The 122,467-nt window shown below is 51.2% G+C and overlaps 4 protein-coding genes and 1 long non-coding RNA gene across 9 annotated transcripts; 2 read left to right on the forward strand and 3 right to left on the reverse strand.

The window, feature by feature from the left end:
- The first annotated feature begins 9,415 nt into the window (after positions 1–9,415).
- RUSC2 (RUN and SH3 domain containing 2) lies at positions 9,416–59,929 on the forward strand. Of its 5 annotated transcripts, none has more exons than XM_036402684.2 (13): positions 9,416–9,470; positions 24,027–24,132; positions 43,163–45,235; positions 47,510–48,298; positions 48,791–48,991; positions 50,149–50,292; positions 51,209–51,285; positions 53,341–53,515; positions 54,193–54,298; positions 55,287–55,333; positions 56,264–57,236; positions 57,841–58,014; positions 58,334–59,929. In XM_036402684.2, the coding sequence occupies exons 3-13, from the start codon at positions 43,270–43,272 to the stop codon at positions 58,512–58,514; spliced, it is 4,833 nt and encodes a 1,610-aa protein (XP_036258577.1). In that variant the 5' UTR covers positions 9,416–9,470; positions 24,027–24,132; positions 43,163–43,269; the 3' UTR covers positions 58,515–59,929. The 5 variants fall into 5 exon arrangements, with proteins under 5 accessions (XP_036258577.1, XP_036258578.1, XP_036258575.1 ...); XM_036402685.2 differs by lacking the exon at positions 9,416–9,470 and adding an exon at positions 23,583–23,754; XM_036402682.2 differs by lacking the exon at positions 9,416–9,470 and having other exon boundaries at positions 23,838–24,132.
- Positions 59,930–78,808: 18,879 nt separating this feature from the next.
- LOC118699351 (receptor-type tyrosine-protein phosphatase alpha-like) lies at positions 78,809–80,698 on the reverse strand. The gene is made up of 3 exons (XM_036403321.1): positions 80,550–80,698; positions 80,137–80,272; positions 78,809–79,625 (listed from the first exon to the last, which is right to left on the reverse strand). Exons 1-3 carry the CDS (start codon positions 80,654–80,656, stop codon positions 79,551–79,553), a joined length of 318 nt encoding a protein of 105 aa, XP_036259214.1. The 5' UTR covers positions 80,657–80,698; the 3' UTR covers positions 78,809–79,550.
- A 634-nt stretch (positions 80,699–81,332) lies between these two features.
- LOC129047025 (uncharacterized) lies at positions 81,333–82,433 on the reverse strand. The gene is made up of 3 exons (XR_008508971.1): positions 82,383–82,433; positions 81,832–81,966; positions 81,333–81,398 (listed from the first exon to the last, which is right to left on the reverse strand). It is a non-coding gene; the product is annotated as an uncharacterized LOC129047025 (long non-coding RNA).
- Positions 82,434–86,480: 4,047 nt separating this feature from the next.
- On the forward strand, positions 86,481–112,579 carry LOC118699350 (receptor-type tyrosine-protein phosphatase kappa-like). The gene is made up of 30 exons (XM_036403320.1): positions 86,481–86,541; positions 94,274–94,456; positions 95,014–95,226; positions 95,669–95,911; positions 96,407–96,415; positions 96,743–96,982; positions 99,267–99,557; positions 99,949–100,046; positions 100,568–100,763; positions 100,896–101,007; positions 101,128–101,362; positions 101,495–101,534; positions 102,056–102,161; positions 102,330–102,397; positions 102,691–102,833; positions 102,973–103,060; positions 103,620–103,690; positions 104,086–104,122; positions 104,856–104,953; positions 105,135–105,251; positions 106,361–106,518; positions 106,597–106,732; positions 107,990–108,139; positions 108,310–108,409; positions 108,918–108,997; positions 109,414–109,548; positions 109,990–110,115; positions 110,681–110,838; positions 111,116–111,251; positions 111,763–112,579. Exons 1-30 carry the CDS (start codon positions 86,481–86,483, stop codon positions 111,835–111,837), a joined length of 3,903 nt encoding a protein of 1,300 aa, XP_036259213.1. The 3' UTR covers positions 111,838–112,579.
- Positions 112,580–113,324: 745 nt separating this feature from the next.
- LOC118699617 (uncharacterized) lies at positions 113,325–120,165 on the reverse strand. Its single transcript, XM_036403715.2, has 11 exons — positions 120,057–120,165; positions 118,336–118,578; positions 117,320–117,610; positions 116,831–116,928; positions 115,306–115,501; positions 115,062–115,173; positions 114,707–114,941; positions 114,538–114,574; positions 114,155–114,263; positions 114,036–114,082; positions 113,325–113,544 (listed from the first exon to the last, which is right to left on the reverse strand). Exons 1-10 carry the CDS (start codon positions 120,163–120,165, stop codon positions 114,040–114,042), a joined length of 1,473 nt encoding a protein of 490 aa, XP_036259608.1. The 3' UTR covers positions 113,325–113,544; positions 114,036–114,039.
- Between the last annotated feature and the right edge of the window lie 2,302 nt (positions 120,166–122,467).

A 122,467-nucleotide genomic window follows, 5' to 3' on the forward strand; every position in this document is an offset into this window, starting at 1 on the left:
GAATCCACTCTGGGCCGTATTACTGGGGTGACAGTATTGGCCCCAGGTGTGCCTTAGGTCCAGCCACACAACCCACAAATCCACAACCTTTGTAACGTGTGATTTTGTAGCCTTTTGACTGTGATACACTTTCTCAAGAGATGGCCAGTACCCAAACACGACCCTCTTCCCACATCTGCCATCAGGAAGTGCTGCAAGCTCAGAGAAACCCTTCCTAGGTCAAGGGACCAGAAGCTGACAGTCATCAGCCTGCCCTGATTTATCTGGGTTGCAAATCTGCTCTTGTAAAGGATTATTGTCCTCAGAACCCTCTCAAGTTTTGTAACTGGGCACTAGCCATTTCATTTAGACTTAAAATAAAAGAGCAGAAGGTGCTCAGGCTTCCTTATGGCTCAAACCAGGAAATCTGGCCCCTGAGAAGCCCGTGCCATGGTAAGGGCTCACCTCAGCTGCCAGCACGAGGCATCTGCCCCCCCTTAACAGAATGAGGTGTGTGCATATCTGGCTTGATGGTGATTATTGGTGATTATTATAACCAGAATGACTGAAGCCAGGAAAGCTATTTCATGGCCAGCAGCTGAAATAGCCTTTGCTCCACTGGTGGTGGGGTTCAGTGTGAGGGATGAAGCATGGCCTGGTGGCTCCCTCACCCTCCCTGATGAGCAGAGTGGCCACAATTCAGAGGAACTCAGTGAGGCCTCAGGAGTCTCTGCAGTGTTTCATGGCTGCAGTGTTTCTCTGTGCTGGCTCAAATTTACTTGGGAACAGGTTATCTATCAAACATGGGTATCAGAGAGCTGAAAATCCGACCAGTCTGACTGCCAGCAGAGGGACCTAAAATGCACAGACGCAGCTAAAGACGTGGTGATCTTGAGGGACTGGGATTTGCTCACTGTTTTGTCACACCACAGCTCCATAATCAGCCGGGTTACTGGGTGGAAGGCCAGCGTGGCAGCATGGGAGTCTGTTCTGCCAGCACTGCTGAGCTGTCTAAATGCAGCTTTTTTTGTGCAGAGGACTAAGCCTCTGGCTGTTGTTACGGGGGTGGTTTTTTGGTTTTGTTTTTTGTTGAGGTTGGGGTTTTTTTCAGCTCCATGATACAAATTTAGACTTCTTCCTTAATTTGAATTGGATTTTTTGTGCAGTAACCAGTTGATATTTATGAGACTCTGCCATGAGTCTCTGAGCTGTCAGGAAGCAGTGTATGATGGCAAGAAGCCAGCCATGTCCCTGTTTCATGGAACACCCTGCTGCCTGTGGTCCCGGTTTCAGCAATTACTGTGTGAGATTGTTTAAGCTCTAATAGAAGGTTTCATCTCCCTGTGTTTTAACTCAGCGCAGGAAAGAAAAAAACAAAACCCACAACCATACTAGTCTGTTGCACCTGCTGCTTGGGGAGGCTTGTTGCAAACTGTGGTATTGAATTTCAGCACGGCCAGTGCAAAACTGGAGCTGGGACTGGGTCCAGACTTCAGTGTCTAGGAGCTGCTTGCTAGGGAAGGAGTAAATTATCTGGTGATCTCCCCTGGAAGGAGACACCTGAGTAAAGTGAGAGCCTGCACTCTGGCTGAGGAAACCACTGTGGTAGTTCATGCTTGTCACCTCCCCCTGATTTACCATTCACTTTGCAGAGACAATCATGGCTTTCTGACCAGGATTATGTTTTTCACAGTCAGCCTCCCTGGGGTTAGGGGGAAAAGGAGAATTTGTGCAGATAAGCCGACATTGCCATGATACCCAGACTGGTCTGTGGATTGAAAGTCCTATCAAAGCTGTTCCTGGCATCTGATGCAGCAGAATATATTGCAGAGCAGCAGAGGCAGACCTTGTGCTGACAGAGCAAGGAAAATCTGACACTGTGCCTCTCTTCTCATATGGTTTACGTGCAAAGTACTCACCTTCTGGCTAAAAGGGGATTTGAAAATGTTGGCTACAACATGTAGGGGATAATAAAGCCGTTGGATGAGCTTGCACCAGATACAATTCTTTTGATGGTTTGACACAATCAGCGTCTGAAACACATCAGCTGGCAGTGATGTCTGTCCTACATCACTCCTGATTTTGTAAAATAATTGTGTTTTTTTTAAATAAAAAGAGAATATTGGGATGATAGATTCTGTGGCACACTGTTAATTGATATAACAAGTTTATACGCAGAAGTGCACGGGGGGGGACGGTCTGTGGGACAATGGATCTGAGACGGCAACCCTTTTCATCCGATATCCTGACGCGGGAAGCACACAAATTCCCAAAATTTTCCATCCTGGCTAGGATGTTTTAAGAGGAAACTTAGAGGAAACGTCAGACATCCTTAGGCGGAGGACCCGGCGGGGGCGGGCAGCGCGGAGATCCCGCCCCGTGGAGCGGCTGTAAACAGCGGAGCGATGCGGGCACTCGGTAAGGGACGGTGGCAGGGCGGGCGGGACGGTGCGGGGACTGTGCGGGAACTGTGCGGGAATTGCGCGGGAATTGCGCGGGAAGGAGCGGGGCCGCTGCTTCGCGTGTGCGCGGTGCTCTGCTGGGCTCCCCGGGGGAGGTCAAGCCGCGTGTCATCGTCTGTGCCGTGTCTGAAAATTATAATTTGGTCTTTTATGAAGCTCTGGTTTTTCACAGATATGTCAAGAATTAATCCCTGAAATAGATTTTGGATTTTGTTTTCGCCCTCTCCGTTTTTCCCTCCTCATTATTCCATAATATAAATATTCACAGTTTGAACATTGTTTTGCTGTTGTGCCTGTACTTGCCGCCCTGCTGGGCTGCAGTTTGGGGGTCGAGAATGATAATGATAGTGATAATGACAATGATAATGCTCTGGTGGTGTTGAGGCACTAGAACAGGAGGCCCAAAGAAGGTGTGGGTGCCCCATCCTTGGGAGTGCTCAAGGCCTTGTTGGATGGGGCTGTGAACAACATGGTCTGGTGCAGGGTGTCCCTGCCCATGGCAGGGGGATGGAACAAGGTGGTTTTTAAGATCCCTTCCAATGCAAACCATTCTGTGATTCTTTGATAACCAGTGGTGACGTGTTTCCTTGTCTTACACTGCAGCAGAGGAGAGCTTGGAACATCTCTCTCTCCTGAACCCACAGGGTGACAGTGAGCAATCTCTGTCCCTGATACCATGGGGCAGCAGGTGCGTTTGGGCAGAGGCACGTCAAGGGTGTTCTCCATTGCTAACTGCAACACCTGCATTCCAGGCTGCCTGGTAGCTCTCACTCTGCCCGTGTGCATCCACACAACTCTCTCCCACTGACCTGTAGCCTGGAAGTCCTTACTTGTGAGCAGCTCTTAGGAAATGAGGGGGCAGAGGAGCAGTACGTGCTTGCCCTGGGCTGTCCAGTTGGATACTCAGCAAAGTCTGTTGTATGAATGGAGACATCTCAGTAATGACCCATGCTAATTACCAGCTGGAACAAAACCAGGAGCACAAAGGCCCTCTTGGATATCTGGGCACATGCACTGTATCCTCTAACCCCATGAGACCTCTGATAAAATTCTTCCTAAATCCAGGTATTCCAGTTGGAAAGCTTCCTGTCCTAGGGGTTGATTTTTCTCTCTCTCTAATTTTCAACCTAAATGTGTTCACTGCATTTATTCTCTTGTTGTCATGCCAGCTTTATACTTTTGCTTCAGCAGTTTTGTTTGTCTCCTGTGATATATTTAGACAGCAATCCTATCCGCTCTCTGCCTACATTTGCCTAGGCTAAACAAGCCAGGCTCTTGAGTTTCTTCTTGTTTGATAGGTTTTTTGTTTCCCTCAGGCCCTTTCTGCACCTGTTCATTTGAGTTTATAATTTTTAAATGTGGGTGAGCAGAATTTTTTTTTGCATGATGCTTCTTTTATCAGTGCCTATACAATAGCTCTGGTATTTCACTGCCTCGCCTAGGACTGTGTTTGCTTTTCTTTCAGTCTCATCATCCCTGTGTTCTTCAACACTGTTTTAATGGTTATTTTTCCTAATTTTATTATGAACATGCACAATTGTTAGCTAAATTAGGTTAGCTACATCAATACCTTTCCTCTCATGCCTGACAACATGGGGAGGAGCTGAAGTCATCACAGAATAAGTCTGCGCATGCTGATGCTTTAAACTGGTGCCTTGTCCTCAGGGCCAAGCTTCTTCCATGAGGGCTGGCAAGGACATTCTGCTACATCTGCTGATGTGTTGGCTGATGTAAATATGCTGGAGTGAGGGAGCTGCCATTTTTCAATAAGCGTGGGGCTGTGTTCCCAGCCACAGCTCCCAGACAGCCCTGTCCCTGTCCCTGTCCCCTGTGATAAAGGTGTGTTGCTGCAGGGCTGGATGTGATGAAGGCTCAGAAGAAGGGTGCAGAGCCCTGGGCTTGACCTCTGAGTGCTTTTGGCTGTATCTGCAGCACAGCTACTCTTCAGTTTTTCCGAAGCTACTCTTCTGCTGCCCTGCTTCTTTTATTGCATTTAGAAGTAGAGTGTGTTTTTTCTCCTCCTGGCGCTGTAGGGAAGCCGCCTCTCTCCCATCACCCCCAGACTGAAGGAAAGAGGTTTCCATACCCCTGTCTCTTTCCCCAGCCTGCCTCTCCTCTCCAGCTGGGTGGAGCTGACTGTACAGAGCTGTCAGCTCCTGCTTTTCCACCCAACGCTGAGCCCTCTGCTAGACTTTTCAGCTATAAATGGATCTCGACTTTTCCAACCCCCACTCCCGACACCAGGAGATGTTGTGGCATATCGGAGCTGGGCCAGGCTTCCTCTGAATTAGGAAAACATATGACCCAACTGCTCACTTTCTGTAGGTTCACACTGTGAGCATTGTGCCTGGCTGTGGGGGAGCTGTGTGTGTCCTGGTGAGGGCTGTGCTGCTGAGTTCCTTGTGTGCCCTGAGAGAGCAGCTGGTCTCAGACCTGAGTGCCAGGCCTGCAGGTGCCATCACCAGCCCCACAGGTCACCCCACAAACACAGCATCGTCTGATCTGAGCAGTGTGTCTCCAGGGAAGGCCAGTGTTTGTGTTACTGGCTGCATCCTGCCTCCACATCCAAATCAGGCACTTTCATAGAAGAGGCCTGGCTTTTGCACATAATGAGCAATCCTGTTTGCCTCCCTTAATTTTGGGATTTATGGCAGGGATCCTGAGATCTTTTAAGCTTTATTGCATTCTGGCTCCTTGGAGAGGCAGGCAGCATCAATATTTCCTTGTTCACCAGGGAGCTGGGGCCTGAAGTATGCACACCAAGGTGACTCAGGGAGTCAGTAGCTGCCCTGGATTTTAAACTGAAGGCTTTTGTGTCATCAAGTGCTAGCCTCCATCAGCCTTGCGGGCATCCAGGCCATTCATTCCATGAAGAGAACAGGTCTGTATTTAGAAAACTAATTTGTACTCTCATGTTGAAAAATTGCAGTCTGAAAGTCTCCTAGTTAGTGTGCTTTGTGGAAGCTGCTGGGCAAGGTTCCAGTCTGGTGACCTTTTGCTGGCAGCAGTGGGTTTGCATCGTTTCGTCTTAGACAGCAACACCTAGAGCAGCTGCTTCAGAGGCTTCCTTACCTCCTGGCAGTCATCCCTTAAAAACCTTCAGGCTGTGGATAAGGGATCATGGAATATTCAGAAGGTGCAAGCCTGGTTTATGGCTGTGCAGTAGTCTCTCTGCAGTTCTGCTTCTGTTTCAGTTTTTGCTGTGGCAGCAGATGCTGTCTGACACATTTTCCTGCGCAGGCTGCCTGGTATCCTGCATTTTCCTTACTCAGTGGCTTTGTTGTGTTGCCTTTTGGATAGGTCAATGCATCTGTTGACAGGGCAGTGTTCAATGGACAATGTCCAGGAATAATTCTTTTTTTTTAATGTGAGCTGGAGAATGTAATGTCCCAAACCATGATATTGCATAGGGCTTATGGTTTATTAAAATCTCATTTCTGTCTCCCTTCTGGGAGTGTGAGCAGTATTTTGTACAAAACAGATGAGGGATAGAAGAGATGCTCCTTTGCCCTTTTCCACTTCATTCCTGGTCTTTGAACTCTGGGAAGATATGAAATGAAGTTACTTTATGTAGTTGTAGCTGCCTGATGCTCCTTCCTGTGGTAACCTCTGCTGCCGCTAGGCCAAGTGTCAGAACCTGCTGGTTTGCCAGATCAACTTGGAGTGCTTCAGGTTAAACTTGGTTGTGAGGAGTTTTTCTGCTTGTAGTGTCCCTCCCAGATGTACAGGGAAGCTGGCTACCCCCAGTTCTTTTTTTCCTTATGTAATCTGCCTTCCACTGAGTACTTAATTCCCAGCTCTTCACCAAAGCCCTGGACTCACAGCGGGGTGTTTAATGAGGTTTGCTGGCTCTGGGTCTCTGTTCTTCTGATTCTGGAACATGAAGCCTCATTGAGGTTTTGCTGCTGGTACCTACTGCTCACCTGAAGCCCACAGTTTCTCCACCTCCTCATTCTTGTGTGTGTTTGCCTGGACTGGAAATTATGGTTTCCACAGTTCACATCTCTTGTGCCTGGGGTGAGTGTTTGGTGAGCATATTTATTTCTGGTTACTTAAGCATTGATGTGGACTCTGCACTTCCACCTGAGTCTTCAGTGGAGCCTCAGTGGATGAGCATGTGTCTCAGCCACCCAACACTGCAGGCTCTTTCAGAGGTCCTTTCAGATGATGATGGCGCTGAATCATATTTTGGATTTAAGCTTTATTTTCTTAACAGGTTCCTGGTAGCCAGGAAATGTAGAATAGTTTGGGTTGGAAGGGACCTGAAAGGTCATGCAGCATTCCTGGTCACTGTGCTTGGAGCACTCCTTGTCAAATGCTGTGCTTTGCCGGGCATCAAAGCTCTCGTACCTGCAGTGCCTGGTCCCAGGGGTGCCTGTGCAACACATCTAGCTGTGGTTTGGAAAACATAGACTATAATTTTCTAGTGATTCTAAGTTGGTCAGGGTGGTTGGTTTGAAAACTTCTTGAGGAATTAGAGGAGCATCATGCAGAACTATTAGCATGGTAAAACAGTAAATGGGAGATCGTGCTGATAAATGCCACATGTAGTGGTGATCTGGAAACAGTTTCTCACTGCCCACAACAAACTGTTTGGAGTCACTGTGGATTATTATCTGAGCACATCAGCTAAGTGTTCAGGTGTAGCCAAAAAACACTGGAAACAAAATTTGCTGGTATATGTTCGTGTATACTAGATACACATTGTGCCTGCATCTGGGTATCACATAGCAGCTGGTGACCCTCTTTCAGAAAGAGTAATGTAGACCTGGAAATGATAGAGAAAAGTGGAATGAGGATGATTAAAGGACTGGGATAGCTTCTGTAGGAAGAGAGATGAAACAAGCAAAAATAGATGATACTGGGAAAGAGCAAACATCTGTAATACAGGATTCAGCAGGGAGAAGTTGAGTAAAGACTGACCTTAATAAACTTTGCTATTTTCACAGTGCAGAGGAAGCACATCCAGCAAAATAATTTATTAGACAGGAGGCTGAGGAAGTCCTTTTTCAACACAGTTGATTTGTAGAACATGTTGCTACGAGATGGCATGAAGACTGAAAATACACACAGATTCCAAAAGGAACCAGACACCTCAATGGCAGAGATGTGTTTCAGTGTCTCTGAAACATGATGGTCAGTGTGTGACCTCCAGCTCTAGGAGTTCCTGATTGTTGCAGGCTGGAAGAATGTGTCCTTAGGGGAGATCACTCTGATTGCACTCAGTGAAATCACTCTGTGAATTTTATATGCCAGTGCCACATTGTCAGGGATAGGGCACTAGACCAGAAGGATTTGTGGTGCAACCCTCTCAGGTGGTTCTGGTTACCAGAGCATGCTGGAACAGTGGGGTGAAAATGAACTGATTTGGTTTTGACCACTTCTGCTCTCACGAGTCTCCTGTGGGAGTCACGCACAGCTCACCATAGATTTTCTTATCACTTTTATTAGCAAATCTGGATGGACTTCCAGGAGAAGGGGACTGATGCAGGCACAGCCCATTGGCTGGCTCGGTGTGCCAGGCACTGCTGTGGTTGTTGCAGGGTGTGCCAGCCCAGTGAGCACTGACTGCCCTGCCAGGCAGGTGACATGCTTGGCATTAGCTATCCAGTCCTATCTTTTTTCCCTCTTGGCTTATGATTAAGATATGGTTTGTGCCCTGATGGAGGAAAGTCTGGATTCTTCAAGCCTCTTATTCACATAACTGTGGGTGGTGTTGTTATCCATCCAAATGTCTTGTCCTATGGAAAGGGGAAAGAACAGGCTATTGCAAATTCTATTGTGAATTCCTTTATCCTTTCCAAGTCTTATGTTGCAATTTCCTTCACAGTCTAAATAGCAAAATGTCTCCAGCCTCTCTCCACAGAGAACTGTGAAAGTTTGGAACTGTAAAGCCTTGAAAAGTCTATTTGCTGATAATGAAGGTCTCATTTTTGAAGCATTGACAGAAATCAGTCTATTTACTGATAATGAAGGTCTCATTTTTGAAGCATTGACAGACTGATTTCTGATGCTGGTCATCCTGTTGAAAACTTACCAAATCAATGTTTCTGGCATTTTGGCTTGTTTGGTTTGTTTTTTGTTTTGTTGCTGTTGTTGTTTGGTTGTTTTTGTGGGGTTTTTTTCAGGTTTCGGGTTTTTTTTTTTCATTTGGTTTGGTTTGGTTTTTTTGGTGGAAGCTGGCTGAGGCTGGAGCAAAAGTAAAAAGCAGTAATGGACATACTATATTTTGTCTGCCATTCAGTTTGCTGCAAGTGGATTCTTCACTGGTTAAGCCTGATCATTGTATCACAATGAGATTTTGGGAACACTGGACTCAGAATCCAGTCATAATTTTACTTCTGCCTTGTTCCTTGAACTCATAAACATTAGAATGTTTGTGCCTCTTTCAGCGGGAAGGATAGAGCTTTAAAGCCAATTCCCTGTTCCCAACAGAGAAGAAAAAAAGTCTCCTGGCAGCCCCTAGCTGTTTTTAAACGAGACAAATGCCCATGGTGCCTGTCTGCCAGAGCCCCCAGCCCCTACAGCGAGTCCCCTTTTAGCACACTGCTCCATGCAGCTATATCTGGCTCCAGTTCTTTGTTCGGGGAACGTGACCTCATCGTTGTTTTGGTATTTCCAGTGATTCAGCCTGGTCCGGGGCAGGGAGGAGTCATTCCTGGTGCAGGCTGACAGGGTGTTTGTGCGTTTCTGGAATTCCAGAGCAGTGCAGCCTCAGCCCTTCCGCTGCTTTGACAGCTCGGCTGAGGCTGGGCTGGTGCACTGCATTCCTGCCTGGCAAATGGCCTGGGCACAGCTGGTAGAGGGGTTGATGCTTCTGCTTTTGGGGGTAATAGGGATCCCTGTCTTTGCAGGGTACCTGCTGTGGTGAGGGTGAAGAAAGCTGCAAGCAGTAGCTTGTATGTTGAGGGAAGCCACAAGGGATCTCTGCTGTGTGGGTGGGAAGAGAGTCACACAGAATGCTCATTCCTGTTCACAGGCTACAGCATCCCATGAGGAAGTCAACTTTGAAGCATACACAGCAGCTTGGTAAGTGTTATGGTCCTTGTTTTTCAAGGGGGGAAACTGAGGCACAGACCAGGGAAGTGGTCTTCTTGAGGTTTTACACCGCTGAGCTTGAGATCCTCCAGATCCTTACAGACCATGGTTGCTCGAGAACTACAGGAACTCTTTTTTCTTCATTGCCAGTTTCACCCAGAGTCACTGGTGTGAGCTGTATGCCTGCCTGGCACAGGGCTTACAGGCAGTGCCTGCTGGGCTATGAAGTGTCCTGAAACAGCTCCTTCCCAGCCGCTCCCTAAGGTCTTCCAAGGCTTGTTTAATGGGCAGTGCATGAAGCCTCCGAATCTCTCCTCTGCTGCTGATTCTAGTTGAAGGCACAGTGGAGAAAAAGACCCTGAACCCTTTGACACCTTGCTTCTTAACCTTGAGATGAGCTCAGCTGGTTAGAGCATGGTCCTTATAAAGCCAAGGTTGTGGTTTGACCCCTGAATGGGACATTCACTTAAGGGTTGGACTTGAGGGTCCTTGTGGGTCCCTTCCAATTCAGAATAGTCTGTGATGCCAACCTAGTCTCTATTCCCCATATTCCATATTTGCTGTAAATCCAGCTGCAGTACAGCTTGTAAATTACCCCGAGATGGCAGGGAAAGAAGAATCCTGGCAGGGATACCAAAGACGTTTAACTGGGGAGAGGTGGGTAAGTGTCAAAGATGTGGAGACCTGGAGTCTGGGGAGAGGGCCTGGACAACAGGAGTGGGTGTGAGCGCCAATCAGCCTTTCTCCCTGGCGTGGTGGGCTGCTGTGGCACTCTGCCCCAGGGAAGGCGTGGGGATGTGCCAGCTGGGGTGCAGGATGGGGAGTGGGATCGGTTTGGATTACTACTAGCATTTACTGCATATGGAGCTTAGGATCTGATGGAGAATGCGGAATTGGGGAGGTCTCCCCTTGCTAGTGGTCACTTCACCCCATGTTTCCCCTGGCAGGCAGTGGGTCCATCCCTCCCTCCCACCCCCTGTCCGAGCGGGCAGGCAGTGGATCCATCCCGCACAGCCCTGCCACGCTCTCCCCGCTTTCCGCGCCTGCTGTAAATGGCTCTGTGTAACACGAGCTGCATTTCTGCCATAGCCCTCTCCTTTGCGCATCTGTATTTACACTGGGGCTTTCATTAGCAATCTGGCCCTCGCCCTCGCTCCTCTCTCCTGCCCACATGCTCCCTGGGTGAGACCCTGGCACCGCTGTGCCTGGCGGGGGGCAGGTGGCTGGCAGCAGCAGGAATTCCTCAGCCAGCTCCTGTCTGGAAGAAGTGCCTTGTCATCTTGCCTGTGCCCGCCATCCTGCATCCACAGGGGAGCCGCCGGCGGAGACTCCCCGCAGCACGGCTCCCTGATCCCCGAGCCGGCACGGGGACGAGCTGGTTTTCCTTTGGATTATCGCTGGCTCTGAATGCTGTGTTCCTCCTGTGGCTCTCATGCCAGTGCTGCTGCACTCGGCTTCCAGCTGCGCTGAGCTGAGCACACGTCCTGGGGTGGTTGTATCTGGCAAGGTAGGAGCTGATCCCAGTTCTGTTTGTTCTGCTAAAAGTAATGCGACCATTAATGACCAAATAATGTGACCAGTCCTGCCCCTGCCTTTACAGCATGTGTCAATTAGTGGGTTTATTTTGAATTGTTCTGTAGCTCTCATAGACAGCCAGTGTGCTGCTCAGGCTGTAGCCTCTCTTGCAGGGAAAGGAGATGTGTGTAAACATTTTTTTTTTTTTTACTTACATACTGGAAAAATCAAACTTTGCTGCTTCAAGATGGAGTCTTCTTTTCTCTGTCTTGTCTGTTCTTATGCAGCATCCTGTGCCTGTTCTTCAGGTCATGTCACCTGCTTCTCCAGGAGATGTGAGAGTAGAGAGGAGTCTGATGTGTCTTGGGAGAAAGGGGGTGGGAGGAGAAACTCACTGAAGACAAAAATCAAGGAAGTTCCAATAGGCTCGGGAATGGCTTTAGAGAAGTTATTTTTAACCCAGAAAATCAGACAGGGGAAGAGCCTCTTTTCCTTGCATAGTCTCAAAAGGGTAGTTTGCTTTTGATTTTTTTTCTTTTAGTGCTTCAGGGCGCACTGTTTTTATATGGAAAGGCCTGAAGCTGATGCTGTCCCTAGGGATAAAGGGCAGTCAGTCTTGTTAGTCTGGTGCCTCCTTTCCAGTGAACTTTGCTGATATTTAGGGCACCTGCCCCCGCCACTGCACACCTTTGCTGCTTCCCTCTTGGGAAAAGAGGTGACAACCAAGTAACCCAATCCCTGCTGGATTTCCCTGCAGCAGCCAAGGAGAGATAAAATAGGAAGGCATCAGCATTTTCTGTGTTTAGGCACAACTGTTCCCTTTTTAGTCCATAGCAGCTGGGATGTGCACTCAGCCATCCATCTTCCCCGAGCCTGGTGTACCTGGGCTTCCCTCCCATATGGACAAGAATCTGTCTCCTCAGCAGGACAGACAGGGATACCAGGCCTCCTGCAGGTGATGGCTCACTTCTGAGGACTACCCCAAACAGCAAACCATGTTTTTAGGGCCTGCTGTATCCCTGTGAGGAGGATAAAGGGGTGCTCTAGCTTATCCTGCGATGCTGCCAGTGGGTGTATAAATAGTGCCCACAGTGTACTATTTTGGTGACAAGCTCTTCCCAGGATTCATCCAAAGAGTTATGTGAGCAAGTGTTAAAAATAACACCAAGCCCTGCCCAAGTGCTGGCGTCATTTCAGCCAAAGTGTTGGGAATCTTCCATAGAGAGAAGCATTGGATCCTTGGTGGGGGCAGCAGGAGGGGGCCCAGAACAGCTTCCCATATTTTCATCCTCTTGCTATCCTGCTGACTACAAAGGACTGTGGCCCTCAGCTTCAGCAGACGTACTGGTCACCAAGAAGGTGTGAGACTTTCACTTCTAATTAGGTTATTTGCCACTGGGCTTTCCCTGTGTATTCTAAGCATTATCACTGGGTCTAATGAGAGGTACAGGAAATTTAATCTCGCTTTAATCTAGCCTGCTGCCAGGTCCCTGCTGGTGGCCAGAGCTTGCTGCCTGTTTAGAAAGTCTTGGGCTGTAGAATAGGATATGGAGGCATTCTGGTTCTGGGTTAGGTTTATCCTGAGGACTGGTAGCTGGAGATTAGTTTCACTGTGGAAAGGATATTAAATGTCTGTTGCATTATGGCTGTAGCTCTGGACATTCTTGGCATCCATATAAACACAAACATTATCCCAATTTTTTTCCCTTTTCATGGTGTAGTTGTTGTCTATAACTGAGATCTGGACAACACATCAGAAATACTGGGGGAGCCATGCATCTTGAGCTGTGCAGCCAGTTCAGGATGCACCATCCCACTGTGAAGCTGAAGCTGAGGTTTGTTCCCCTCAGGCTGAGTTTTGCTTGTTGTTGTTCAGGTTCTTTGCTGGTTATGCAATTCAGCTACTGCCAAGCTGCAGCAGCATCATGGTTTGTGCTGGAAGGCAGGAGACCTCCCTTAGTCCTTGTGCTCGGTGTGGAAGCCCAGAGCTCACAAAAAGGCTTCTTGAGGGGTTCATGCTCAAAGAAGCCCTGTCTGAAGAAAGAGCTAATGCCTCTTGGAGATAGATGGGTGATGTGGATCCACTCTGGCCTGGTCTCCTATGGAATGTAGAAGCCCGTGTGGGAGTAGAGCACCCATTGCTTAATTACACAGCTTAATATATGAAGCCTCATGTACGGGAGAAGAGAAAAAGCTGAGATGTCCTCTGGATGCAAACCCAGGGGCAAAACTGGGGCTCACCTGTTTGCTCTGAGTTGTCAGCAGCAGTATCGTGGACAGAGATTCATCTCTTTCAGATGCTGGAATTCACAATTCTTTGAGCACTTTCAGAAGGGCTGCATTTATTTTAAGCTGAAAGAGATGATTGCTGTGAAATCAGCAGGCGTGCAAAAATTGCTAAAAAGGTTACAAGTGCTGTTGGACACTCAATGCTTCACCTCCTCTGATATGGGATTACTAATTCTGGCAGATGTTCCCAGGGATGGAGAGCAGGTCCTGTTGGAACGTCATGACCAAGCATTTTCCCTGGCTGTTGCATTGAGAAAAAGTGAGAGAGCAGAGCAGATGCTTGGCTTCTGGCTTGTACTGTTGTATCTCCAGTGCTCCATCATTCTTGCCCTCTCACCTTTTGGCTGGTCTTCTCTTTTCCATGCTGTGTGTCCAGAGCCACAGGCTGGGTGTGTGCACAGGATGGAGGGCTTTCTTAAGCACATATTGAAAGCAGAGACTTCAGAATTGTCCGGACATGGAAGTACGTCATGGAGATGAAAAGCATGTTTCTGTTTCTCCAGGAACGTGCTCTGGGCAATCAGTCCTTCATCAGGGGCTTCCTGCTCCTCAGTTATTCTGTTCCTTCCTGCTGCTCTCCCGTGTCCAGCCAACAATGACCTCTCTGAGTCACCATGGCGGTGCTTATTACTAGGCCTCAGCCAAGGCTCTGTGTATCATCATATATTACAGAGCTCCTGAGGGCTCTTTTAGGGCCCTTTCCACCCTGGCATGCTCTTGTTCCTCTGACTGGAATGTGTCTGGAGTATGTGGGGACGTCTTCTTTCTTGTCCTTAAGCACCTCTTTGCTGGATGTTTCTTGGTAGTTTTCTAATGGCTCTTCTATCTAGAATAGCCTTCTAGACTATTCTCCTGTAGTCTCTGTGGTGCCAGAGCCACACACCAGGGATTCCAGGAGTTCCTGAGGTGCCGAGATGTCTCCATGGGGAACGTGTAGAGCGGGCTGCCCCAGCTCTTTCATCTGCCTCACAGGAGGCTGAGCCCTATTTCAGTCGGCCCAACACAATCCAAGCTTGGCACGTTTGTCAGCCATCTCCTGTGACCTGCTTTGCCTTTGTGGCCTGCATCGCCGCTGCTGCCTGGGCTTTGCCTCTGCCAGCTTTTATTTTCTATTTTAAAGAACAGAGCAGGATTTCCTCCCACACACAGATCCCCTTTATCCCTATAGCCTTTCCTTCACTGGGGGTCCTTCTCCAACCCGAATGAAATCATTGCCCACAGCCAATGAATTTCCCATTTCTGGGTCTGTGTGCCTGTCTGCATATGGTATGGCTGTCTGTTGTTTGAACGTGACTTTTGGAGGAGATAGACCTTGCACAACTTGCACAGCAGCTGGGAGGTGCAAGTTAAGACTCTTTGTGTTAATTAAATGTACACCGATAAGCACATTCAGCCACAAGGTTGCTTAATCATGGGCTGACCTGACATGGAGACCTTGAATGCAGCTGACTGATGATCCATGACAGCTTGCCCTGTTAGATGGGAGGATGTTAATAATAACCAGAGAGAAATTTAGAAGGGTTCTCAGCTGTGACCAAGGATCGTCTCCAAGAGGACTGAATTCTTGAAGAAAAGGTCTCTTCACTGTGGTGGATGAAAAGGGGTGAATCCACTGGCTGAATCCACACAGAGCATATTCTGCTTAGGGAAAAGATACATCTGGAGTACGTTTTTAACAGCCAGGTGGATTAGCAGCCAGATCAGCTGGCACAGGATGCTGTTCTACTCGCAGCTGCACCTGTGCATTTGCTGTGTCTTTCCAGGATCATGTTTGTGTTTCTCCAGGTATTCTGCCGCACAGAATAAATTGCTCTCAGCTTTTAATCCTGCATTAGAGGCTTCCTGTTTCTCTGAGTCAAGCAGAAGTCACACAACAGTAAGACCTCCAAAAGCCATGTAATAATCACGTCTCCCTGAGCAGGCACAGTGGACCTGGGCTATGCCATTCCTATGCCATTCCTTGGGTTTCTTTATTTAATCTCTGGAAGCTCCCATTGATCAAGACCATTACCTGCTACATCCTTCATTTTAGCAATTCAATCTCTTCCTTCTATTGATATTTCCTAATGCTGTGAGTTGACCAAGATTGTAACATGGGCATTTGTTTTGCAGTGAAGTTGGAAAAATATATGGTTCGAATTTTTTAACAGTAAGGGCCTGTGAAGATTAACAGGTGTGCATACCTCTAAATAAGTAAAGCAAAGAGCTTCTGAGATACAGAAGATCATGGAAAATTTTAAGAAAACGAATTTACTTCCTGACTGTTATGCTTTTTTGGTGGAATAGTGAATGGTTAGTTTTATCTGTTATACCTCAACTCCCCTGTGTGGCTCTCAGGGGTCCTCTTCTTGTTGAGGATGTGAAGAGCAGCTTGTCCACTTGCTCTTGGCAGCAGCCTTTTATAAATTTTGGAATGCTTTAATGCACCCCATGTTTTTCCCCTGAGAACTAACCCACTTGCTTTGTAGTTTACTCCTTTCTGTCCTTTTTTTCTGTGTTGTTTTCAAGCTCTCAGCAGTTTGTCCATTTAGGATACGTCCATGAGCTGTGTGCCAGTGTGGGCAGAGGGGAAGGATGACTCCAAGTCTTGCACATGCAAGACATGCCTATTCATACAGCCCCTACATACTGTTTGCCTGCTTCAAAGCAAAATGCCACTATTGCTCAAGCTCTGCCTGTGATCTGCAGTTACCACAGATCCCTTCTGAATGAGCAAGTCATGCACAGTGATTAAAGGTGGGATTGTGCAGTCTGTGCTGTGTGAAGTGCTATGGTAGTGGCTATAATTTATGCCAATTTGCTGTTTGTGTATAGCCCTTATCCCTTCAGCTAACAGGACTGTAGACAGCACAGGTGAAGAGTAAGAGACAACTGCTTCATCTGAGAGCCTGCAGGTTAATGTACAAGTGGTGGACAGGGCCTTGAGAAGTTTTCAGTGGTCCTGTTCCTTCTCACCTTTGCAGCTTTTTAGGTGCCTGCTGGGATGTGGGTGCTCAGGAGCCCAGGCAGTCAATTGTATAGCACTGGAGCTCTATGCCTGCCCATATTGTGCTGTTCTGTTGCTGCTGATAGGTGAGCACGGAGTGAATATTCAAGTGTCTTTCAATCACAGAGTGCTTTGCAACTGCCAAGACTGCTATATTTGCCACTAAAACAGCTGGGGCAGGTAACAGTGCAAAGCAGCACTGTGTGTCCAGTTTCGGTGGTGACTGGAGAAACTTAGAGGGAAAATCAGTACAAACAACCATAACTGGTGTCATGTGTCTCTAATAAAGTGGTTATGTACTCCCTGGGCTTCGTTGCAAAATGGAGTGGGAATGTTTGAGGGCTGGGAAGTCTGTTGGGAACTTTCTGTTCTTTGTGCGAGTTCACAGATGTCTCTGTTTGACTTTTGCTGTTGCTCAGAACGGGGATGGCTGAGAAGGAGTTTGGCACGTGCAGAGTGATGTTAATGAGGGTTTTCTGTGTGAATCATATGATCATAGAATGGTTTGGGTTGGAAGGGACCTTACAAAGATCACTTAGTTCCAACCTCCCTGCCCTGGGCAGGAAAATCCAGAACAGTTTTCATACTTACGGTTGCCTTGGAAAACTGAAATGTTTATGACTCAGTCTTTGAGCAAGAGGGCAGGATGGTTTTTTTCCATTCTTGGATGTGGCCTCTTGTGCGTCCAACAGCGATGTTTTCCTTCTCCTCTGCTTGCCCTTTCTCTGCTTCATCCCTTGATTGCAGTTGCTGTGAGCTGAGCCTCGTGTGCAGTGCCGTCACCCTCACTTTGAGTCAGCCCAGCCATGCCCCTGGAGTGGGCAGGGAATGTCACTTTGCTGCACATCATGGGAGCCATAAGTAGTCACCGTCCTCAAGCAGTGCGTGCTGTGTACACAGTGAACCATTTCAGGGCTGCACATTCAGCTCTGCCCTGCAGCTTTTCATCTGCTTAGTTGGAAGTACATAATTTTTATTTGAGGTCAGAATGCAGCGGTGCTGTGGGTGCCAAGTTCACCAGCCCCAGTGTGTTATGTTATGTGGCAACTTAAGGCTTTCCTCATGGCAGTGGGGAACTCTTAAGTTATTGTGAAACTAGTTATTTAGCTAAATGGTGCTTTGGGGGTAGCATTGATCCTGCTTTGAAAACTAATTTTAATAGGAGTGAAGCCATTAACACCTTAATATCCACTGTTACCATGGCTGCTTAGAGTGATTCAGAATGATTGTTTGCCAGATTAAAATGCCTTTTTTTTTTAATAATACCCTTTCTGCTTCTTTTGCCAAGGTTTTGACTGGCGAGAGTTTATATTCCCAGTAAGTGTAGCATCAATATCTAAGTGCTTGAAGAAAGAGCTTTGCTCTTAGAGCTGAGCTCCTACTTCAAACACCTTGAAACCTCAGTCTAGATCAGTTATGTCCAGGCTTTGCTTTAATTCAAGATTTTCTGTACAGCTTTATGAGCCTGGTTTATCAGATCGAAGCTGAGCCTTCAGTCATGATCCAGGAGCTGCTCTGCTGTTTGTGTTCTGATTTCCCTATGTCTAGAAACATTCAGCTACTTTTTTGTGCTCTTGCTTGGGCAGTACTAAGTATTAGGAGTGGAAGATGCACACTGAGAGTTGGGTTGTAACGTCATTTCTCCCTTTCACACAGAATTCCAAGTGATTCACATATCCCTGTTACCCCAGCCTCCTTTGGGGTGCAAACATACTGGAATCCTGAGCTGGAAAGGACTGGAGACAGGCAGCTGGTTGTGGGCAGGGTTTAGTTTTCCCATAGATGCCTCAGTAGTGTGGAGGTATGTGGAACTGAGCCCAGCCCTGTGCGAAGCCGTGCCAGCACTAGCCCTATCTGGGAGTTGTGACTTTTTATGGAGCTTGTGAGGGCCTCTGTTCCTGGGCAGTGAAGCATCAATTGCCAGTACTAGGAAGGATTTGACCTCAGTACTGCAAGTTGGGAATTCAGATGGTGATTGGGATGGAGGAACCACCTTGCCCAGTATGATTTTTCTAGAAGTTGTTGCAGATGGTCAGCAAAGAGAGGGAGCAGGACACAAAGTACCCTATTTTGTCTATTTGTTCCAGGACATTTGCTAGTATGTTGTTTGTTTAATAACCTGAAATGGATCTCTTAAGTGCTTGTCCTGCCTCCCTTTAATCTGTGTGTAATTCTTCCATTCATAGCACCCTTTGAGAAGTAAGAGGCAGTAAGCAGACTAGAGGAAGATAACAGGAATGTTGAAAGAGGAACTACTGCTCTGAAGGGAAGTTGTTAGTGGAGATCAGCCTCAAAATGGAAGCTGTCCAGTACGTGAAATGATGCTCTGTGCTCCAAAAAGTAAGACTTCAATAGTAATATTTCCTAAAGACACAAAGCTAAGGAAGCATCATCAGAGGCTGTTCAGTGTTATTCAGCAGGAAGGGCTGGGATTATTCCTTAAAGAACAATACAAGCAGGAACTGGATAGTTCAAAATTGAATGGCTGTGTGCCTGAGAAATGAGCAAAAAGTTCAGCTCTGTCTGAAAGCTCACTGGGGGAAAGTGACAGCGGGGGGAAAACTCAGGGTCTCAGAGTGATGTACAAGATAACTGTCAGCATCTAACATGATGTAGCCATGGAAAAGATACGTGTCATCCAATGGGACACGTTGGACAAAGCATTTCTAGCAGACATGGGGAAATTTTAGTATATTAAGGCATGGGAGACCTTGCTTGGAAGACTGTGAACATTTCCAGTCACTCTCTGAAGGCTGTGTGCAAACTGGGTCGGGTCCAGAGAAGGAATATGGGTATGATCAAAGAAATGGAAAGCCTACCTAATGTGAAGTGATTAGAGAACTCAAATGATATGACTTTAAACACAGGCTGGATAAATGCTGACGTTAAAGCTCATTTTTGGAACATGAGTGAATAGGGGTGAGCTGTGCATGGATAAAGATAAGCTGGAAATTCAGAGAATGTTCTTAAACATCAGAGGACTGAACTCAGGGAATTAATTCTGTTAGAAGACAGCAAGCAACAAGAAATGTCCAACTTTAAAAAAAAAAACAGCAACAACTTTCCCCTTTGAAGCCATTTCCTCATTTGGTGGTGTGGCTCCTGCCTTGGGTTGCTAGTCCTGAAGAAATCAGTACTGCTTTTGTGGGCAGTGGGCAGAGTTCACTGGGACACAGGGTCATCATGGTGGGATGTTGAATTCGGATGTTGAGAACGTGTCTTTGACCAGCAAAACCTCACAGACTCCTGTGCCTCTGTCCTCAGTTCCCCTTGGAAAGCAGTCTCAGTGTGGATCAGTTGGGGATCCCCCAGGGAAATGTGAGGGCTAAGGGCAGGCATTTCCACTGTGCTAACATATGTTTTTATCAGTCTGCTTGGATTTTTGACCCCTCACTCAAAAGCTCCTGTGTCTGTTCCCACTGAACAGAAAAGATGCCAAGTGTAGGTCAGTAACAATCAGCCTGCATTGATCTTTGTGTGTCAGTGAGAGAGATGTTGTTTGACCTTGAAGGAATGGAGAACTATTTTAGTTTTCCTTTATGATGAAGTTTCATCATCTGCTTTTGTATTGGCTCCTGTTTTCTGGTTCCTCCTTGCTCCAGTTGAGCAGACCCATGCTCTTAGTTCAACTCTGACCAACATCCCTCTCTTCAGCATTTCCCAAACAGCCTGGATGGTGCTGGTGCTGGGTGGGTTTGCCATGGGATTTAGATTTCTGCCACAAACAATGGGTAAGCAGGGTGGAAAGTTTGAGCTGCATTTGCCTTGCTCTGAGTGGTCCAGCACATAGGAAAGAGTGAAGATGTCCCTGTGGCCATGCTACAAATGTGGCCAGAATGTATATCCTAGGCATGTTCCTGCTGTTGCACATGCAGATAGCAAGGCACAGGTTTTCTGCTGTGATGGAGAGCTTGCTGTTGCTTGTACCACCTTCTGTTTGCTCGAGAGGCATTGACACACTGAAGGTAATGAGGGATTGGTCAAAATGCCCACCCTTTAGGAGGAGGTGTCAGACAGCTCCCTTTGCTGGGGTACAGCTGTAAGCTGGAGGCAGCAGCTGGGGCTGCCTGGCAGTTCCAAGAGTGGGCAGGTTGTGCCCCACACCTGATGGTGAGAGGTGATTAAAGACCTGTCCTAGCATAGTGCTTGATGTCAAAACTACAGCCCAGACAGCTGACTGGAGTCTGGGGCTGAGCTGTTTCCAGTTCATGCATCACTGGAGCAGATTTACAGCAAATAGGTGGGAGGCTGGGTCCACTGGTGGGTGATTTTACTGCGCAGTTGTGGCAAAAATGGAATGGGTTCTTCTTGTACGTGGGCATATGCTGACCTTAGCAGCCAATTCCTGCATAGTATATGAAGGAAGAAGCCCAAGACTGAAATGTATTGGGCTTTCTAACACCCAGTTGATCTGTTTGTGACCTAGTTGTTGTCGGCAAGAACTCCAGGTACATGTACAGCTCACTTCCAGTGTGAGTGCAACACCTGTGGCTCCTGCAGAGTGGTAAGCTTTGCTGCAGCCCAGGACTGGGAGGAGGATGTGCCTCCTTACTGGAATTCACAGGTGGGAGATTGTGTTGATTCAGTTCTGACAGCCCTGAAACATGGGGTAAGAAGGCAAGATTGCAAAAATCCTGCCCAACACCTGGGATGCTTGTGGACAGTGAGACTGATATTGCTTAATAAGGAATTTTCTCCTGCCAAGCTACCTACACTGCAGGGTGCTGGAGTCTGTGAGAAGCACCTGACCAGGTGAAGCAAGATGGGAGCCCCTGTTACTGTAGGGGCAGGCATGTCTTGACACCTCCATCTCTCTCACCCTGATTCTCCAAGGAATACAGTCACCAGCCTGCAGAATCCCTGCTTCCTCCTTGCATGACACCGTGGAGTCAGCCATGCTTCCCTTCTTGCACTGACTCATCTCTGTGATCAAATAGAAGTCATCTCCTAGAAGACAGTCTGCAGGAAAGGGCTTTGTTCTTCCTTATTAATTAGTACCTGAGATCTCCTGCTGCCTGCAGAGCTTTGGGACAGGCCGTCAGCTCCTAGAGCTGTTGCTGAGGGAGGCAGACTGGGGAGGGAGATGCTGCAGAGGGGCGTGTGCTGCAGAGGGTCGAGGCCATGTGAGTTTGAGATCTGGGGAACATGCAGAATGTATTTTGGGGAGGAGGGTACAGACATTTATGTTGGGAACAGACCTGTAAATAGGAGTGCTTCTTCAGGAACCCCTTGTCTGCTTCACTGCTCTGGCTGATTTTAAAGAAAATACCCCCCGACTCCATCTGCTCTGGTGTGTGTGTGTCTGCTAGCCCAGACAGGCATTGCTGTCAGTGAATTGGTTAATGCCAGTGTCCTGTGGCAGGGGCAGGGATGAAGGCAAGCACTCAGCCTGCCAGCATTTGTACCTCCTGGCGTCAGCATTGGCAATGCTTGTGGAGGACTGGGGAGGGCACCGAAATAGTTTCCATTCTCCTCTCTGCTGTGGGAACGAGTCTCCTGGGTAACAAATGCTCCTTGTTCTGCACAGGGCTCCACAGCTGAAACTCTCCATCTCTTTCCTCGCTGTTGCTCCCTGACTGTCCCAGCTGAAGGGGCCGGAGATGTCTGCTTGAGCCTGCCTTAATTAACACTGACAGTACAATGGGACTGGCCAAACGGGGGTCCTGGGGCTGCACGTTAATGGGAGCGCAGTAAATAGTCTCATTTACAGCAGCTTGGCTGGAGCAGAGCCTGCCAGGACTGGCTTTCTGCTTGCTGCAATGGCCAGGCATGGAGGTAGGTCCCTCACTCCTGCATCCTCCTGGGGGATTGTCCCTGCCTCTTGAACAGGACCAGCTGGTGGAGTGGGTCCCAGGCATGCCAGGAAAGGTGGGCAGTGGGCTGGGGAACAGCAAGTGCTGCTGATAGGACCAATAAACTGACTGTGGAGCCTGACCTCTGGGACTGGTGGAGGGGCCATTCACTGTGGTTTGGAGGTGAGTAGCAGACCTGCATCTGTGATGCTGGCACCAGTGCATTGCAAACAGTCTGCACAGCCTACAGCCCAAGGCCCTTCCTCTTTTCCCAATGGAGTGGTCTCTGAGCTGGGGAGAATCCTGGACTCCTGCCTCTGAAGCTGTTGGTAGGAACCACCCCCCAGTCCCATGGTTTTCTGACAGAAATATGATTTAAATATTTCTTGAAGAGACATTTTAAAAGTTTGTATCTGAGATAATTGGCAGCCCCTTCCAGTAATAAGTCTAACACTTTTCTGTCATAGCTTTTTATGTCATAACTTTTTTTATTTGACCTCTCCAGAGGCAGAAGCTTCCGTAAAGTTTTATATTGTCTGGGTTGTTGTATTTGTGTTACTTGTTTGCTGCTTTGGGTATATCATCACATAAAGTAAAAAGTACTCAGCCATGTGGCAGTTCTTAATTTCTTAGAATTCTGTGTCCATGTAACAATTTTACACCTTCTCTGCCTTGCTTTGATCTGCTCACTTCCCACAGAGCCTCACTTTAGGAGGCTAGGGTTCACAGGTTTTGCTTTTTCCAGTGTGAGTGGTGCAATTTCTGGGCTGTGCTTGGCTCTATGCAGGGCTGTAGGCATGGGGCTGGATGAGAAAGGGCAGTAATGTGAGTGGTCCCTCCAGGATGGATGCTGCTCCAGTGCTAGAAACATCTGCCCTGGGACAGCACAGGCCAGAGCACAGCTGAGTTTCTGGGGTGTGTGGTTATGCCCCTGCGAGTAGAAAAGCAAAAGCAGCCACATTTGTCCCTTGCACAGCTACTGTGCCCTGTCGGGAGCTGCACTACTCCGCCTATGGAGCAAGTTCCATCCCCCCTTCTCACCAGCTGCCTCTGGAAAGGCAGATATGGAAAAACCCTTCCAGATAGCAAGAGAGCCTGAGCTTTGCAGGTGGTGACCCCCTGTTTCAGGTAGGAAGATCTGCTGTGAGTTGTGAGATGCTAGGATCTAGCCCAGGTCATGGGCTTTAATCACAAACTGCAGCTAAGAGTTGGTGGGACCTTGATTTGAGGTCCCCTGTGAGAGCAGGGACTGCAGATATCCTGCCCCTGCCAGGTGGGTTCAGCACTGTGGGAAGTGGTGGTGGTTGTGTCTTGCTCTGGAGGTGTCTGCATTTCAGGGACGCTGTATAGATACTGTTGATGAAGCTGTCTAGGGCAAGCCACTACCGAAATTTAAAGAAGCTTCAGGAAGCTTCTTGCAGTCTTCCCATCCTCCTCCTCCTCCTCCTCTGCATTGCTTTGCAGAATGCCATTTTATCTCTAAGGGTTCTAGCTGCCATTATCAACAGTAGGAACACTCCAGTCCCTTTTGCTTTCCTTTGCAAAGACAGGGTGAAGAGATCAGGCAGCCTGCAAGCACACAGCATCCGAAATCCAGTCTCATCACAAAATAGGATGCTGCAGCTCTATTTTACGGCACAGGCTTCAATCTTTTTATTTCTCCTAATGCTGCCTACCTGATTTCCCTGTTCCTGTAAGAATCAATCCTCCATTATCCCCTCCTTTTCTGCTCCCTCCCATTCCCTGCCTTGTCTGAGTTCCACAGGGACTGACTGCAAGCTGAAGTGGCGGTGCTGTGGGCATGCTTGCTCCTTCACACGCAGCAACGTCACAGCAGCAGCAGCAGCAACAGCAGCAGGAGCATCGGAGATGTGATTGCGCAGACCCTCTGCATTGCCAGGGATGCAGCTGTGAAGAAAAAAAAAAAATTCAGGAAAAAAAAAATTGACTCTGTGTTTCCCACAGCATCCTGGTGAGAGAGCACGGAGCCTTCTGGAATCTGAGCGCTCAGGAGTGCCGGAGCAGAGTGTGTTCGCTGACGGGAGACGGGGGACGAAGGATCTGTGGAAAGGTGAGATGGACGAATTATCGGGGTGGGTGTCAGCTGTGCTGCTGGTTTTCAGGCCGCTCGGTGGCCGGTTTGTTTTTGCAGAGGATGCCAGCCAGCCGACGAAGCTTAAGGATTTTAAGGGTTGCTTTGTCTCTTCAGAGGCTGCATTGCTTTGGAGCTGGCTGTGGCTGTCATGGATGGGAGCGAGCGAGGAGGCTGTGGCTGCCGTGCAGAATGTGTGCTTGTCCATTGTAGCTGTGAAACAGCAGCTGTCATGTCCGGGGCTGGCTGTGCAGAGGCGAGTCGTGCTTCGCCCTGGCAGTGCCTCCGCACAGCTCTCCATTGTGCCTGCCATGGCAGCCGAGCCCGCACGCATTGGGATTGTTGTGGTTCCACCGCTGCCATGCTCCCCGAGCATCCCTGGCGGTGATGCTGCTGTGCAGCTCAAAAGCTGTTTTGACAGACAGTGCTTCCATGAAAAGACAGAGACAAAGGGCTCAGACAGAGGAAAGGTTGCTGTCACTGTGGCTTTTGCCTTCTTTTTTCGGCTTTTTTTTTTTTTCCTTCTTTTTTCCCCTCCCCTAAATACTGGTAAATTGTTTGTTCAAAAGGCATTAGGGTAAATATCATGTCATGTAAAACAATGTTCTTCTGCTGAGTGATACACGGGCTGTGTGCAGGCTGGAGTCCTTTGTGTTGCCAGGGTGTGTCTGTGCTGGCTGTGTAAATGGATGCACTCTCCCTGCCTCTTTTCACAGATCAGATGAGAAAGGTTATCTAGGAATGGAGAAATTACTGCTTTTAATTATTGAAATGAGGGGTCCAGGCTGGGTACCAGTTACTGGAGCTTAATTACATGGTCTTGTTATAGCCAAATCCCTCTTTTCCCTCTCTGCCTTCCTTCTTCTTCCTCCCTCCCCCACCCTCTGCACAAATCCTTCCATTAAATTGCCTCTGCAAATAGAAGAAGGGCTTGAACAAAGAGAAGAATATATGTGGGACAGGGATCTAGATGCTGGAGGGGCAACGTTCAGCATGACAGTGAGAACAATAAAGCAAAAGTATAAAAGAATGAGATTTTGGTATATGTGTTAAAGTGACGTGGCTGTAGGGGAATGTGCAAATGGGAATGTCATAACAAAAGGAGATAATCGAATAGCAGATCCAGTCTTTTGGAGTCATGGAAAATGCTGAGTGTGTGGGGTTGCAATTGCAGGATTTTGGGTGAATCTGAAGTAAATGGGAGCCACAGAGTAACATATCATACAGGGTGTGGATTGATGGGTGTCATAAAGGTGTACTAGAGTGCAAGGGAAGTAGAGATCTGTATTTTTGTCTCCACACACCTGCAGGCTTTTATACCAGTGTTGCTAAAGAGTGAGCTTGGCTGGTCTTACCTATTTATGAAATTTTTTTCCCATTTGCCAGTGACCCAAGAGTAATTCAGACAAAGCTTTTTAGGCCTATAAAGAGCAACAGGATGACAGGAAAAATGTAGATAAAATGGTAGATGTTTAGCAGAGCTGCAGAGGAACCGTGGAAAGAGGAGGCAGATGAGAGGCATTGCAGAGCTGGGGGAGCAGGAGGTTTGGGTCAGAGACCAGTGGGAGAGCACACAGAGGGGAAATTCAGGGTTGTCATTGTCAGAGAATGCAAATGTGTTGTTTCTGTTGTCATTCTCCAGCCTCTCACTGTGTTCCCCGAGACGCTCAGTGCTGTGTGCAGCCCTGCAGGGTTTGTGGGGGTGGGGGTGATCCTCAGCACAGCCTTTTCTGCAGTAGTTCTCCGGAGGAACCATTTTGATGCTGCAGGTTCTCATTTGGTTGCTTCCTCTCTGTCCCTATGGAGTGACAAGGCTCCACTGCCTTTATACCCAGTGATGATGGCAAACCCAGAGTTTCAGTGCAGGGTGATCCAGATGAGGAAGAGAGGGCTTCCAGCAAAATCTCAAAGTGGCGTGTTGCCTTCTTGCAGATTGATGACAATGTCCTGGAAGCAACATAAAGCTTCCTGAACTGCAGCTGCTTCTCACCCCTGTCTTGCTCTTGGACCTGGGAAAACCTCTCTGTGGCTCCCAGAGTCCAACCCTTTCAGGCTGTTGGGAGCAGGGAGCGGGATGTCTCCTGCAGGTATGCACCAGACTGGGTTTGTGGTGCTGCTGCAGAGCAGGTTCCTATGGGAGATGAGTGGTGGGTAACAACAGCGTGACTGTGTGCAGCACATCATGGGCTGGAGGGCAGGATGTGCAACAGAATGTACAGGGCACACATATGTGCATCAGCGTGTGGAAAAAAACTCATATATATATATATGTGTGTGTCTGTGTACAATGCCTGCCTTAAGGAATAAAAAAAAGGTGATGCAGCCTCCTCTGTGTGGGGTGGGAATGTCCCCAGGGCATACAGGCTGTGCCTGGCTGGTAGGTACCACTCTTACAAGAGCATCTGTTAAGCAGTGAGAGTGCACAGATAATCTCTGCCTTGAAAGATGGGCAAGAGGTTCTGGTGACTGGAACTGATTGAAATCATCCACAGACTGTGTCTTCCTCACTGCATCGATGCAGATGATGGAGATAAAGTACAGCTGGATCTCTAGATACGAGGGACCTGGACCTGCATTGCAGAAAGTGCAGGTGGCCCAAGAGAATATGCTGTGAACTCAGGAATGGTCTGCCCACTGCTCCATTACTGCTTGCCAGGTGTCTGAGGCTGTGTGAGCAAACAAAGAACAAATTTTTAGTCCCAGACACCTCAATTTTCTTCCAGTCTGATGTTCCTGGTGAGTCAAGATCTCACTCTGGTGTGGTTCCTGATACCCAGACAATACTCTGACTTTTGCAACCCCTTCTTGTGCTTTGCCCTGTTTTTAATTTATTTCCCTGTCTTATTTTTTTTTTCTAGTGTTTTCTGAAAGACTTATGTAATAGTAAGGGCAGGTTGATAAATCTAACATGGGTCACTTTCCTTGCCTTTGCGAAACAGCTAAAGACTTTTACCTTTAATATTTGTCAGCCACATGGTTTCACCTTTTTCCTCTCTTTTCTAATGGGTATTTTTATCAATAGTGCAGTTGCCAGCTGTGAGCAACCAGCAATTCTTCCATTGTTCTGGGATCAAGAATATCCTGTCCTTCTGACTTGAGTGCTTTCATCTTTTTGAATTTGTTTCCAGTCAAAAGCTAATTTCCTTTTCTGCACCTTCTTCCTCCTGTATTATCCAACCTGTCATTGCTGCAGCTTCAATATTTGTTTTGCCAAAACAGCACTGAAGGTGCTGTTTTTCTTACCACTAATATCCTTCTTGGTGTTGATTCAGGTTGATCAGGAGCCTTTCTCTTCTAATTTCCTCATCTTTCTTGGTGAGTCTAGATTTTTTTTTAACTTAAATTCAAAATATTTTCTGCAGTACTTCTCCAAGCTGTTTATTCTTGTTAGCATTATAACTGTTTGTTCTGACGCGCCAGAGATCTGCTCTTTAAAAATTAAAAACGTTTCATTACAGCTCTGTTTGCTTTTTACCATTCTGTTTAATATAAACTGGGTCAGCTTGAGATGTTCAATCCAAAGCAACTTCTGTATCATGGGTGCTGGGTGAAAACTCATCTCAGGAGGCAAGGTTCTGATAGTTGAACCCAAAAAAAGTAAATCCAGTGAAAGAGCTGTGGAGATCTCTGCTGGTACCTGAGAGATGGAGGATTGGAGGGAGAGGTACCTTCCTGTCAGCTGTGGAATCAAAGCCCATACTGGACAAGATTTTACTGTGGAAACCATTGGAATCATGCTTGTGGAAACCGTTGGAATCTGACTGGGAGTGGAAAGCCTCATTTCTACCTCTGCTGCTTCATGGGCAGTGTTCTGATAAAGTGGGGATAAAGTGCTTCTGGTTGGCCAGTCCGTAAGCCAAAAGAGCCAGAAGCCCACCAACACATTCCAGCTGTGTGAGAGGCTGGCAGGGGGTGAAATCCATAGCAATGATCAATGACAGCTGTATTGGTAACAAACCTTAGCAGGGATTTGCCATTACTGTTATTATCTGCCAAGCAGGTTCCCTGCATGCCCTACACTCATCTCAAAGTTGCTTACCCTCCAATGAGAAAGAAAGGGGCTCTCAAAATACCTCTGGTCTCTGATTCTGTTTCAGTTTTCTCTCTTGATGAAAATGATTTTAATATTTATTTTCTGAAAAAAGTGGGTCAAAGCCAGGATATGTGTTAAGATGAGCACAAAAGCAGGCTGGCCCACAGCTCTTTGTCTTCTCACCACAGTTGTGTTGCAGCCTCAGGATCATGTAGACAGTATTTTTTTCTACCCCTCAGACACATGCAAGTACTCCTTACTGGGCAAGGCTGTTGGTTGCTAAATTCACAGGTAGTGGGATAAAAAACCCAACCAAAACCCACTGTGTTTGTTAACTGCTGTAATGGCATGGAGGGGGAAGGCAGAGCTGTAGTGTTGGTGAGTGGCCATAATGTGGCTGATGGCAACTTCTTGCTCAGGCTCAAGTTCTGAGTTTGGGCTCCTGGAAGAGAGACCATGTGTTGGGTTTTGGGCAGTGCTGAGGCTGTGGGGCTGGCAGTACCTTTGAGTGATAAATAATCAATATTTGAGCCATATTGGCAATGCTTTGTACTGACCCTTGGCAAGTGATGGGAAACTGGCCTTGCCACCAAACTGCCACTCTGTGCTCCAACACAAAATGCTCTCTGGAAGCAGAGAACAAGTGTCACTGCCCTGTTATGCTTTTGGGGACAGTGTCAGAGATATTTCACAGTGTATGAATGATACCAGTTCTGTTTGGGAGGAAGGGAGTTTCTGCTCTGGGAGTTGTAGGGAAAAAAATATTCAATTAAAATTTGTATGGAAAACCCTTGCAAATATCAGGTTTTCAGCTGATACTTTCCTCAGACCCTCTGTTACCTCAGACTAGAGTCCTTGCTCCCTACCCAATTTATACTAATCTCATCAGTTTGACTCCAGAACCTCACCTTATTCTTTATGAACTCACAGTAGCTGCCATTGCTTCTGGGAGAACATGTCCTAAATGCTTTCAGTGTGCTCATTCTTTTCTGTCTGGTCTGCCTGCACTGGTACAGGACCAGCCACAAGGCTGCTTTGCCTCCTTTTGCCTGTAGGCCCAATTCCCCCAGGTTTGTTTAGCAAGATAACTTCTTTTGGTCCCTCTCTAGGGTTCCCATGGCAAAGAGCAGGGATGCTCAGGCTTCATTGCCACGTGTAAGCCCCTGTGTAAGCTCAGATGGTATAGCTGTACTCCCAGATGCCCTTCTTAGCAGGGAGAATGACCCGTCTTGATTATTGTGCTAGCACAATTTTCTGCTCTTAGCAGGCAGCTTCATTACAGTGTTTGCTTACATGGTGTTTTTCCCTGTAGCCCCACCCTCAAACCTTTTCCAGTAACTCAGGTGGCAAAATGATAAGCCCATACAAAGAGAAGATCCAGTGGGAGGAGTGAATATTTCATATCTCTGGTCCCAAGATGCTGTTGACCCACACAGTGTATCTTCCTTGGCTTGGCCTAATTCATTCTGATGATTGATACCTGGAGTGACACATCTGCCTGGGGTTAGGCTTACTCTGGTCGACCTCTCCTTCACCACTTGGTCTCCTGTGAATTGCTCTTGTGGCTTCTAAGGGGTTTCTTGCCCAAGTATGTCTTAGCCTGAGCAGTGATTGTAGCTCCCTTCAGAAAACCACCAAGATGATTTCAGCATGCATCTGCACTTAGCCATTTCCTACTGGCAACATGCTGCTCTCACTCATCCACAGTCAATGGCATCTAACTCACTCTACTGCTGAGATTTGGCATCTAATTTATTCTACTGTCCTCCAACTGCAGGTTGCAGTGCTTCGAATGTTGTTGAGGAGAGCATTGTCCTTACGCAGATGTCTCCTCCACTTTCAGCCCCTTGTCATGTCCCTCATTTTCATTTCCATAGGCCCTTGCTATTTATAATTACTGTATAAAGCACTCTGAGGGTGGGGACTGCTTATTACAGTAAGCTGACAGCTTGTTTGCTCCAACGTGCTCCTCAGAGTGGCTGGTTTTGGTGAAGCACTTGGTCAGAGGAGAGGTGAGGAGCATGGAGCACAAGGTGACCTCCAGCATCCTGACCCTGGTGAGGAGTGGTAGCCAGTCCATAGCACAATAGGAGAGGAAGAGGGGGGAAACTGCATGAAAACAGATGTGTCCTGGCACTGACAGGCAGTGGCATGGGCGTGGTTGATGCACAAAGGTGGCAGTGCTCCAGCCACAGCCATTCAATTTATGCTTGGCTGTTATCTGCTTGAGACACCGGGAGTAATTTTGGATCCACTGAGGTTTCTGTGATCTCTGGTTTTCTTGGTGACTTTGAAAAAATTTCAGAGACTGCACAGAATATTTCCATCTCCATAACCCTGACCTCTCCCAGGCTTTGTGCTGGTGACATGATTTGGTACCCCAAGGTAGAGAAACACCCCAAACTGAAATGATGCATTTGTGATTGTTCCAGGGCACTGAGGAGTGATTCTGCTCTGTACCAGAGCACATTCAACAGCCAGGATTTTGGTCCAGTGCCTTGTTTCTGCTTTCCCCTTGGCAGAGTTGAGGTTGAAAAGAAAAACCACAACAACCTCTCCGCCTGCCCATCAAAATGAAAGGGGAACATTCTTTCAAGGGTACAGGCCACTAGACCTCACTGCTTTAGTGAGAAAAATTCACTTTGTAGAAATATCCCTCAGCCCAGACCCTAGTAAGACTTTGAGGACCCTTTTAGCTCTTGAGGGACCTCAAAGAGAAATTGCTTGTTGACATGCTGAGAATTTATGCAGCCTGAGAGAGCAAGCTCCAAAACCCACACTCCAGAGACGAGGGAAAACCAGCTGCTTTCCTCAGAGAACAGATATATTTAAAAACATCCCCAAATTTATCCGAGGCTACTCTTGTTGGAAATCTTGAAATTTTTTAGCTTGCTGATAAGTTACATAAGTGTGTGTAAGAGAAGATGGTCACAAAAATATCTTCATCTGATTCCAAATTATTAAACTGATTAAATGCATTTCAGCTCATTAAAGCGATATTATTAAACTGCAAAAAGTAACTGGTTGTCACCCTGGTCATAAGGGACATTAACTGGCAGGAATATACATATGGATGTTAATGTGTATAAGAAATGGAATGGAAGATTATTTTACTGCTTCTAATCCCACTGCCAATTGGAAAACTGTGTGAAATTAGTCACCCCATCTCAGAAGCATGAATGCATAGCTGGAGGGAATTGAGAAACTGCCTAGGAAACTGAAAAAGTCTCTGGAAAATGTTCCTAAGAGGAGAGATGGAAAAAATGGAAGTTACTTGTGGTAAATGGGAAACTGTGAGGTTTGTGATATGAAACACTGAACAATCCAGAGAAAGAAAATCATGATTTATGAGGTGCCCTGATTGTAATGTGAAAGCACTCCAGGAAATAAAGGAGGATTATTTGAAACTGATAATATGAATACTTTTCACATAGTGTGATTAATTAGTCCGTGAATCTTGCTTTCAAACTTCAAAGCCCAGCAGTATTCCCAAATGGCTTGGCATTCTTGTGAATAAGACTACCCAGTGTATTTATAGAATGTGTTCAGAAGTTGCAGAGCTTTAAAACCTTGTGGTTTTGTTAAGGCCCATCTCTCAGTGCAAGGGCTTAACACTGGCAAAGGTTTGTCTCAGCTACATCTTCTCTGAGACTAATGGTCCAGAAAGGATGCAACAGCTTCATCAAGAAGGAAGATGTTCAAATGTGAACATGTCCTATCTGCAAAGATCTATGAGCCTGCAGTCTTAAAGTGTCTCCTCAGTTCTCTCAAACACCCTTGAAGTGATTAAAAGCAGACTACTCACAGAATCATAGGATAGTTTGGGTTGGAAAGGACCCTGGAGTTCCCATCTCATTCCACACCCCTCCATGGGCAGGGACACTCCCAGTAGACCAGGTTGCTCCAAGCCCAATCCGACCTGGCCATCCTTTCAGTAGACTTGGTAGGTCTCCTGGAACTCTGACTGCTCTCAGAATCAAGGATCATCCTTGTTTGCCCTCTTTTTTTTTTTTTTTTCCCCTAGTCAATAGGTCTGTGTGGCCCAATATGATCAGCAGAAGACCTTGGTTAATCCAGGGTTATCAGATTTAGTTTACCCTTAATGCTCTGTTGAGCCCAGTCGTTCAAGCCTAATTAGCACATGAGCTGTCTTGTGGAGTGATATCCTAAAATAAACTGTCCTGAATAGAGCTTTACAAACTGAGCTCAGTTTGGGTTACCAGCCCCTACAAGGGATATGGTTTCCCTCTCAGAAGGAAAGTATGTGTAATCATTAGGAGTGTCTGGTCTGCTTCATAAGTATTTTATTAAGATTCTGGCTTGCCTTTTGTTAGTTCTGCTGCATGGAAAATATTCTGTTATATAAACTGATGTTGTGGTTTCATCCAGAATCTCTTGAGTTCTGCCTTGCTGCCAGCCATGTGAACATACAAACACACCCACACTTCAGGAGGACACTTAGAGAGAGGTTGGTAATCGGACCAAGGATCTGGGAATACTCTTGTGCTTGAGCAGAAGGGAAATCTTGGCACTGAAGGTTGGCAAATTGAGTAGAAAATATGATCCTCTCCCTGCCCTAGCCCAAGGACAAGTAATGAAGTTAAATATCCCTATGTTCAAAAGAACTGACAGATAACTACTAGTGTGGCATGTAATTTGAAGTGGAAGGCACTGGTTCAGGAAGTTACAAGCTCTAAAAATTTGCAAGAATTCCAAAAAACAAAAGGGACACTGAGGGATGATTGTATAGTCTTGTAAATTTCGATGGGCAGTTACAGTGCTCTGCAATGTAAACTACTCCCAAATGAAGGAGGCTGGTTGTGACAGGGTAGTCTCACAATGGCCCAAGGATTTGTTCCTACATCAGACACCTCTTGTCTCAACATTCCAGAAATAATTCTGCCTTTTTTATTTTTACCCACAGTGAAATGAAGATTCAGACATGACTGAATCTGAAATGAGATTCAGACATGACTGCAGAGGACCTGTTTGTTCAGCTACCTGGCCAAAAATAGGGTCAAGAAATGCATGATCTTAGCAGTAATCAGGCAATTTCCATTTTCAAATATGAGTGCTAAACAGTCTTGTCCTCCAGCCGCCTTCAAGGGACTGTAAAATCCAGCCTGGGTGTAAAAGCATTTGGGTATCAGTGTTATTATCACATATATCCATGTATTAATATATTATCTATATAATGTATTTCTATTGTATTATAATATATATAATATAATATAATATAATATAATATAATATAATATAATATAATATAATATAATATAATATAATATAATATAATATAATACAATATAATACCAACATCTATATCATATGTGGTCTTAATGTCCTTCAGAAGGCAGGATAAATTCTACATATTAACTCCTCAGATGCTGCTTTTATTGGGCTACTGATCTTTTTTGCTTTATACAATGCTATCATTCCCAAATCAGGGAGTTGCCAGCCTCCAGACAACTGTGTATTCCTGCAGAAGCGACACAGGAAAATGTCTTCCTGTGTATCCAGGCATTTCTTCTGGTCTTGGTAGAACAGCCTAGGGCTAGAAAGGGTTAAAGTCTCCTGTAGCCTGAGCAGGAGTCAGCTGTTGGTCACAGCTGCTGATTGAAAAACCATTTAGATGTGCATCGTGGAAGAGGAACATCGAGTAAAAGCAGGCTGCTGCTGGGATGTGTTCTGTTTGTGCCTGATTTTGGCGCTCCTGATTTGTTTGCACGCAGTGTGCATTAAATTCCGTGTAGGATTGCATCATTTAATGCAGCTTTGCAGATGCAGGCATTCAGGCTGCCTGGCAGACCCGATGTCCATCACTCCTAGGTAATGCCATACCTGTACTGCTTCTCCTGTTCACTGGGGTGTGGCAGCAAACCATTGCAGCACCGCTGTGTTCCAGTCTGAAAATAATCCTGCTGGCACTTTTGGACATTTCTAGCTGCTTTATTTACCATTACTTGTGGGGTGATTTTTTGTTATTCCAAGAGCTTGGCCTGGATGTGGTTTTACTTGACTCCCCTGTAGCCACTTTTGCTGTCTGTTCTGTTTCTGCTGTTGAGCTGCATGAGGTTGCACATCTGTGACCTGCCATCCCAGAAATGTTTGTTTTCACTTGAGAGTGATTCCTATATATGTGGCGCTCTGGGCTGAAGAGACAGTAAACATAATTTTACAGCCTCTTTTTACAGAGTTATTTTAAAGCTGAGTTCTTTATTTGTCAGGCTTTTTCAAGTGGTCACTAATGCTTTTGTCTTGCAGGGAGATTTTTTGTTCTTGCAGGGATTGTTTTGCAGCTGTGATTCCTGCAGTACATAGTCTGGACAGAAGTGCAATGCCAGTTTTAATCTGCACAGAAAGGAAGCAATAGGGAAGATATACAGCCACAGAGTGGCTGGAGTCTATGTGGATGTGCTAAGCTGTGCTGCAGCAAGACCTTGTTCACAGTGAAGACAGACTGTCTTTGTCTCCATTTTAGGCCTTAGCTTGTCTTTTTCCCCCAAGTCATGAAGATGGTGGAAGATATAGGACTACTTGAGGTAGAGCTGGCCTTGTATGGTTTTTTTTTTGTGCAGATGAAGACTGCTCCTGAAATTATCCTCCCATAAGCTTTGGATAAGTAGGTCATCTGTTTTGCCATGGTCTGGCCAACACTATGTTGCCTGAAGCCAGATTCCAGTAAGGGTCAGGGAAGAAAATCCAATGCAAGTGATATGTCACTTCTCTTTGAGAGGTCTTTACAAAGCATGGTGCAGGGTTGTTTGAACTGACAGATGCAAGTAACCAAGGTGACCACAATCACAGCTGCAGTGCAAAGAGTAGATTTATCCCATCACTGTGCTGGCTGGAAGGTTTCAAAAACAAATGGGGATGCATACACTGCTGAGCTTACTCCATCTTAGCAGGGACCAAAAGCACATGGGCCCATTCCTGGGCCTCCACATCTCAAAGGGCCTGGCCCATGTGCCGTGTTTCACAGTTCTGTGCTTTCTGTAACCTCCAAGCTTCTCATCCCTCTTTCTCCCAGCCAGGAGACCCAAGTGTGTGAAGAATAAAGTTTAAATCATTGACAGCATTCTGTTGTCTTCTTCTTCTACAAGACAGAAAACAACACAAAGAAAACACATTACATGAAATTTCCCACAGTGTATAGTCTTAGCATCCCCCAGCTGCCAGGTTGTCTTGAGTGACAATTCTCTTTTTCCCCCTCACTAAATTTTCCACTTTCAAGCCTTTTCTCCCTGCAGTGGTATGATTCTTGGGGTGCTCTATGCAGGGCCAGGAGTTGGACTTGATAATCCTGATGGGTCCCTTCTAACTCAGCATATTCTATGAATCTGTGGTTCTAATTATAGGGATGCTACATATCCCCAGCAAGCCCAGAAATCTCCAGTCCCGTTGAGACTATCATGTCCTCTCCATTTCTTGATGTCATCTCAGGAGCCTTCACCCTGCTGTGGACACCTGAATAGGAACAGCTGCCCATTCACCATTGCATGTAGCCCTGTGACAGACTTAGGGAACAGTTTTGCCACCCTGTGCAGGCACAGATCAGGGAGCTGGCCTTGATTCCTGAAGCCGAGCTGAGTTTGATGCCTGACTCCCTCAGCCAGACACTCCATTCCTTGCCTCCTGTGGCTGCTGTGGTGGAGAATTTTGAGCTCACAGTTCCTAGGCATAGAAGGTGGTGGGAAAACCTTCAGTCCAGCTTTCTGCTGGCTTTGACTCAGGTTCACCCACAGCTGATGGCTGTGGTTTTGTCACCACTCAGCTGCAGCTGCTGGTTTGTGGGGTCCTCAGTTAGGCAGGTCAGTAGAAGGAGCACAGTGATGGGGCAACCAGCTGGCAGCCCTGCTTTGCACAAATCATAGAAGCATACCATGGCTTCAGTTGGAAGGGTCATCCAGTTCTGTCCCCCTTGCCATGGACAGGGAAGCCACCCTTTAGGTCAGGATCACTAAGGCCTGACCAAAGCTGTGCAGTTAGGGAGGGGTAGTCTTGGCAACTTTGAATACTGAGTGTGCCCAGAAATTTCATGTACTTATATGATTTTCTTTCTTTCTCTGTGGGTTCTTGAGTGCTCTGGTGACCCTGCAAAACCCAGGCTCCAGCACCCAGTCAGATCTGCACTTCAAAATGGAATTGTGTGATTTCTGCTGTTGTAAGATGTTCAGGAAGCTTTCAGAGTGCTCAGGCAAAAAGATGCTATGCAAGCATAGTCCCTCCTGCTGCTACTGCTGCTGCTACTAGAGAGTCTGTGATAAGAAAGGATTTACTGTGTCTGCAGTTTAATTCATTAGCAATTTCTGTGTGATATGAACAGCTAGAAACATCAGTCTTTTTCTTCTCTGCGAATTTGCATAAAGTAATTAGGAGCATATGTGCTGGGGGCTGGGGCCAGGAGGAGGAGGAGGAAGAGCAGGTTCCATCCCAGAGCACCTCAGTGGATGCTCTGAGTCATGGCCTGTAAATGGCTCTTGCTGAGTGCCACATGCCAGATGATGAGTCACAGAGCAAGGGAGCCCAGAAAAGGGAGAAACTGGTTGGGTCACTGTCCTGGCTCCTATATTAGCTGGTACAGATCTGCTGCTTGAGCTGTTTCTGATGTCTTGTGTAACTCTAAATACACAGAGCAGCTGGGGCTTCTTGTCCTCTGGCTGGGAGGCAATACCTTCCTCACGCTGCCTGTGTCATCATCAGCAATACACACACGACAGCCATTGCTTAGTTTTGTGTGTGCTGGTAACCCCTGGCCCATGCAGCTCCTTTCTGCCAGCAGCAGAAGGGCTGTGACTGACCGTCACGTGCTGTGGTTTCCATTTGGAACACATCATGATCCCATATAGTTCTGGGATGTAATGATACATTAATCATGGGCTTAGTCAGGCTGTCCTGGAAACCACTGGAAAAAGCCCTGGCCAAGGCAGGGCTTTGTGGAAAGAAAAGGGAAGTGGTCTTTTCAGGAATCACTACATAGCATCACAAGAGGGATCAGCCTGAGCAGAGGCAGAAGTTTAGGAATTATTTAGTCTTTCTATTTTTCTACACCTCCCTTTAAACATAAAGTGCTGGAATATTCACCCTGGGAGCATGCAGACCACCCTGACTATGCTCCCTGTCTCCTGAGGCAGGGAAGGAGAGCTGGAGGTTTAGGATGAGTTAAACAATAAACATTTCCTTTTACACCTCTTTTTTTTTTTCATTAAACTCACTGGATGATTTAATAAAGCACTTAATGAAGGTGTGAATTTGATAGAGATGTATTAGCTGGCAAGTAAAAAACAGGTGTCCAAACAAATACCACTAAGTAGACTCATCCTGCAACAACTTGCAGGCTTCCTCACCTCCTCTCTCTGCTTACACATTTCCATGGTTCAGACCCATTCCCAGGCCACTCACCCTGAACCACTTATCCTCTTCTCTGATGCTGCTCCCTGAATGCCCTCCAGTTTTCTGGAATCTTCCTAATGAATTCTTGTTTAAAACCATCCAGTACTTTCTGGCAGCTTTTGTAGTGGCAGAGCTGGGGCAGGGATGAACTGCAGCATTGGTACGGGATGCAGTGAGCCCTGAGATCCCCCACACTGTTTGAAGGGTGGTTTTTAGTTTGGATCAATCTCCCAACCCTTTTCCCTAGAGGTAGACATACAGGGAGTAAACTGAAAATATCTCTCCCGTGGAGCAAAGGAGCAAAGAGGAGATGTCTGTATTGTGCCTTTGTCTGCAAGATCACACAAACCGTTGCTTTTTGCAGCATTTCTACTGGTGCTTGTTTTGTAGGGCTGTGAGGTTTCTTCAGGCATGTTAGTGCAAATGCATTGTAGGAGTCAGGGCTTCACATGGAACAACCCTCAAAGAACAAGCAGCTCTAATACAAAAGAATTTTTTCTGCTTCTTCTGTGAAACTGAATGCCTAGCTTTTAACCCTGTTTTTGCATATTTCACCCTTGAATGACATGATGAATTTTGGTCTGCCTGAGGAAGGTGATGATGATAGTGAAACCAAAGCCATACAGAAGGAGTCAGCAATAACCCTCACAGTTAAAGGTTTCCTTTGGACACTCAATTTCATGGATGAAGTGACTGAGGTTTGTAGAAACAATAATCTGTTCAGAAAAGCCATCCTCCAAAAAGCCAGCATTGCCTCCAGCTGACAGTTCTGATGATGCTGTGCTTGCTTCCTCATTCTCTGTGCTCTGTGTGCAGTCTTTTTACATTAAAATCACATTTATCTCTCATATCTCTGCCTGCCTCCTCCAATGCATTACATTTTAGGAGGAAGCCTGTGTTACCATGAGCTGAACCCTGTCGCCCCATGTGTCTGCAGGGGACAGCACAGAGCAGGATATTAAGAGTTCAGCTCTAGAACTCCAAAATCCTGGCTGGAGCCATAACAAGTATCAGAGTATGCCTGGATGTGTGCAGCCACCACACATGACTCGTCAGCCCTTGGAGGCAATTGCAGCCAGGTCTGGTGGCTTCTGCATCTTCTCAGCAGTTTTGCAGAGGCAGGAGTTGGTACCTGAGGCTGAGGAGTCATGAAGCTGCACCAACCACCTTTGAATTAGCAGAGTGTCCTCAGTCTTAGGGGTGTGACAGGACAGGGATTTGAGGGCCTCTTTATAGTGGTCAGCAAGGACTTAAAAGGCATGGTGTGCAGAGCCCAAAGGATTCTGCATGCTCCTATTACCTGCAGCATGCAGCCTCCTCTCTAAAGCTCAGGCATGACCTGATAGGCAGCTCTCAGATCAGTGCTGAACCATCCTTTGCTGCTCAGCACTCACCAGCTTTTTACCTAGAGCTTTGCTGCAGTTAAGGAGTTTTTGTTGTATTTATTTCTGTGGGGGTACAATCATGCATGAGCAATTCCGTACCAAATGCAGACGTCTCACAAAAAGCTGTTTTCCCTGCTCTGTATTATCCTGTTTGGAATGAAGCATCCACAACGTGGCTCTCACCTTCTCCAGGTAACCATTAGCACCTCAAGGAAGAGCTCCCTGAATAAACAACCCATATCTGCCATGTTGCAGCAGATGGTGTCAGTATGGAGAAGGCAAGAATTCTGACATCTGAAAATAAAATGGCTGATGTATAGGCGTGTCTAGAGTCGTGGTGCTCCCTGCATGTCTCCCTGCCTTGCACTGCTATTATACCTTCTTCTAGGCAGGAATCAGTGCTGGATGCTGTGTTTGTTCTTGTCTGTGTAGCATTGAGCAGGATTCATGACAACAATAAGAACAATTAACTGATTTGGCAAAAAATGTTCAGGTATGAACTGCCTAACCACATCTGTAAATTTCCTGTTGCAAAAGTGAAGTGAGTGCTTTACGAAGAACTGATCAAAACCAGCAAGATCTGAAACTGGTCTGCTTGCTGCATTTTATTCCCCAACGTCAATCCCAGTGTAGCAGACCCTGAGTAGGAAGAGGAAGGATACTTCTGCAGTCTTCCAGAATAAGGAAGGGTCAACTAATGGTGCAGCCTGGGAGGATGCTCTGGTGTTGGGAACCGAACAATCCCTGTGGTGGCAGTGCCATTGCCAACTTCCCTGCACCCCTAAGTCCAGAGGAAGCCAGGAGAGGTTGCGAGGGAGAGAAAAGGAGTAGCTATGGTACAAAATGTCCTGCCTATCCCTAGGGAAGCCATCAGAATGTCTCCTGGCAGGAGCTGTCTGCATGTCACCTATGATCCTGCACCTAGGAGCCTGGCTCTGGGAGCAGGTCGTGGGTGAGGGCAGGGTGGGCATCTGTCTGCTGCAGGTCTCTGGTGGGCAGTGAATTGCAGCCCACCAGGGAGCCTGTGCTGCTGCTGGAGCCAGAGAGCTGGGCAGAGCCCTGTGTTGCAGCCAGAGCACCGGAGAGACAGATGGGAAATGGCTGCATGTCAGTGCTGACATTTTGCCGTCAAATGTCAAAGTGTGTCTGTGCAAGCCTGTCCTCCCACAGCAGCTTCTGTGCTGACGTGAATTGTGTGCTGCTCAGCAGGGCCTGTCAGCAGATGGGTGCTGGTGCTGGGAGCCTGCTCCAAGCAGCCATTTCCCAGAGGCAGCAGAGACCTGGTGCTTCAGCAATGAAGTGCGCTGCCATCGCGGTCTGTATCTATAAAATGATGCTTTTCAGGTGGCTGCATTGTGGCAGCACTTGAAATACAGCAAAGCCTGGTGGGGAGATGTGATGTGAGCATTACAGTCAGACACAAGAGCAGAAACAAAGGTGGGGTGGGCTATATGAGAAGATAGGCACTGAGAGACCAGCTTTTTACCCAAAATGCTTGTGAGATGGGAGTGGGAGGACAGGATAGGCTTCTGCTGAGTGCAATAGAAATAAACTCAGATAAACCCAGAGCTCCTGCTGTGCCATCAGTGGTGCACAGGGTCCAAATTGAGGCAGGAACACCCTTCCAGCAAGAGAGGGGGTGTGTGTGTGTGTCTGTGTGTGTGTTTGTGTGTCTGTGTGTGTGTGTGTGTGCTCTCAGGGTCAGGAGCTGCTGTCATCCACCGTGGATCTTGAGCAATGGGGTCCTAGGAATCCTTGATGAAGAAAATCTGCCCCCCAGGATCTGGGCTGAGTAGACATCAGCCTCTGTGGCAGCAGCTGTGGGATAGGAGCCAAAGGCTTGTAAGACTTTGGCTTGTAAGGCAAAGGCTTTTACACCCCTGAAAGGGGTGTAAAGGCTAATAGAGATTGTAGGGAGACTACAGGTGAGGGGGACTTTAGGGTTACACAGTTAATAGTCCGGTTGGATATCCACCACCTGGTCCAAGTGGTCCTCTCTTCCTCAGAGCCTAAACCTGGATGAAACATCCCAGGAGAAGCAGACATGTAGGTGAGGGTTCCAGCCATGTAAGACTCTGGTGGCATCTACCAGAAGGCCTGTCTGTTCTCTGACACTGGTGTTAGCATTAACTTTTGCATTATTGGGTGTTTACTGCAAACATTAGCTCTGTGTCCCTCTTTGTGTTTTTATTTCCTGCCAACATCATCCTGTGCCTCTGAGAAGCACTACTGTGCGTGGGAGGAAAGTATTTCTTTTGATCATTTTTATAATCTTCTAATTGCTATTCTTACATCTTGAAAGAAGTGAAGTTCCTGATGTTTCTGTGTAGCTGTCTCATTGCTCATACTCTTGTTCTAACTTCATTTAACCCACATTTCTCACTTTCCCTCCTGTGCTCCCATGTGCCTTTGCAGGTCTGCTCCAAATCCATTATCACCCCACAGTAACAAAGGCTGAGGGTAGGTAAGGTAGGCAAAAGTCACTGTGAATACCATTTTCTGGAGTCTGAAGGTCAGTGATGGAGGCCTTGGAGTCCAGAGCAACCCCAGGATCCCAGGATGCAATTTTCAGGGTGCAGTGATCACTGGGGATGCCTGGATGAGTTATGGGATGTCTAATGCTGACCGAGGGTGCTTGGGCCAAGGTTTTCAGAACAAGTGGTTGGTCTATGAGAGCATTAGGTCATTTTTTAATCTCTCAGACTCATCCTGGATCACTGCTCTCTTTTGTGGTTTCTCCTTCTCCTTGCTGCCCTAGCTGCCTGCTGATGTACTTGTCTGTGTTGGATTATCTGATCTGTAGAAGGGAAGGCAAGAGGAAAACCCCCTCCAGGCTTGTGCTGGAGGTGCTTGTAGGCTGGACCTTGGGGTTAGGTGAGGTGGGAGAACTGGGTTTGTCCTTTGCTCTCCCATGTCAAACGCTGGTGAACATCTACAATTAAGATGAAGAGAGACTTTTGGCATGAGCAGAGAGTGATGGGACATAAGGGAGAAGCTTTAAACTGAAAGATGGCATGTTTAGATTAGATATTAGGAAGAAATTCTTTACTGTGAGGGTGGAGAGGCACTGGAACGGGTTACTCAGAAATTGGCCCATCCCTGGGAGTGCTCAAGGCCAGATTGGATGGGGCTTTGAGTAGCCTGGTCCTATGAGGGTTGGAAAAAGGTTTTCTTTAAGGTCCCTTCAGTTCAAACCATTTTGTTATTCCTCTGGCTCTGTAAGAACCTGCTATTTTGTGAGCATGGGGAGAGTGGGACTCTTAGTGCCCTGCCTGTGCTGTGCCCTGCCTGTGTGGCTCCTGGGACTGTGGCAGTCACACTGTTGTGAAGTGCAGCAGGTAATAAGCAGGTAAATGACACAGATACTGTAGCAGAGAGATATTATCCCCTCCCATTCCACAGTAGGGACCTGTTTGAGCTGAGATTTCACCATCAGCCAGAGGTCAGCAAAAGTCAGTGTGCTGTATGGGACCTATTTGACCAATGCCAGTGGCTCCCCATGGTCCCACTGAGGTCATCCACTCCTTTTCACTGGGGAAATCCTTGTGTACATAAGTAGTTGCATTTTTTGGCATGTCCCCCTGACACCATTAAAAGGGCTCAGGACCTCATGGAGTCTCCTGGATTTTGGAAAGGAATGACTTTTTCTGCTTTTATGTTCCAGTCTGCTCCTCTTTCCAGTCTCTTCTGGGACATTTGTGTGTGTCTGTTGCAAGACCTTGCCATGTTTGGTTCTTGGAGGAAAGTTCAATGTACCTAAAAGGAAGCAAAGATGTTCAGTCCAGTGTGAGAAGACAGACTGCTCTCACCAGAGTGCAGTGCTTCCCTTCAGACCCTGTGCAGTTTTCCTATGAGCACACAGTGCCATCTGCAGTGAGGTGTTTGTTTGGCCCAAATCCTGTGCAGCCCTTTGGCCTCATGACTAAAATCAGTTACTCTCTTCAGATATCTTTGAGAGGGGTCAGGTGAAATCACAAGTGTTGTCCCAGGAGCCTGCATAGAGGGTGACACGTTTGTTTTACTTTTTGATGGTTTGTTTCCCAGAAGAAGAACCTCGTGCTCAGGGACTTGTGCTGACAAGGAACCAGTCTGTTTGATCCTTGTCAACACATGAAATCTTCAGTCAAACCAAGGATGCTTTAAATAGCCACTGCCTTTCCTGAGAGGTGACTTCCTTTGTGATTTTGTCTCTCTGTAGGTATCTGAATTCCCTCATGAGAAGTGTCCTCCCTGCCTCTCATGTGCAGCCCTACCTGTTCATGGGTGGTACCAGCTTCACTGATGCCCTGAAGAGTGTTCCTCACCATGGATAGTCCACCCAAACTGACTGGTGAGACGCTGATTGTCCATCACATTCCCCTGGTGCATTGCCAGGTCCCTGATAGACAGTGCTGCTCCATGAGCAAAAGGACCAACCCCTTCTGCCAGCCAGAGCTCAGCATTACACGGACCTCTGCTCTTCCAGACAGAGACCTCTCACAGACTGACTCCTTGGTGTACAGCAGCTTTCTCCAGACCTCTGAAACCTCAGCAGAGGCCTCAGATCACAAAGAAAGGAAAGCAAGGGATCTGATTGTCCCTAGCGTCAGTAAGCGACACAACCCTTTCCTGCTGAGTGAGGGTGAAGACCTCAGTATTTTTGGGGATGACTTGGGTCAAAAATCTTTCCACCTTCACAACTCACTCGTTGATGGCAAGCCTCCCTTCAATCTGCAGGATCTGGCCTTGCCCCCTTTCCACCTCCACGACTCCAACCACATTGTGAAATCCTGGAACATGGCCAGCCGGTCTGGTGTGGTGGATGGGCAGGAGGACAAACTCGGCAGTGACGACATCCAGAAGAGGAACAATGCAAACAGGTGCCATCAGGCCTCAGAACGCATGGAGCTGGATGAATGCAGCTGCCATCGTGGCAGCTCCTCCAACTTCTCCTTTGACAGTGGTGACCAGGAGTGGAACCAGAACATGGGTGAACCGCTGAGGAATCAGGATGCCCTGCACAGGACATGCAGTTGTTCCAGCTCAGAGATCCAGCACTGTCGCTGCTACAGTTCGTCAAGTCAGTCTGAAGTGATTGACCAACAGATGGGCTACATCAGTGACTCTTCTTGCAACAGTTCTGATGGGGTCCTGGTGAACTTCAGTGCTCTCTACAACAAAATGAATGGTCAGCCTCAGTCCAACCTGAATTCAGCTAACCTGTCCTGTGACTCTTCCTTCTGCAGCCACTCAGACACAGGAGCTTTTTACCTGGATTTACACTCATCACCCACTGAATCCAAGATGTCTTGCGAGTCGCATAACCCAGAAAGTTCGGGGAAGGTGTGTGGGTGTCAACACTCCTCCTCACCTGTCCTTGATGCTAACTGCAATTCCTACCATCTCCACTGTGAGCCTTGCACATCGGAGAGCTCAGACCTCACTGCCTGCTTCCAGAGCCAAGCGCGGCTTGTTGTGGCTACTCAGAATTACTATAAGTTAGTCACATGTGACTTGTCTTCCCAGTCATCCCCCAGCCCCGCGGGATCTTCCATAACTAGCTGCTCAGAAGACCAGACCAAGGGTAGCCCAGCCCAGCCCACAGAATACTATCTGTTCAGAAGGCCCGACCTGAGACAAGAAGGCAATGTAGAGTGCAGTGAAGAGGAGCCAAAGGGAGAATCCAGCCAGAACATGATTGAGGGTCAGGTCTATGTCAATGTGTCACCACCGAACCTCAACACAAGCCGGCAGCGATCCAGGAGCTACGATCAGAACCTGGACAGGAGTCCTGGCAGCAGGCTGGGCTCCTTGGAGCGCATGGTGAGCTGCCCAGTCAAGCTGAGTGAAAGTCCAGCAATACCCATTCAGAGCTCTCCCCCCAAGAGGGTGACATCGTTCGCTGAACTGGCTAAAGGACGGAAGAAGAATGGCACCTCCCCACCGCACCGCTCCAGTGGTGATTCTTCCCTGGAGTTCTCTCCTATCCCTGAGACTCAGCGGGATTGCCCAACCTTCCTTGAAGAAAGAGCTCGGCGCAGCCAGAGTCTTCCACCCATGCCCTTCATCCATGGCCTGAACCGGAGCTGCGAGGGCTTCTGTTTGAATCATGCTTTTGGGGACAGCCAGGCTTTGTGTTCCACCAAAGACTCCGTCTCCAGTGAGAAGGTCCCCAGTGGGCATGGGGCAGGTGAGCAAGCCTCTCTCTCCCTGCTGACGGAGGCAGATGCCAGCTTCTCGGGTGGCTCTGCCAGTGGCCACGGACAAAAAGATGTTAGAGCCCGAGCAGACGGTAAGGAGCCAAACAAGGCAGAAGGGAGAAGTAAAAAGGAAGGCAGCTCGTTGGGATATGAGGGGAGTAGCAGGGAAACCTGCATGGTGATAAGAGACCAGTGTCGGGGCAGTTTGGTTCCTGGTCTGCCAGACCCTGGGACAAAGCCTTGCTGTGCTTTGTCACAGAAGCCTTTCAGTCTCATATCAGGGCAAGTGTCTTGTCCTTGTATTTGTAAAGCCTTCTGAGGGTTTGTTCATACCTCTCATATTGTGTTAGCAAGGACATGGCATTAATACTGAGAGAGTCTGTGCAGCTTGAAGGGTTGTATCCCTTCCAGGGTATTTACCGTGCTTCTCCATGAGAATCACCTGCCCTTAGCTCCTAAGACGGAGATGTTTAAATGCTTAGCAGAGTCAATGTCACAACCTTTGTTTTTTGGAGTTATGTGGGGCAGAGGTGGAAGGGGAAGAGGCACAGCCAGCATTCTCCTTTCCATGCAGGTCCTGGAAGCTCACACAGTTTCTGCTAGGACTTAACAGTGTGAGTCCTGCAGAGTCTAATCTGTATGTCTCTGCTGGAATATCCTGGTCGTGTCCCCCACAGTGCTGTGGATTACAGCAAAGGTTCCCAGGGGGAGCCACTGTCACAGTTACCTCTGTGGGGAAGCTGTAATATGTGACTTGTATTCCACCTTGATTGCTGTCACTTGTTCTCATGAGGAAGCTGTGTGACATTCCCTTTGGAAGTATGGCCATTTCTCCAGCACTGTGGGAGACTTCTGTCTCTGCCCTAGGCAGACATTATACCTGCTTCACAGGTAAAAGCCCTTCTAAAATGCCTCTGATTAGACCACTGCAGTAAATAGCCCCTATTATGTCAAAAAATTCTTGTGCCCTAACATACTGTCTCCACTTAATGTTCTGAAAATATCTGCAGGAGGTGAGAACATGTGGTTTATTGCCATGGCAGGGGCGGGAGAGATTTTGGCCTTTGGAGTAAAAGGTTTTTAGTTATTGTCCTGTTTGTTTATTGAGCCTTGAATGTGTGCTTGGTGTGGGATGGCAGTGAAGGTAGGTCTCTGCTGGGGGAGGGCAGCATGGCTACAGCCCTCTTAGCTTCAGAGGGAGGGTTTGGAAGGAGCAGGCCCTGCTCAGGAAGGAGGGGGCAGACAGGAGCTTTCAGGATAACATGTCCCAGCAGTTGCTGCCCACCATGCCAATGGGGTCCCTCCTTCTGCACTGTGACAGCAAGGCAGGCATCAGGGCTGTGCAGGAAGCTCCTGCCTGTAGCTGGAGATAGAGGCATATCTGCTGTGCTCCAGAGCAGTGTGCAAGCCTGGAGGCTCTGAGAGGGGCTAGAGGGAAAGCAAGCCTGCTAAAAGCTGGCTACAGGGAGAAAAGTCTGGAATACCCTGCAGGCAGCGGGTACACCAGGGCTGATAAGGGATCTCCGTCAGGCCCACATATGCACCCAGTGCTCTGTGTGTTTTGGACTGAATGCACAGTGTGTCACACTTCAGATGTGTCCCTCAGGATATTTGTGGCTCCATCAGGAGCTAGAGGCACATAGATCAGCCCACCACACTCCCTCAGGACCTCCTAGCACATCATTTGCTGCAGCAAACTGTCACTTTCCAGGGTTGAAGGTGGAATGTTGGGAATGTCCTGTTTAGGTCTGGTAGAGGCATGAAGGATGAAGGAAGCTCTGTGTTCCAAAGTAGGGGCAGTTACAGTGAAAAGAATAGGGAGGGAGAAAGGGAAGCAGGCAGTCTTTGCTACAGCACCAATATATTGTGATACAGGATGCAGAGCTGCAGTGCTATTGCATGTAATGCTTGTGCTGGGCCATGCAAGTCCACAGTGCATGTAGGAGGGGACAGTCCTTTGGGATGAGAAATCTGACTCTACTACAAAGTGCTGGGCTTTGGCTTTGTGGTACTGCTTGGGCAGAGGCAGCTCAAGGGCAGGCACCTGATCCCATGGCTTTGTGCTTTCCAGGGGGCAAGAGACTGGGAAAGGATATGAAGCTGGTGACCCTACCAGGATGGACAAGGTCCTGGTGCAGTGCTGTGCTCTTCCAAACATCTGGAACTCTGCATTTGGGGCCACTTATCTTTTATCTTGCCAGCTCTTGATGTGTGTAACCAGTTCAGACTTGAACGAGTCTGTAACTGGCTCATCCTCTTCCTCCTGCAACAGAGAGCACATTATTTTTTGCCTGTATTCTGCTTGGCTGAGGATGATTGTTGCTCTGCCCATTCCTCACACTTTCTTCCCCTTTCTCTCCCTGAAGGTGGTGGCACAGACAGCAAACCTGTGGTACGCTACAGCAAGGACCAGCGTCCCACAACTCTGCCCATCCAGCCCTTTGTTTTTCAGCACCATTTCAGCAAGCCACCCAAGGCACGTGCCCTGCACAGCCATTTTGCCTCCAGCCTTTCCCAGCTCTACAGCTTGTCCAGCAACCGGCCTGCCAACCAGCAGATCTCCACTTCTCAGTCCTCAGCCTTGGCCACCTCGGCAGAGCAGGCAGCGGTGGCGGGGAGCCAAGCCCATGGCACGCTCACGACCCAGCAGCGCTTAGCAGACGGAGCTGCCTCGCGCGGCGATGGGGGCATCAAGAAGCCTGGCCCCGAAACAACCCGTCCATCCCCGCTGGGCAGCTACTCCCCCGTGCGATGCAATGTGCCTTTCTTCCAAAGCGTGGACTCCTCTTCCTCACCCATCTCTGAGAGAGCTGAAGACAGCCAGCCCCCCAGAAGCAGGTCCTGCCCCATCTCTGCTAACCTGCTTCCCACGAGGTCATCTCCTGCTGTCAGTGTCATGCAGCCCACCAAAGCCACCAAAGCTGACACCCTGAGGCAAAAGGAGAACCCCAAGCTGATTCCCAAGAAGGAGGCCCCGCTTGAGCCAAGCCCACCACTCTCCGAATACCGACTCCACAGTGGGTCCCTCCCGCCCCTCTCAGTACGTGGCATGTCCATGAGCAGAGTAGGAGGCCATGCAGATTCACACTGGAGAAGTGGCAGTGAGACCAGCAGCTCTGGTCCCCTGAGCAGCATGGGAATACGGCCTGTCAATGGTAGGTACCCATCCTCCAGGACCTGCTAGTCTGGAGCATCTACAGCTCCCTGTAGCTATGTCTGCTCCCTATAGTGCCACCATTTCCTATAGCCACAGACCAGTATAAAAGTGCATCTGGATGCTGCAGGAAGACCTGCAATAAGGGCATGTCTCTCCAGTCACAATTCCTACACTGTGTCTCCAGAGAGTGCAGTGTGGGCTGCTGGTCTTACAGCACCCCATGCCAGGTGCTTGCACCCCAAACCTGCTGCCTCTGTGCCTGCATCCACAAGGGCACCCAATCTCTTGCCCTGTTTTGCCAGGCAGTGGCATCCACCTGTCTCCATGTGCATGTGCTAATGTCCTGAAATGCTGCTGGACCTCTGAGTAATGTGCTGTCTCTCTTTCTCTGTCCTCCATCTTTCTCTTGCTCTCCTTTCCCGTCTCCCTTCCGCATCCTCCCGTGTGCTCTCGTCATCCTGTCTGGTGCTCACTGCCCGCGGCATCCCAGCGAACCACCTCTCCCCCCAAGCGCTGAAGTGGCGGGAGTACAGGCGGAGGAACCCCCTGGGTCTGGACCGTGTTTCAGGGCTGCCCAGCTTAGCGGGCAGCCTGGACAGGAGGCAGCAAGAGCCTCGGCTGAACCGGGGCAACCCCATCTTTGAGCTCCCTGGCGCTCTCAGCACCAGCCATTTCCACTGCAAGCTGAACGGTGCGCACCACCTTTCTGCTGGGGGGTCTTGGGAGGTGACCTTGGGACTCAGGCTCAGTTTCCTTGAGGCTCAAGTTAAGCTTGGATTCATCACTGCTCTGCCTGCTCAGAGCAGGAGGGATGATGCATCTCTTTGCAGTATAGCTGAAGGGTTCAAGAGGAAGGTGAAAATTGCCTCATTGGTTCAAATCTTTGTGGAGCCTTCCTCCTCCATGAAGTGAGAGCAGTCAGGTCCAGCTCTGAGCTGGGTTGAAGGGCAAAGTGAATGGCCCAAGAGCCTGCTTAGACCGCAGTAAGTGCTCCTGGACTGTGGTTAGCTTGTAGTTTGTCTCACACAGGAGTTTGGGCCCTTGGAGATCTCAGATCTGTGTCCCATGGTGCCTGACCATCCTGTGCCCCAGCCCTGACAATGTGCTGAGTGCTGAACTGTAGATTTCATGAGGCAGCTGATAACACTAAAGACCTTCACAGGACTCTATCTTCTGCAGCCTTTGCCCTTAACGTCTTCCCTGTCCTCCAAAACCTGTGCAGGAAGGGCTGACAGGGGCAGGCTGCTTTGGACTGAACCTCTGACACTCCTGTGGGGAGAACAGTGTGGTCTCTCTGTGGGAGGAAGAGCATTCTACAGGCTAGCCTCAAGCCATGGAGGGAATTCCTCAAAGCTTTACTCCACCAACCCAAACAATTTCTCCATCTTTCAAGGAAAATGCATGGCACAGAGTCAAACAGATGGAAGTCAAGCACATGGGAGAACTCCTATGTATGTCACCCTTTGGAAACAGAGGCCATCCCAGAGAACAGGCAGCAAACATGCAGGTTGTTGTCTGTGGATGCCTGTGTGCCACAAGTAATGATTTGCTCTCTGCTGACTTCCGACCCTGCTTGCAGCAGCATGGGAAGTCTGGTGCAGCATTTCCCTTAGCCCTAGCCCATGGGAGTGAACTTCCCACAGCATCTTCCAGAACCTGTGGGCCCCCAGTCAAGCTGTAGGTGGTATTGGGTAGGCCATGGGGATCAGTTGTGCAGGCACACATTGCAAACCACTGCTGGGGTAGCCACAAGCCTGTAGCCTCAGCAGAGGACAGGTGGCATGAAAACTGCTGCTTCAGTGTGTGGGACTGGGGCTGATTCTTGTCCCCTCTGTCTTATCCCTGCAGGGCAGTCTATGAGGCAGCTCCAGCTTACCTACAATGACTTTTTCCCTGACTACTTCTCGCTAGCGGAGAAACCTCCTGCTGAGTTCTGCCTCTCCCCAGATGGCAACACAGAGTCCATCTCCATCGACTTGCTGCAGAAGAAGGGTGAGTCCAATCATCTCTGGTGGACCATGTAATGTGCCATGGAGTGTGCTTGAGCTGCTTCTCCCAGGAAATGTGATTAGAAGGGATCTTAAGTGCACAGGAATGAGCAGAGAGAGCAGACAGGCACAGGAGTGTGACCCTAAGGCAGGGCATGCTGCCACCCCGGGCTCTGTGTACAAAGGTAAACCTGCGTGTATCTGTATGGTGTTGCAATGTGCTAATCTGAGATTTTGTAATTTGGGTTAAAAGTCTGTTCAGTCCTACATAAGTAGTATAAAATTGTATCAATTATATAAAAAGGTGGGAGAAAAGACTCCAGAGCAGGACGAGATATGGCTGTGGTGGGATCCATGCTAGGGGCAGGGCTGGCAGGACTTGACAGCTGATTTGTTAATCATTTCAGAGGCAAGGGATGTACAGAAAGGTTCCCATGCCTTTGCCAGCTATGTGCTCATGATTACCAGGTGGCAGCTTTCCCTTCTGTTTCAGTTTTGTTCTCACATTATCCTGGTGCAGGTGACAGATTATACACCACTGGCTTGTTACTGAAAGTCATGACAGAACCTGCCAAATGCAAGGCTTCTGCCCTGCCAGCCTGTGGCATCAAGACAGCAAAAGACACATTGCCTCAGATCCCATCTCTGCTGCCTCAGGGCATGGGGTGTGGAGGTGACGGTCCCTGTCCCTTGGGAATATTGACAGGTTGTCCTACTGGCAGTCTGATAGGTGAGTGCTGGAGCCAGCAGGAAGAGTTTTGGTGAGGATTTAGGAGAGTCTCTGCGTGTTTTTTGGCAGAGAGCGCTTGTGTGTAAACGTGGGCTTGCAGTGCCCCTATCTGATTACTTCCAGGAGTGTTTTGTCAGAGTCCATCCCAGCAGCCCCTCAGGCAGCTCTTTGACCTGTTGTTTTCCACTAGGTCTTGTGAAGGCTATCAACACCGCTGTTGACCTGATTGTGGCTCACTTTGGAACCAGCAGGGATCCAGGGGTGAAGGTATGTCTTGCATCCAACTCCATTCTGGGTAGCACAGAGAGTACAGAGCAAGAATGCCTCTCCATTCTCTTCCAGTCAAAAACTACAGGTTATCTAACAAAGGCAGGAGTACCAAGAACAAATCAAACAAAGGTGATGGCACACTGTGCAGCAGATAGTAAATCTATGACAATTCCTGTTGCATGATGCAGTATGTAGATGTATTTAAAGGAAGATCAGAAAAACACAGGGAAATGATGTTTATTAAACACATAGGAATAATGTCCAGCTTAGACTCTGAGTTGGAAGTAGTTGTAGGCTGTGAAAGTATAAAGGGCAAGTATTATATATGTTTGTTCTGTTTTAACTCTTTCTTTATGTACTTACTATGGCTCTTTATAAGAAGAAACACCAGACCAGCTGCCCTTCTGCTCTGATGCAGCACACCCAGCTCTTTTTTCTCACACAGTGGAGAGATGTATTTCCCTCCTTCACATGTCCCATGACTCTGGTCTGGCACTGGTGCCAGGGTACAGTGCAGTGTTCCCCATCCCTCAGCATTTCACATTTTAATATGAGATATTGAATCATTTTAATAATGATAAAAAGGTGCATCAGACTTCACCCATCTGGGGCAGCTGGTCACACCCATGGTAGCCCTTACCATGAATACATTAGAGTATTTAGAGTACATCTAAGGGGCTGGCTGTGTTAGGCCCTTGCTCCCCTCATTTCCAATTTCTGGAATTACACAGAAGTGCATCTAGGTTTCCCTGGAGCTGTCTGTATTTGGCCTGTGCTCCCTCATGCCCCGTTTCTGGAATAACACAGAAGCAGAGCAATTTTGCTTGTGTTTGTACCAGGCATTGTTTGCAGTCCTGTGACACCCAGCATGTTTGTGGTGCCTCCTCTTAGTGCTGAATGCCTGGCTTCAGCCAGGCGACTCTGGGCAGCAATGTGACACTGTTTGGACATGACAACTCCCCTGGCATGCCATCCCCAAGGAGAAACTTGACTGGGACAGATTCCAAAACCATTCAATCTTATCTCAGAGCCCAGTGTAATTTTGTCCTAATTACGGCTGTTTCTGATGCAGAGATTGCTGTGCAGCATAACTGGAGCTGTTGAGATTCCCATGGCTTTTTAAGGCTTCACTGTGAATTTCTAATACTTGCAGTGCAGGTTTGGGGAATAATTGCAACATTCCCCCATTACTTTGCTTATCAGACAATGCTGTGGTTTTAGCCTTGGGTTTCTTTATACATCAGTGTGCCAGGGGCTGAGCATTCACCTGTCAAAAGGCAGCATCCATCCCTGCTGCTGCCATGCTCAGTGGATCTGACAGGATTATTCCTGAGCCAAGTTCAGTTTCAGTTCAGGGCTTTTGTGAACCTGTGCCAACTGGTCAGTATAATTCCAGCTCAGCTGGTAAAATCTGTGCCCTGAGCACCATTGCCTGACCCATTTGGATAGACCCCTTGGCAGCTCAAAGACTGTAAGCAGCAGAATATGTCCCTGTTCTGCTGGTGCTGGGCTCTTACATGGGCTCTTACATGCCTCCTCTTCACCTCGGTCTGAGCTCTGACTATCCATTTTGCCCTTATCTGTATCTTTATAGTAATCTCTAGGAGTTAGAGCTTGACATGTCACTGAGTTAAGTGTTCTATAACCCCTCAGTGCTGGTAGTTCTATGTGGGTTGGTGCTTCCTAATCCAAAATTAGCTACAAGAAAATCTACAGCAGCAGGAATATCCCCAGCTCCTTTCTTCCTCCAGCAGGAGAGCCTTGTTATCCCTCTTGGGAGACCCAGGCATCCTTTCTCATTGGGATATCCTCTTCCCAATCTAGGATATTCTTTTTTCAAGTTATTGCCTCTTCCCAGCCTGGGGAAGAGCTTGCAGAGAGCAATCCAGAACTGATGTATGAAGCATCAGGAGTGAAAGCAAAGATCCTGCATGTTCAAGGAGCTGCCTGGATGTTGCTTGCTGGGTGTCTGTAGTGGTACTGAACTGTTTCCATGCATCTGTACCTTGAAAACGGTTAACAACACTCTCCCTGTTACCTGTTTTCCATTAGGCCAAACTTGGGAACAGCTCTGTGAGCCCCAATGTGGGGCATCTCATCCTGAAATACCTGTGCCCAGCTGTCCGGGACATTCTCAGTGATGGGCTCAAGGCTTACGTCCTGGACATGATCATTGGCCAGAGGAGGAACATCCCCTGGAGCGTGGTGGAGGCATCCACCCAGCTAGGTATGGATGCTGTGCAGCAGTGCCTACGGTAGTTGTGTTTGGGAGGTGCTGTGGAAGGTTGGCTCTAAGGATCAGGTGGCAAAACACCCATTTTCCTGCTTGGAACAGGGTGCACATGTACCATCTCTTGCAAGAAGGGAGGGACACTGAGCTGTTCTTCCCAAGTATTTATTGTCATTTCCCCTGAAATTTGCAAATTCTCCCATAACAGGCCAAACTAATAAAAAAAGGAAGGAAAAAACCCCAACAAAATTAATTCCACATTGTTTTCTGCATTATACTGGGAAGTCTCATAGCCTGACTATGACAAATCTTCAGCTCTGCAGTTATCTCTATGACTGCAGACACCCCAAATTATAAGCACACACCACAATATTCTCTTTATATGCTGATTTTGAGCCAGTGGCTGTGATTGTCACTGAAGTGTGGGAGGCAGGTCCTGGTAGTAAAACTCTCCCAGAGTTTTGGAGTGGTGGTCTGGGATGGATCACAGCCCATCTCCCACGTGTAGTCTGAGTGTTGGTATGGAGTGAGTTCACATTGGCATGGTGGAGAGACAGTGCACACACAGACATGGACGCCCAGACAGTGTCTGTCTTGCCTTGATGCTCCATCCTGTGGTGCAGTTTTGGCTTTGCTCACCACAGCTAATTTCAACAATTTGCTTCTCTCCACAGGGCCCTCCACAAAGTTGCTGCACAGCCTCTACAGCAAGATCAGCCAGTACACAGAGCTCACCAACCACACCATGCGGTTCAACGCGTTCATCTTTGGCCTCCTCAAGTAAGCAGGACCCCTCGGGTGGCTGGACCTCCCTGTCCAGGGCTGGCCGCAGCTTTGGTCCTTGACTGCAGGCAGGCACAGTTGACCATGAAACAAACTTAAGAATCTGGGAAGCCACTTCCCAGAAGCAGGCTAGGGGAAGAAGAAGCTGTAAATCTCAGAGAACTCCTTCCAGTTCAGGAGTGAGAATGAGTGGCTGTAGCCAAGTGAAGAACTGGGTCAGTCTGTTTTAGCCCCAAAACATCAGGTGAGAAAACTCTGCCCAGCTTCATATGAGGTTAGACATAATATATGTATGAGTTACTCTTGGAAATTCCTCTTTAAACCACTGTTTCCTGGAGCTGCAACAGATCCCAAGGTATGAGGTTCTGAAAGAGAAATTGCCCTGGCCCAGGAGTCCAGACTGCTGTGTTTAACAGAGGAAGGCAGCAATATGTTTTTGTGGGTGAAGGGATAAGTACTGCTAGGATGGTGTTTCCCTGCTCCTCTCTGGTGGTTAGCAAGAGCTCTGGCAGTGGCAACGGAGTTCCCAAGATCTCTGGAAACTCTTAGAATTCCTTCAGGCAGGAACAAGCTCTGCCCAGCTCTCCCCACACAGGGTGACCCCATTCTCCTCCACTGGCATATTTTGGGCTGAGCCACCAGTACTGGTCTTAGTGTTGTAGATCATTTGCCTCTTCCACAGCAGCCTCTTCTCAGCAAAACAAAGCTCTATCAAGGACATAGGAGCAGAACAGTGAGGAATCACGGTTATTCATGGTTACAGTTGCTCATGTAAAGCTGTGTAGATGTTCAGTGACAGGCTGAGTGTCTGTGATAGGAGCATGCTGATGGGAGTGAGCCACTGTCCTTTCTGTGAGCTTCACAAGCTCATGCTTTGTAAATGCCCTTTTCCAGCCACACTTCTTGTGGCAGATCCATGAGGATGAATGGGGTTAATAGATTTTCACTGTTTCTTTCTTACCCTGCTAATTTTCCATTCCTGCAGTATCCGGTCCTTGGAGTTCTGGTTCAACCACCTTTACAACCATGAAGGTAAGAGCCTGAAGGCTGTGGGGGCTGCAGTGGGAGCCAAACTCTGCACACAAATAGAGCATGGGACGGAAACGTGTTTCTCTTGTTGCTCTCTCAGCTTAGGCTGCTCTTCTCTGCCCTGAGGTGAAGGACTAAGCTATTACACAGTCTCAAAGTGGCAGGGAAATCCCAGGTGGAAGTCCAAGCATCATGCAGCTCCTTCCACCTGAACCTGGACTTCCATTCTCCTTCCTTCCCACAGCTAGTACCCAAGGCTTTCAGTGCAGATCCCTCAGTCCATCTGCAGGAGATCAGATCTATGCCTCTCCAAACTTCTACGTTCCCTGCCCAGTGCCTGAGAGTTTTGTATGCCTGGAGATGTGCACACTTACCTTTTCAGGCATGGAAGATAGGAAGATGCGGAAAGGAAAACCTGACATACAAAAAGCAGATTTTACTGGATGTATCTTTTTTATAGTAGAATAGAATAGAATAGAATAGAATAGAATAGAATAGAATAGAATAGAATAGAATAGAATAGAATAGAATAGAATAGAATAGAATAGAATAGAATAGAATAGGGTCTATGCTTATCCTGGATTTCTGAAGCAGAAGACGGCCATTTATTAGACCATAATTAAGACCTGGAAGTGTGAGCAAAAGCTGGGGCTGTCAGGTTATTCCCATCTTTCTTCCATGGCATTTGGTGGCAGAGGTCATCTGGGCTGATAATCTGCCAGGCAAGTCCTGGCTGCAGGTACAGCTGGAAAGCTCTGTCTGGGCCAGTTGCTGAGAAGTCACAGAGCATCTGCTGCTCCCTGACCCAGGCCTGAGCCTCACACTGTGACCAAAAACAGGTGTGCATCTCCTTTCCTTGTAGCTTCACCAGCTTCGTGGTGGCTTGGCAATGGTGGCAAGAGCATCTCCTCTAATTAATGTCTTTTCCTACAGACATCATCCTGGCACACTATCAACCAGTGGGCTTCTTGTGCCTGTCTCACAGTGTGTGCCAACCTCTTTTTGAGGAGCTCCTGCTCCTACTCCAGCCTCTCTCCCTGCTGCCCTTCAACCTAGACCTCCTCTTCGAGCACCACCTGATGCAGATGGGCAAAGAGCAGCAGCAGCAAAAGGAGCTGCTGCGTGTGAAGCAGGACCTGCTGCTTTCTGTGCACTCCACCCTGCAGCTGATGCGGACCCGGGGCAGCAGTGAGGATCCTGATGGCTGCAGCACCGCCCCTGAAACATGCCAAGGGGGTGCCAGAGATGGTGACATCTCACCAGGGCACAGCCCGCAGCAAGCTGTGAGTGAGAAGAGGGTCAAGGGAGTGGGGGCCTCCTCCGGAGAAGGTGACAGGGAGGAAGAGCAGAGCAAGATGCGAGACAGCACGTGGGAGGGGAAGAAGGACAAGCAGGCAGGCTGGTGGTACCAGCTCATGCAGACCTCTCAGATTTACATTGAGAGTTCAGCTGAAGGCTCAAAGTTCATCCGCTCGGAGAAGAAGAAAGCAGCTTTGAATCCTGCACCCCGGTCAGTGGAGACCCAGAAGGCACCACCTCCTCGAGAAGGAGTGGTGGAGGGTGCAGAGGCTTGTCCCATTGCTGAGGGCACCTTGGAGGAGAGGCCCAAAGCATCCAGCAAGCCAAGTCCTGAAGCCATGGAAGAGCCCTTGGAAAAGCCCCAGCAGGTAGTGGTCGGTGAAGAGATGAAGGAACGGAGCTGGCCCTTCTGGATGGGCAGCCCCCCAGACTCTGTGCTTACAGAGCTAAAGCGCAGCAAGGAGAAGGAGGCTCAGCAAAGAGTGGGAGCAGCAGCAGCCCCCCAAGAGGACAGCAGCACCAGTGCATCAGAGGGCAGCCAGCCCATCAAGTGGGGACACTTGTTTGGGTCCAGGAAGGTACAAAAAGAGCCCAGACAACCAAACAGGTAAGGGCAGGGGTGGTTTGGGGCTGAGAAGGTCTGGTTAATGTGGAATGTGGCAGCACAGGTGGAAGTCAGGCCATGAGCTGACCGCTGGGCTACACCATGGTGGTACATCAAGGGTCTGTAACCCTGCTCAGTCCTGCCAGCCTGCCTTAATTCCTTCCATATCCTTGCTCAGTCTATCTCATAGGCTTTCCTCTTCTACCTGAGCTCTGTCACTGCCTTGGTATCTAAACCCTGCTACATGGCCCCATTATCACCCTATCCCTCCCAAAACCACATGTTGAGAACAGAACACAGAGCCATCGCTGTTGCTTACAGCAGGTGTGCGGGAAGGGTGAAGTTTCCAGTAGCTGAGATCCCTGTGCACTGCCTCTCCCTCTATACACCCTTACTGCTCCTGAAAATGACTACTGGAAATGTCCTTCCCAGTCCAGGCTGTGGTGTTAGATCTGAGACCCCCCTGCCTGGAGACCCAGGGCACTGCTTAGAGTGCATTTAGTGTGTGAAGCCAAACCTCTAAGGTGTGACCTTGCCATGAGAGCACCTGCTCTGTTTCCCTGGGTGCAGTTTCCTGCCATTGACTGCTTCTGTCTCCTCCTTCCAGGTTGCCCTCCGGCTGGCTGAGCTTGGACAAGTCCGTCTTCCAGCTGGTGGCCCAGACAGTTGGGGCTAGCATGTGGCGTGAAGCAGCCCCGGAGCCAGACCCTCCCCATCCAGAACCACCTGAGGCACCTGCTGTGGCACGACCAGTCCAGGCGATGTCTCCTCACCCTACCTGGTGAGTGGCACCAAGTGGACAATCCTGCAGGTGCTGGAATGTGTTAGGTTGAGGGTGGCACAGCCCTGCCTGTTGCAGTTTGCATGGCCCCCTTTATAGTCATGGACCAGAGAATGGTTTGGGGGGGGCAATGATGCAGCTTGTGCATTGATCCACCACAGCTCTGCAATCTGCAGGTGATGGGGAGCTGGGAGGGCAGCTAGGAGCCTGGCTGGGGAGGGAAGCAAGGGGTATTTTCCTCTCCCCCTGGGCCTGTGGTGGTCCCTGGGTGGGGTGGGTGTCCTGAGGTCAGCTAACCCTACTTTCCTTCTGCCCGCAGTGAGGTGAAAGCTCTTTGCCATCACATTGCCACTGAAGCAGGACAACTGAGCTTCAACAAAGGGGATATTCTGCAGGTCATCTCCAAGGTGGATGGTGACTGGCTGCAGTGCAGCCTTGGCTCCGAAAAGGGACTGGTGCCCATCATGTACGTCACCCACCCTGAGGATGAGGACTATTGACACGTTTAGGAGGCCAAGCACAGTTCCCTGGGCTCCTCTGGGGTAGCCTACCCTGCCAGAGGAACAAACACAGCTTCTTGCTAGTTTCTTACCTTTCCTGCCATTACAGAATACAGTAACCGTAGGTGGTTCCTTCTTGCTCCTCCTTGTGCAGCTGCCAAAGGCCAATTTAGCCCCCCGGGGTCTTCTGCGAGCTGCACCTCGTATTGCCAGGCATCGCCATGCATGCAGCCACACCAGGGACCGCCTGACCCCCCCCTCCGCCCCTCACTGTCTGCAGCACCCACAGGCCATGGACTTGTACATTACAGGAACCCAGGCAGTCCCTGCCAGGGCAGCGCTGCCCCGCTGTTGGGTGCTGGAGGTGCAGGATGCTGGCCATCCCCTGCCTGGGGGTCCAGTGCAGTCTGCAGCATCCATCATCCCCAGCATCCTCAGCTGAAGGGGTGGGAGCACCCTGCATTGGCAGGGTCCCTGCAAGGCTGGGCTAATGGGCTGTGTTTATTGGGGCACTGCAAAGTAGGCTCCTTCACATCGGAGCATCCCTGTCCTAGTGTGCTGTAGTAGTTCCTGGTGGGTTGTACCAGGACAAGTGTCCTGGCAGTGCCACACTGCAGGGCTGGGGCTGTGTATGGCCACAGCCAGGGGAGGGGGACGGGGTATGTGTGTGAGTGTGGAGCAAAGGGGTGTGAGGGGCTGTGAGGAAGGCACGGGGTTGTTCAGTGTAACGTAGGTCCAGGATGGGTAGTGCCACCCTGTGCAGAGATGGGTGCTTTGGGGGGAGGCCGTGTGCCCTCCACACTGAGCAGGGAACTGGTGCCTGGGAAGCCCTGGGATGCTCAGTGGAGGGCGCTGGAGGGGAGGGAATGAGGGCAGGGTCCCTGTGTGGGCTAGGGATTTGGGGGCAGTGCTCTCAGCAAGTAGATTGGGGGTGCTCCTAGAGGGAGCTGGGGAGCCTGGGGAGGGAGGGGTGGTGCTCCCTTTGGCACAGGGTTTCTGGTCTTGCTGAGCAGTGCCGTGGGGTGGGGGGGATAAGTGTTGTGCACAAACACAAGGGGATACTGGAGGTCCTGGGGTCCTTGGTAGAGGCAATGCCAGTCAACCCCTTCCTTGCCATGTTCATGCCGCCTGCTGTAGTGGGGATCTTCACCTGCCTGTCAGGTGGGGAACAGTGTTAATGAAAGGCCATGCCAGTATTTGGTGCCATGGCCGGCTTGACGCTGTTCACAGCATCGTGCCTGGGCTGGCTTCACCATGGCAAGGGGCCCTGGTCTTGCTAGGTTACCTCCTGCTTGTACATCGCTTAGCGGATGTTGCACCATATTTAATTTGTATCTCCCTGTTAGAATGAGGTGTCTCGCCTTTATTTATTTCTTTATTTATGATGCATATTAATAAAAAAGGTGCTGATTGAGCTCCATGCTACCCAGATTTATCATTTTAGCACATCCCTGTGAAGGGTCTGTGGGTTACCTGTGCTGGGACACTGCACTGCAGGCTTCCTCCTGCATTCACCACAGCCTACACCAGACGTTCAGGAGGACATAGGTTGCCCTCAGCAGTCAGACCTGTCAGTTCAGGCCTGAGGGGTGAGGGAGTGGGCACTACATATAATGTCTTGGGGAAGCAATGCTGTTTGGGGTTCCTTTTGCATTGCTTGCAGTCACCCAAGCTGATTTAGACAGGAGATCACACCATCTCAGCCTGGAATCTGCTCCTGGGGGTCATGGGAAGGTAAAGGTGAAGGAGGGGTTGTGGTCTGGGACCCACAGTCTGGGACAACCTGGCCATGAGTTTCAATGGCTGTGGGTCACTCACCAGGAAGGACTCCAGAGATTCTAAACTTAGACTCAAAACAAACACTGGGCCTCCAAGTCCACTATGAACCCCAAAAGCCACTTCTCTTTACCCTTCAGCAGCTCAAAAGAAAAAGGGAAGAACTCTGCTTGTGACCTCAGGCTTCGCTGCAAGAACATCATTCTGGAGTTTGTTACATCCATGTGCACAAATGACATGCACATGTGCAGTGCATCAAAACTGCTGAAAAAAATCCACAACTGAAGCAGCATAAACCCCTGTTCTGGCAGGGAGCAGCACAGAGCAGGCAGGGCCGGCACATGAGCTGCTTTAACTAAACTCTCAGAGGGGGCAATGGTCAGAGCTGTTTACAAGTTCCATGGAGCCAGGCTGCTCTCTCTGCATGCACTGGCTGTCCCAAAGGAGGAAGGGGATGATGTGCTGGCAAATAGCCCCCCAGGGTGCTGAGTCAGGCCTGGGGCAGGAAAGGGGATTTCCAGCTGCCTGCATTGTGGGCACTGACGCTGAGTAGCTCCCTGGGTGCTTGCTGCTGGGGTAGCCTTGGGTGCAGGGGAGCACAGAGGGGTGATTACAGTGTCAGAGGCTGGATTTGGGATTGCTGCTATGGAACTTGCAGCTGCTGAGGTCTTCTTTGGGGTCATCTGGCTGAAGGCAAGCAGATCCAGGTTGGTGGCTGTCAGTCTATGGCAATGAGGAACTGGCCACAGGGCACAAAACGCATGAATCCTGCAAAGCTGAAAGTACACAGCAATGTGTGTGGGACATTGGGATAGTATGGGACAACACTGGAGCTGTGACTGGGTGGCCCTGCTGGTGGCCTGGTCCTGGAGGGTCACCTGTAGGATCCTGATGGGGACATGGGCCTATGAGCTCTGTCAGGGTCATGCTAAGCAGGAAGAAGACACACTGGGTGTCCATAGATACTCATCATGGGGGCTCCTTCTCTCTGGGGACACTGCTGGTCCAGGCCCTCATATGTCTTGAGGCACAGAGCCAGGCCAGGGCAGCTCTGGACCAGCACCAAGATGCAGTTAGTCCTGCCAGTCTCTTGACACCTGAGCAGCAGCAGTGTTCTCCTCCTCCTTTCAGGTATCACTGAGCCGCTACTCAGCAAAGTTGCTCCTGGCTTCCTTTCAGATATCAAAGCAGGTCTCAGCAACGTGCTGGGCTCTGTGATGAACCCTGGGAGCAGAGATTCATCATGTAGAAAGCAAAAAAGAACCCAGTTTCATAGTACAGGAATCTCATCTGCATGCTACAGAAGCTGGGGGGATGACCTACATCACTGTGGGACCCAGTGCTGGCAGGAGTAAAGCTGTGGGATGACAGCAGGGCTGAGGCAGATTTAGGGAGTCCAGATGGGAGCCCAGCTGTGCATGACAATCTAAGGGAGGACATGTGCCAGCTGAGGCGGGGGGGACCTACTGGTGTCAAGTGCTAGGGGTTCCTGACAGGTCCCCTTGGACCTTCTCTGCCCAGGTCATCAGGACCTGGCTCATCCTCAGGGCAAAGGCAGTGACCATGAACCCTGGATGTCAGTGCTGAAGGAACTCTGGAATGCATGTGTCCGATGGAAAGGCCTGATACATACTGGAAGAGAGAAGGGAATGCCTTTCCTTCCTATGTCCTTCCTGGCAGCCAGATCCCATGCTCAGACTATAAGTGTGCAGAGGGCAGTGACACGCGCACACACACACACACACAATTAATAGAATCAAAGACTGGTTTGGGTTTGAAGGGACATTAAAGATCATCTAGTTCCACCCATGCTACTGAGGACAGGAATGCCACTTACCAGACCAAGTTGCTCTGAGGCCCATCCAGTCCAGCCCCATCCTTGAACATTTAAAATCCCACAAATTTCCATTCAGCAGCTGCACCATGATGGGCAGGGGCTGCCATGCTGGGGATGGGTTTGCAGGTGGCTCTGTCACCTGTGGCCACTAGTTTGGGGTCATAATACGAAGTACAAGCTCGCATTAACCCCTGAGAGCTGTATGTGAGCTGAAAACAGCTGAACATCCAGCTTTTGGGTCAGCCCAGCTGCAGCCTAGCCTGGGGTCAGGCCAGCTCCCTGCATTGCCTCTGTCCCAGCCCGAAATCCCAGGAGCCACTTCCCAGCTCCCTGGTCGGTGCGACCGGACTTGCGGCAGCAGGCCAGGATGGCTGAGGCCTTGTCCAGCCAGAGGAAGGACAGTGCTGCTTTTGCAGCCCCATCCCGGGGCTCAGCACTGAAATTGGCTCCTGCCGTACTGACTTCCTCCCCTGAGCCCTTCTATGACTCCCTCTCTGCCTCAGTGCCTCCAGCTGTACAGTGAAACCCACAAGGCCTCCTCTGAGTGAACTGCAGCGTCGCCATTGCCCATGAGCGGCCTTCATGGCCCAGGCCCTTTTCCCTGGCAGGGACGCTTATGGGGTGAGCGCCAGTCTGGCACCAGCAGCTCTACGTCTTCCAGGGGAGGGCTGACAAGCCAGATGCCACACCTGGAGAGCCTCATGCAGGGGAGGATCATGTATGGGTGCAAGCTGACTTCCAGCTGCAGGCCAAGACCTTTCAGACACTGCTTTCTTCTCTGTAGTGACCAGTGACAGGGCCTGAGGGAATGGTCTGTGGTTGGGTCAGGGGAGATTTAGGTTCAGTATTAGGAAAAGGTTCTTCACCCAGAGGGTGGTTGAGCACTGGAACAGGCTCCCCAGAGAAGTGAGCACACCACTGAGCCTGACAGAGCTCAAGAAGTTTGGACAGTGCCCTCAGGCACGTTCTGACTCTTGAAGAAGTCGTGTGCACAGCAAAAATTTGGACCTGATAATCCATGTGGCTCCTTTCCAGCTCAGCTCATTCTGTGATTCAGTGATTCTCCAAGGCATGGCCAGTGATGGAGCCCCTGCTTCAGAGGAGAGATGCAGACCTCTTTGCACCATGGATACACCTTTGGGAACAGAAATGTGAAATGAAAAAAAGGAGCAGGGTGTAGTGCTAGTGCTGGTGATCTTCAAGGCCTCTTATGACTGGTTTGCAACACCAGGCAGGGGCAAGCAAGGTGTCAGTGTGTGGCTTTCCACATGAACCACAAGACAGATGAAGATGGGGAACTGAGCTCTGTGCAGGAAATATGGGCCAAACATGTTCCCAGGAAAGGGCTGCCTGCTTGTGACAGCCGGAACATGCTTTGTTTCTATGATACTGCATAATTACCAAAGACTGAAAAGCTCAGGCGTATCTTAATCAGCATCAAAAAGGGGAATTATGTGGAAATGAGAAAACAGATAAAGCAGCACGGTCACAGTGTCCAGCAATCCTGCAAAGAGTTAAGGCAGAGCTTTCAGAGCTCCTGGTATCAAAAGGTAAAGATGAAGCAGCAGGAATAATGACCAGGGCCAGAGGTTATTCAAAACAGACAGGCTCCTTCAAAGAGAAGAAGTCATGTCTAGAAGACAAAAATAGTATCAGAGAGATAAAACATAAATTCTCGATAAGGCAAACAAAAAAGTGAGCAAAGAACAGCCTATAGAAGCAGCCAGCAGCCCTTTCTGCAAACACTTAACTCCAGATCTGCTACAGTGTCTGTAGGGTAGACAGGAGAGTGTGTCTTTGCAGCAGAGCGGCGTCCCTGGGGTGACACAATTGCTGCAAAAATGGCTCCAGAGCCCTGCAAGGTTGGTAGTGAAACAGGGCACACTCCTGGCAGCATGCCTGGACCCTGGCATTGCAGCAGGACGCAGTTCCTTACCTACACCTGCCGAGACCCAGCCTGCCCATCCTTCCAGCTGAGCCAGACCTGCTGGGTGCAGGTGTCTGTGTGGCTTTCAGTTTGCCTGGTGTGACCAGAAGACGTTGGACCCCCCAGAGAAAGCAGAACTGATTCCCAACACCCGTCCATCCTCCCTGCCAGAGCCTGGGTGACACTCAAGGCTGAATTTTTATGATGTGGAGCAAGGGGAAGTGTGAAGAATTAGAAAGTTTCCTGACAACTTGCTTTGTCCATGGCTTTTGAGGTTTCATGTGGGCCATGAAAGATTTTCAGAGACGCCAGATACTGGTAATCTAGAAGCTGAGAGCCATTGTTCTGCTGGGAATGTTACACAGTGGGACCAGGAATGTGATTTTCTTAGACTTTTTTAATTTATGGAATTCTTCTACTCTTTTTGCAAAGATCTTCCAAGCTGAAGAACCTATTCCTACTGACACCATTTGCTTTTGTAGCTCTTTAATTTTTTTCTTGAAAGGCCCAGACGCACAAAGGGGCAGGGAGAGGTAACCTCTGAGTTGCTGCTGTTGCTAACGCAGAGCAGCAGTTGCTTCTCTCCACTCCCCAAACCTCCCAGCTACCTGAGACAGAGCACACCTACCTCCCAGGTACCTCCCAGGCTGTGCCCTGCTGCCATGCCAGGGTCCTGTCTGTGCACTTGCAACCCCAGGACACCTTTTCCAGGACAGATATGTTTGAGTACAGTGAACTCCCTATGGGTGAGCTTCATATTTGAGCAAAGGAAATAAAAAGGCAGGCTCATAGAGGTGGGGACTCCTGCCACTGCAAGCTCCGTTTGCAGGAAGAGGTGAAGCATAGACAAAGGAGACTGGTTTTCTGAGCCTTGGAGGGAATGTGGATGGGCAGTCTCCTGCTCTGTTCCTGAGACATAAAAGACTGCAGGAGTATCTGCCCCCAGTCAGCTCGTATGTTGGCAGAAAAAGAAGAAAACAAGAATTCTACCATTATTTGCTCAGGATTAGTTTTTGGGTGTGCCTGGGGGGAAGATATTTGGAGAGGGCCACCCTGCACTGGCCTGTTCAGTGCTGCTGAATAAAGGTTTTGCAGGGTATGAAAATCAGCAGAAAGCAGAGCCTGATCCCCGGTGCACGAGCACGTGTCCTTGCTGAGGAGCACAACAGAGGAGAACCATCACAGGGGAATGCAGCCTAGCTGTGAAGCCTCAGAGAAAACTTGAGGGCTTGTTTTTCTCCTACTTCTGTGTTTCAGTTGGGATGCAGGCTAGGCACATCCAGCAAGGTGGCTGAGGAAACACAAATTCATCATCTCCTGCCATGGACTTCCTCTGATGGTTGGGTCTGCTGCTGTGGCCAGTGCTATCAGCCTCCAGTCTGCACAGACAGCCTCATCAGCAGTCCCTTTTCTGCCCTGCTGCCTGTGCTGGCCTCCTACCCTTCATGGTCCTTCCTGCTCCCATCAAGTTTTGACAAAAAAATGTGCCACAGCAGTTGAGTTTGAGGCCTCCAGGGCTCATGTCCCCTTCTGCCCAAACATCTGCTCTCAGTCCAATCCTAAACAACAAACACTCCTACCAAAACCTTGGCTTTCCATCCATGGCACACAATGCCAGGTAATTAAGAGTATCTGTGCCCTTCAGAAGTCCTCTTTATCACAATCCTTATCACAGCAGTAAAAAGGTGAGGATTCTCCTGGTGTAGTCACTGCTTGAATATCTGGGTGAGTACGGAAGACACATCTTCCAGCTAAAACCCAGCCATGAACCAGAACACCTCACAAGTCCTTCTGAAATCTATACTGGGAGAGGAGGCAGCCCAGCTGTCATTAATAGCTGATCCTGACAGAAGACCTAAAAACTGTGGTTTTAGACAAGAAATTAGAGACAGCAAGATTGCAAAAGGGTCATGGAGCTGAAAGAGAAAGAAGGCAGCGCTATACTGGCAGAGTTTCCCTATCCAGTAAGGAAGCTTCTTGCACCATATGTGATTTCTCTGCATGCCTGTTTCCTTTCCATGTTTGCACCACTCACAATCAGATGGGTGTGCAGTGAGGCAGCCAGGGTAGCTGAGACCTCAGTCCTGCCCTGGAGCATAGGCAAACATGGCCCTGCAATGGATGCTTCTCCTGCTCCTCACACCTCTGCTGGCAGCACAAAATCATGGTAAGCCCTATCCCAACAATTATGGAAAACCCCAGGGAAGAGGTGAGCAGTGCTCCCTCCTCTCCCTGCAAGAGAAGGTTTTACTGTGCTCCTTCTGCAGAGCCCCTGTGCAGCCTTATGGTGTGCAGGATACAGCAGCTGTATCAGGGCAGTCTGATGTCCACACTGGGGCCCAAGTCCACCAGCTGGGTTGTGGTTAGGCAGAGCTCTGTTTGGGGATGGAGGGCAGCAAAGCCTGGGCTGCTGGGAAAGCCTCTATGTGTTCCTCCATGGAGCTGGAAATACAAGGTGTCCATCTGTCCTGGCACAGTGTCAGGGTGCCATGTCCTCACCACAGAGGAGATGGCTGCTGGTGCCCCACCAGGACCTGGGGAGCCATGAGCTGAGCCCCTGGGTGTCCAGGAGAGCCTGGGGACAAGACTTATCATATTCTGGAATTGCTTTCTAATGCACTTCCTTGGTGCTGGAAGGATCAGGGCACCCCCAGGGTTCTGCTGGGCTCTTCCTTCCCTGACTGCACACTTTGATGCCAGCAGAGTCACTGGGAATTTGCTCACATGTTGTCTTTGCTCCCAGGAGGCTGCACTGTCTGGCAATTGAGCTGTGGGTGCAGGAACTGTGACCTTGCATTGTTCTGTATCTGTCTTGGAGTATTTGTCTAAACTAATTTTCTTGGAGCTAGGTGATAAAAATCATTAAGCTTGGAGCTAGGTGATAAAAATCATTAAACTAGCATCTAATCCTGTCATCCTGGTTTGCTGTGGTGTTGTATCTGGGTGGATGCAGGCTAGAGAAAACAGCTGATCTAGTGGCTGTGACAGAGTACAGGGAATGGGATCAGAAACTTAAATTGCTGATGTGAAGTGACATCAGGGGCTGTACTATGTGAGAGGTGTCACAGGAGCCTGTTTCCAGGGAAAATGTGGCTGGTTGCAGAGAGTGTAAGCACAGCACACTGTCACGCAAAAAACAAGGGCTAAAACTGCAACAGAGGATGTGCTCCTGTCCAGTGTCTTGCCATTGCCCAGATCCCTGCTGAAGCTGTTCTCCCAGGCCAGCATGTGCAACCATGGCTTTCCTGTTTGTTTTCAAGGGGCACACTAAGACCAGGATCCGTCTGTGTCGTGTACAGAGGGACACAGCAGGGTCCTGTAGGCCTGCAGACTCTTGTCACACTCTGCAGATCTCAGTCACCCAGCCTTCCCCAGAGGAGTCTGGCACTGCCTGTGACACAGATGATATTGCTGAGTTTGCACCTTGGTGCTTGTGAGAAGAGGAACGAAGACAAAAACATGTGCTGGCCACACCCAGCAGTGTGAGCAGCCCTGCCCGCATCCTCAGCACGTGGGCTCATCCCATCCTGGCACCTCTGCTGAGCTCCAACCTGATGGATCAGGGGCCTCCTCTTGCAGAGGGACAGGGCAAGGAAAATGGCCCCAGTGAGGCAGGAGGGTCTGCTAGGGTGGAACGGGCTGACAGGGGCAGTGGGGCAGGGTAAAGCTGTTGGACAGAGAGAGGGAACAATTGGGTGGGATCCCTGAGCACATCCCCTGGCAGATACAGGGTAAAACCTGTTGTGCATAGAGCCACAGAGAGCAGTGCAGGGAACAGCAATGCAGCCACAGGCACACACAGGATGTGGTTTGCACGTGCGGTTGGCCCTGCTGCTCAGCTCCCCCTATCATGGGGACACTGTGCACTGGGCAGGGTGCATTGTGTCATTGTCCTATTGTCACCTTATTGTCTTGCTGTGCCGCTCTCACAGGGAGTTTTTCCTCCCTGAAATGCCATACCTGTACAAAACTCTCCTCCCCTTACAGCTCCAGTGCCCCTGGAAGGCAGGTGGGGAAGCTTCTAGGGCTCGTTTTCTGTGCAAAGGGTCTGGCATACAAGCTGGCTTGGATGCCTTTTTCATCAAATTTGCTTGACACTGTGTGTGATCTAGTGGCAGCTGACAAGAGGTTCTAACCAAGAGCACAGCTGCAATAACCAGGAGGTGGGAGGATGGTAGCTGAAAGTAAGCCATAGCCAATCTGAGAGAGTTTGTGCCAGCTGGATTCCAAACTGTGCCTAGAGTACATCCTATGGGGAACATGAGTGCTAAGAGGTACTGCAGTGAAGTGCCTGAGCGTGGCACCTTAGGGGTGGTGAACTGTGTGCTCTAACATGCTTCCACTTCCCATCACCAGAGCCAAAAAACGAATTTTGCCTCCTGTTCTTAGACACGTGTCAGATGTCCTTTAGCATCTGGTGCACCAGTACAGGTTAAAGTGCCACCATTTCCCAGCTCTTCTCACAATGCCTTGTTCAGTGACTTGCTTTGCCATCCCCTTTCCCTGCCATGACTCCCAAGCAGAGCATCCCCAGGGTCTCTCTGCTCCATCATTCTTACAGACCTGCTCAGCAGCTTTGGTTGCTAGTCAGGAGCACAGAGATGCTCTCAGACCCGTGTTTGTGTTTGCAGTGCCTTGCAAAACAATTCTCCACTGGTGGAAAGAGGGATTGCTTTTCTTAGCTCCTCTCAGCAAGCACATGGCATCAAACACAGCAAGACTGCAGTGCACTTTGCTGTCACCTCTCTCAGCTGCTGAGCTGCCCTGCCAAAAGGGGTGAACTTTGTCCTACTGCTTTTTAGATTTCACCTTGTCCTTTCTTCTTTGTGTGTGAGATAGTACAGTGTAAGAAAGGACACCTTCTGCTGTTAAGCAGAGGGCTGAACCCAGGAGCCTGACCTGAATTATCAGCATAGCTGTTTCTCCTGACCCTCCCCTTCTGGCCCTTGCTGGGCCTTTGTTTAGCCTGCCAGGCTCATAACTCCTTGCAGCAGGGACAGGCAGTCCAGACATTTCTGGAAAAGGCTTTCTATATTCATGGGTAATAAACAATATCAGAGAGGAGAGTATTCATTTAATAGCTTCAACTAGGAAAAAAAAAACCAAAACAGTAAATATCTGCCTTTGGAGGTAAATAGACCAACCTTTTGTTACCACTCCTGTCTCAGGCATTCAGCATTTTCCATTTCACAGTGAGCACACATTGCATGTTACAAAAGGTACCTATTTGGTCACATCTACTCTATATTTTCCTTGCTGAAATTTCATTTGACTCAGCCTCCTTCCTCTAGCTGGTGCATTCCCCTGTAGTGGTACTCTCCAGTCCCTGGATTCTTTGAGTATGGGAATGAGCTGTGGGCTCTGCCTGCCATTTCTGATCTCTCCCACCCAGCCCCTGGGCTCTGCTCAGCATGGTCCATGTCCAGCTTGGATGTGGGTGCTGTTTCAGCCTCTGTCTGCCCCTGAGCACAACAGGGGCACATCTGGCAGGTCCAAGGGCACAGGGGAGCCTGGGAGGAATTTAAAAAGTGGGGCCAAATGATCACCTCCCTTCCCAAATTCAGAGAGATGCTGTAAGACCCATGTTTTGTTCTCAGTAGCTTACAGTACAACTCTCCAGTGCAACTGGAAAAACAGTGGTTTTCTCTGTGGAAACAGTGGTTGCTTTTCTTAGCTCCCCTCAGCAAGCACATGGCATCAAACACAGCTCAGAGGGCTTGGGAAGGAAAGGATGAGTCACAGAGGATAGGAATCCCCCTGGTGCTTGCAAGGGGCCCTGTGGGCAGAGCAGAAGCAAGGAGGGAGCACGAGGGTTTGCCCGCAGGGCTGCTGTCCTGTGTAGTCTTTGTCTCTGAAGGGCAGACACACTGCTGGCACGCTTGTGTGTAGTGGTGAGGCGAGGTGGTCAGTGCCACTACCTTCCCTGCAAATGTCCTCGGAGGGAGAACATTTGGGCAGGCACAGGACATTCACACACTCAGCACTCAAGCACACCACAGCTAGCAGGCAGGTGAGATAAGGAGGATCTTCTGTATGGAGTTCCAGCAAGGGTTTATTAAGGCCTGGTGCTGAAGGAGTTCAGGGACAGAAGACAATGGACACTAGAGGGTCCAGGGTATAAATATGCAAAAAGAGGGTGGAGCAAAGCATCAGGGCCAATCAACTGAGGACATAGGTGCAGTACAAAGGGCAGGAGCCAATAGGGAGTGCCAGGGTGGACAGGCAGCATTGCATTAACCAATGGGGAAACAGGGAGTGGATATTCTAGAAAAAGATCATATAGGCGTAAAAGGGGTAGTGTCGGCCAATGGAATATTCTAGAAAAAGATCATATAGGCGTAAAAGGGGTAGGGACGCCCAACAGGCCAGTGGGGAATACAAACTGGGGTAAATTAGCATAGTGCTGCAGAGCACCATGGGGGAAGCTTTCTGACCCCTAACCTCTGGGGGATGCCTCCAGGGCACTGCCACTAGCCTTCTCCCAATGGGCTCACAGGTCCCCACAACTCCTCCTTCTTGTTTAATTAAAAAGGCTTCTCCCATGGACCTCTGCAGACACTTAATAAAACACAGGAACCTAACTAGCACAATGACAATCATAATTAAAACCCAAAACAGTCCCTTGACAAAGGATGAAACTCATCCTGTGAGTCCCATCTTTCAAAGAGTTCAGTAAGTTCATCAGCGCTTTTCTCAATCTTGATGTTTTCTGTGAGCTCTTCCAGCCCCTGGATACTTGGATTGACCTTGAATGTGAGGATAAGTTAAAACAGCACATCCTGACAAAGTCTTGACAGCCATGTCCATGGGCCAGCAGTAGAAAATCTATGGCTGCTTAGGTATGTTGACAGTGCATTTTCTACGCTGTCCATGGACAGACACAAACTGTCTTGTTGGAGGGTTGCTGCCAGGGGGACCCAGATGTTTTGGGCTGACTGCGGGACGATCTACGTGGTCACTGGTGGTAGGGTGAGGAACATCCAGAGTGTGGTGGTGAGTAGCTGGTAACTCATGGTCGTGTCCTAGGAAAGATGAGTTCTTCCTGGGAGTCTTAAAAGGAAACTTGTAACTGGGGAAATAAGTAACTTCATAACTTCTATTGTTGTCTTCTTCCCACAACACTCCACCCTTTTTTCTGTTTTTATCTTAGAGGGATGTGAGGGAAGCGAAACCAATGTAACAACTTAGAGGATAGCACAAAATAGCGATATTATGAAAGAAAAGGAAGTTAAAAAGTAACAAGGTGTTAAGATGGGATATAACTTATCCCACATGAAAAATCCAGTAGGCAGTTTCATGGGCCAGGAGAGGCAGAGCTGATTTCAGAAGTTGGATCTGTGCAGCATGTGGTTCTTTTCTTTCTTCTCTTTCTCCTTCTCCAGGCTGTATGTGTATGGTCTGTATCTTCTTCTTCTGGGTCTTCAGGAGTTCTTCTGGGTGCTGTGTCTGGTGGCTCTAGATACAGCTTGATGTTTTGCCAGTGTCTTGGTTTGAAAACCAGGTGGCTGCTAAGGAAGGCAGGAGCCTCTCCTAAAATGGAAAATGTGAACCCCCTCCCTCCAAATTGTTATAATTTTGAAATTAAAGGGCTCTCAGGCAAAGATATGAGAGCAGGAATAACAGTTCTTTATTAGGGAAGAAAATTTAAAAAATAAAATAAACAATGCAGTAATAAAAAACAACACTGACAGAGTCAGAATAAGACCTGACACCCTCTGGGTCAGGATGTTGGTAGCAGTCCCATGAAGTGGTGGCTGCAGTCCTCCTGGAGTGACAGATGTAGTTCTGCTGAAGCAGTGATCCTGTAGAAAGGGTGTAGTCTTCCTCTGAAGATCCAGTGGTGGTGTAGATGGACCTGGCCTTCCTCTGGGAAACCAGTGGGAAAGGGCTGCTCCTCTGGAAATCCAATGGAAAATGCTGCCTGTGGTCTTCCAAATCTCTGATTATACCCATATAGGAATGCTTGGCTCCTCCCTCTGAGCTTCTCGCAATGGGATGATGTAATTTTTATCATTCATGCAGTGACACTCAAGGGCCCATTAACAGAAGATATCTCCCCGGAGGGAGGATTGGTTGTGGAAGAGATAAAGAAAACTGCCTAATTAACAGAAGATAACTGCTTCACAGCCAGGAATAGAATACATACCCATTTCCAACCTAAAACAGCCAAGGATCCACTTTGGGCCTGATCCTGTGGACACACAGGCATACCCTCTCCCCCAAGCTATTAATTGGAAAGGGCCCATTATCCATTTGGTTTTGGGGTCCTTGATTAGCACAGGCAGATTCTCTATGAGCTGAGCTCTGGTACTATTTGAGAAGCACCTGACAATGGGGCGATTTAGCCCTGCAAATGAATTATTAAGAAAATTGATAACATAAAGAGCCTCGCACAATCTTTCAATGCTTGATAAGGTTTCAACCTCCCCCATGCTGGTGATCAATGACCCGCTTGATGGCACGGTGCGCCCGCTCTACAATGGATTGTCCTGTCAAGGAGTGGGGTATGCCAGGGGTGTGCTTCACCCCTCACTGGCTAAAAACTGTTAGAATTTGTGGGAAGTATAAGCAGGACTGTTGTCAGTTTTTATTTTCCAGCTCAAGGTGGAAAATGCAAGGAGGAAGTGTTTGATGACATCTTTTAGCTTCTCTCCTGCATGAGCCAAGGTGAACACAGCCCCAGAGAATGTGTCAATGGACACATGAATGTAGTTGAGTCTCCCGAAGGGACCATAGTGGGTGACATCAGTCTGCCACAACTGCAGATTTCCAAGGCTGCAGGGGTTAACTCTGGCTCCCATAGAAGGCAGGTTAAAGTCTTGGCAACTGGGGCACAAGCCATCAATTGCCCTGGCTTGATCTTGTGAAATTTTAAACATTTGGGTAAGGGCTGGAACATTCTGATGAAAAAATTGATGGCTCAGCTTTGCTTGGTTGAATATATAAGGCAAAGTAGTTTGTACAACCATGGCCAGAGCATCAGCTCTCTGATTACCCTCGGCAATTGGTCCTGGGAGGCCAGTGTATGATCTCACATGCATAATATGTTATGGTTGCCCTCAGTGGGAGAGTAGATAAACTAGTTTCAAGAGCAAATTGTGTAAATTTGGATTGCAGACCTCCTCTAACAATGAATGTTCAGCTCTCTCAGCTACCCCATCAATATAGGCCGAATCTGTGACCAGATTTAGAGGCTGCTTGAACTTCTCAAAGGCCCTGACAATGGTTGCTAATTCTGCAATCTGTGGGGATCCCTGAACAATTCGGACATCAGACTTCCGCTCCTAAGTGTTTAGGTTCTTCCAAGTCATAACTGACTTGTGGGATCTGCCTGAGCCATCAGTAAAAACTCTCAGTGCCTTCAGAGGAGTTCTACTTTTTAATGATTTTGAAACCAGATTAAAGGTTGAATTAAAAAGTTTGCATTTTGGGAAATGAGTTGAAATTTGACCTGGGTAGCTGTCAAGAGTGAACTGGAGGTTCTTGTTTGTCTGGAACAAAATATCCAGATCTTTTAATGTCAATAGTAGGTACATGCATGTGAAATCACACCTTGCCAAGGTCTGGAGGCATGCTCTGGCCTTTGCGATGAGCCGAGCCATCAGGTCTTGGGGTCTTGTAATGGTTTCAATTGGTTGGTGGGACTGGAACACGCACTCTATAATTAAAAGTTGGTCCTTCAAAGTGGGGTCCCATTGAAGAATTAATCCATGGAACCCAAAACTGCAAAACAAAAAGGCAGGCTAGGGTCTGCGGGCCTGTCTCGTGGTCAGTGCTTTGGATCTCATTGGTCAATACCTTTTGGATTGCTACCTTGGCCTCTGGAGTGAGGGTGCACTGTGAGTTGAGGTCCTTGCAGCTTTGCAGAAGGTTGAAAAGCATTGCAAGGTCCTCTCTCGTGATCCCCAGCAGTGGACAGACCCAGCTGATGCTCCTATGGAGCTGGTGAAGATCCCTCAGGGTCCTTGTGTCATCTTTGATGGTGAGCTGATGGGGTACGATGGTCCGTTCGCTGATTTGGAGTCCAAGGTAGGTGCACAGGCAGGTGTGCTGAATCTTTTCCATTGCAATTTCAAATCCTGCCTCCTTGATGGCATGGATGGTCTTTTTCAGCACAATGTCCAAATATGTGTCTGTCTGGGTACAAATCAGAACCGTCCATTTAGTGGAGGACAATGGTGTCTGGAAACTTTGTTCTGAGAGGTGAGAGAATGTGGGTGACAAACCACTGGCACAAAGATGGAGAGCTCTTCATGCCTTGAGGGAGTACCCTCCCGTGGTATCTTTCCAGGGGGCTTGCCTATTCAAGGATGGGGCAGAGAAGGCAAACCGTGGGGCACCTCTGGGATGGAGTGGGATGTTAAAAAAGCAGTCTTTAATGTCAGTGACTGCCAACCTCCTATCCCTGAGGAGCATTGAGGGTGAGGGCAGGCCAGGCTGCAGGTGACCCATATTTTCAATGACATCACTGATCTTTCTGAGGTCGTGCAGGAGCCACCTGTCCTTGCCAGGGTCTTTGATAACAAAGACAGGGATGTTCTAAGGGCTGTTGGTTGGTACGATGTGGCCTTTGGACAACTCCTCCTGCATAAGGGACTTGAACGCTTTCAGCTTTTCAGCTGGTAGGGGCCACTGGTCCTCCCACATGGGTTCATAGGTCATCCAGGTGAATGACGGAGTGCCACACTCCACAGTGGCCCCAATTAGAAATCCTGTGGTCTTGAAGGGGTCTCTCACCTTGCCCCCCATTGAGATAATAGGTCCCTGCCCCATAAGGTAATGGGAGCCCTTACCATGAACAGTTCTACCGTGGCCACCCCACTCTCAGGTCCCTCAATTAGGATAGTCATTTTGCTCCTCATGGAGGTGGCAGTTCTTCCAGTCCCAGAGATGACCCTATTCACAGGTACCAATTTCCAGTCCAGTAGCCACTGGGAGCAGGCGATGATGGTGACATCAGCTCCAGTGCCCACCATCCCTGGAAGGTAGCTCTTGTCTCCCTTTGAATAGTTTTGAGTGTTGTGGAGGTCTCACAGCTACCAGGAGGTGTAGAACAGTTACAAAAGGAAAAATGCTGAGGCCCCCTTGCACTGAAGTCCAGGCCAGCCATGCTCGTGAGCATTCACAACCCACTCAGCTCCTAAGGCTGCCTCAACTGCAGAGTTTCCATCCCCTCAAACTGCTTCTTGCTTCAGGCCAAGCCTCACATGACTCTTTTCAAGCAACTTTGTTCACATTTCTATGGTACCTCTAGGATCAAAGAATAGCCATCAGTGAATAATCTTCCTAGGGGCACAATTCAGGGCCCTGAAATGCAAATTAAAATATGGAAAATGCTTTCATGAGTAGCTCTCACCTGACTGAAATACTTGATGCTCAGTTTGCCAGTCTGAGGCTATTTTTTTTCCACTTATTTGTCAGGGGTTTCATTCTGTCTGAGAAGGTGCAGCTGGTGTGGTCCCCTACTGCATGAGGTCTGCAGAGCACTCCTGCTTTCCTGGGAGTCCTGGTGCCACTTGGGTGTTGTAGGAAGCAGTGCAAACTCTCTGTGCCTGCCTGACTGCACCCTGGTAACACTGGACAAAGTTTGGACAGCTACAGCTAAATTTGTATGGTGGAGGAACACTCACGGAGAGTTACAGTTGTTCTGTGAAAAGTGGGGTCTGGTCAGAGGGTAGAGACCCAAATTCAAATCCATGCAGACAGGCAGCAGCACTCCTGTCTAGAATTTAATGAAAATGAATATGAAGATTTCCTTCAATCAATTGCCCAATCTACATGCTGCAAAATAACCAAATGTGCAGCTGGTGAAATACCTACCTGCTCTAAGCCCCTTCAGCCCACTCAGATGAGGGGGTGTCACTCGGGTGAGGATGGCAGAGAAATGGGATGGGAGGTAGCTGCTGCTAGGAGCCAGCAGATAATTGTGAGAGGGATAGAGCAGAGGAAATAACAAGTGTAACATCCAGAAAGAAAGCAAAGTGGCAACTCTACTGGGATTTTGCTGCAAACAAGTGTGCCTGTGGGTGTGAGTAGATCGTGTCCAGCAGAATGACAGGAATGCCAATGAGTGGTGCCAGCAGAGTCTGGTGCACTCCCACAGCCCCTGGATTTGTGGGAGAGAGCAGCGTCCCCCAGGCTGCTGGACCCCTCTGGCTGGGGTTTCTCCTCAGCAGCAGGTGGGCAGGATAACCCTGTGGATAACCCTCCTGCACTGCCCTGAGGGTGTGGGGAGGGATAAAGCATCTGGGGGATGGGGCTCATCCTGGGAGGTGCCATCTCTGCCACCCCTCTGAAGAGAGAGGGATTGGCACCCCTCTGCATGGAACTCCCTCATCCTCATGGATGCTGCTGGAGCCCAGTGACCTCAGGCTCTGACTCCTGGCCTTTGCACACAGGAAAATGCAAAATTCCCTCCGACTGGGATCCCAAACCGTAGTTTAAAGCAAAGAAGAACGTCAGCTATGCCTTGTACGAAGTGGTGCAGCTCAGCTGTGTTGGGAAGCTTGTGCCAACTGTCCCACAGATTGAATGCATTTCCAGAGGGGCCCAGATCCTGTGGAATGAGATTCCCACCTGCAAGGGTAAGCACAGCCCTGCAGCACCCTTGCCCAGGGCCCTGAGCTGCTGGCAGACCCTCTGTGACTGGGTTGTGCAGATGACAGTGCAGGAATGGCAGACCCGGATGCCTTGGCTTTCCCCATGTCCTGGCACTGACAAGGCTCTTTTTGTCTCAGCACCTTGCTGTAGGCACCTGCTGGGCTCTGTGCTCCTGGGAGGAGTTCAAAGGCAGGAACAAAGCTCCCTGCACTGGGGGCTACTGTAAGCCCTGTGCCTTCCAACAATGAGTGGGTGGTGGGAGGGGATGGAACTCTGTGTGAAGACTGGGAAGGAATTCAGTCCCTGCCCAGCTTTTCCCAAATGGAGCCTGAGTTGAGAAGCCTGCAAGACTGTAGCAGGCATGGATGGGATGGCTCTTGGGGTGGTCTGCTGCCACCAATAACTGTGTCCTAGGCCGCAAGAGGGATCAGCAGTTGAATGTGGTGACCAAAGCAGATGAGCCCTGTCCAAATCAGAGCAAGAGATATCTCAGCAGACCACTTCCCATCCTGCTTACATGAGCTCCTTCTCCTCCCCAGGGGGATGCCAGCAGCCCCAGTGGGACTCACAGCTCCAGTTGAGGCCAAACCAGAGATTTTACATGGTCAGTGAAGAGGTGACACTGAGCTGCTTTGAGAATGACGCTCCTCCCCTCGCTAAGATCAGATGTACAAACAGGAAGAATCCTTGGGAGGTGTTGGACATTTCAGGAAAATGGCACAGGTTGGCTCAGACCCTGAGCTGCACCACGGGTAAGTTGGGAAGCAGTAGGTCTCCCCTGCTACGTGCACTTCCCACTGTGGAGGGGACCTGGACATCCTGCTGTATCTGTGAGACACCTTGGGCACAGCTCAGAGTCAGGTCCCAGCTGGGAGCAGTCTCCAAGGTGGGGAGGGTGAGAAGCATTCAGTGTGGGACAGGTTTTCTCTATCCCTGCATCTCCCAGGCTATTCCTGAGTTGTATGTCACGGGAAGTGAGAGGGGATCCGTCCCCTCAGTTTTCACCTCTCTCCCAGTGTCCTGTATCACCTCCTTGCCCTGGCACATGCTCTTCTTCTGCTCTTGGGGGCCCTTGGCTTTCCTCATGGTGTGGAATGCAGACATTAACCACAGTCCATGATGGAAAAGCCTTGGTCCTTCTCCTGCTGAAGCATTCCCTCACTGAGAAGGACCCTCACACTTTCTCCCTGACAAAAATCGGCTAGGCTGGAGACCAGGCCCTTCAGCCCCAGCCAGGACCATGGAGACATCCAGAGCAGTGGGGACGTGGAGAAAATAGGAAGGATAACCCCAGCCCAGCGCTCATGGCTGCCATGTCCCCTGGCTCTCCTGTGACTGTGACCAGCACGGGGCTCCCAGGAAATTCATCCAATTCAACAGGGCAAGAGGAAAACAGAAGGCCCACAGGAGCTGAGCTTTTTCATTCCTCAGCCCCTTCAACTCCCAGGGATTGCTTACTGCTTTTGCAAGGCCTTTGAATCGGTCTTTCTGTAATCCTTTTATTTAGGCTTTGCTTTCATTTTTGCACTCCTGGAAGCAGGACTTGTATGCCAGATTTCCCAGTCCCAGACACACAGGCCCAGGTTGATGGCATTCTCCTGCTGTCCTCTGGGTTCCCAACCCTTCTGCCCTCTCTGCTGGTATTCAGCCAAACCCAGGGCTTTGCTTGGCCTGGCTGGACTGCTTTGTAACTCTACCTGTTCTGTCTGGACAAGAAATAAAGGCTTATGGATTGGAGGGGCTGCCTGTCCCACACAGCTTCTGCCTGCTCCCCTCATTGCCCCTGTGGGGTGATATTCCCCTGCAGGGAGCTGACTGTGCCTTGTTGAGGGGAGCCACCAGCAGGGCTGCTGTGATCCTCTATTCCCCTGGTGCTGCCTGACAGCTTTGCTGACCTACTGAGCTGAGCTGGACAGCTCTAATGTGAATTTGGAGCACATGTGTGGTGGCAATCCATCAAGGGTGATGGCTCTCCACACACATTTTGGCCAAGAGTGTATTCTGTGCCCATGCTGTGGTATGTCTGTGCCTTCAGCTCCCTTGTTGCCCCTGTGCCAGGTCAAACCTGGAAGAAAAGCAAAGATCAGGGGTCACCACCACCATGGCCTTTATTGGTGAGACACAGGACACAAAGCCATGGGGTCACTCCTGCTTCTGAGGTCTCCTGCCTTTCTTTCTGTGGTGCTGCTTGAACCACATCCAGGATATTGACGTTGAGACACCATAGCCTGGGATTGCCATGGTGCAGCCACAGGCTGATGGCAGAGCCTCTGTGGAGCTGGTAGGGCAGTGGCACTTGGAGCAGCACCAGGAAGATGCAGCCCCAGGAGGAGATTGTGTGGAGTTTGAAGGAGCAGTTCAGCCCTGCAGGACCATGGGTTGTCCCACTCTTGGCTCTTGCTGACTTTGGGCTTCCTGCTTCTCCCACAGTTGGACAGATATTCTGTGCCCCTGAGCACCATGGATCTTAAAGCGGTTGGAGACTTCTCTGACCAAACACAAGGTGGGTGTTGGTGCTACCCCACTTTCCTTGGCGCTACCTGAGGGGACAAGGAAACCTCAATGGGACAGCTGTTCTCCTGATCCTTGGCAAGGAAGCATAGGTGAAATCCTGGTGCCTCTGCTCTGGTCTTCATGCTCAGGCTGTGATTCCAGATAAGTTCCTGCACAAATGCTGGGCAGGGTCAGGTTCCCATTTCAACACTTGGCCAAAATTTGGAGACAGTCTAGCCTGTGTTCTCCAGCCACGGAGGACCCTTGGGGTGGTTTTTCAGGAGAGTGAAGCATCTTGGGGTCATGCACATCCCTTTTTTTCCCCTCTTGCTTCCACTGTTACTGATGAAGGGCTGTTCCAGGGAGTCAAAGTCCCATCCAGAGACAGGCTGTGGTCATGCCCCTACTTGAAATTCCCGTAGGTTTCAAATGAATTCAAATAACTGAGGGCTAGTTCATAGCAGAGCCCATACTGTTCCTGTGGATCAAAGGATGCACATGAGGCTCTGGTGGACCAACACCTGCAGTGGCATGTCAGCATTGGTCTCCAACAGCTTCCTGACACAGAGCATGCCACACACAGGTGCAGTCCACCCTCCCCATCCCAGCTGGAGTCCACCATCCCCAGCTGAGGAATCCAGGCATGTGCTCCAGGAGCTGGAAGGATGGGCTACACCAGCACTGGAGCCAGCTGGATTTGGCAGGAGAGCCAACATCCATGACACAAAGTGTTCAGCAGCCAGGTGGAGCAGAAAGGGGCCACTCATCATGCAGGATGCTTTGGTGCCCCCTCAGTTCTGCAGAACCTGCCACTGAGGGAGTGGGTGTGTCCCAGCAGCAGCAACTGCTGGGAGGTTTCAAAGATCTCATTGGCACCTGGCCTCAGGATGATCTGAGCACAGAGGGGCTAGGGCAGCTACTGGGACAATGCAAGATATGGCTCTTGTTGTGCTGCTGCCATCCACGCTGGGTTGGAAGTCAGCACCTACCACATTTTTAATGAACTGTCTGCGCCTCCTCTTCAGCATCCTCACAGCCTGGGACACATCCACCATGCCCTCACTTTGGATCTGCTCACACAGGAAACCAGCAGCACAGAAGATCCCACTCCGGCTGGCTCCATCCCTGTGGAGGAGGGCAAGGGGAGCCTCATTTGCTCTGGGATGGCAGGTGGCAGGGCTGAGACTCAGAGGTGTCCCCCTAGACCCCCACACTCTCAGGATGATCTTGGCCACACGTCCCCCACCCAACCAACCTCCAACAGGGGAGCCTTCCTCCCTCAACCGCGCTGAATTCATATGCACACATCCACCCGAGATGGAGCTGTCCCCAATGTCACTGACACAGCCTGAGCTGTGTCCAGCTCTGTGCCATGGCTGCTCCTCCAGGAGACATCACTCACCAGCAGGTGACAAGGATGTGTCCATCCTGGCTCTGCCGATGGTGTGTCTCCACCTTCCCTAGCAGGCTGATGATGGTGTCAGGGTGTGGCGGAAGGCGATGCTGCATGGGCCAGTCTGTCAGTTGATGTAACCGGATTTCCAATGCAGATTTCTTGGGCTAGTGGGGAAGAAAGACAGGGGGCTGGGCAGAGCAGAGACCTATTGGCTTCACGGAGGGAAGGGGAGGGACAGCGCGTGCCAGTCCTGCCTCAGCCACGCACACTGGATCAAGGGAGCAGCCCCACATTGGGAATGCCACTCCAGACGTTGCTCTTCTCCAACAAGTGCTCTGAGAGCAACAGACAGAGCATAAGAGAAGAGCTGAGCTCCAGGTGCAGCTCAGACTGACACCAGTCCTGTGTCCAGCTGCCTGCAGCAGTTCCCCTTCCATGAACCACTGAGATGTACAAACTCCAACCACAGCTGCTGTCCTCCAGTTGGAGGGCACACAAAAACACCTCTGAATTCTACCTGTGCCTGCAGCCTCACTTCCTTGGGATTAACCTCTCTGCCAAGGCAAAAGACTCTGCTGTGGCCAGTGCCCTGCCAGGACCCCACCAGATCCCTGTGCCATCTCTGTCTGGGACTTTGAGCCCAAATTAAAGCCTATTGACAGCTGCTCTTCCCAGCTCATGCAAAGATTCTTCTCAAAGGAGTTTGCCAGCTCTGAGCAAAGGGCCCACCTGCTGCCTGTTGCTGAGGACAAGTGTCCAGGTTGTGAAGCCAGCCCCAGGCTCCTCTGAGATCAGCTGCACATGGAAGCGGCCATAGTCATCTTCGCCCTGGCTGGGCCAGAACCGCACGTACGTCTGGGGGAGGGCGAGAGGTGCCTGATCACACATGGCCCCGCCTGCAGGCAGGGCAGAGCTCGGCCCCGCACATGGGGGGGCTCACACCAGCCCCTCGCCCATAAGCCACATGCACATGGCTCTGCCAGCCACTTGCTGGGCACCAGCCCAGTGCTGCAGCCAGAGAATAACACTCCATCACACAGGACACCTGGGTAGGGCTCAACAAAAGCCGAGGGATGCTCATTTGCAGCGACACCAAGGACAGCCCCCTGCTGTGGAGCTGGGACAGTCCTCAGGGCTCTCCCAGGTGGAGCCCCCAGGCTTGCAGTAGGTCCTGCTGCAAGCTGGGCTCTCATGGTAAGATCCATGCAGGGCCAAAGGCAGAAACCACACTGCTCGGCCCCACAGGGAACCAGGAGAGGGAAGAGCTGTCAGAGCTTGGGCTGCTGACCTTGTCCAGCTCCTGGAGTTCGTTCAGCACAACTATCGATGTGCAAGTGTAATCCCAGACCAGAGCCCAGAAATCCACCAGCGTGGTGGGGAAAGGCAGCTGCGTGATGATGATTCTCTCCTCCTCGGTGTACGTCTGCAAAAGACAGGACGATGCGTGTGGGGAGGGTGCCAGCATCCCCGAGAGCCCTTCCCACAGCGGCCACGGCTCCCTACCGCCCTGCTGAGATGGAGAAGGCCCAGGCAGCCCAGCCCTGCTCAGAGCAGCTCATGTTAGCGCCCCGCTGCCCTCTCAGCTCATCGCAGCCGGGCTCAGCTCGCAGCAGGCTGTGGCTGGCACACGCCGCTGCGCTGCCCGCGCAGGCAGGGCTCCGCCGATCGCGGTCGCGGGGGCCATCTCCTGGCAGCAGGGCCAGCAGTCACCGTGCAGCAGCCCGAGGGCGGGGACACCTCCCCCGGGCTGGGGGCTCTACCCTGGCCTGGAGCTGGGCTGCGCAGGAGGGGCCCGGCTGCCCCGAGCAGCTCCCGCTCCCCCGGCGGCCGGAGCCTTACGCTGGCAAAGACGGCGTTGATGTAAGCTGGCGAGCCGTCTGCGTTCACCGAGGACATCAGGATGGGCCGGCAGGAGTCCGCTGCGGAGGCAAGGAGCAGAGACGGGGAAATCATCGCTTGTTGCCTCCCTACGGAGAGGCAGGGGGCTTTCCCTGCAACACGTACAGCCAACATAGCTCCCTGCACCATGGGTTGGACAGGATGGAACGGACAGGCACCACCACACCCACGGCTGTGACAGCTCAGGGCACCCTGATGAGGGGTGCCCAAAACACTGTGGTTGGGTGCACAGCAGATCCACCCTCCTCACTGCTCCCTGATGTGCCTCATCTGAGCTTCTCCACTGGCAAAGTTTAGACCAGGGACATATTTATCCCAGGTGTACCCCCGGTGCCTCCAACAGGCTCAGAAGGAAGCAGCCTAATCTGTATTTATTATCTACTAACCAGAATACAACAACTGCACCCTGAGCCCAACCTGTCAGTGACATATGCTGGAGAGGGAAGCAGCAGCAAAGCATCGTTCCCCCCATGCTGCTGTCAGGCTCTGGCTTTAGAGCAAGAGGCTGCCCAGCCCTGCCAGTGTTACCTGGCAAGATCTCTGGCTTGCGGTTCTTGGCTTGGTTTCTGGGCTTCTCTGCTTCTCTGCATGGCAGGAGCTGGAACAACTCAGAAAATCTCTGCAGGGCCTGTAGAGATGATTCACCCAAGTCAGTCCTGCCTGTCAGCAACTCACCTTCTTGGGCCACTGCAGAGAAATGATCCCCCATCTCCATCCCACTGCTAGGGAGGGGAGCAGGAGGGGGCTGGCATCACAGATGAGCCCTCACAGCACCAGTGCACCGTCTCCTGGTGGTACCTTGAACTCCTTCTCCAGGGCGCTGCTGCAGCCTGAGGTCTCATCGTCTCGCAGGGAGTGCACGCGGCTGGCGATGCTCTCCACGGGCACCCCGGTGCTGCCACAGAGCAAACCTTCCAGAAGCGCCTCGTACAGGAAGCTGTACTGCTCCTGCGGGAGGACACGGCTCAGCTGCACAGTCTGGAGCCAGTCCAGGAGGAACCCTGGAGCTCCAGATCACCAGCTGTCCTCAAACTGTGCCAGAAGTGAGCCAGGTTCATCCTTCACCTTCCTGCCGTGCATCCCTGAGGCCAGACACTTCTCATTGCAGGCAGCCCTGCTTTGGGACACAGCCAGCAAGTCCAGCAACCCAGACAAGATCATCTTCCTCAGGTTTAGTGCTCCCTCTCAGACCAGACCCCTGCTCTGGGGAAGGCAGCCTGGAAAACCTGCAGACTAGTTAGACCTTGTACAAGAGGCTGGTTGGTGCAGCCCAACCTGGTTTTCTCTGAAGGAGCCCAGCACTAAGCAGATCATGGGGACATAGTCCCTAGGCCAGGACACTGCTGCCCAGGAGCTCCGGGAGGGCAGACATCCTGAAAGCCAGAGGCACAGGTAGACTCTCGTTCATCATCCTTGCCTACAAGACAGCCCTTCTGTGGCAGGGTGACTGATACATACAAATGCTGCTGATACCTCAGAGAGTCTCAGGGAATGAAGATTCCAGCTGCTTTGGACACAACATTGAAAAGATCCTTCAGTCTCCATCACCTGGTAGCCCTAGTCCCTGTGGCTAGATCAGGAACAGCATGGCTAATGTGGCTTTGCATGCCACATCTCTGGGAAAGGTGGTGTTGACAGCAAAGGGTTGAAAGCCAAAGAATGGCTTTCATTCAGAAGGAGCATGGTGGATTGTCTCAAGCGGCCTTACAGCTGGGCATACCAAGGTCTGGAAAATGACAGTGTGAGAAATCCTAGATATTGTCTATAAACAGCCTACTGCTGTTTATCCTCTCTCTGCTTTGGGGAGTAGAATCCATGTAGAGGGAACACTGGTGTTTACAGAGACCTGGAGCCCATTGCCATGAACGTGGTTGAGCTCCCTGTTTTGGGAGACATCAAAGACCAGAGATCACAAAGACACAGAGGAGATCATAGCCCAGCTGGTAAACTACACATGCACAGGCCTTTGTTAAATGGGTGAAAAGAGCAGCCCCACTGCCCCCCAGGATGGACTGGGCCTGATGGTGCCGGTGTTCCCACTTATGTGTTACCTCCTGGCATCCTCCAGCCAGCGAGGTAATGAAATAAATTTACTCTTGGCATTTCAGCCATGGTTTTGCGGTTGTTCTGGCCACTCGCCTGTGTCGACTCCCACAGGTGGGCATTGGATCTGCAGCCCGAGGCGTGGAGGGAGCAAATTCCTCACCTTGGTCTGCACCATGCTGACCCGCTGCTCCCGCAGCTGCTGCACACAGCGAAACACATCCACCTTGCCCTCAGCCTTGCCCATCTTCAAGAGGAAGTCCAGGGCGATGAAGGTGCCTGTGCGCCCGATGCCTGCGCTGCGGACACGGAGCAGCGCGGGTCAGCGCTGCCCCCGCTGGCCGTGCCCCAGCAGCCAGACAGCCCCAGCGCGGTACCTGCAGTGCACCAGCACGGGGCCTGCAGGCGCTTCCAGCACCCTCTTGTTCACCACCTCCACCAAGCACAGCAGCTGCGACGGGTTTCTGGGCACCCCGTGGTCCGGCCACAGCAGGTAGTGAAACTGCTCCACTGCTCTCGGCAGAGCACAGCCTGCCTGCAGAAAGGGAGACACAGCTGGCAACAGGCAGCTGCAAGCGACCAGGAAACTTGTGTCAAGTGATTGCCTGCCGACAAGGAGGCAGCAGTGGAGAAAACCACTTGAGAGGGGCACCAGCACAGAGTGCTCCCTGCAGCAGCGCACCATAAGGACTGCTCCACTGCGGCTCCTCGGACACTAAAGGGCACATTCACCCATCCCACAGCCACGCAATTAATTTTGTCCTCTGCTTCACCGTGAGCAGTGAACGCAAAGCAGGAAAAGCAGCTCGTGCCCCAGAGGGGAATGATACAAATCACAGCTTAGGGTATTTCCACAGTCATCAAAAAGCCCTGGCTTGCCCAGAAAAGATCTACCCTAAGGCTGTTACTACACTGATGTGAATGTAGTCACTTGTTACCAGCCACTGTGATTTTCCCTAAGCATCACTTTCACTTGGCATGAACTAATGCTACATCTTACCATCAGGTGCTCTTGGAGCTTTATGTTTCAGCTACATATTGCTCTGGGCAAGACAAGAAAGGACAGAAATATGCATCACTGCAATTTCTTCCTATTGTGCCTGTTTTCCCTCCTTGCAACTCCTTCAGTCTCTGCCCTTTATCTGAGGTGTAACTTCAGCAGGAGCACACATCTTGGCAAATGACCTTTTGTAGGTTATCTTAAACCATAAACTGTGTGTCCAGGTTTAGGGCTGTAAGTGACCAAGGAGCTTCAGTGTGGACCTTCTGCAGATTGATTCAGGTGTCATGCAGGCACCTGTCCCATCATCCTGCATGTGCAGAGAATCCATTCCATAGCCTTTATCTGCTTTTATACCCTTTGTAGTCACCTCACCCAAGCCCTCAAGAATCTACAATATCCCCATGTGCAACGTCAGTCCAGACTGCTCTGGGGTGACCACTGGAGCTGACTGACTGCCTTTGCCTGGCACAGAAACCTGGGACTCATAGCTTGGCATGGATTCCATTTATAGCAACCTGCTGACACTGCACCTTTTGTGCTGGAGACCAGGCTCCCCACAGGGTCCATGTATGACAGCTCCCACCAGCTGCTGAAACCCAAACACATCCTGCATTCCCGCCTCAGCTCCATGCCAGACTAAAACCCAGCCATGAACCAGAACACCTCACAAGTCCTTCTGAAATCTGTACTGGGAGAGGAGGCAGCCCAGCTGTCGTTAATAGCTGATCCTGACAGAAGACCTAAAAACTGTGGTTTTAGACAAGAAATTAGAGACAGCAAGATTGCAAAAGGGTCATGGAGCTGAAAGAGAAAGAAGGCAGTGCTGACACTGGCGGAGTTTCCCTCTCCAATGAGGAAGCTTCTTGCACCATATGTGATTTCTCTGCGTGCCTGTTTCCTTTCCGTGTTTGCACCACTCACAATCAGATGGGTGTGCAGTGAGGCAGCCAGGGTAGCTGAGACCTCAGTCCTGCCCTGGAGCATAGGCAAACATGGCCCTGCAATGGATGCTTCTCCTGCTCCTCACACCTCTGCTGGCAGCACAAAATCATGGTAAGCCCTATCCCAACAATTATGGAAAACCCCAGGGAAGAGGTGAGCAGTGCTCCCTCCTCTGCCTGCAAGAGAAGGTTTTACTGTGCTCCTTCTGCAGAGCCCCTGTGCAGCCTTATGGTGTGCAGGATACAGCAGCTGTATCAGGGCAGTCTGATGTCCACACTGGGGCCCAAGTCCACCAGCTGGGTTGTGGTTAGGCAGAGCTCTGTTTGGGGATGGAGGGCAGCAAAGCCTGGGCTGCTGGGAAAGCCTCTATGTGTTCCTCCATGGAGCTGGAAATACAAGGTGTCCATCTGTCCTGGCACAGTGTCAGGGTGCCATGTCCTCACCACAGAGGAGATGGCTGCTGGTGCCCCACCAGGACCTGGGGAGCCATGAGCTGAGCCCCTGGGTGTCCAGGAGAGCCTGGGGACAAGACTTATCATATTCTGGAATTGCTTTCTAATGCACTTCCTTGGTGCTGGAAGGATCAGGGCAGCCCAGGGTTCTGCTGGGCTCTTCCTTCCCTGACTGCACACTTTGATGCCAGCAGAGTCACTGGGAATTTGCTCACATGTTGTCTTTGCTCCCAGGAGGCTGCACTGTCTGGCAATTGAGCTGTGGGTGCAGGAACTGTGACCTTGCATTGTTCTGTATCTGTCTTGGAGTATTTGTCTAAACTAATTTTCTTGGAGCTAGGTGATAAAAATCATTAAGCTTGGAGCTAGGTGATAAAAATCATTAAACTAGCATCTAATCCTGTCATCCTGGTTTGCTGTGGTGTTGTATCTGGGTGGATGCAGGCTAGAGAAAACAGCTGATCTAGTGGCTGTGACAGAGTACAGGGAATGGGATCAGAAACTTAAATTGCTGATGTGAAGTGACATCAGGGGCTGTACTATGTGAGAGGTGTCACAGGAGCCTGTTTCCAGGGAAAATGTGGCTGGTTGCAGAGAGTGTAAGCACAGCACACTGTCACGCAAAAAACAAGGGCTAAAACTGCAACAGAGGATGTGCTCCTGTCCAGTGTCTTGCCATTGCCCAGATCCCTGCTGAAGCTGTTCTCCCAGGCCAGCATGTGCAACCATGGCTTTCCTGTTTGTTTTCAAGGGGCACACTAAGACCAGGATCCGTCTGTGTCGTGTACAGAGGGACACAGCAGGGTCCTGTAGGCCTGCAGACTCTTGTCACACTCTGCAGATCTCAGTCACCCAGCCTTCCCCAGAGGAGTCTGGCACTGCCTGTGACACAGATGATATTGCTGAGTTTGCACCTTGGTGCTTGTGAGAAGAGGAACGAAGACAAAAACATGTGCTGGCCACACCCAGCAGTGTGAGCAGCCCTGCCCGCATCCTCAGCACGTGGGCTCATCCCATCCTGGCACCTCTGCTGAGCTCCAACCTGATGGATCAGGGGCCTCCTCTTGCAGAGGGACAGGGCAAGGAAAATGGCCCCAGTGAGGCAGGAGGGTCTGCTAGGGTGGAACGGGCTGACAGGGGCAGTGGGGCAAGGTAAAGCTGTTGGACAGAGAGAGGGAACAATTGGGTGGGATCCCTGAGCACATCCCCTGGCAGATACAGGGTAAAACCTGTTGTGCATAGTGCCACAGAGAGCAGTGCAGGGAACAGCAATGCAGCCACAGGCACACACAGGATGTGGTTTGCACGTGCGGTTGGCCCTGCTGCTCAGCTCCCCCTATCATGGGGACACTGTGCACTGGGCAGGGTGCATTGTGTCATTGTCCTATTGTCACCTTATTGTCTTGCTGGGCTGCTCTCACAGGGAGTTTTTCCTCCCTGAAATGCCATACCTGTACAAAACTCTCCTCCCCTTACAGCTCCAGTGCCCCTGGAAGGCAGGTGGGGAAGCTTCTAGGGCTCGTTTTCTGTGCAAAGGGTCTGGCATACAAGCTGGCTTGGATGCCTTTTTCATCAAACTTGCTTGACACTGTGTGTGATCTAGTGGCAGCTGACAAGAGGTTCTAACCAGGAGCACAGCTGCAATAACCAGGAGGTGGGAGGATGGTAGCTGAAAGTAAGCCATAGCCAATCTGAGAGGGTTTGTGCCAGCTGGATTCCAAACTGTGCCTAGAGTACATCCTATGGGGAACATGAGTGCTAAGAGGTACTGCAGTGAAGTGCCTGAGCGTGGCACCTTAGGGGTGGTGAACTGTGTGCTCTAACATGCTTCCACTTCCCATCACCAGAGCCAAAAAACGAATTTTGCCTCCTGTTCTTAGACACGTGTCAGATGTCCTTTAGCATCTGGTGCACCAGTACAGGTTAAAGTGCCACCATTTCCCAGCTCTTCTCACAATGCCTTGTTCAGTGACTTGCTTTGCCATCCCCTTTCCCTGCCATGACTCCCAAGCAGAGCATCCCCAGGGTCTCTCTGCTCCATCATTCTTACAGACCTGCTCAGCAGCTTTGGTTGCTAGTCAGGAGCACAGAGATGCTCTCAGACCCGTGTTTGTGTTTGCAGTGCCTTGCAAAACAACTCTCCACTGGTGGAAAGAGGGATTGCTTTTCTTAGCTCCTCTCAGCAAGCACATGGCATCAAACACAGCAAGACTGCAGTGCACTTTGCTGTCACCTCTCTCAGCTGCTGAGCTGCCCTGCCAAAAGGGGTGAACTTTGTCCTACTGCTTTTTAGATTTCACCTTGTCCTTTCTTCTTTGTGTGTGAGATAGTACAGTGTAAGAAAGGACACCTTCTGCTGTTAAGTAAAGGGCTGAACCCAGGAGCCTGACCTGAATTATCAGCATAGCTGTTTCTCCTGACCCTCCCCTTCTGGCCCTTGCTGGGCCTTTGTTTAGCCTGCCAGGCTCATAACTCCTTGCAGCAGGGACAGGCAGTCCAGACATTTCTGGAAAAGGCTTTCTATATTCATGGGTAATAAACAATATCAGAGAGGAGAGTATTCATTTAATAGCTTCAACCAGGAAAAAAAAACCAAAACAGTAAATATCTGCCTTTGGAGGTAAATAGACCAACCTTTTGTTACCACTCCTATCTCAGGCATTCAGCATTTTCCATTTCACAGTGAGCACACATTGCATGTTACAAAAGGTACCTATTTGGTCACATCTACTCTATATTTTCCTTGCTGAAATTTCATTTGACTCAGCCTTCTTCCTCTAGCTGGGGCAGAGAGCCTGTGGGCGGCTCTCTGCGTACCACTGTGCAGGGTAAAAAACAGTGTCTGAGAACTGTTCCATTACTCTCCCGGTTGCTGTTAATCCCTACAAGGTTGGAAGCTGAGAGTTTCTTTCCCCTTGCTGTCCAAGCAATCTCCTTTTTCCTTTAGTGTGTCAGCTCCACAAATACATCCATACATACATACAACTACTTTGCACTTGTGGGGAGTTCCATCTCTCCAGTGGAGGTCCCTTGACAGCTTCCCATGGACACCTCCAAAGCACACAAGAAGCCACCCTGGGTTAAAGCACAGGCTCCTTTGCTCCAAGGTGTCCTTTTCCCACAGCAATTTCTATGGAATGACTTGGAAAGGGGAGTAAGGAGCCTGAGGACAGAGGTGTCCCTCCCAGCCTGTGCCTCCTGACTGCACCCAGCAGCCATGGATTGGTTTCTCCCAATGAGCCTCAGGTGATAATCACATGCCTGACAGGCTTGGATTTATTGGAGATGTGAGGCCAAGCTGGATTGTAATCAACAATGTTCTTGAGACTAAAGCAGGCATGGACTGAAAGTGCCTTCTCTTCCCCATTCTGCAGGGAAGCAGAGCTTTCTAAGCTTTACCCTCAAACAATCATCAGAAATGCCACAAGAAGGGACTCTGAGCAGCTGTAGATGCCTGGATGCAGATGGTGTCAGTGTTGTGACAGGGGGTTCAGCTCCTCTGCAGCAGTAGGAATGTGGGCAAGAGGCAAGCCCTGGAGGGGCTGTCATGTTTGGGCACTGCACTGTATGCACAAGGTGAATAGGCTTTGGCAGTCCCTCAGGCTGCCCTGCTGGTGTACACTGCCCCTCTGCAAGGCAAGCAAGCATTTTTGCCATACCCATCCCTCTGTCAGACACTGTTAACTCCCAGGATAATTTCTGAGGCTGGTGCATTCCCCTGTAGTGGTACTCTCCAGTCCCTGGATTCTTTGAGTATGGGAATGAGCTGTGGGCTCTGCCTGCCATTTCTGATCTCTCCCACCCAGCCCCTGGGCTCTGCTCAGCATGGTCCATGTCCAGCTTGGATGTGGGTGCTGTTTCAGCCTCTGTCTGCCCCTGAGCACAACAGGGGCACATCTGGCAGGTCCAAGGGCACAGGGGAGCCTGGGAAGAATTTAAAAAGTGGGGCCAAATGATCACCTCCCTTCCCAAATTCAGAGAGATGCTGTAAGACCCATGTTTTGTTCTCAGTAGCTTACAGTGCAACTCTCCAATGCAACTGGAAAAAACAGTGGTTTTCTCTGTGGAAACAGTGGTTGCTTTTCTTAGCTCCTCTCAGCAAGCACATGGCATCAAACTCAGCTCAGAGAGCTTGGGAAGGAAAGGATGAGTTGCAGAGAACAGGAATCCCCCTGGTGCTTGCAAGGGGCCCTGTGGGCAGAGAAGAAGGAAGGAAGAAGCACAAGGGTTTGCCTGCAGGGCTGCTCTCCTGTGTAGTCTTTGTCTCTGAAGGGCAGACACACTGCTGGCATGCTTGTGGTCTTTGCAGAAGCACACATTTCACCTACCCATGCCTACCCTTGCCTGAGGCTGTGCTGGAATCCATGCAGTATCCCAGCAGTATCCCACATTCCAGCTCAGCAGACACTGATAGGAACACTGAGGAAACCCTGGATCAAGTCTGCACATCTGTGAAGGCCTTTTTATCTGAAACAAAGACAACAGAGAAGAGGCTGATGTTCCTGCAAAGGACTAAGTCTAATAAGTGCCCAGATCTAAGAGAAATGGTTGGCTGGAGGCCTGGTGAAGGTGGACACCTTGTCAGAAATGTGTGGCTGTTATGCCAGCTCAGTTCATTCAATCCCTTCACACCCACTTCCAGGAGTCTTACAGAGCACGTATTTTCTTGTGCCCAAAATCAAGAAAAAGTAACCCGTGTTGCAGGGGACAAAAGAGGGGGCTAGCATAATGAAGACCATCCTGTTGGAGAAAAGATCAGGTTTGAGACCCTCTGACACACCTAAAGGTGCACTAATCCATGGGACCTGATCAGAGCATGTGTGGGTTCTGAGGGTGGAGGAGGTAGCAAAGACACTATCTATCATAGCTGAGAAATTGTCGCCAGCAACTTCCAGTAAAGTTCCCACTGACTGTAAAAGGAGAAGCACAACCCCCTTTTTAGAAAGGGGAAATGAGGAAGACCCAGGGAACTACAGGCCAGCCAGTCTCCCTTTGGTGCTGGGCAAGATAATGGAGCAGTTCCTGCTGGAAATTATTCTGAGGCATATGGAAATTATTTGTGATGGCTTCAAAAATCAAATAATTTCTGAGTAATTTGTTGCCCTTCTATGGAGGAGTGACAGCATTTGTGAATAAGGGAGGAGTGACTGACATCATCCACCTGGACTTGTGCAAGGCATTTGACACTGTCCTGTATGACATCTTTGTCTCCAAACTGGGAATGTGTGTATCTGATGGATGACCACTCCAAGGGGGAGGAGTTAGCTGCAACACTCAGTGTTGCAGTCAGTATTTTGATATCCACTGGCACAGGATGCCCAGTGAAGCTGTGCATGTCCCATCCCTGAAAGTGTTCCAGGCCAGACCGTGGATGGCTTTGGACAACCTAATGTAGTGGAAGATGTCTCTGTGCATGACAGGAGGGCAGGAACTAAGTGATCTTCCCTGGGAACCTTCCAGCCCAAGCCCTTCTTTGCTTTTATGAAAAACTGAATGAGTCCTAAGTGCCTGTAAACAATAATTAGCATAATGCTAAATATGCCTCATTTCAGTTGCACAGAAGTAGCACCTTTTAGTAAAACGAAAAGTTACAAACTTTAACAAAGACTAGCTCTCATTTTTGCTACAGTAAGTCTGCTTTATAATACACCTCTAAAGCAGCAAACAAGAGGTGTGGCATTTTCACCTTACCCTCAGCCCCTGCAAGGAAGCCTGGCAAGTCTAGAGAGGTTCATTTGCAGTTATTTCAGCAGGAAGAGCTTTGCTCTATGAAAAGACTCAGGGAGAGCTGCAAGCAAGGCAGAGCTCTGTTGTGAAGCTGCAATCACCCTTGCCAGCAGAGCATATCTGTTTGTGGAAAGACGCTCTCCCAGATACCTCCAGAAATCTGCACCTCTGTCAGCAGAGTGCCTGCAAAGGAGAATTTCTCCTTTCCTCCTCATTTCCTGCCTAGCAGCTTGCCATGTGTGGTGCTGCCAGTGGGTTTTGAGTGCTGTGGAGGTCTCACAGCTACCAGGAGGTGTAGAACAGTTACAAAAGGAAAAATGCTGAGGCCCCCTTGCACTGAAGTCCAGAGTGGGGCCATGTGGGAAAGGCCAGCCATGCTCGTGAGCATTCACAACCCACTCAGCTCCTAAGGCTGCCTCAACTGCAGAGTTTCCATCCCCTCAAACTGCTTCTTGCTTCAGGCCAAGCCTCACATGACTCTTTTCAAGCAACTTTGTTCACATTTCTATGGTACCTCTAGGATCAAAGAATAGCCATCAGTGAATAATCTTCCTAGGGGCACAATTCAGGGCCCTGAAATGCAAATTAAAATATGGAAAATGCTTTCATGAGTAGCTCTCACCTGACTGAAATACTTGATGCTCAGTTTGCCAGTCTGAGGCTATTTTTTTTCCACTTATTTGTCAGGGGTTTCATTCTGTCTGAGAAGGTGCAGCTGGTGTGGTCCCCTACTGCATGAGGTCTGCAGAGCACTCCTGCTTTCCTGGGAGTCCTGGTGCCACTTGGGTGTTGTAGGAAGCAGTGCAAACTCTCTGTGCCTGCCTGACTGCACCCTGGTAACACTGGACAAAGTTTGGACAGCTACAGCTAAATTTGTATGGTGGAGGAACACTCACGGAGAGTTACAGTTGTTCTGTGAAAAGTGGGGTCTGGTCAGAGGGTAGAGACCCAAATTCAAATCCATGCAGACAGGCAGCAGCACTCCTGTCTAGAATTTAATGAAAATGAATATGAAGATTTCCTTCAATCAATTGCCCAATCTACATGCTGCAAAATAACCAAATGTGCAGCTGGTGAAATACCTACCTGCTCTAAGCCCCTTCAGCCCACTCAGATGAGGGGGTGTCACTTGGGTGAGGATGGCAGAGAAATGGGATGGGAGGTAGCTGCTGCTAGGAGCCAGCAGATAATTGTGAGAGGGATAGAGCAGAGGAAATAACAAGTGTAACATCCAGAAAGAAAGCAAAGTGGCAACTCTACTGGGATTTTGCTGCAAACAAGTGTGCCTGTGGGTGTGAGTAGATTGTGTCCAGCAGAATGACAGGAATGCCAATGAGTGGTGCCAGCAGAGTCTGGTGCACTCCCACAGCCCCTGGATTTGTGGGAGAGAGCAGCGTCCCCCAGGCTGCTGGACCCCTCTGGCTGGGGTTTCTCCTCAGCAGCAGGTGGGCAGGATAACCCTGTGGATAACCCTCCTGCACTGCCCTGAGGGTGTGGGGAGGTATAAAGCACATGGGGGATGGGGCTCATCCTGGGAGGTGCCATCTCTGCCACCCCTCTGAAGAGAGAGGGATTGGCACCCCTCTGCATGGAACTCCCTCATCCTCATGGATGCTGCTGGAGCCCAGTGACCTCAGGCTCTGACTCCTGGCCTTTGCACACAGGAAAATGCAAAATTCCCTCCGACTGGGACACCAAACTGCGGTTTACTCCGAGGAAGAGCTACTATGCCTTGTACGAAGTGGTGCAGCTCAGCTGTGCTGGGAAGTTTGTGCCGACTGTCCCACAGATTGAATGCATTTCCAGAGGGGCCCAGATCCTGTGGAATGAGATTCCCACCTGCAAGGGTAAGCACAGCCCTGCAGCACCCTTGCCCAGGGCCCTGAGCTGCTGGCAGACCCTCTGTGACCGGGTTGTGTAGATGACAGTGCAGGAATGGCAGACCCGGATGCCTTGGCTTTCCCCATGTCCTGGCACTGACAAGGCTCTTTTTGTCTCAGCACCTTGCTGTAGGCACCTGCTGGGCTCTGTGCTCCTGGGAGGAGTTCAAAGGCAGGAACAAAGCTCCCTGCACTGGGGGCTACTGTAAGCCCTGTGCCTTCCAACACTGAGTGGGTGGTGGGAGGGGATGGAACTCTGTGTGAAGACTGGGAAGGAATTCAGTCCCTGCCCAGCTTTTCCCAAATGGAGCCTGAGTTGAGAAGCCTGCAAGACTGTAGTAGGCATGGATGGGATGGCTCTTGGGGTGGTCTGCTGCCACCAATAACTGTGTCCTAGGCTGCAAGAGAGGGATCAGCAGTTGAATGTGGTGACCAAAGCAGATGAGCCCTGTCCAAATCAGAGCAAGAGATATCTCAGCAGACCACTTCCCATCCTGCTTACATGAGCTCCTTCTCCTCTCCAGTGGGATGCCAGCAGCCCCAGTGGGACTCACAGCTCCAGTTGAGACCAAACCAGAGATTTTACATGGTCAGTGAAGAGGTGACACTGAGCTGCTTTGAGAATGACGCTCCTCCCCTCGCTAAGATCAGATGTACAAACAGGAAGAATCCTTGGGAGGTGTTGGACATTTCAGGAAAATGGCACAGGTTGGCTCAGACCCTGAGCTGCACCACGGGTAAGTTGGGAAGCAGTAGGTCTCCCCTGCTATGTGCACTTCCCACTGTGGAGGGGACCTGGACATCCTGCTGTATCTGTGAGACACCTTGGGCACAGCTCAGAGTCAGGTCCCAGCTGGGAGCAGTCTCCAAGGTGGGGAGGGTGAGAAGCATTCAGTGTGGGACAGGTTTTCTCTATCCTTGCATCTCCCAGGCTATTCCTGAGTTGTATGTCACGGGAAGTGAGAGGGGATCCGTCCCCTCAGTTTTCACCTCTCTCCCAGTGTCCTGTATCACCTCCTTGCCCTGGCACATGCTCTTCTTCTGCTCTTGGGGGCCCTTGGCTTTCCTCATGGTGTGGAATGCAGACATTAACCACAGTCCATGATGGAAAAGCCTTGGTCCCTCTCCTGCTGAAGCATTCCCTCGCTGAGAAGGACTCTCACACTTTCTCCCTGATAGCAAAATGCCCAAAACCTATGTGGGATGCAAGACTTCCATTTTTGGAGAATGAAACTGAATACCCACAGAATAGAGAACTGACCCTGACCTGTCCCAAAGGCCTTGAGCCCTCCTTCCCCGAGGTCAAATGTACAACGGGAATTCTGGAAGTGAATTTGGGAGAACCAGTCTATGTGGATGCCTGGTGGGGCAGGAGCAGCACAGGTGCCTGGACACGCATTGAGGGGGATGTCCTGTGTATGGGTAAGTGAGGCTGCAGCAGCTGCCCGTGTCTCCCCTCTACCCTCACCCTCCCTGGGGCTCTGTTGCCTGTGCAAACTGCTGAAGAGAACAACGCAGCCAGGAGACAACAGAGCAGGCAGAACCAGCTGGGCAAGCTGAAATCTCCTGCAGTGGTTCCTGAGCAGGCCAAGTCTGGGGCTCCCACCCCAGTGCCCAGGCCAGGGGCAGAATCCAAGGCTGCCAGCCAGGTGCCCATGGAGGTTTCATTATCTTTGCTGTGCCTCCAGGTACCTCCCTGGAATGCACAGGTCTGCTTGTTCCCCTGCTGGCCCATGGATAAGGGGCCTGGGGGACATCTCCTGCACCTGCAGGGGTTGGAGCAGAGGGGAATGAATGGAGGCCTGATAATGCAGGGCTTGGCACTGGGACAGGAGGCTGTATGGGATGGACCTGGGGGAGGAGCAATGCCACCCATCACGGGAGGGAGAAGCAGAGCTGTCCCTGCCAGAGACACAGCTGTGCCCAGTGTGGGCATGGCAGTACATGGGAGTGCTCAGGAGAGAGGGAGAGACAGGATGGGAATCTCCCTGTTTTTGGCTGTGTGATGTGGATAGGAGTGTCCGCAGAGAGAAGTGGGTGGGTACAGGCAGACTGATCAAGCAGTGATTCTTCATACTTTACAAGCTCAAGGAAAGCCCCTTCCCAACAAGGCTTGCCCTCAGGTCACACCCCAGCAGATGGATGTGTCACATTCCCTCTCCCTTCATTGCCTGTGGGATTTCTCTCCCACCACTCCCCCATACCCATTTCATCACCTCCAGCCCATCTAACACCCACTTTCACCTCTGACAGAAGCGTGCAAAAGGCCCCAGTGGGACTCCAGACTCAAGCTGACACCAGACCAGGAGAACTATGAGAAGGATGAGAAAGTCATGCTGAGCTGCCCTGAGGGTTTCCAGCCACCCTTCACTGAAATCCAGTGTCAGACTCAACTCCAGCATGATTATGGAACACTTGAGTACGAAGAATTTTGGCATGGAAGAGTCTCCAGAGGTGCCTGGATCCGCATTCATTCCAGTGTGAACTGCATTGGTAAGGGAGGGATCAGGAGCAGGACAATCCTTTGCAGTGGGAGATCCTGAGAGCATCACTGAGGGGGAACAGCATGGGAAGGTCAGGGTTTTTCCTTGGGGACAGCACTGTGAGGATAGAGGCTGTGGAAGCAGCTCCTGCTTCCAGGCCAGGAGGAAATGTCTCCTCTTGTGCTCTCCCATGGCACCAAAGGATCACTGCAGCCACACAGCTCAGAGGGTTTGAGGCAGGCAGGATCCCTTTGCTGCTCCCTGGGAGCTGGGATGTAGCCCAGCTGGGGACACACCCTCCTGGCTTCCCTCTGTTCTCCCCAAGGTGTCCTGATGTTTGACTGAACAGGAGCGGTTGTGCCACTGGAGAAATTCACCCAATGGTTGACATTCAGTTTCCTAGAGCACCATGACCCCAAACTCCTCCTGCTCCCCTTTCAGAGGGCTGCAGTGACCACCTTCAGTCCCTCCTTTCCTCTACAACCAGGCTGGGGTGGCAGAGGGACAAAGCTGCTGGTTGTGGTGCTCAGGTGGGCATCTCTGGTCTTCTGCCATCAGCGCTGTTTGAGAGCAAAGCCTCTGCACAAGGGGCTTGGCACAGCATTTACCTTTGTGCCAAAGTCACTCTTCACCTTGTGAGATCCCACAGGTGCCCCTTTGGGAGAAGGCAGATTGTATTTTAAACCCCTTCAGGCCTCACAAACCTTCTTGCAGAGGCTTGAACAGGCAAGGGCTCCTTCCAGAAGCCAGCATCCTTCTCTGTAGGAATCATTGCCACAAAGCCTCCCCGTGCAGCATTGGACAAACTGCTGGCACCAGCTGCTCAGCTACTGCCCACTGAGCCTGGGGCATGGGGAATTTGGTGAGGAGGTGATGAGAAGAAGGAAGGGTTGTGTCAGGAGAAAGGGGCAGGGGCATGGTTAAAGCAGGAGATGTGAATGCAGAAGGCACTGCTCAGCCCTGTCCCCCTGCCCAGCAGTGTGGGGCAGGAGGAGAGCAGCCAAGGCACAGAGGGAGAACAGGGAGCCCCCGAGGGTTACAGGGGCGTGGCTGCTGCAAGTGGGAGGGATGAGCCCTGGCTGAAGGGCCCTGCATGCCAGCAGGAGTGCTGCTGCCATGGCCCAGCAAGTGCCCCCTGGGCTGGGCTGGGTGACAGGCCTGGATGAGAGGCTGGAGGGAGTCCCCTGGTGCAGGGGGGATTGTGCTGGGAATATCCCTGCTCTGGGCTTTGGAGGAGGGAATATGGTGCCCATGGACACAAGTGGGAACGGGCCAGCTTCATGGATGAGTGAACCTTCACAATTTCCATGCATCAGGAAAGCCCCTTCCCAACAAGGCTTGCCCTCAGGTCACACCCCAGCAGATGGATGTGTCACCTTCCCTCTCCCTTCATTGCCTGTGGGATTTCTCTCCCACCACTCCCCCATACCCATTTCATCATCTCCTGCCCATCTAACACCCACTTTCACCTCTGACAGAAGCGTGCAAAAGGCCCCAGTGGGACTCCAGACTCAAGCTGACACCAGACCAGGAGAACTATGAGAAGGATGAGAAAGTCATGCTGAGCTGCCCTGAGGGTTTCCAGCCACCCTTCACTGAAATCCAGTGTCAGACTCAACTCCAGCATGATGATTATGGGAAACTTGGTTACAAAGAATTTTGGCATGGAAGAGTCTCCAGAGGTGCCTGGATCCGCATTCATTCCAGTGTGAACTGCATTGGTAAGGGAGGGATCAGGAGCAGGACAATCCTTTGCAGTGGGAGATCCTGAGAGCATCACTGAGGGGGAACAGCATGGGAAGGTCAGGGTTTTTCCTTGGGGACAGCACTGTGAGGATGGAGGCTGTGGAAGCAGCTCCTGCTTCCAGGCCAGGAGGAAATGTCTCCTCTTGTGCTCTCCCATGGCACCAAAGGATCACTGCAGCCACACAGCTCAGAGGGTTTGAGGCAGGCAGGATCCCTTTGCTGCTCCCTGGGAGCTGGGATGTAGCCCAGCTGGGGACACACCCTCCTGGCTTCCCTCTGTTCTCCCCAAGGTGTCCTGATGTTTGACTGAACAGGAGCGGTTGTGCCACTGGAGAAATTCACCCAATGGTTGACATTCAGTTTCCTAGAGCACCATGACCCCAAACTCCTCCTGCTCCCCTTTCAGAGGGCTGCAGTGACCACCTTCAGTCTCTCCTTTTCTATCCCACCATTCTTGGGGATGAGCAAAGTTGTCTGACTTGCAGCATCCTTGCATGGCTAGGGTGGGAAGGGAATCAAGTGACCTTCTGGCAAACTTTCCTTCACAGAAGTGCTCCAGGTTGACCATGAGACCTTTGAGATTTCCAGCACCAGCATCAAACTGAAATGGACCTGCAAGTTCCCTGATGCCTGCCAGGGCATGAGGGCCATGTGCCAGCTGGGAGCACCTTCTTCCCCTCCCTGTGAGGCTGAGGAGGTGAATGCAGAGCAGACATTACATGGCCAGGAGGGAACATTCACCTGCTCCCCTTTGCAGCCCTTCACTGAATACAATGTCACCATTGACTTGCCTCCCAACACAACCCTGTTCTCATGGTTGTTCACGACACAGGAAACAGGTAAGTGCACACAAATACCAGACACAAGGACAAAGACAGTCCAGAGCTGTGTCACAGGGAGGACAGATGTTGCCCTCACCCCTCAGCTCAGCCTGATCATTTGCTCCGTGCAGGGATGTGCCTGGCATCAGAGCTGCTTGGGTCCTGTGGAGAGCCCTGTGGGGAAGGGGCTGGGAGAGCCCTGAGCAGGGCACAGCCCGTTCTCATTGTCCCACTCCACCCCACACTGCCGTGCTTCCCACTGCTGCAGCACACGCAGCCTTTGCAGGGGACAAACCCCTCGTAGGGAGTCCCTTTGCAGCCCATCCCTTGGCCAGGAGCTGCTGCAGCCTCCCGTGGCCTCAGCCCCTGCCCATGGCCCTGTGTGTGACCCCATGGTCTGTGCTTGCAGTGCCGGACAAACCGGAGCAGCTGTGGCTGGATCCCGACAGGGGCTCTCTCAGGTGGAGCGCGCTGCCCTCCTGCAACGGGGAGATCATTGGATACCAGGTACCCAGGGAGCAGGGCAGACCCTCACCTCCCAGCCTGGAGCTCTGTGCAGGCACACTGGCAAGTGTCGGCAAGGGACAGACATAAAGAAATACGGGAGGATTGAGAAGCTCAGTGCTCCTCTTATGGAGCACCTCATCACAGTGCCTGTGATACTGTAAGGCCTGTCCTCAGGCTCAGTCCAGATATCTACCGCCCTTCAAACTGCAGCCTCTCTTCTCAGAGGGCCAGCCCTGTGCTCACAGAGGTTGCTGCTCACACATCCTCAGGGTTGGCTCCAAATTCCTTCTCTCCTCTCCTCTCCTCTCCCTCTCCCTCTCCCTCTCCCTTCCTGTCCTGCCCTGTTTTGAGCTCCCTCCTTGGCGCTGAGGTTCCTGCCTGTTCCTGTCCAGAGCCTTGCCCAGGCACAGGGAAGGGCAGGCACAGGGAAGGGCAGGCTGGCAGGGACGTTGCCAGCTGCGGGCACCTTCCCAGCGGGCAGCTGGGAGCTGCTGCGTCCCAGCTGCGTCTCCTGTCCGCAGCTGAGCATCACAGCCAGGAACGCAGGGGACAGCAGCGTGCTGGAGACCGAGCGGCTGCGCCTCGATGGCTCGGTCACCGAGCACCGGCTGCCGGGCCACAGCCCTGGCAGCAGCTACGCCGTGATGATCCAGGGGCTGACGGCTGCTGGAGCCGGGGCTGCGCTGACGAGGGAGTTTCACAGCAACAGCAGCTCCGGTGAGCTCTGCTGTGGGGCCGGGCCGGGAGCCCGGGCACAGCCGAGCCCTGCTCGCCGGCCTGCGCCGCCCGAGGCCGTCGCTGCTGCTCGCCCGGCCCTGCCGATGCTCATTCCCCGCTGTTGCCCTGCAGACAGCCCGCAGCCCCAGACCATCAGCTGCCGCGGCGCCCGCGACATCGCCCCCTCGCAAGGCACGGCCGTGCTCCCCCTGCGCCCCATCGCCCGCGGCTCTGAGGCCGCCAGGTGAGCGCAGCCCCGCGGGCTCCGCAGCCCCGCCGGGGCTCTCCCCACGCCGGCGCTGGCCTGCAGCCGCCTCCCTTCCCGTGGCCCCCGTGCCCTTTGCCACTGCCTTTGGGCCCGCAGGGAGCACCAGCTGATCGTGGCCGCCACGCACAACGCCTCGCTGATCGAGAGCATCTGCTCGGGGCAGGCACGGCTCTCCAATGCCAGCGCGTACCTGGCCGCTCTGCTCAACCTCAGCGCCGCCACGGACTTCGTGCTGGGCGACGGCAGCCGCGGGCAGGGCCTGCACAACGCTGCCCTCAGCCCGGGCCGGGACTACACGGCCCTGCTGCGCCTCGTCCGCCTCGGGCCGCAGGTACCATCGGGGGGCTCCTGCTCCCTGCGGCTGCTGCCGCCCGCTGCTGGGGCCCTGCCTGGGCACCTTGGCCTCCAGCTAGGCCAGTGCTGCCAGACTGGGCTGAGCTCTCCCTCCTGTCTCCTCCAACAGGCAGAGAAGTTCACCTGTGTCTGCTACAGCTTCTCTCTTGGTAAGTGTCTCCTTGCTCCTGGTGCCCAGGCCTCTCTCCTGCCTGCTCCCTTTTGCCAGCCTGGCAGCTTCCCTGGAAACGAGCTGGCCCAGGGCAGATGTAGTGGAATATTGCCATACTTTGGTCTTCATAGATGTTCTCTATATTTTGAGGCTATCTATGGTGGATGGGGTTTGGACATCCTCAGGACTCTTGGATAGGTTAGGGCCCAGTGGCCACTGGCAATTGCACATCATCCCTGCCATCACCACAGGTTTAGTCTTAGTCCCAGTAATCCCCTGGTGTATTCGCAACCCCTCCTCCCTTGGCAGTGTCTAGGGCCTTCAGGGACACGTGTTCCACAATGGAGGGTATCACACCAAGGAAGCACCTGCTTCTTCTGCCCCAGCTCAGTCTTTCTCTAATGCAAAGCCTTTGGTGGAAGATAAGGGAAGTTGCTTTTCTCTCCATGTCCCTATGGGATGTCCCAATGCTTGGTTCAGGCTGTGCAGGAGCCTGAGCCTGGGCTGTGCCGCTTGCAGGCCAGGAGCCATCGTCTCTGCTCTACAGCAAGCCCGTGGTTATGGCAGTAGCACTGATTGTTGCATTCCTGGCACTGGGGATTTTGCTGCTTTTTGTCGTCTTCAGGTCAGTATGTGGCTCACCTCTCCTGCCCTCTGTGAGGCATTCAGCAGCTTGCAGTGGCAGGGAGTGTCCAAGTGGAACCTGATATGAGGCAGGGTGGTGAGATGGGCAACAGCTTCTGCTCTGTCTCTCTCTTCTGCTGGTCTGTGCACCTGCCTTGCTGTTTTGCAGGTTAAAGCGCAACAGTTCAAGAGGCTCGGAAAACAACAGCACTATACCCCTGAGAGGATGTCAAAAAGGTTCAGTATGAGCTAGGGCCCTGTGTGCCTTGTCTGGACAGGCTGTCTGTTAAAAGCACAGGCAGGATGATTGTAGGTTCCACAAGTTCCTTGCAGGAACAAGGTGGTCAGAGCTGGCTGGCACAGGGAAAGGGCCTACTCTTAGGAGAAGGGACCTGTGTGGGGAGGGACAGTCTAAGGTTTGGAGAAGTTCTGGCTGCCACAATGCCATCTCAGTCCCAGCTGCAGAGTTCCAGAACTGGCCAGTTTAGCACCAGTTGGATGCTGAAGTCCTGTCCTTATGGTCTCTGCAGATGTACGCAAGCCAAACACACAGATCCCGGTGGAGGAACTGCTGGAGGCGCTGAAGATGTTGAAGAGGGAAGAAATAGAGGCAGAACAGACAGATGATGAATCAGTCAACAGGCATGGTGCGGGGCTTCTTAGAGAATATCAGGTCTGGTTTAGCTTTGCTTTCCTACCTGGCTGCACTGCCCAGTCCTCAGCCCTTCTTCCCTGGATGTGTGATGCAGTTGGCCTTGGCCAGCCCCAGGATATATCCCAATGCTGAGTGGGCTTGTTTTCTTCCTCTGCAGCAATTGTCCTCCACTTTGTTGCACCCCTGCAATGCTGGCAAGGAACTCTGTAATCAAAACAAGAACCGCTACAAGAGCATCATCCCATGTAAGCAGAGCTCTCCAGGGACTGGCTCAGGCTCTTGGAGCTGGCTGGGGTAGCACAGGATGCTGGGCTGGTGTAGGTGCCCCTCCAGCACTCCATGGCCACTGAAACCCAGAGACATTTCTGGCCCCACTCTTTTATATCCTGTTGGAGTGTCCTTGTTCTGCTCTTCAAATATTCCTGCAAACTTAATCAAACATCAGATTCCTGTTCCTGATGTAGTCAGTGCTGAACACTGTCATGTACCATCCAGAGGCAGGTATTTGTGGGAAAGTGGAAGGAGCGACCCAATTTCTTCCAAACTTTAAAGCTCCTCTGGGCTCCACATGATGTGTACATTTGGCCATTTCGTAATCTTCCTTAAAACTCCATTGCACTTCCTACTGTGCCATGTCACCCTTTGTCTCATCAGCTGTTCTTTAACCCTGAACATGTCCTGAGGCCTCAAGTGCTGCTAGGGAGACAACAGACAATCACAGACTTTAATAAATTACACCTTTCCCCCTTAATCAGTCTCTTTGTTGCTGCCCTAAAGCATCAGCCTACCTCCCTTCTCTTTCAGATGATCACTGCCGTGTGGTGCTGCAGCCCTCTGACACCGGGAATGGCTACATCAATGCCAGCTATGTGGATGTAGGTAGTGAGGAATTGTTACCCTGGAAAGGGTAGGAAAGGTGGCTGGCAGGAGGACAGTCCTGCTCACACGGGGGGCCCTGAGGTCTGGCACTTTTTGCCCTTAAGCTGGCAGGTCTTGGGATGTTGCTTCCCCTGAATCCTCTCCGACCTGCCAGGAGTACTCTGGGTTTGTGTGCAGTTCTCACCTCTAACAAAAAGGGACCCATGTGAGGGGACAGGAACTGAGATGTAGCCCCTGGGTACCCACTGTCTGTGCTGGCCAGGAAAGGTGCTGTGGGACACACTGTGCTGAGAGTTCTGGGCTTTGGTGCCTGGGGGATGGATCCTTTATTTCATTCCCTGTTAAACATTTAACTCATGTGATGAGAGCTGTTTGAATCTCTCCCCTGCAGACCTACCGAAATCCACGCTTCTTCATTGCAGCTCAAGGTAGGTGCTCCCAGCCTTCATCCTCAGGAGATGCCATTCACTACCCTGAGCAATCTGGGAAATGGGGAACTGGGATAGCAGCCAGGGAGCTGTGAATGGCTCACTCCAAGTCCCTGTGTCTCCAGAGTCTCTGAGGTTGTTCGGTTCTCCCTGAACAGTTGTTACAGGTGCTACAGGGCATGGAAGGTCTCAGTGGTAGCTTTGCAGCAGCTGGAACTGGTATCTGCACTGCCCACTATGAGGACATGGTCCTTCCACTCACAAGCCTAGTTTGTTCCCTTTGGCAGCTGGCATGACAGGGACAATCTTGCAAATGCCTGGCATGTCTGCAACCAGTGCACTCGGATTCAGTCTCTCCCCAGTAGTGCAAAGCCTGGATGGGTTTGTCGACTCTGTGCAGTGTGCAATGAGGAGGTCTTGGCTTCCTGCAGAGCTGCAGAAATGCTCCTTGGAAAATAGGGCCCCAAATGTGGGAGCAGCTGACAGTCATCTTAAGGGTCTGCAAGCAGGAGCCACCAAAGCAGCAGTGAATACCTGACATGGGCTCATCTTCCCTCCCTTCTCCTTGTCCTAATTTCTAACATGGTGATGAAGCTGATGTGGCCAGCACCCCCTTCAGTTGCTGGTGTCCCCTGGCTGTAGCTCTGTGTCTAGGCAGAGGAAAGCCTGGGAATGTCCAAAAATGTACCCATGGCTTGGACACTTGCATAGGGGTCTTCTCTTCCTTCCCAAGGCCCCTTGGCTGGGACAGTGGTGGATTTCTGGCACATGATCTGGCAGGAGAAGACCTCAGTCATTGTGATGCTGACGGGCTTAGTGGAACAGAACAAGGTAGAGAAAACCTCTCAGCCCATGAAACCTCTCAGCCTGGGCATTGCCAGAGCCCAGGCTTCCACACCTGCTGTGCTTGCTCCCAGTGCAGCTGTCAGCGGGGACAGGGAGCAGCACTGCACCCCTGCAATGCTCTCCTTGTGAGTTTTCCTGTGCCCAGAGGTCTCACTGCTGTTGACAGATCAAGTGTGAGCAGTATTGGCCAGAGCAGGAGCAGGTCTACGGTGACATCACCGTGACACTCAACAACACCTGGACCACCACAGGCCTTGTCAAACGCATCTTCTGCCTGCAGAAGGTAAGCCTGGCATGGAGCTGAGGCGGGAATGCAGGATGTGTTTGGGTTTCAGCAGCTGGTGGGAGCTGTCAGACATGGACCCTGTGGGGAGCCTGGTCTCCAGCACAAAAGGTGCAGTGTCAGCAGGTTGCTATAAATGGAATCCATGCCAAGCTATGAGTCCCAGGTTTCTGTGCCAGGCAAAGGCAGTCAGTCAGCTCCAGTGGTCACCCCAGAGCAGTCTGGACTGACGTTGCACATGGGGATATTGTAGATTCTTGAGGGCTTGGGTGAGGTGACTACAAAGGGTATAAAAGCAGATAAAGGCTATGGAATGGATTCTCTGCACATGCAGGATGATGGGACAGGTGCCTGCATGACACCTGAATCAATCTGCAGAAGGTCCACACTGAAGCTCCTTGGTCACTTACAGCCCTAAACCTGGACACACAGTTTATGGTTTAAGATAACCTACAAAAGGTCATTTGCCAAGATGTGTGCTCCTGCTGAAGTTACACCTCAGATAAAGGGCAGAGACTGAAGGAGTTGCAAGGAGGGAAAACAGGCACAATAGGAAGAAATTGCAGTGATGCATATTTCTGTCCTTTCTTGTCTTGCCCAGAGCAATATGTAGCTGAAACATAAAGCTCCAAGAGCACCTGATGGTAAGATGTAGCATTAGTTCATGCCAAGTGAAAGTGATGCTTAGGGAAAATCACAGTGGCTGGTAACAAGTGACTACATTCACATCAGTGTAGTAACAGCCTTAGGGTAGATCTTTTCTGGGCAAGCCAGGGCTTTTTGATGACTGTGGAAATACCCTAAGCTGTGATTTGTATCATTCCCCTCTGGGGCACGAGCTGCTTTTCCTGCTTTGCGTTCACTGCTCACGGTGAAGCAGAGGACAAAATGAATTGCGTGGCTGTGGGATGGGTGAATGTGCCCTTTAGTGTCCGAGGAGCCGCAGTGGAGCAGTCCTTATGGTGCGCTGCTGCAGGGAGCACTCTGTGCTGGTGCCCCTCTCAAGCGGTTTTCTCCACTGCTGCCTCCTTGTCGGCAGGCAATCACTTGACACAAGTTTCCTGGTCGCTTGCAGCTGCCTGTTGCCAGCTGTGTCTCCCTTTCTGCAGGCAGGCTGTGCTCTGCCGAGAGCAGTGGAGCAGTTTCACTACCTGCTGTGGCCGGACCACGGGGTGCCCAGAAACCCGTCGCAGCTGCTGTGCTTGGTGGAGGTGGTGAACAAGAGGGTGCTGGAAGCGCCTGCAGGCCCCGTGCTGGTGCACTGCAGGTACCGCGCTGGGGCTGTCTGGCTGCTGGGGCACGGCCAGCGGGGGCAGCGCTGACCCGCGCTGCTCCGTGTCCGCAGCGCAGGCATCGGGCGCACAGGCACCTTCATCGCCCTGGACTTCCTCTTGAAGATGGGCAAGGCTGAGGGCAAGGTGGATGTGTTTCGCTGTGTGCAGCAGCTGCGGGAGCAGCGGGTCAGCATGGTGCAGACCAAGGTGAGGAATTTGCTCCCTCCACGCCTCGGGCTGCAGATCCAATGCCCACCTGTGGGAGTCGACACAGGCGAGTGGCCAGAACAACCGCAAAACCATGGCTGAAATGCCAAGAGTAAATTTATTTCTTTACCTCGCTGGCTGGAGGATGCCAGGAGGTAACACATAAGTGGGAACACCGGCACCATCAGGCCCAGTCCATCCTGGGGGACAGTGGGGCTGCTCTTTTCACCCATTTAACAAAGGCCTGTGCATGTGTAGTTTGCCAGCTGGGCTATGATCTCCTCTGTGTCTTTGTGATCTCTGGTCTTTGATGTCTCCCAAAACAGGGAGCTCAACCACGTTCATGGCAATGGGCTCCAGGTCTCTGTAAACACCAGTGTTCCCTCTGCATGGATTCTACTCCCCAAAGCAGAGAGAGGATAAACAGCAGTAGGCTGTTTATAGACAATATCTAGGATTTCTCACACTGTCATTTTCCAGACCTTGGTATGCCCAGCTGTAAGGCCGCTTGAGACAATCCACCATGCTCCTTCTGAATGAAAGCCTTCTTTGGCTTTCAACCCTTTGCTGTCAACACCACCTTTCCCAGAGATGTGGCATGCAAAGCCACATTAGCCATGCTGTTCCTGATCTAGCCACAGGGACTAGGGCTACCAGGTGACGGAGACTGAAGGATCTTTTCAATGTTGTGTCCAAAGCAGCTGGAATCTTCATTCCCTGAGACTCTCTGAGGTATCAGCAGCATTTGTATGTATCAGTCACCCTGCCACAGAAGGGCTGTCTTGTAGGCAAGGATGATGAACGAGAGTCTACCTGTGCCTCTGGCTTTCAGGATGTCTGCCCTCCCGGAGCTCCTGGGCAGCTGTGTCCTGGCCTAGGGACTATGTCCCCATGATCTGCTTAGTGCTGGGCTCCTTCAGAGAAAACCAGGTTGGGCTGCACCAACCAGCCTCTTGTACAAGGTCTAACTAGTCTGCAGGTTTTCCAGGCTGCCTTCCCCAGAGCAGGGGTCTGGTCTGAGAGGGAGCACTAAACCTGAGGAAGATGATCTTGTCTGAGTTGCTGGACTTGCTGGCTGTGTCCCAAAGCAGGGCTGCCTGCAATGAGAAGTGTCTGGCCTCAGGGATGCACGGCAGGAAGGTGAAGGATGAACCTGGCTCACTTCTGGCACAGTTTGAGGACAGCTGGTGATCTGGAGCTCCAGGGTTCCTCCTGGACTGGCTCCAGACTGTGCAGCTGAGCCGTGTCCTCCCGCAGGAGCAGTACAGCTTCCTGTACGAGGCGCTTCTGGAAGGTTTGCTCTGTGGCAGCACCGGGGTGCCCGTGGAGAGCATCGCCAGCCGCGTGCACTCCCTGCGAGACGATGAGACCTCAGGCTGCAGCAGCGCCCTGGAGAAGGAGTTCAAGGTACCACCAGGAGACGGTGCACTGGTGCTGTGAGGGCTCATCTGTGATGCCAGCCCCCTCCTGCTCCCCTCCCCAGCAGTGGGATGGAGATGGGGGATCATTTCTCTGCAGTGGCCCATGAAGGTGAGTTGCTGACAGGCAGGACTGACTTGGGTGAATCATCTCTACAGGCCCTGCAGAGATTTTCTGAGTTGTTCCAGCTCCTGCCATGCAGAGAAGCAGAGAAGCCCAGAAACCAAGCCAAGAACCGCAAGCCAGGGATCTTGCCAGGTAACACTGGCAGGGCTGGGCAGCCTCTTGCTCTAAAGCCAGAGCCTGACAGCAGCATGGGGGGAACGATGCTTTGCTGCTGCTTCCCTCTCCAGCACATGTCACTGACAGGTTGGGCTCAGGGTGCAGTTGTTGTATTCTGGTTAGTAGATAATAAATACAGATTAGGCTGCTTCCTTCTGAGCCTGTTGGAGGCACCGGGGGTACACCTGGGATAAATATGTCCCTGGTCTAAACTTTGCCAGTGGAGAAGCTCAGATGAGGCACATCAGGGAGCAGTGAGGAGGGTGGATCTGCTGTGCACCCAACCACAGTGTTTTGGGCACCCTTCATCAGGGTGCCCTGAGCTGTCACAGCCGTGGGTGTGGTGGTGCCTGTCCGTTCCATCCTGTCCAACCCATGGTGCAGGGAGCTATGTTGGCTGTACGTGTTGCAGGGAAAGCCCCCTGCCTCTCCGTAGGGAGGCAACAAGCGATGATTTCCCCGTCTCTGCTCCTTGCCTCCGCAGCGGACTCCTGCCGGCCCATCCTGATGTCCTCGGTGAACGCAGACGGCTCGCCAGCTTACATCAACGCCGTCTTTGCCAGCGTAAGGCTCCGGCCGCCGGGGGAGCGGGAGCTGCTCGGGGCAGCCGGGCCCCTCCTGCGCAGCCCAGCTCCAGGCCAGGGTAGAGCCCCCAGCCCGGGGGAGGTGTCCCCGCCCTCGGGCTGCTGCACGGTGACTGCTGGCCCTGCTGCCAGGAGATGGCCCCCGCGACCGCGATCGGCGGAGCCCTGCCTGCGCGGGCAGCGCAGCGGCGTGTGCCAGCCACAGCCTGCTGCGAGCTGAGCCCGGCTGCGATGAGCTGAGAGGGCAGCGGGGCGCTAACATGAGCTGCTCTGAGCAGGGCTGGGCTGCCTGGGCCTTCTCCATCTCAGCAGGGCGGTAGGGAGCCGTGGCCGCTGTGGGAAGGGCTCTCGGGGATGCTGGCACCCTCCCCACACGCATCGTCCTGTCTTTTGCAGACGTACACCGAGGAGGAGAGAATCATCATCACGCAGCTGCCTTTCCCCACCACGCTGGTGGATTTCTGGGCTCTGGTCTGGGATTACACTTGCACATCGATAGTTGTGCTGAACGAACTCCAGGAGCTGGACAAGGTCAGCAGCCCAAGCTCTGACAGCTCTCCCCTCTCCTGGTTCCCTGTGGGGCCGAGCAGTGTGGTTTCTGCCTTTGGCCCTGCATGGATCTTACCATGAGAGCCCAGCTTGCAGCAGGACCTACTACAAGCCTGGGGGCTCCACCTGGGAGAGCCCTGAGGACTGTCCCAGCTCCACAGCTCCACAGCAGGGGGCTGTCCTTGGTGTCGCTGCAAATGAGCATCCCTCGGCTTTTGTTGAGCCCTACCCAGGTGTCCTGTGTGATGGAGTGTTATTCTCTGGCTGCAGCACTGGGCTGGTGCCCAGCAAGTGGCTGGCAGAGCCATGTGCAGGTGGCTTATGGGCGAGGGGCTGGTGTGAGCCCCCCCATGTGCGGGGCCGAGCTCTGCCCTGCCTGCAGGCGGGGCCATGTGTGATCAGGCACCTCTCGCCCTCCCCCAGACGTACGTGCGGTTCTGGCCCAGCCAGGGCGAAGATGACTATGGCCGCTTCCATGTGCAGCTGATCTCAGAGGAGCCTGGGGCTGGCTTCACAACCTGGACACTTGTCCTCAGCAACAGGCAGCAGGTGGGCCCTTTGCTCAGAGCTGGCAAACTCCTTTGAGAAGAATCTTTGCATGAGCTGGGAAGAGCAGCTGTCAATAGGCTTTAATTTGGGCTCAAAGTCCCAGACAGAGATGGCACAGGGATCTGGTGGGGTCCTGGCAGGGCACTGGCCACAGCAGAGTCTTTTGCCTTGGCAGAGAGGTTAATCCCAAGGAAGTGAGGCTGCAGGCACAGGTAGAATTCAGAGGTGTTTTTGTGTGCCCTCCAACTGGAGGACAGCAGCTGTGGTTGGAGTTTGTACATCTCAGTGGTTCATGGAAGGGGAACTGCTGCAGGCAGCTGGACACAGGACTGGTGTCAGTCTGAGCTGCACCTGGAGCTCAGCTCTTCTCTTATGCTCTGTCTGTTGCTCTCAGAGCACTTGTTGGAGAAGAGCAACGTCTGAAGTGGCATTCCCAATGTGGGGCTGCTCCCTTGATCCAGTGTGCGTGGCTGAGGCAGGACTGGCATGCGCTGTCCCTCCCCTTCCCTCCATGAAGCCAATAGGTCTCTGCTCTGCCCAGCCCCCTGTCTTTCTTCCCCACTAGCCCAAGAAATCTGCATTGGAAATCCGGTTACATCAACTGACAGACTGGCCCATGCAGCATCGCCTTCCCCCACACCCTGACACCATCATCAGCCTGCTAGGGAAGGTGGAGACACACCATCGGCAGAGCCAGGATGGACACATCCTTGTCACCTGCTGGTGAGTGATGTCTCCTGGAGGAGCAGCCATGGCACAGAGCTGGACACAGCTCAGGCTGTGTCAGTGACATTGGGGACAGCTCCATCTCGGGTGGATGTGTGCATATGAATTCAGCGCGGTTGAGGGAGGAAGGCTCCCCTGTTGGAGGTTGGTTGGGTGGGGGACGTGTGGCCAAGATCATCCTGAGAGTGTGGGGGTCTAGGGGGACACCTCTGAGTCTCAGCCCTGCCACCTGCCATCCCAGAGCAAATGAGGCTCCCCTTGCCCTCCTCCACAGGGATGGAGCCAGCCGGAGTGGGATCTTCTGTGCTGCTGGTTTCCTGTGTGAGCAGATCCAAAGTGAGGGCATGGTGGATGTGTCCCAGGCTGTGAGGATGCTGAAGAGGAGGCGCAGACAGTTCATTAAAAATGTGGTAGGTGCTGACTTCCAACCCAGCGTGGATGGCAGCAGCACAACAAGAGCCATATCTTGCATTGTCCCAGTAGCTGCCCTAGCCCCTCTGTGCTCAGATCATCCTGAGGCCAGGTGCCAATGAGATCTTTGAAACCTCCCAGCAGTTGCTGCTGCTGGGACACACCCACTCCCTCAGTGGCAGGTTCTGCAGAACTGAGGGGGCACCAAAGCATCCTGCATGATGAGTGGCCCCTTTCTGCTCCACCTGGCTGCTGAACACTTTGTGTCATGGATGTTGGCTCTCCTGCCAAATCCAGCTGGCTCCAGTGCTGGTGTAGCCCATCCTTCCAGCTCCTGGAGCACATGCCTGGATTCCTCAGCTGGGGATGGTGGACTCCAGCTGGGATGGGGAGGGTGGACTGCACCTGTGTGTGGCATGCTCTGTGTCAGGAAGCTGTTGGAGACCAATGCTGACATGCCACTGCAGGTGTTGGTCCACCAGAGCCTCACGTGCATCCTTTGATCCACAGGAACAGTATGGGCTCTGCTATGAACTAGCCCTCAGTTATTTGAATTCATTTGAAACCTACGGGAATTTCAAGTAGGGGCATGACCACAGCCTGTCTCTGGATGGGACTTTGACTCCCTGGAACAGCCCTTCATCAGTAACAGTGGAAGCAAGAGGGGAAAAAAAGGGATGTGCATGACCCCAAGATGCTTCACTCTCCTGAAAAACCACCCCAAGGGTCCTCCGTGGCTGGAGAACACAGGCTAGACTGTCTCCAAATTTTGGCCAAGTGTTGAAATGGGAACCTGACCCTGCCCAGCATTTGTGCAGGAACTTATCTGGAATCACAGCCTGAGCATGAAGACCAGAGCAGAGGCACCAGGATTTCACCTATGCTTCCTTGCCAAGGATCAGGAGAACAGCTGTCCCATTGAGGTTTCCTTGTCCCCTCAGGTAGCGCCAAGGAAAGTGGGGTAGCACCAACACCCACCTTGTGTTTGGTCAGAGAAGTCTCCAACCGCTTTAAGATCCATGGTGCTCAGGGGCACAGAATATCTGTCCAACTGTGGGAGAAGCAGGAAGCCCAAAGTCAGCAAGAGCCAAGAGTGGGACAACCCATGGTCCTGCAGGGCTGAACTGCTCCTTCAAACTCCACACAATCTCCTCCTGGGGCTGCATCTTCCTGGTGCTGCTCCAAGTGCCACTGCCCTACCAGCTCCACAGAGGCTCTGCCATCAGCCTGTGGCTGCACCATGGCAATCCCAGGCTATGGTGTCTCAACGTCAATATCCTGGATGTGGTTCAAGCAGCACCACAGAAAGAAAGGCAGGAGACCTCAGAAGCAGGAGTGACCCCATGGCTTTGTGTCCTGTGTCTCACCAATAAAGGCCATGGTGGTGGTGACCCCTGATCTTTGCTTTTCTTCCAGGTTTGACCTGGCACAGGGGCAACAAGGGAGCTGAAGGCACAGACATACCACAGCATGGGCACAGAATACACTCTTGGCCAAAATGTGTGTGGAGAGCCATCACCCTTGATGGATTGCCACCACACATGTGCTCCAAATTCACATTAGAGCTGTCCAGCTCAGCTCAGTAGGTCAGAAAAGCTGTCAGGCAGCACCAGGGGAATAGAGGATCACAGCAGCCCTGCTGGTGGCTCCCCTCAACAAGGCACAGTCAGCTCCCTGCAGGGGAACATCACCCCACAGGGGCAATGAGGGGAGCAGGCAGAAGCTGTGTGGGACAGGCAGCCCCTCCAATCCATAAGCCTTTATTTCTTGTCCAGACAGAACAGGTAGAGTCACAAAGCAGTCCAGCCAGGCCAAGCAAAGCCCTGGGTTTGGCTGAATGCCAGCAGAGAGGGCAGAAGGGTTGGGAACCCAGAGGACAGCAGGAGAATGCCATCAACCTGGGCCTGTGTGTCTGGGACTGGGAAATCTGGCATACAAGTCCTGCTTCCAGGAGTGCAAAAATGAAAGCAAAGCCTAAATAAAAGGATTACAGAAAGACCGATTCAAAGGCCTTGCAAAAGCAGTAAGCAATCCCTGGGAGTTGAAGGGGCTGAGGAATGAAAAAGCTCAGCTCTTGTGGGCCTTCTGTTTTCCTCTTGCCCTGTTGAATTGGATGAATTTCCTGGGAGCCCCGTGCTGGTCACAGTCACAGGAGAGCCAGGGGACATGGCAGCCATGAGCGCTGGGCTGGGGTTATCCTTCCCATTTTCTCCACGTCCCCACTGCTTTGGATGTCTCCATGGTCCTGGCTGGGGCTGAAGTGCCTGATCTCCAGCCTAGCCACCTTTACCTCTGGAGAAAAAGAGCACCCAGTGTCAGAGACAGGCTGGAGCACACAGCAGTGCCTGCCACGGCCCAACCCTTCCATCCCAGCTATGCCCAACGAAAGGGACCTGAAGCTGCTGTCAGTGCTGAGGTGAGAGCAGCAGCCCCTCAGCCTGGCTCTCCTGAGACCCCTCCCTGCAGATCCCCGGCAGGGATGGCACAGACATGGGTCACTCAAAGCCCTGAACCTTCGGGATGCTGTCTTTGCTCACCCTGTCCCTGCTGCAGGCAGGGAGCATTGCCTGGGACCAGGCTCTGCCTCCATGTGGGGCTCAGTGGGCAGAGGCATCCTGATCATCCCCAGCTAAGGCAAATCAGGAGATGTATCAGTGCAGTGTACAAACTGCTGCTTCTGCTGAAACTCAGGTTCTCCTGGGAGATTGCTGCTCTCATCCCATCTGTCCCACAGCCTGATAGTCCCCTCTGTGATGGTTGTCTGCAGAATTGCATTTTCCTACCTTTTTAATTATCCTCCTGAGTTTCGTTGGGGATGTACTTCCTTTTCCTAGAAAGGCAAAGGGGAGTATGAAACTGGCATTGTTTATGTACCTGCTGACCCTGTCCCCTCCCCACTCACCTAGAGTGCACAAGCCACAGGATAACTGCAGCCAAAAGTATGACTGCCAGCAGCACAACCAGTCCAGTCACAATCCAATGCCACTGGCCCCCAGTCTGCCCTGCAACAAACACAGAGGCAGGGGTGAGTGCCACAGCCCGGCCTCCTGCTGGCAATGGCCCCACGAATGGCAAAGGGTATGTGCAAGTGTGTACGCCTGTGTCCTGGCTGAGGTTTCTTCTGGGAGAGAGGATCACCCCGTGTGTGGGGATCTTCCTCTCTTCCACGTGAGACCCAACAGCTCTTGTGTTGGGCCAGCTCGTTTCCAGGGAAGCTGCCAGGCTGGCAAAAGGGAGCAGGCAGGAGAGAGGCCTGGGCACCAGGAGCAAGGAGACACTTACCAAGAGAGAAGCTGTAGCAGACACAGGTGAACTTCTCTGCCTGTTGGAGGAGACAGGAGGGAGAGCTCAGCCCAGTCTGGCAGCACTGGCCTAGCTGGAGGCCAAGGTGCCCAGGCAGGGCCCCAGCAGCGGGCGGCAGCAGCCGCAGGGAGCAGGAGCCCCCCGATGGTACCTGCGGCCCGAGGCGGACGAGGCGCAGCAGGGCCGTGTAGTCCCGGCCCGGGCTGAGGGCAGCGTTGTGCAGGCCCTGCCCGCGGCTGCCGTCGCCCAGCACGAAGTCCGTGGCGGCGCTGAGGTTGAGCAGAGCGGCCAGGTACGCGCTGGCATTGGAGAGCCGTGCCTGCCCCGAGCAGATGCTCTCGATCAGCGAGGCGTTGTGCGTGGCGGCCACGATCAGCTGGTGCTCCCTGCGGGCCCAAAGGCAGTGGCAAAGGGCACGGGGGCCACGGGAAGGGAGGCGGCTGCAGGCCAGCGCCGGCGTGGGGAGAGCCCCGGCGGGGCTGCGGAGCCCGCGGGGCTGCGCTCACCTGGCGGCCTCAGAGCCGCGGGCGATGGGGCGCAGGGGGAGCACGGCCGTGCCTTGCGAGGGGGCGATGTCGCGGGCGCCGCGGCAGCTGATGGTCTGGGGCTGCGGGCTGTCTGCAGGGCAACAGCGGGGAATGAGCATCGGCAGGGCCGGGCGAGCAGCAGCGACGGCCTCGGGCGGCGCAGGCCGGCGAGCAGGGCTCGGCTGTGCCCGGGCTCCCGGCCCGGCCCCACAGCAGAGCTCACCGGAGCTGCTGTTGCTGTGAAACTCCCTCGTCAGCGCAGCCCCGGCTCCAGCAGCCGTCAGCCCCTGGATCATCACGGCGTAGCTGCTGCCAGGGCTGTGGCCCGGCAGCCGGTGCTCGGTGACCGAGCCATCGAGGCGCAGCCGCTCGGTCTCCAGCACGCTGCTGTCCCCTGCGTTCCTGGCTGTGATGCTCAGCTGCGGACAGGAGACGCAGCTGGGACGCAGCAGCTCCCGGCTGCCCGCTGGGAAGGTGCCCGCAGCTGGCAACGTCCCTGCCAGCCTGCCCTTCCCTGTGCCTGCCCTTCCCTGTGCCTGGGCAAGGCTCTGGACAGGAACAGGCAGGAACCTCAGCGCCAAGGAGGGAGCTCAAAACAGAGGAGAGGAGAGGAGAGGAGGAATTTAGGGCCAACCCTGAGGATGTGTGAGCAGCAAACTCTCTGAGCAAAGGGCTGGGCCTCTGAGAAGGGAAGAGGGAGGCTGCTCGTTTGAAAGGCGGTAGATATATGTACTTAGCCCAAGGATAGGTCACCCCAGGTGTATTGCAACACCAGAAGCACTGTGGCGACATTCTCCACCAGAGTTATCTGAGCTTCTCTTTTCTGTTGTGTAAAGCTGGACTCTGAAGGCTTTCTCTAAGAGAAAAGGAGAACGACTAAAATTTTCATGAGTAATAGAGATGAAGGGTCCCCATTTGCCCATGCATCATTTGAATTTGTCATGAGATCCCTGTCCATTCTCACTTGCTGTCTTTATAGAAATATATTCTGGGTTTATGCAAAAGTGTAGACAAATTAAAATGGAATAAAAGGATTCTTTCATGAACACTAGTGTCTGGGAGCAAGAAGCCAGCTAAACAGGCTCACAGGCTGTCAAGAGCTTGTCTGACAGTTTCTCCAGGACAGAACTAAGAAAAAGCTTGCAAGGTCCCTGTCATGCTATGGAGACCTCTGTCCTCAGAGAGGACCTAGAGCATTCTGAGAGCAATGTCACCACCACACACACACCCTCGCCCTATTGGAGAGCAGGGTTTTGCTGTGGAATGTGTCCCAAATCCAGAGACAGAGGAGATGCTTTTAGCCATGCATTGAGGAAAACTCAACAGAACAGTGCAGGTCTCTGGAGAAGGGGCTTTCAGGAGGGACTTTCAGAGGATTACTCAAACCACAAGTATTTCTGTGGCAGGAACGAGAAACAAGTACGCAAGAGGAACAGGAAACCCTAGGATGCCACCCCAGAAGACATGTCACCATGTGTTGTACACCAACCTCCAAAAGCTTGCCAAACCCAGAGCAGAGCAGACCCAGGAAGTAAGCCCAGAGGACATGGAGCACTCACACCTCTCTGGGCATCTCCACAGCATGAAGAATGTTGAGAATGACACAGAAAATGCTTGTCTTCATCAAAGCCAGATATTTACTGGCTGGGAACTCTGGATCATGCCAGCTGTCCCTTGCCGACACTTGCCAGTGTGCCTGCACAGAGCTCCAGGCTGGGAGGTGAGGGTCTGCCCTGCTCCCTGGGTACCTGGTATCCAATGATCTCCCCGTTGCAGGAGGGCAGCGCGCTCCACCTGAGAGAGCCCCTGTCGGGATCCAGCCACAGCTGCTCTGGTTTGTCCGGCACTGCAAGCACAGACCATGGGGTCACACACAGGGCCATGGGCAGGGGCTGAGGCCACGGGAGGCTGCAGCAGCTCCTGGCCAAGGGACGGGCTGCAAAGGGACTCCCTACGAGGGGTTTGTCCCCTGCAAAGGCTGCGTGTGCTGCAGCAGTGGGAAGCACGGCAGTGTGGGGTGGAGTGGGACAATGAGAACAGGCTGTGCCCTGCTCAGGGCTCTCCCAGCCCCTTCCCCACAGGGCTCTCCACAGGACCCAAGCAGCTCTGATGCCAGGCACATCCCTGCACGGAGCAAATGATCAGGCTGAGCTGAGGGGTGAGGGCAACATCTGTCCTCCCTGTGACACAGCTCTGGACTGTCTTTGTTCTTGTGTCTGGTATTTGTGTGCACTTACCTGTTTCCTGTGTCGTGAACAACCATGAGAACAGGGTTGTGTTGGGAGGCAAGTCAATGGTGACATTGTATTCAGTGAAGGGCTGCAAAGGGGAGCAGGTGAATGTTCCCTCCTGGCCATGTAATGTCTGCTCTGCATTCACCTCCTCAGCCTCACAGGGAGGGGAGGAAGGTGCTCCCAGCTGGCACATGGCCCTCATGCCCTGGCAGGCATCAGGGAACTTGCAGGTCCATTTCAGTTTGATGCTGGTGCTGGAAATCTCAAAGGTCTCATGGTCAACCTGGAGCACTTCTGTGAAGGAAAGTTTGCCAGAAGGTCACTTGATTCCCTTCCCACCCTAGCCATGCAAGGATGCTGCAAGTCAGACAACTTTGCTCATCACCCTGCATGGTGGGATAGAAAAGGAGAGACTGAAGGTGGTCACTGCAGCCCTCTGAAAGGGGAGCAGGAGGAGTTGAACAGGAATGAATGTGGGCGAATGACTGGACTGCTACCACTCAAGCAATTTCCCCCATTCATTCAAAACTGAGGTTTCTCTGTGTCCCAGAATCTCTACAGTCCATCAGGAACAGCTCTGTTCTTCCTTGGAGGGAACATGAATGCCCTAAGCTGTGAGAAAAGAGTGCTAAGCCTGCACCCACCATGCTGCAGAACCTGGAGGGCCCCAGCCCACATGGAACAAGCTGTGGTACTCACAGCCACACTAGCAGTAAAGCTCTCTGATCCTGCTCCGACAGTGGTGCCACGTGCTGGCCACAAACTCCACCACAAATCCCTCTCCCATGCTTTTTTGCTTTGTGCACATCCTCTTGCCAGAAGCCCTCAGGGAGACCCTTATCACCAACACCCCCAGTGGTGACTTGACACCTGCCATTTGACACCCCCCAGGCTGGACTTGACACCTGCCATTTCCCTGGGCAGCACAGAGTCCAAAACCTCCTGCACCCCATGCCCTGCTTTCCCTGCTCAGGAAGGGCAGAGCAAGGCAGCCAAGAGGGCTCCTGATCCCTCCTTACCAATGCACTCCACACTGGAGCGAATGCGGACCCAGGCACCTCGGGAGTTTCTTCCAGTCCAGAGCTCTCTGTATACAGGTTTCCCACCAGAGAAGGACTGGACTTCACTTGAACATTTGAGACGGGTGAAGGGTGGCTGGAAACCTTCAGGGCAGCTCAGCATCACTTCTTCATTCTTCTTATAATTCACCTGGTCTGGTGCCAGCTGGAGTCTGTAGTCCCACTGGGGCCTTTTGCACTCTTCTGTCAGAGGTGAAAGTGGGTGTTAGATGGGCTGGAGGTGATGAAATGGGTATGGGGGAGTGGTGGGAGAGAAATCCCCAGCAACCCGTCCAGGCAATGAAGGGCGAGGGAAGGTGACACATCCATCTGCTGGGGTGTGACCTGAGGGCAAGCCTTGTTGGGAAGGGGCTTTCCTGATGCATGGAAATTGTGAAGGTTCACTCATCCATGAAGCTGGCCCGTTCCCACTTGTGTCCATGGGCACCATATTCCCTCCTCCAAAGCCCAGAGCAGGGACATTCCCAGCACAATCCCCCCTGCACCAGGGGACTCCCTCCAGCCTCTCATCCAGGCCTGTCACCCAGCCCAGCCCAGGGGGCACTTGCTGGGCCATGGCAGCAGCACTCCTGCTGGCATGCAGGGCCCTTCAGCCAGGGCTCATCCCTCCCACAGGCAGCAGCCACGCCCCTGTAAGCCTCGGGGGCTCCCTGTTCTCCCTCTGTGCCTTGGCTGCTCTCCTCCTGCCCCACACTGCTGGGCAGGGGGACAGGGCTGAGCAGTGCCTTCTGCATTCACATCTCCTGCTTTAACCATGCCCCTGCCCCTTTCTCCTGACACAACCCTTCCTTCTTCTCATCACCTCCTCACCAAATTCCCCATGCCCCAGGCTCAGTGGGCAGTAGCTGAGCAGCTGGTGCCAGCAGTTTGTCCAATGCTGCACGGGGAGGCTTTGTGGCAATGATTCCTACAGAGAAGGATGCTGGCTTCTGGAAGGAGCCCTTGCCTGTTCAAGCCTCTGCAAGAAGGTTTGTGAGGCCTGAAGGGGTTTAAAATACAATCTGCCTTCTCCCAAAGGGGCACCTGTGGGATCTCACAAGGTGAAGAGTGACTTTGGCACAAAGGTAAATGCTGTGCCAAGCCCCTTGTGCAGAGGCTTTGCTCTCAAACAGCGCTGATGGCAGAAGACCAGAGATGCCCACCTGAGCACCACAACCAGCAGCTTTGTTCCCCTGGCACACAGCCACAACCCCCCCCATGCTCAGGCACCCAGCCACTGATCCTGCCCTGATCCATCTGTGTGGCCACGCAGCAGCAAGCTCCCTCTTACACTGCCCTCAGCAGGCACAGTGTCCCTCAGGCACACCTGGGGATAGGATGTGTACAGAAAGTGACAGCTCCCTGAAGACCCTTCCCCTGATTCACAGTGCAGGAATTGATGCCCAATTCATGCTCACTCTCTCCAGGGAATGACTGGCAAACTGCTTTTCTGGAGGCCATGACCCTTCACTGTACATCCAACCCAGTCCTGTCTGTCCCACAGAACGCCAGTGTACACTGCATTGTAGCTCCTGTCCCTGAGGCAGACAGAGGCTGCTCCAGCTGACACAGCCCTCAGGGGTCCCTCTGGCTCCAGCCCAGGGCTGCAGGCAGTGAAGATGAATATCCAACATAGAGGAGGAAAGGCAGCAGAAGCTTCCAAGAGCAAAACCACTTCTTACCTGTTCTCTGGGGCACTATCTGGATGTTGAAAAATTCTTCCTGGCCATGTGCTGACAGTAGAAATGCAAGGGCCAGAAGAAACCTCAGAGGCAGTGACTGCAGGGCCATCCTAGTGTGAAGTCCTCAGGCAGGACTGTAATCTCAGCCCCACTTGCTGCCTCTGAGCCCAGCCATCTGTATCTGACTGCAGGGCTTGCAACCACAGGAAGGAAACAGACACATCTCCTCATGAGATTCAGGAGGCTTCCTCTTTGGGCAGAGATCCTCCCATCCCTGTCCACACTTCTGCCTTTTGATATCTTTTTGCCCCAGGAGCATGGAGGCTCTGGGACTCAACAGAAGGAACCTTGTCACAAGATCCCAGAGTTCACTCCCAAAACCCTCCTAGTTACCAGGGCATTCAAGTGTTACTCCTGTTACTGAGGTAATATCCAAGTGCTTCCTGACACTGCGTGGGTTTTAGAGTGGTGATGAGTCACTTCCCTTCAATGATCACAGGAGATGGAGGACCTTTGAGAAACTACATAAAGACCTGGTCAGAAGCACAGATAGGAATGAGGACATGAACTGCAAGGAGTACTTCAATGCCTGAAACACTCTATAGCTCTTCTGAAAGAAACACTCAACCCACACCCTCTCTCATCCTTTCCCGCTTCTCTATCCTCAGCTGCCTCCTCCTCCTGCTCCCTCTCTGCCTGGCAGCACTCTCCTCTGTCCCCAAGTGTGCAGGGCATGCTGCCCTACAATGCCAGCTGTATGCTTGAGAAAACACTCACAGTACTAAACCATGCCTCTTGCTCATCAACAGCCACCGCTTTTCTCTTCCCCCAGAACCTCCCATCCACTTTGGATGCCTTGGATTTTAGAAGCCTGGGTGATCAGACATGGGGGGGGCTGCAGAGTCACAGAGACCATACTTGTCCCTCAGCTTTGCTTGTGGCACATGCACAGGACACACTCCTGCCTGGGGTAAAGAGTGCCCTGCTCATGGCTCCCCTCAACAAGGTGCAGTTAGCTCAGGGAACAGCACCTCACAAGGGCAATGAGGTGACTAGGCAGGAGCTGGGGGCAGCAGGCAGTCCCTGGGGACAGCAGGTAGCCCTGTCCACACCACAACACTTTACTGACTGTCTGGACAGAGCAAGTGGAGTCATGAGGCTGACAGCCCAGGGCATGACTAGGGATGGGGGGATGGAGTGGGAAGCAGGGTAGCCAAGGAGGTTGCAACTGTTCTCCCCTATCCTGAACCTGCTCATTCCCCTTTTTCAACCAGCAGCACCCACACAGAATTGAATTTCTCTTCTCCTCTCTGCCCAATACCCACAAAGAGTTGCTCCATCAGGCACACATGTCACACCAGCAACAGTTCACAGGAAGGAGAGATTTTGGTCCCAGGGGCCAGCTAGAGGTACTGAGCTGATGGGCAGACAGCTCGTATGAAGAACTGTCAAAACATGCCTTTACCAGAACATGCAAGTCATTCCAGGCTGAAAAGAAGCTGGAGAAGAGAGAGGTCAATTGCTTTATGTTTTGACAGTGTACTCCTCCACAAGGAGAGCTTCAGGCTGCCCCTCAGCCTCCAGGCTGCACTGGGTATTGGCAGGTTTGACAGGGGAGAGAGATAACACTGAAGCAAAAACCATGACAGCTCTGTCTTCAGGACTGTAAAAAGCACAACCAGAACCAGCTTGTCAAACCCGAGTCCAGGGAGTTCAGGAGAGCCTCTGTGCCCAAGGGCGGGAGAAGGAGATTGGAATCATCACAGGCAACACACAGAGCTGGAGAAAAGAGAGGTTGATTGCCCCATTTGCCAGCAGTGCAGCCCTCACCAAGGAGAGCCTTTGGACTCAGCATCCAGGCTGCACTGGGCACTGGCACCCCACAGACAGTGCCTGTTGGAGGGGATGGGACAGCAGCAGCAGCAGCCAAGAGCCAGCAGACCCCAAAGGCTGCAAGACACAGATGTCCCAAGAGGGCCAGTGCCAGCTGCACCTCACAAAATGGGAGATGAGCACCAACAGCCACAGAGGAGGACACAGACCAACACAGAGGTCCAGCTATGCAAGTGGAGATGGTGTTACCTATAGAATGGGGAGGAGGGAAAGCAGTCACCCAAAGCATTGCACTGGGAACATGCAGCACCTCAGGTGTGCTTCCTTGGTGCTGCCAGGGGCTGGAAAAGCCTACTCCAAGCTCCTCCATGAAGATTCATGGGGTCAAGGCTTTCACATACAAAACAAGGAGGACCCATGACAAGGTGGGAGCTTTTGTGGGCCAGGCAGCCTCTGCAAACCAGAAAAATTTATTGGTTTTTTCAGACACAGCAGCACAGTGGCCACGGCAGCACAACTAGGCCAAACTCAAGCAGAGGACAGGGTCTAGATGGATACAGGGACACAGGTTGGAAAGA

Source organism: Molothrus ater, chromosome Z (genome assembly GCF_012460135.2).
Source record: "Molothrus ater isolate BHLD 08-10-18 breed brown headed cowbird chromosome Z, BPBGC_Mater_1.1, whole genome shotgun sequence".
NCBI lineage: Eukaryota > Metazoa > Chordata > Aves > Passeriformes > Icteridae > Molothrus > Molothrus ater.

What these genes read in the sequence shown, in the direction of transcription:
- RUSC2 (XM_036402684.2), top strand. Translation starts at nt 43,270, where the DNA reads ATGGATAGTCCACCCAAACTGACTGGTGAGACGCTGATTGTCCATCAC. An exon ending in TTTCCACTGCAAGCTGAACG is followed by an intron (nt 48,992 to 50,148) that starts GTGCGCACCACC and finishes TTATCCCTGCAG; the next exon opens with GGCAGTCTATGAGGCAGCTC. An exon ending in CCACCTTTACAACCATGAAG is followed by an intron (nt 55,334 to 56,263) that starts GTAAGAGCCTGA and finishes CTTTTCCTACAG; the next exon opens with ACATCATCCTGGCACACTAT.
- LOC118699351 (XM_036403321.1), bottom strand. Translation starts at nt 80,656, where the DNA reads ATGCAGCATCGCCTTCCGCCACACCCTGACACCATCATCAGCCTGCTA. An exon ending in CACATCCTTGTCACCTGCTG is followed by an intron (nt 80,273 to 80,549) that starts GTGAGTGATGTC and finishes CCTCCTCCACAG; the next exon opens with GGATGGAGCCAGCCGGAGTG. An exon ending in GACAGTTCATTAAAAATGTG is followed by an intron (nt 79,626 to 80,136) that starts GTAGGTGCTGAC and finishes TTTGATCCACAG; the next exon opens with GAACAGTATGGGCTCTGCTA.
- LOC118699350 (XM_036403320.1), top strand. Translation starts at nt 86,481, where the DNA reads ATGGCCCTGCAATGGATGCTTCTCCTGCTCCTCACACCTCTGCTGGCA. An exon ending in TGAGATTCCCACCTGCAAGG is followed by an intron (nt 94,457 to 95,013) that starts GTAAGCACAGCC and finishes TCTCCTCTCCAG; the next exon opens with TGGGATGCCAGCAGCCCCAG. An exon ending in TCCTCAGCAACAGGCAGCAG is followed by an intron (nt 110,116 to 110,680) that starts GTGGGCCCTTTG and finishes CTTCCCCACTAG; the next exon opens with CCCAAGAAATCTGCATTGGA.
- LOC118699617 (XM_036403715.2), bottom strand. Translation starts at nt 120,165, where the DNA reads ATGGCCCTGCAGTCACTGCCTCTGAGGTTTCTTCTGGCCCTTGCATTT. An exon ending in TCACAGCAACAGCAGCTCCG is followed by an intron (nt 115,174 to 115,305) that starts GTGAGCTCTGCT and finishes GTTGCCCTGCAG; the next exon opens with ACAGCCCGCAGCCCCAGACC. An exon ending in CGCGGCTCTGAGGCCGCCAG is followed by an intron (nt 114,942 to 115,061) that starts GTGAGCGCAGCC and finishes TTGGGCCCGCAG; the next exon opens with GGAGCACCAGCTGATCGTGG.